The sequence below is a fragment of the Sturnus vulgaris genome, unplaced genomic scaffold (assembly GCF_052056855.1).
Source record: "Sturnus vulgaris isolate bStuVul1 unplaced genomic scaffold, bStuVul1.hap1 Scaffold_224, whole genome shotgun sequence".
Classification (NCBI taxonomy): domain Eukaryota; kingdom Metazoa; phylum Chordata; class Aves; order Passeriformes; family Sturnidae; genus Sturnus; species Sturnus vulgaris.
The window spans coordinates 1-144179 of record NW_028276317.1 but is presented as its reverse complement, the minus strand read 5'-3'; the positions used below and the strand labels follow the sequence as shown (position 1 = coordinate 144179).

Genomic DNA, 144179 nt, shown 5'->3' with positions numbered 1-144179 from the left:
TATACACTAGATTTTTCATAGATATTTGCTACTTATATTTCATTATATTTTACATGTATACCAATCTATTTCTATTCTTTATATTTTATTTTTATATTAGCTATAAAAACCGTGCCTCTACCCAAATAAAAAGCATTTAAACATTCCTTTTAGACTATATTTAGGTATTTTTTATGGTTCTGTTTTTCATGCATTCTACACCCACCCCTCCCTCTCAATGTTCTGGCACCCAGCATGCCCCCCCCCCCCCCCCCCCCCCATGCCCGACTCACCTGCTCCTCCAGCGCAGCCCGGCTCCCTTTCCCAGGGACCTTGGGGTGCCCCAAACCACGTCGGAGCCCCCAGTCTCCACACCCTCCCCCTCCGTAGGGAACGGGAATGGGATGGGGAGCACACAGGACAAGAAAGGAACACAAAAGACACACTGGACAGAGAGAAGAAAAGGGCTGGAAGCTGGATATGAGGATGAAAGTGGAGCAGCAACAAACCTCAGGACTCTTGACTAGAGAGTGTGGCTGCTGAACGTCTCAAAAAAAACCCCCAGCTCCAACACAACATGCTGTGCTCACGGCTCGGCCTGGGACTCATCAGTGAACATCTCTCTCTTGCCAGGGCCATAAAGCCCCCGAGAAAACACGAGGTGAGGTTGATGTGCTCCGGCTTTGCTCCTGCTCAGCCCTAACCCCAGCCCCTGCTGCCAGTGAGCACCCTGATCTCTGAACCTCTTCTCAGCTTGTTTGTACGCTTCCAAATTCCTTCCTCTTTCTTCAAGCTTCATCTGTTTCCTGGCATTGGGAGAATGACAAGTGTTTAGCACAGCGCAATGAATACAACAGTCTCATTTTCAGAAGACACAACTGAACGAGAACCGACAGCAGCACTGCTTCGAGACAATCTGGGCACACGTTTCCCTTCCAGCAATCTGAGCGTTCTTTTGTGTCACGCCTGAAATCCTGAAAATGGTTTTTTGAGAAAAATTATCCATAACTAGAAAACAATCAAACCAAATAAATAGAACCCCTAGGATATAATAACAGCCCATATACTACAACACTCCAATTCTAATATTAATAAGAAAACAGAAATTAGCTACACAGCATTACCTCAAACAAACACTACATACTGGCAAGAATCAAAGCCACCACAAAATAATTCAAAAACTACCCTATGCCTTATGCTACAGGCTAGAACGCCATCGGCAAACCTTATCAAGGTATCCTTTAAAAACAACGCCCCACCAAAAACAAAAACAACACAAAACGCCATTCAAGAACTCCCTTATCAACACCTGAATGAAAAAACATGGCATTAGATAAATAGACCATAGCCCTTATCATACACCATCTACAAACAAAATAAAGCTATACCATACATCCTCGAAAACCACCTTCAAAGCACGACATTAGAAAAAAAAACTTTCCAGAATTAAAAGCTGTATCTAACAAAAGCCGTCTGATAAAATTAACAACCAAGCCCCCACCATCAGAGCTGCCCCTACTAAACTCCCCATCGTACATATGAAAAATCAGTTTTAAAAACCTACTTCAATTCATTCTGCCTCAAATACAAAGCCATCCAGAAAGTTACCTTCACTCATAAACAAAAGCGCACGTAGTAAATAACATTAAAAAATAAATCAGCACACTACACACCACAAGCATAAAATATTGAATTAAAACCAAAAATACCCCTATTCATTAAAGAGCCCAGCCGCAAGCTATATTTAACTATAACTTCGTGCAAACGTACACATATCATTAAAATAGATTTCTTTCAGAATACAACTGATGATCTAAAATAGTAAAATGTCCGAGAACGATATTATAATAGGATATCCTCGATCATCCTCCCGCAAATTCTCTCCACTGTATTGTCCGACACACACCGGAAAAAAAATCCAGTTTTTACTTTTTTCAGCTAACTTCTCATTTATTAGCTGAGAGGAATGTTGAATTTGTCTTTACAAATGAGCTGTGGATCAGCCTGTAGATAAGGCTAGCACTGAGAGATAAAAGAAACAATGGGATGGATTCCACTGATTGATGAATGGAAAGAGATAGTTGCCTTTACAAACAAACTGCAGGGCTGCTGATAAATGAAATTGGATATCGAAAGATGAAAGAAGCAACGGGGGGAAGCTATGAATTCTATAAGAATTAAAAATTAAAAGGGAGGGTTATACATTAGAGGGGAATTTCAGGTATCAGGCGTTCCGGGAAGTCTGTGCCTCTCAAGTACCTCAGCCAATGGGAAAAGAGAGAGGGAAATGCGGCCGGGAAAATAGGATAAAAAGGAGGCTGCGTCCTCCAAAAATTTGAGAGATCCCAGGGGAATGTCCCATGGCCTCTCCCTTTATTCGAATAAAGCAAAAAGGACTCCTCTGTTTCCTTTTTGGACATAAACCGCTGGTGTTTGTGGATTAATTTTCCTGACATTTAGCAACATATTGTTAAAAAAAAAAAAAAAAAAAAAAAGTGATCCAGAAGAGGGCAACATTGACAGCCATTCCAAGACAGGATGAACAAATGCTTTCACATTGACAGAGGATGCTGCGATGTTCTGAGAACAGAAGATAGAATAAAATAAAGGAAGGTGATGTTACAAGACAGAAAAGGGTAAAATAAAAGGAGTACCTGAGACTGGGGGGCGGGGGGGAAGAAAATGGGGAAATATTAATTGCTACACACTAGGTACAAATGCTTTTTACAAGTAATTTATGAGAAGCAAGCTAAAAGCGTCTTACTGCTGCTAGTGATATCATGCTCCAAGCTCTGCTAATAATTCCTATTTCTAGCAATAGTTCAATTGAACTCACTACATTCCAACTATTTTTCTGCTTGTTTAGATGGCAGATCCGTTTGGAACACACCTTCGTATAGCAAATTCTATGCCCAGGTAGGGACCTCTCAGTTCTTCCATAAAACATTTTCTTCTGCATTATGGCAAGCCTTTGTTTTAGCTTGACAGCTTTCTTGAAACTTCAATTTACGCATGTATCCAAAGACATTTGCAATTCCAGAAATTGGTAGGCACATCATATGGAAAGTAAATAACATTCTCGAGAGGGAGTTGCTTTGTTACTGAGGGGATGAAAAGCAAGGCTAGAGCTAGTAGAACTACCCAAGAAATTGGACTTAACGCAGCTTTTACAAGGCTCAAAGTAGCCATACCGAGATGTTTGAGCTAAAAGCCCCAGTTACCAGACTTACAGGCCTAATAGTTATCACCACACCACATTCCCTGGTTGCAGTATTTTTAACAGCAGTGCAGAACGCTACTGAAAATTATTTTTAGGTTGAATTGTTCTCTCCCCTCACTGCCTGTGTAGCTGTTAGAGGCTTCCAGGAGGCTGGGGAAGCAGACTGCTGGTTTCACTTCCAGACAGGTCACTTCCATGGTCTGCTGGAGGGCACTTTGAAGCCCGTGGCCTTTTCTTGCTCTATTGTATCTGACAACTTTCCTCCCCCACGTCTGTTTTTTAGCGGGCAGCATTTTTGGAGGGCCAGTCAAAGACCTCAGGCTCCGAGAGAATTCGTCTGCTTTGCTCTGTTTATGTGTGCAACAGATGGGAGCAGCAACTAAGTCAAGTAGTAACTTCTGAGCTGCCCAGTTATCAGTAAACCAAAATATTCTTTTGTGACTCTCGCCAGACGAACATATCATCCTATCCGAGTCACACACTGCCCCTCTGGCATTTTCCAGTCAGACAAAGAATTCCTGGCCCCTTCCTTGCATGAACCTCAGCTCTCCACCTTGTTCCAGAAAGAGTTCTAGATCCAAGGCCCAGTGAGCCAGCTACCCTTTGCTGCCCTGAGCAGTATGGAAACAGCCAAGCCCCAGCCCTGCAGCCCTGCCTAACTCGCCTTTGCCTCCCAAACCTGAACCTTTTCCTTGGCTGTGGCATCCTCACTCATGCAATCCTGAAGACAAAAATCTGATTTGGCAGGTGAGGCCGTTTCTAACGCAAAAGCTTCACCAAGGTTTCTCTTCCAACTTCAGCCTTAAACAGTCCTGTCCTCCTCAGACAGCCCCCACCTCCAGCCTTTAGCTGTAAATACTTACTGTTTTATAGCTAATGCTTGCCACCCCCTCAAAATTAAGTCTTTTGATATGCATTTACATCCCTCCCTAACCATGTCCTCAGCACCCTTCCCAAACTCAGCCTCATCTCCAGGCCTAGAACCTCTCCCTAGGTGAGGGACTGTCCTCGGGTAGGAGTGCTGACAGACCTGTGCATGAGCCCAGCTGCAGAGCCCGTGCTAATCCCAGCCCAGCTCTAGCCTTTAAACCCACTGGGGCTTTGGTACTGGAGGCCCAGTTACAGTAACCCCTGTGGCCGTTCCGCTTCCAGGCCATCTGGGAGTTGTGATCCCCCACCCTACACCACTTTGGTGAGAAATGCATTCCTTTCTTACAATAAAGTTTTCATTTTATGTCTAAATTCAAGCATTCCGAGAAAACGTGTAGCAATTATATCAAGACAGACATGACAGGCACCAACATTAGTCTTTCATTACACACTTTTCATGCCTTCTCTCCACAGATTTCTTTGAGGCAACTCTGACTCCTTTTCTCACAGGCAGCTCCACACAGCACCGACTCCTCCTCTCCTCTGTACGACTGGCTAAACCCCAGCCTGTCCCTTCCCCAGCCACCTGAGCCTGTCTGTCCCACACACAGCATCCTCTCACCTTGTCCATCCCTTGCACGGCCACGTGTCCCTTCCTCCTCGCAGCACAGCCAGCAGGCTCCAGCCCACACTGCAGCAGGCTCTGCACCTCCAGCTGGAGCTGTGCTTAGTGAAACTGGCAGCCAGCTGACCCACGCTTTTATAACAACCAGCCTCACTGGGCAGGCAAGGCTGTTTCCACTCCTTGCTAATCAGTACAGCTGTAACTCGTTGGCAACTAGTGCCTTCTGCACTATCCTTACAAACTATTCTCCTACAGAAATGGACCGGAATTCCGCGGGGATTTTCCGGGGATTCCGGGGGGATTTTCCGGGGATTCCGGGAGGATTTTGTCGGGAATTCCGGGGGGATTTTGTCGGGGATTCCGGGGGGAATTTCTGGGGGATTCCGGGGGGATTTTATCGGGGATTCCTGGGGGATATTCCCGGGGATTCCGGGGGGATTTTATCGGGGATTCTGGGCATATTTTCTCGCGGATTCCGGGGGGATTTTCTCAGGGATTCCGGGGAGATTTTATCGGGGATTCCGGGGGGATTTTTCCCGGGAAATGCGGGGGGCTTTTTCCCCGCGATTCCAGGGGGATTTTCCAGGGGATTCCAGGGGGATTTTATCGGGGATACCTGGGGGATTTTCCAGGGGATTCCTGGGGGATTTTCCCGGGGATTCCGGGGGGATTTTCACTGGGATTCCGGGGCGATTTTCTCAGGGAATTCCGGGGGATTTTCTCGGGAATTCCGGGAGGATTTTCCCGAGTATTCCGGGGGGATTTTCCCGAGTATTCCGGGGGGATTTTTTCGGGGAGTCCGGGGGGATTTTCCCGGGGATTCCGAGGGGATATTCCCGGGGAATTCCGGGGGGATTTTCTCCGGGATTCCGGGGGATTTTCCAGGGGTTTCAGCGAGGAATTTCCCGGGGAATTCCCGGTGGATTTTCCAGGGGATTCCGGGTGGATTTTCTCGGGGATTCCGGGGGGATTTTCCCGAGTATTCCGGGGGGAATTTTTCGGGGAGTCCGGAGGGATTTTCCCGGGGTATCCGGGGTGATTTTACGAGGAATTCCGGGGGGATTTTCCCGAGTGTTCCGGGGGATTTCCTCGGGGATTACGGGATGATTTTCTCGGGCAATTCCGGGGGATGTTCTCGGGTATTCCGGGGCCATTATCTCGGTGATTCCGGGGAGATTTTCTCGGGGATTCCGAGATTATTTTCCCGGGGAATTCATGGGGATTTTCCCGGGGATTCCGGGGGATATTCGCGGGGATTCCGGGGGATTTTCTCGGAGATTCCGGGGGGATTTTCATGGGGATTCCGGGGTATTTTCTCCTGGATTCCGGGGAATTTTCCGTGGATTCCTGGGGGATTTTGCCGAGTATTTCGGGAGAATTTTCTCGGGGATTCCGGGGTGATTTTCCCGGGAAATTCCGGGGGATTTTCTCGGGATTCCGGGGGATTTTTTCGGGGAGTCCGGAGGGATTTTCCCGGGGATTCCGGGGGGGTTTTCTCGGCGATACCGGGGGGATATTCTCGGGGATTCCGGGATGATTTTCCCGGGGAATTCCAGGGGATTATTCCGGCGATTCCGGGGGGATTTTCTCGGGGATTCCGGGGGGATTATCCCGGGGAATTCTAGGGGATTTTCTCGGGGATTCCGGGGGGATTTTCCCGGGGAATTCCGGGGGGATTTTCTCGGGGAGTCCGGGGAGATTTGCCCGGGGATTCCGAGGGATTTTCAGGGGAATCCGGGGGGATTTTCTCGGGGATTCAGGGGGGTTTTTCTCGGGGATTCAGGGGGGATTTTCCAGGGATTCCGGGGGGATTTTCTCGCGTATTCCCGGGGCATTTTCCTGGAGATTCCAGGGGGATTTTATCGGGGATTCCGGGGGGATTATCCAGGGGATTCCGGGGGGTTTTTCCAGGGGATTCCGGGCATATTTTCCCGAGTATTACGGGCGAATTTTCTCGGGGATTCCGGGGAGATTTTCTTGGGGATTCCGGGGGGGCTTTCACAGGGATTTCTGGGGGATTTTCGCGTGGATTCCGGGGGGATTTTCTCGCGGATTCCGGGGGCTATTTTCCCGGGGATTCCGGGGGAAATTTCTCGGGGAGTCCGGGGGGATTTTCTAGGGGAATTCCGGGGGATTTTCTCGGGGATTCTGGGGGGATTTTCCCGGCGATTCCGGGTTGATTTTCCCGGGGACTCCGGGGATTTTCTCGGGGATTTCTGGAGGATTTTCCCGGGGATTCCGGGCGGATTTTCTCGTGGATTCCGGGAGGATTTTCTCTTGGATTCCGGGAGGATTTTCCCGGGGAATTCCGAGGGATTTTCTCGGGGATTCCGGGAGATTTTCTGGGGGATTCCTGGGGGATTTTCTCGGGGATAGCGGACGGATTATCACGGGGATTCCGGGATGAGTTTCTCGGGGAATTCAGGGGGATTTTCCAGGGGATTCCGGGGGGATTTTCCCGGGGAATTCCGGGGGATTTTCTCGGGGATTCCGGGGGGTTTTTCCCGGGGATTCCCGGGGATTTTCTCTCGGATTTTTTCCCCAATTTTTCAAGCATTTTTTCCCGCAATTTTCCTGGATTTTTCCCAAATTTTCCCCATTTCTCACTGATTATTTTCCCCATTTCTCAATGATTTTTGCCCCAATTTATCAAAGATTTTTTTTCCCCATTTCTCACTGATGTTTTTCCCCATTTTCCCCCCATTTCTCACTGATTTTTATCCCCCATTTTTCAATGATTTTTCCCCATTTCTCTCTGATTTTTGCCCCATTTCACCATGATGTTTTCCCCATTTCTCACTGATTTTTCCGTTGATTTTTCATGGATTTTTCCCCCCATTTTTCGTGGATTTTTTCCCCATTTTTCCCCATTTCTCACTGATTTTTTCCCCCATTCATCACTCCTTTTTCCCCATTTTTCCCCATTTCTCACTGATTTTTTCCGCCATTTTTCATTGATTTTTTCCGCCATTATTCATGGATGTTTCCCCCAATTTTCATGGATATTTCCTGATTTTCCCCCCCATTTCTCACTGATATTTGCCCCCATTTCTCTCTGAATTATTCCCCCCATTTTTCATGCATTTTCCCGCCCATTAATCACTGATTTTTTCCCCATTTCTCACCGACTTTTCCCCCCATTTCTCACTGATTTTTATCCCCCACTTCTGACTGATTTTTCCCAATTTTTCGTTGATCTTTTTCCCCATTCCTCACCGATTTTTCCCCCATTTCTCTCTGATTTTTCCATCATTTTTCATGGTTTTTCCCCCCCATTTCTCACTGATTTTACCCCCTTTCTCACTGATTTTATTAATGTTTGTATTTCTATTTCTATTTATATTTATTATTATTGTTTTGCATGTTTATGTTTATGTTTATGTTTATGTTTATGTTTATGTTTATGTTTATGTTTATGTTTATGTTTATGTTTATGTTTATGTTTATGTTTATATCTATGCAGGTTAACGTTTGTGCATGTTTATGTCTATGTTTATATTTATGCATATTTATTTTTATGCCGGCGAACGCGGGCAGGCGTTTTATGTAAACGCCTATCCGCCGGGGTCCTAGAGAGGCCGCCATCTTGAGTGTGTCCGCACTCTCAAAATGGCGGCTCGGGCGGCACCCCGCCTGACCTGCCAAAAATGGCGGCAGAAAGGGCGGGAAAAAATCAGGACCCCGGTGTGTAGGCATAAGATGCCTGATTAAATCGCCGACGCCGATCCGCTCGCCGACAATTTTCCCGGACGTGTCAGAGCGTGCCGACAACGGCCGCGCGGTCCGCGGTGCCGCGGGCGTGAGGGCGCCGGCGGGCGCGGGCAGGCGTTTTATGTAAACGCCTATCCGCCGGGGTCCTAGAGAGGCCGCCATCTTGAGCGCTGCCGCACGGCTGGGTCCCGGCCCGCGGGCCCTTCCGCCATCCTGAGAGGGGCACGGTGCAGTACCCGCCTGTGTCCACACGGCGGCAGCACTGCCGCCCAACTCAGCCCGGCACTGCCGCCCTGTCAGGGACAGACAGAGAAGGGAGAGAGTTCCAAGCACCAGAGTCCCCACCCGTCATAAAATCCTCTCAATGAACGCCCCAAAAAAACCCCGACCCAAACTAAAAATGCCCTGCCTCTGACCAAATGAAAAAAAAACCTTTTATATATATAAATCATCTATTTTTTAATATTTAATTTCTAGTCATAATCTAGACATATTTCATATATTCAATTTAATTGCTATTCTATTTATCATATATACAATATTATTTTATTATTCATTATATACATAGATTTATATTACTAATGTTATTTCTATTTTATCTATATCCATCTATATTTGGAGGTTCATAGTTTTTAATATTATTTCTTTAAAAGCTCTGCCTCTAACCAAATAGAAACAAAAAACTCGATTATTTTAAATTCTATTTGAATATATTTTTCTATTTAGTTTTCATATTTATATCTGTAGATTTATATGTCTATATTGTGTATTCTATATTTATATACTATTTAATGTAGTTTTTACTAGTATATTAATATACTAGATGCTATTTACATTCTATTATAACATACTATTTAATATAACATATTAAAATCGATAAATTATTTCTATTACATACTACATACATGTATTTTATATTTATATTTTTTTCTATATATTTATACTTACATATATATATGCATATATAGTTATAATAATTTTATGTCAGTATCTATTTTTGCATATTTGTATATTTTTGCCTATATTATTTCAAAAAACCCTCCTCTAACCAAATAAAAACCAATAAAACATTCCTTTTAAAGTCTGAATATTTATATATTTCTATTTTCATAACATAATATAATGTAATGTAATATATTTATATATTGGTTTCTTATATTTGCTTCTATATTTTTATTCTTTATCTTTTCTATTTACAGTATCTATAAAAAAACCCTACCTCTATCCAAACACAAGCCAATAAAACATTCCTTTTAGACTATATTTAGCTGTTTTTTAAGGTTCTGTTTTTCATGCATTCTACACCCACCCCTCCCTCTCAATGTTCTGGCACCCACCATGACCCCCCGCCATGCCCGACTCACCTGCTCCTCCAGCGCAGCCCGGCTCCCTCTCCCAGGGACCTTGGGGTGCCCCAAACCACGTCGGAGCCCCCCTCAGCCTTTTTTCCTCACCCCAAAGAAGGCACAGAACGACTCCTTTAATGAAGTTGTTTTAACAATTGTAAGGCTAGAGCTTTTGGTATCCACTGCTTGCCATCCCTTGTAAACCAATTATTTTCTTCTTTCTTCTGCAGCTTAATAAACCTCTTTTTTTCCCCATAGTTTTCCAAATGCATGTATTACCGCATATGCATATTTAGAATCAGTAAATATATTTAATGTCTTGTCCTGCTATAATTCACAGGCTCTCACAAGCGTGTGCAGCTCTGCTGTCTGAGCTGACCAGGTGGCTGGTAACCTCCCCCCTTCCTTTAATTGCTTTCCATTCACGATAGAGTATCCTGTAAATCATGAAGAATGGGGGGGAAAAATCAGTGAGAAATGGGGAAAAAAATCCATGAAAAATGGGGGAACAAATCAGTGAGCAACGGGGAAAAGTGGGGAAAAGTTAATTGAGAAATGGGGGAAAAAATCAGTGAGAAATGGGGAAAAAAATCCCTGAAGAATGGGGGAAAAAATCAGTGAGAAATGGGGGAAAGTGGGGAAAAAATCCGTGAGAAATGGGGGAAAAATCAGTGAGAAATGGGTGGGGAAATTCCATGAAAAATGGCGAAAGAAATCAGTGAGAAATGGGGAAAAATGGGTAAAAAATCAGTGCGAAATGGGGGGGGGGGGGGGGGGGAATCAATGAGAAATCGGGGAAAAACATAAGTAAGAAACGGGGGGGGGAAAAATCCATGAAAAATGGGGAAAAATCAGTGGGAAATGGGGATAAATCTGGAAAAAATCCATGAAAAATGGGGGAAAATATCAGTGAGAAATGGGGGAAAATGGGGAAAAAGTCAGTGAGAAATGGGGAAAAATCAGTGAAAAACGGGGGGAAAACTCCATGAAGAATGGGAAAAAAAAATCAGTGAGAAATGGGGGAAAAAAATCCCTGAAAAATGGGGGAAAATATCAGTGAGAAATGGGAAAAAATGGGGAAAAAAATCATTGATAAATCGGGGGAAAAATCAGTGTGAAAGGGGGGGAAAAATCGGGATCGGGGACGTGGACCGGGACTGGGATCGGGGACCGGGACGGGGAAATGGGACAGGGACCGGGATCGCGGACGGGGACCTGGGACAGGGACCGGAACCGGGATCGGGGACGGGGACTGGAGACAGGGACCGGGACCGGGATTGGGGACTGGGACCAGGACCGTGATCGGGTTCCGGGACGGGGAACTGGGACTGGGACCAGGATCGGGGACCGGAACCGGGGACTGGGAGCGGGACCAGGACTGGGGACGGGGACTGGGGACAGTGACCGGGACTGCAATCGGCACCGCCCCCCGAACCGCTCCCGGAACCGCTCCCCGGGCTACCCCGGCACGGCGACCGGGAACGCCCCCGGCACCGCCCCCGGCGCCGCCCCCGGTGCCGCCCCCGGCACTGCCCCGGCACCGCCCCGGGTAGCGCCCCCGGCACCGCCCCCGGGGCGGGCCGCCGAACGCACGCGATGACGCGCGGGGGGCGGGACGGCGCGGGGCGGTGACGCGCTTCATGCCAGGAGCAGGGCCGGGTGCGACGAAGACGGGAGCGGGACGACCCGATACCGCGCGGGGCCGCGGGCCCGGCGGAGCCCGGCCCGCTGGGTAGGGGCCGCCAATGGCACCGGGGCTTCTGCTTCGGCTTCTGTCCATGTCGGCGGGGAGGCCCCAGCCAGCGGTGCCCCTCTCCCTCGGCGACACGGGCGTGGAACTCGGCATCGGGCGCTGCATCGCCGCGGACAGCAGGGGGCGCACGGGTACCGATACTGCCATGGGGCCCGGCGCTGCTCTCCTGCTCCGCCGCCAGGCGGCGCTGCGCTGCCGTCCTGCCGCGCCTCCGGGCACGCTCGGTTTCCTCGGGACCCCGGGCCCCGCCTGTCCCGCCGCTGCGGAGGCGGGGGATGCTTTATGGGACTGCCCGAGCTGGCGGTGCCGGGTCTGGGGCGTTGGGGCGCGCCTTGGGGGGCTGCGGGTGCGCTCGTTTCCTCTTCTGCATGGCCTTCTGTGTGAGCATCTCTCGTTGCGACTGCTCTTGGAGAGTCAAACCCCTCCTCCTAAGTGGTCTCAGGAGCCTGGCAGGGTGAGTTTTGTTTCACAGGGGAAAGGGCCACTGGTCGTGTCCAGAGACCTGTGCACCCAGCCAGGTTTCTGCCTGATAAAATTCCAAATGGATGAGGATTTCTCCCAGCCCCAAGCTGCCCCCACCTGTAACCCTGGCTGCCTTTGGGGTGCCCAAAGCCTCCTCTGTGCAGATCTCAGGAACCTGGGAGGGGTGAACAATGTTGCACAGGGAAAAACCCCACAGATTTTATCTCCGGGCCTGGGGCCAGGAGCAGGCATTTGCGTGCTATAATTCCAGAAGGAGCACGGTGTCTCCCAGACCCAAGCCGCATCCAGCTGTGACCCAGCTGCTCTTGGAGTGCCAAAAGCCTCCTCGTAGCTGATCTCAGGAACCCTGGAAGGGTGAGTTTGGTTTCACAGGGAAAAGGCCTCCGTTTGTGTCCAGAGATCAAATAAGGGACTCTGCTTTTCCTCTAGTTCTCCTTCCTGTTTTCACCTGGGCTACAAGGATGGGCATGGCCTGTATTTCTCATATCAAAGTGATGTTACTAAATTTGTCCAGGAGTTCTGATTGTTATTTTTATTAGTAGTAGTAATTTTCTGATAGAAAACACTCTCATTTTGCCTTTCCCACGTTGTTTCCAGGTGCTGCCCAGGATGGACATCCGTGGTCTCAGACAGTGATTCCCGAGGAGCAAGGAAAGCCTTTTCCTCACCTGCACAGTTCAGGTGGATGGGACAGAATTGGTGTGGCCTGACAAGGCAGGAAAAGCTGTCTGTGTTCTGGAGTGCCTTGAAAGCTTTCTCCGTCAGGTTTGGAAGGGGTTTCTCTTTGGGATTTCTTGTGATGCAGCACCACGGGTATCCCTTTGTGCCAAGTCCAGTGCTAAAGGATTGAAGAACTGACAAGTGGGGTCTGGGATGAAAATGCCTCTAATAAAATTAAGCAAAGAATACAATAAGAGAAATGAGCATCCTTTTAATAGTTAGGAATAAAAATGCTGGAAAAGGGCACTCTGAATTGGTGTCACTTGTCATGGATAAAACCCCAGAGTGAGGAATCAGAGCAGAAGTTGAGAGCTGGAATCCTTCTGCAGTCGACTTAATTTTCTTTTCCTCCTCTCTTTCAGGACAGGAAGAATCACGACTCTCCTGGCATCTTTGCCAAGAGCTGTGGTGTTTGATCAGCCAAAGCCCAGAGGCTTCAGCACCAGAGGTCTGAGCCTGGAGGGCTCCTGGTGCTGCCCGTGCTGTGGGCTATGTCAGAGGATGCAGGGTTCCTCTTTGCCTCCCTGCTGGGATTAACTGCCATGGGAATGTGGGATCTGGGTGAAACTCCAGCTCTCCTGGTGTTCAGGGGAGCAAGGTCTGAGGGACTCCTCTCTGGGGATGTGCGGTGAAGGACTGAATAGTGTGGAAGGAGAGTATTTATAAACTGTATCACTGTTTCTCCCAAAATTGGGGTGGAGCGGTGATGGGGGCGGTTGGGTTTGGTCTGGGCCTGTTATTCTTTGTGCAATTTTTAAATTCTCTTGTATGATTTACTGTCCGGTATCTTTCTAACAAAAGCTGACATAAATTTAGATTAAGGATTAGAACTTGGGTCCATTCATTGCAAACATTTGACAAGGCTGGAGGACTGGGGTGGTGACTGCTCTCAGGAAAGGTTACTTATTAATACTGTGTCAGATTTCCCGCAGTGACTGTCAGGCCTGCATGGCTGTGAGTTCGTGCTCTTCTCACTGGGGAAATAAGTTCAGCAAAATTAGAAATGTTAGAAAAATCCAGCCAAAAATTCCACCTCTGTACCCCCTAAGTTTTCCCAGTTTTTCCCAGCTAGGAGCTGCACAGAAGTCAGGCAGGGGAAGTGACAACAGGGAACAGCTGAAAAATTCAAAGGCACAAAGAGGAAAGGGGAAAGGTTTCAGAAAACAATTCTATGGTCTAAGAATAATTTCTGATTCCCTACTGAGAAGAACACGAACTCACAGCCATTCAGGCCTGACAGTCCCCTGCAGTGAGAGCTCAGCACACATCCACAGAGGCAAGTCCAGCATCTTAAATGAAAAAATAAAAATAAAAACCAGGAGAAAAAGGTGATTTCTTTTGCTTCAGAGTTATTTCAAGTTCTTAAAGCCCAAGCAACATTTGCTCTTGATTTTGGTTGGGTGAATCATGAGCAGTGGGCACGGGTCATGCCATTCATTGAGCAGAAAACCCGGGGTCATTTAGAGGGGACACAAGAACTATTTGTGTAGCGACCTCGGGCTGCAGAGGGGCAGGAGAAAGGCCAAGGGAGCTCCCTGGGGCCACCAGGGCCTGTGGGGAACAGAATGGACGCTTGGATGACCAGTGGAGGTGAGGAGTGGATCTGAGTTCATCTACAGGGAAATAAGGAGGGGATACTCTGGAGTGAAAAGCTGAGGTGATGAGTTCACCCACCTGGGCACGAGTTGTGTTTGCACAAAGTGGGAACAGAGGTGAAGGTCAATCCAAAGTCGATCCTGCTTGACCTCTGAATTCCAGGATAAGTTTTACAAGCTGCCAAATGAGGAGTAAAAGACACAAAAATGAAACCGAGAGCATTCATGAGGTTCCTGGGAGTCCATTACACTGTTGTCATAGAATTCTTAATGAGTTTGAGCTTTTAATGACAACAATTCAGTACTTTCTTTGGATTATTCACTGTGTAGGATTTGGGGTTTATCTGGATTTTAAAGGCGTCGTGGTGCCCTGACACTGCTCAGGAGCTGGTAGGAAAAGCAGGGTCAGAGCTCCTGGCAGGCACAGGGTGTTTTTCCCAGAGTGGACTGTGGAGGAATTGTTTGGGCCTTGGATTGTCCCTCTGGGTGATGCCAGTTGCTGTGATTTGTGTAATTCCATACATTTAACTCCCAATACTTCCCAGCCCAGGAGCTTGAGCTGACAGGGCAGCACACAGATTGTTCTCTGTGCTGTGCCCCGATTTGGGGTTGGCTGTCAGCTTTGCTAGCTCCCGTGAATTATGCCCATAGCCCCGAATTCCCTGCTCAATTCCCACTGCCATAACCTCACAGCGCCTCATGGAGTGGGGATATACTGTGGCAGGAAGCTCAGCAGCATCGGCACAGGGACAGGTGTATATTCCAAAGAATTTGCTGTTTCAAACCCTCATCCCCCAGCCCCGCCGATGTCCCTGGGGGGCACTTGACAGAGTTACCTGGATTTCAGCTGATTTCACCCCCCCGAGCTCGGGCTCCAGGTGATCTTTTCAAGCAGGAGAAGGCAGGGGCCGGAGGCGCTCGTGGCCCGTGCCGAGGCAGTCCCTGGGGCCACGAGAGGACATCTCTCCCTGCAGAATTTCAGTTCTTTCCAGAGCCTCAGCAGTGACAGAGGACAAAGAGGAAGAGGAGGAGGAGGAAGAAGGGGGAGAGGGTTTGAGAGGAGGGGAAGCCCAAATCCGTGCTGTGTGCGGAGCTCCGACAGCACGCTGCAGCCCGCAGCTCAGTGTGAGCACGGGGCAGAGGAGGCGATTTCTGGGCATTCAATCACCCTGAGGCGGGCCCGGCACCGCCCCTGCAGCACCGTCCCCAGCACAGCTCGGTACCCGCTCCGGGATCACCCGGCCCCGCCCCCGGGTGCCGCCCGGGACCACTGGGGACCGCCCCTAAAGCACCGCCCCGGCCCCGCCCGGTCCCGTCCCCGGGACCTCCGTGCCCCGCCTCGCCAAGCCCCGGCTCCGCCCCGAGCCTGCCCGGGCTGCGCCGGGGACCATCGCTGGCGGCCCCGCCCCTCTCCCCCGGGCCGAAGCGGGCTGAAGGAGATGTCCGCACGATTGGAAACGCCGCCGAAAATCGCACCCGTGGGATCGGTGTCGGCGTCGTGCGCAGGCATCCCACTAGAGCGAGCGGGCTCCTTGCTGTGCCCCCCTCCTTTTGCAGCCAGAGTTAGAAGGTCGGGGAGCGACACCCGAGCCGCCATCTTGGGAGAGGCAGGCGCGCAGTACCGCGCTCTGCCCACAGGGTGGCGCTTGGGAGACAGGCAAGGGATGGAATCAAGGAGTGTCCCAATCCTTGAGGAAATCCCCCTGAATGAACGCCCCAAAAAACCCCGACCAGAACTGAGAAACCTCCTGCCTCTGTACGAGTGCAAAGGGTGTGCAAGGAGTGTGCAAATAGTGTGCATTAGCAATCGATCGGCAGGCATTGGAAAGCGATCGCCGATCTAATCGATCGGCAGGCGCGATCAATCGATCGCCGAGCTAATCGATCGGCAGGCATTAGCAATCCATCGCCGATCTAATCGATCGGCAGGCGCGATCAATCGATCGCCGATCTAATCGATCGGCAGGCATTAGCAATCGATCGCCGATCTAATCGATCGGCAGGCGCGATCAATCGATCGCCGATCTAATCGATCGGCAGGCATTAGCAATCGATCGCCGATCTAATCGATCGGCAGGCGCGATCAATCGATCGCCGATCTAATCGATCGGCAGGCATTAGCAATCGAGCGCCGATCTAATCGATCGGCAGGCATTACCAATCGATCGCCGATCTAATCGATCGGCAGGCGCGATCAATCGATCGCCGATCTAATCGATCGGCAGGCATTAGCAATCGATCGCCGATCTAATCGATCGGCAGGCGCGATCAATCGATCGCCGATCTAATCGATCGGCAGGCGCGATCAATCGATCGCCGATCTAATCGATCGGCAGGCGCGATCAATCGATCGCCGATCTAATCGATCGGCAGGCATTACCAATCGATCGCCGATCTAATCGATCGGCAGGCGCGATCAATCGATCGCCGATCTAATCGATCGGCAGGCATTAGCAATCGATCGCCGATCTAATCGATCGGCAGGCGCGATCAATCGATCGCCGATATAATCGATCGGCAGGCATTAGCAATCGATCGCCGATCGAATCGATCGGCAGGCGCCATCAATCGATCGCCGATCTAATCGATCGGCAGGCATTAGCAATCGATCGCCGATATAATCGATCGGTAGTCGTGATCAATCGATCGCCGATCTAATCCATAGGCACGCATTAGCTATCGATCGCCGATCTGATTTTTCCCGCCATTTTTCATGGATTTTTTCCCCCATTTCTTACTGATTTTTCCCCATTTTTCATGCATTTTTTTCCCGCAATTTTCGTGGATTTTTTCCCATATTTTCCCCATTTCTCACTGATTTTTTTCCCCCATTTCTCAATGATTTGTTTCCCATATTATCAAAGATTTTTTTTCCCCATTTCACCATGATGTTTCCCCCATTTCTCACTGATTTTTTCCCCCATTTCTTACTGATTTTTTCCCCCCATTTTTCCATGGATATTTCCCGATTTTCCCCCCCATTGCTCACTGATTTTTGCCCCCATTTCTCTCTGAATTTTCCCCCCATTTTCCATGCATTTTCCCCCCCATTAATCACTGATTTTTTTCCCCATTTATCACTGATATTTGCCCCCATTTCTCTCTGAATTTTTCCTTCCATTTTTCATGCATTTTTCCGCCCATTAATCACTGATTTTCTCCCCATTTATCACTGATTATTGCCCCCATTTTTCACTTATTTTTTCCCCACAGCATTGGCCACCACAGCACGAGCGACAACAGCTCGCTCTGTTCCCGCCATTGCCCATGGATTGTTTGCCTGTTTTCCATGGATTTTTTCCCCATTTCTCACTGATTTCCCCCCCCCGCCCCCCCATTTCTCACTGAATATTCCCCCATTTTTCATCGACTTTTCCCCCATTTACCACTGCTTTTTCCCCCATTTCTCGCTGATTTTGTCCCAAATTTTCCCCCATTTCTCATTGATTTTTTTCCCTGTTTCTCACTGATTTTTCCCCCATTTCTTAATGACTTTTCCCGCCATTCGTCACGGATTTTTTCCCCCATTTCTCACTGATTTTTTCCCCATTTCTCAATTATTTTTTCCCCCACTTTTCCCCGTTTCTCACTGATTTATTCCCCCATTTTTCATGGATTTTTTTTCCCCCATTTCTCACGGATTTTTTTCCCCATTTTTCAAAGATTCCTCCCCCCGTTTTTCACTGATTTTTCTCCATTTCTCACTGATTTTCCCACCATTTTTCATGTGGTTTTTTTTCCATTTCTCACTGATGTTTTACCCCATTCTTATTACCATTCTCATAGCTCTATTTTATATTTATACATATTCTTATATTTGCATTATTTCTGTTATACACTAGATTTTTCATAGATATTTGCTACTTATATTTCATTATATTTTACATGTATACCAATCTATTTCTATTCTTTATATTTTATTTTTATATTAGCTATAAAAACCGTGCCTCTACCCAAATAAAAAGCATTTAAACATTCCTTTTAGACTATATTTAGGTATTTTTTATGGTTCTGTTTTTCATGCATTCTACACCCACCCCTCCCTCTCAATGTTCTGGCACCCAGCATGCCCCCCCCCCCCCCCCCCCCCCCATGCCCGACTCACCTGCTCCTCCAGCGCAGCCCGGCTCCCTTTCCCAGGGACCTTGGGGTGCCCCAAACCACGTCGGAGCCCCCAGTCTCCACACCCTCCCCCTCCGTAGGGAACGGGAATGGGATGGGGAGCACACAGGACAAGAAAGGAACACAAAAGACACACTGGACAGAGAGAAGAAAAGGGCTGGAAGCTGGATATGAGGATGAAAGTGGAGCAGCAACAAACCTCAGGACTCTTGACTAGAGAGTGTGGCTGCTGAACGTCTCAAAAAAAACCCCCAGCTCCAACACAACATGCTGTGCTCACGGCTCGGCCTGGGACTCATCAGTGAACATCTCTCTCTTGCCAGGGCCATAAAGCCCCCGAGAAAACACGAGGTGAGGTTGATGTGCTCCGGCTTTGCTCCTGCTCAGCCCTAACCCCAGCCCCTGCTGCCAGTGAGCACCCTGATCTCTGAACCTCTTCTCAGCTTGTTTGTACGCTTCCAAATTCCTTCCTCTTTCTTCAAGCTTCATCTGTTTCCTGGCATTGGGAGAATGACAAGTGTTTAGCACAGCGCAATGAATACAACAGTCTCATTTTCAGAAGACACAACTGAACGAGAACCGACAGCAGCACTGCTTCGAGACAATCTGGGCACACGTTTCCCTTCCAGCAATCTGAGCGTTCTTTTGTGTCACGCCTGAAATCCTGAAAATGGTTTTTTGAGAAAAATTATCCATAACTAGAAAACAATCAAACCAAATAAATAGAACCCCTAGGATATAATAACAGCCCATATACTACAACACTCCAATTCTAATATTAATAAGAAAACAGAAATTAGCTACACAGCATTACCTCAAACAAACACTACATACTGGCAAGAATCAAAGCCACCACAAAATAATTCAAAAACTACCCTATGCCTTATGCTACAGGCTAGAACGCCATCGGCAAACCTTATCAAGGTATCCTTTAAAAACAACGCCCCACCAAAAACAAAAACAACACAAAACGCCATTCAAGAACTCCCTTATCAACACCTGAATGAAAAAACATGGCATTAGATAAATAGACCATAGCCCTTATCATACACCATCTACAAACAAAATAAAGCTATACCATACATCCTCGAAAACCACCTTCAAAGCACGACATTAGAAAAAAAAACTTTCCAGAATTAAAAGCTGTATCTAACAAAAGCCGTCTGATAAAATTAACAACCAAGCCCCCACCATCAGAGCTGCCCCTACTAAACTCCCCATCGTACATATGAAAAATCAGTTTTAAAAACCTACTTCAATTCATTCTGCCTCAAATACAAAGCCATCCAGAAAGTTACCTTCACTCAAAAACAAAAGCGCACGTAGTAAATAACATTAAAAAATAAATCAGCACACTACACACCACAAGCATAAAATATTGAATTAAAACCAAAAATACCCCTATTCATTAAAGAGCCCAGCCGCAAGCTATATTTAACTATAACTTCGTGCAAACGTACACATATCATTAAAATAGATTTCTTTCAGAATACAACTGATGATCTAAAATAGTAAAATGTCCGAGAACGATATTATAATAGGATATCCTCGATCATCCTCCCGCAAATTCTCTCCACTGTATTGTCCGACACACACCGGAAAAAAAATCCAGTTTTTACTTTTTTCAGCTAACTTCTCATTTATTAGCTGAGAGGAATGTTGAATTTGTCTTTACAAATGAGCTGTGGATCAGCCTGTAGATAAGGCTAGCACTGAGAGATAAAAGAAACAATGGGATGGATTCCACTGATTGATGAATGGAAAGAGATAGTTGCCTTTACAAACAAACTGCAGGGCTGCTGATAAATGAAATTGGATATCGAAAGATGAAAGAAGCAACGGGGGGAAGCTATGAATTCTATAAGAATTAAAAATTAAAAGGGAGGGTTATACATTAGAGGGGAATTTCAGGTATCAGGCGTTCCGGGAAGTCTGTGCCTCTCAAGTACCTCAGCCAATGGGAAAAGAGAGAGGGAAATGCGGCCGGGAAAATAGGATAAAAAGGAGGCTGCGTCCTCCAAAAATTTGAGAGATCCCAGGGGAATGTCCCATGGCCTCTCCCTTTATTCGAATAAAGCAAAAAGGACTCCTCTGTTTCCTTTTTGGACATAAACCGCTGGTGTTTGTGGATTAATTTTCCTGACATTTAGCAACATATTGTTAAAAAAAAAAAAAAAAAAAAAAGTGATCCAGAAGAGGGCAACATTGACAGCCATTCCAAGACAGGATGAACAAATGCTTTCACATTGACAGAGGATGCTGCGATGTTCTGAGAACAGAAGATAGAATAAAATAAAGGAAGGTGATGTTACAAGACAGAAAAGGGTAAAATAAAAGGAGTACCTGAGACTGGGGGGCGGGGGGGAAGAAAATGGGGAAATATTAATTGCTACACACTAGGTACAAATGCTTTTTACAAGTAATTGATGAGAAGCAAGCTAAAAGCGTCTTACTGCTGCTAGTGATATCATGCTCCAAGCTCTGCTAATAATTCCTATTTCTAGCAATAGTTCAATTGAACTCACTACATTCCAACTATTTTTCTGCTTGTTTAGATGGCAGATCCGTTTGGAACACACCTTCGTATAGCAAATTCTATGCCCAGGTAGGGACCTCTCAGTTCTTCCATAAAACATTTTCTTCTGCATTATGGCAAGCCTTTGTTTTAGCTTGACAGCTTTCTTGAAACTTCAATTTACGCATGTATCCAAAGACATTTGCAATTCCAGAAATTGGTAGGCACATCATATGGAAAGTAAATAACATTCTCGAGAGGGAGTTGCTTTGTTACTGAGGGGATGAAAAGCAAGGCTAGAGCTAGTAGAACTACCCAAGAAATTGGACTTAACGCAGCTTTTACAAGGCTCAAAGTAGCCATACCGAGATGTTTGAGCTAAAAGCCCCAGTTACCAGACTTACAGGCCTAATAGTTATCACCACACCACATTCCCTGGTTGCAGTATTTTTAACAGCAGTGCAGAACGCTACTGAAAATTATTTTTAGGTTGAATTGTTCTCTCCCCTCACTGCCTGTGTAGCTGTTAGAGGCTTCCAGGAGGCTGGGGAAGCAGACTGCTGGTTTCACTTCCAGACAGGTCACTTCCATGGTCTGCTGGAGGGCACTTTGAAGCCCGTGGCCTTTTCTTGCTCTATTGTATCTGACAACTTTCCTCCCCCACGTCTGTTTTTTAGCGGGCAGCATTTTTGGAGGGCCAGTCAAAGACCTCAGGCTCCGAGAGAATTCGTCTGCTTTGCTCTGTTTATGTGTGCAACAGATGGGAGCAGCAACTAAGTCAAGTAGTAACTTCTGAGCTGCCCAGTTATCAGTAAACCAAAATATTCTTTTGTGACTCTCGCCAGACGAACATATCATCCTATCCGAGTCACACACTGCCCCTCTGGCATTTTCCAGTCAGACAAAGAATTCCTGGCCCCTTCCTTGCATGAACCTCAGCTCTCCACCTTGTTCCAGAAAGAGTTCTAGATCCAAGGCCCAGTGAGCCAGCTACCCTTTGCTGCCCTGAGCAGTATGGAAACAGCCAAGCCCCAGCCCTGCAGCCCTGCCTAACTCGCCTTTGCCTCCCAAACCTGAACCTTTTCCTTGGCTGTGGCATCCTCACTCATGCAATCCTGAAGACAAAAATCTGATTTGGCAGGTGAGGCCGTTTCTAACGCAAAAGCTTCACCAAGGTTTCTCTTCCAACTTCAGCCTTAAACAGTCCTGTCCTCCTCAGACAGCCCCCACCTCCAGCCTTTAGCTGTAAATACTTACTGGTTTATAGCTAATGCTTGCCACCCCTCAAAATTAAGTCTTTTGATATGCATTTACATCCCTCCCTAACCATGTCCTCAGCACCCTTCCCAAACTCAGCCTCATCTCCAGGCCTAGAACCTCTCCCTAGGTGAGGGACTGTCCTCGGGTAGGAGTGCTGACAGACCTGTGCATGAGCCCAGCTGCAGAGCCCGTGCTAATCCCAGCCCAGCTCTAGCCTTTAAACCCACTGGGGCTTTGGTACTGGAGGCCCAGTTACAGTAACCCCTGTGGCCGTTCCGCTTCCAGGCCATCTGGGAGTTGTGATCCCCCACCCTACACCACTTTGGTGAGAAATGCATTCCTTTCTTACAATAAAGTTTTCATTTTATGTCTAAATTCAAGCATTCCGAGAAAACGTGTAGCAATTATATCAAGACAGACATGACAGGCACCAACATTAGTCTTTCATTACACACTTTTCATGCCTTCTCTCCACAGATTTCTTTGAGGCAACTCTGACTCCTTTTCTCACAGGCAGCTCCACACAGCACCGACTCCTCCTCTCCTCTGTACGACTGGCTAAACCCCAGCCTGTCCCTTCCCCAGCCACCTGAGCCTGTCTGTCCCACACACAGCATCCTCTCACCTTGTCCATCCCTTGCACGGCCACGTGTCCCTTCCTCCTCGCAGCACAGCCAGCAGGCTCCAGCCCACACTGCAGCAGGCTCTGCACCTCCAGCTGGAGCTGTGCTTAGTGAAACTGGCAGCCAGCTGACCCACGCTTTTATAACAACCAGCCTCACTGGGCAGGCAAGGCTGTTTCCACTCCTTGCTAATCAGTACAGCTGTAACTCGTTGGCAACTAGTGCCTTCTGCACTATCCTTACAAACTATTCTCCTACAGAAATGGACCGGAATTCCGCGGGGATTTTCCGGGGATTCCGGGAGGATTTTGTCGGGAATTCCGGGGGGATTTTCTGGGGGATTCCGGGGGGATTTTATCGGGGATTCCTGGGGGATATTCCCGGGGATTCCGGGAGGATTTTATCGGGGATTCTGGGCATATTTTCTCGCGGATTCCGGGGGGATTTTCTCAGGGATTCCGGGGAGATTTTATCGGGGATTCCGGGGGGATTTTTCCCGGGAAATGCGGGGGGCTTTTTCCCCGCGATTCCAGGGGGATTTTCCAGGGGATTCCGGGCATATTTTCTCGGGGATTCCTGGGGGATTTTCCAGGGGATTCCATGGGGATTATCCAGGGGATTCCAGGGGGATTTTATCGGGGATACCTGGGGGATTTTCCAGGGGATTCCTGGGGGATTTTCCCGGGGATTCCGGGGGGATTTTCACTGGGATTCCGGGTCGATTTTCTCAGGGAATTCCGGGGGATTTTCTCGGGAATTCCGGGAGGATTTTCCCGGGGATTCCGAGGGGATATTCCCGGGGAATTCCGGGGGGATTTTCTCCGGGATTCCGGGGGGATTTTCCAGGGGTTTCAGCGAGGAATTTCCCGGGGAATTCCCGGTGGATTTTCCAGGGGATTCCGGGTGGATTTTCCCGAGTATTCCGGGGGGAATTTTTCGGGGAGTCCGGAGGGATTTTCCCGGGGTATCCGGGGTGATTTTACGAGGAATTCCGGGGGGATTTTCCCGAGTGTTCCGGGGGGATTTCCTCGGGGATTACGGGATGATTTTCTCGGGCAATTCCGGGGGATGTTCTCGGGTATTCCGGGGCCATTATCTCGGTGATTCCGGGGAGATTTTCTCGGGGATTCCGAGATTATTTTCCCGGGGATTCCGGGGGGATATTCGCGGGGATTCCGGGGGATTTTCTCGGAGATTCCGGGGGGATTTTCATGGGGATTCCGGGGTATTTTCTCCTGGATTCCTGGGGGATTTTGCCGAGTATTTCGGGAGAATTTTCTCGGGGATTCCGGGGTGATTTTCCCGGGAAATTCCGGGGGATTTTCTCGGGGATTCCCGGGGGATTTTCCCGAGTATTCCGGGGGATTTTTTCGGGGAGTCCGGAGGGATTTTCCCGGGTATTCCGGGGGGATTTTACGAGGAATTCCGGGGGATTTTCTCGGGGATTCCGGGGTGATTTTCCCGGGAAATTCCGGGGGATTTTCTCGGGGATTCCGGGGGGATTTTCCCGAGTATTCCGGGGGGATTTTTTCGGGGAGTCCGGAGGGATTTTCTCGGGGATTCCAGGGGGATTTTACGAGGAATTCCGGGGGATTTTCCCGGGGATTCCGGGGGGATATTCCCGGGGAATTGCGGGGGATTATCCCGGGGATTCCGGGGGGGTTTTCTCGGCGATACCGGGGGGATATTCTCGCGGATTCCGCGATGATTTTCCCGGGGAATTCCAGGGCATTATTCCGGCGATTCCGGGGGGATTTTCTCGGCGATTGCGGGGGGATTTTCTCGGCGATACAGGGGGGATTTTCTCGGGGATTCCGGGGGGATTTTCCCGGGGAATTCTAGGGGATTTTCTCGGGGAATTCCGGGGGATTTTCCCGGGAATTCCGGGGGGATTTTCCAGGGGATTTCGTGGGGATTATGCCGCGGAGTCTGGGGCTATTTTCGCGGGGATTCCGGGAGGTTTTTCTCGGGGATTCCGGGGGGATTTTCCCGCGGAATTCCGGGGGGATTTTCTCGGGGAGTCCGGGGAGATTTGCCCGGGGATTCCGGGGGGATTTTCCGGGGGATTTTCTCGGGGATTCCGGCTGGATTTTCCAGGGGATTCCGGGCATATTTTCTCGGGGAATTCCGGGGGGATTTTCTCGGCGATTCCAGCGGGATTTTATCGGGGATTCCGGGGGGATTATCCAGGGGATTCCGGGGGGATTATCCAGGGGATTCCGGGGGGATTTTCCGGGGATTCCGTGGAGATTTTCCGGGGATTCGGGGCGGATTTTCTCGGGAATTCCGGGGAGATTTTCCCCGGGATTGCGGGGGGATTTCCCGCGGGATTCCGGTGGGCATTTTCCGGGGATTTCGGGGGGATTTTCTCGGGGATTCCGGGGGGATTTTCCCGAGTATTCCGGGGGGATTTTCACGTGGATTCCGGGGGGATTTTCTCGAGGATTTCGGGAGGATTTTCCCGGAGATACCGGGTGGATTTTCTCGGGGATTCCGGGAGGATTTTCCCGAGTATTCCGGGGGGATATTCTCGGGGATTCCGGGGGGATTTTCCCGAGTATTCCGGGGGGATTTTCTCGGGGATTCCCGGGGATTTTCTCTCGGATTTTTTCCCCAATTTTTCAAGCATTTTTTCCCGCAATTTTCGTGGATTTTTCCCAAATTTTCCCCATTTCTCACTGATTTTTTTCCCCATTTCTCAATGATTTTTGCCCCATTTCACCATGATGTTTTCCCCATTTCTCACTGATTTTTCCGTTGATTCTTCATGGATTTTTCCACCCATTTTTCGTGGATTTTTTCCCCATTTTTCCCCATTTCTCACTGATTTTTTCCCCCATTTATCACTCCTTTTTCCCCATTTTTCCCCATTTCTCACTGATTTTTTCCGCCATTTTTCATGGATGTTTCCCCCAATTTTCATGGATATTTCCTGATTTTCCCCCCCATTTCTCACTGATATTTGCCCCCATTTCTCTCTGAATTATTCCCCCCATTTTTCATGCATTTTCCCGCCCATTAATCACTGATTTTTTCCCCATTTCTCACCGACTTTTCCCCCCATTTCTCACTGATTTTTATCCCCCACTTCTGACTGATTTTTCCCAATTTTTCGTTGATCTTTTTCCCCATTCCTCACCGATTTTTCCCCCATTTCTCTCTGATTTTTCCATCATTTTTCATGGTTTTTCCCCCCCATTTCTCACTGATTTTACCCCATTTCTCACTGATTTTATTAATGTTTGTATTTCTATTTCTATTTATGTTTATATTTATATTTATTATTATTGTTTTGCATGTTTATGTTTATGTTTATATCTATGCAGGTTAACGTTTGTGCATGTTTATGTCTATGTTTATATTTATGCATATTTATTTTTATGCCGGCGAACGCGGGCAGGCGTTTTATGTAAACGCCTATCCGCCGGGGTCCTAGAGAGGCCGCCATCTTGAGCGTGTCGGGACTCTCAAAATGGCGGCTCGGGCGGCACCCCGGCTGACCTGCCAAAAATGGCGGCAGAAAGGGCGGGAAAAAATCAGGACCCCGGTGTGTAGGCATAAGATGCCTGATTACATCGTCGACACCGATCCGCTCGCCGACAATTTTCCCGGATGTGTCAGAGCGTGCCGACAACGGCCGCGCGGTCCGCGGTGCCGCGGGCGTGAGGGCGCCGGCGGGCGCGGGCAGGCGTTTTATGTAAACGCCTATCCGCCGGGGGTCCTAGACCGGCCGCCATCTTGAGTGTGTCCGCACTCTCAAAATGGCGGCTCGGGCGGCACCCCGGCTGACCTGCCAAAAATGGCGGCAGAAAGGGCGGGAAAAAATCAGGACCCCGGTGTGTAGGCATAAGATGCCTGATTACATCGCCGACGCCGATCCGCTCGCCGACAATTTTCCCGGATGTGTCAGAGCGTGCCGACAACGGCCGCGCGGTCCCCGGTGCCGCGGGCGTGAGGGCGCCGGCGGGCGCGGACAGGCGTTTTATGTAAACGCCTATCCGCCGGGGTCCTAGAGAGGCCGCCATCTTGAGTGTGTCCGCACTCTCAAAATGGCGGCTCGGGCGGCACCCCGGCTGACCTGCCAAAAATGGCGGCAGAAAGGGCGGGAAAAAATCAGGACCCCGGTGTGTAGGCATAAGATGCCTGATTACATCGCCGACGCCGATCCGCTCGCCGACAATTTTCCCGGACGTGTCAGAGCGTGCCGACAACGGCCGCGCGGTCCGCGGTGCCGCGGGCGTGAGGGCGCCGGCGGGCGCGGGCAGGCGTTTTATGTAAACGCCTATCCGCCGGGGTCCTAGAGAGGCCGCCATCTTGAGCGCTGCCGCACGGCTGGGTCCCGGCCCGCGGGCCCTTCCGCCATCCTGAGAGGGGCACGGTGCAGTACCCGCCTGTGTCCACACGGCGGCAGCACTGCCGCCCAACTCAGCCCGGCACTGCCGCCGTGTCAGGGACAGACAGAGAAGGGAGAGAGTTCCAAGCACCAGAGTCCCCACCCGTCATAAAATCCTCTCAATGAACGCCCCAAAAAAACCCCGACCCAAACTAAAAATGCCCTGCCTCTGACCAAATGAAAAAAATACCTTTTATATATATAAATCATCTATTTTTTAATATTTAATTTCTAGTCATAATCTAGACATATTTCATATATTCAATTTAATTGCTATTCTATTTATCATATATACAATATTATTTTATTATTCATTATATACATAGATTTATATTACTAATGTTATTTCTATTTTATCTATATCCATCTATATTTGGAGGTTCATAGTTTTTAATATTATTTCTTTAAAAGCTCTGCCTCTAACCAAATAGAAACAAAAAACTCGATTATTTTAAATTCTATTTGAATATATTTTTCTATTTAGTTTTCATATTTATATCTGTAGATTTATATGTCTATATTGTGTATTCTATATTTATATACTATTTAATGTAGTTTTTACTAGTATATTAATATACTAGATGCTATTTACATTCTATTATAACATACTATTTAATATAACATATTAAAATCGATAAATTATTTCTATTACATACTACATACATGTATTTTATATTTATATTTTTTTCTATATATTTATACTTACATATATATATGCATATATAGTTATAATAATTTTATGTCAGTATCTATTTTTGCATATTTGTATATTTTTGCCTATATTATTTTCAAAAAACCCTCCTCTAACCAAATAAAAACCAATAAAACATTCCTTTTAAAGTCTGAATATTTATATATTTCTATTTTCATAACATAATATAATGTAATGTAATATATTTATATATTGGTTTCTTATATTTGCTTCTATATTTTTATTCTTTATCTTTTCTATTTACAGTATCTATAAAAAAACCCTACCTCTATCCAAACACAAGCCAATAAAACATTCCTTTTAGACTATATTTAGCTATTTTTTAAGGTTCTGTTTTTCATGCATTCTACACCCACCCCTCCCTCTCAATGTTCTGGCACCCACCATGACCCCCCGCCATGCCCGACTCACCTGCTCCTCCAGCGCAGCCCGGCTCCCTCTCCCAGGGACCTTGGGGTGCCCCAAACCACGTCGGAGCCCCCCTCAGCCTTTTTTCCTCACCCCAAAGAAGGCACAGAACGACTCCTTTAATGAAGTTGTTTTAACAATTGTAAGGCTAGAGCTTTTGGTATCCACTGCTTGCCATCCCTTGTAAACCAATTATTTTCTTCTTTCTTCTGCAGCTTAATAAACCTCTTTTTTTCCCCATAGTTTTCCAAATGCATGTATTACCGCATATGCATATTTAGAATCAGTAAATATATTTAATGTCTTGTCCTGCTATAATTCACAGGCTCTCACAAGCGTGTGCAGCTCTGCTGTCTGAGCTGACCAGGTGGCTGGTAACCTCCCCCCTTCCTTTAATTGCTTTCCATTCACGATAGAGTATCCTGTAAATCATGAAGAATGGGGGGGAAAAATCAGTGAGAAATGGGGAAAAAAATCCATGAAAAATGGGGGAACAAATCAGTGAGCAACGGGGAAAAGTGGGGAAAAGTTAATTGAGAAATGGGGAAAAAATCAGTGAGAAATGGGGAAAAAAATCCCTGAAGAATGGGGGAAAAAATCAGTGAGAAATGGGGGAAAGTGGGGAAAAAATCCGTGAGAAATGGGGGAAAAATCAGTGAGAAATGGGTGGGGAAATTCCATGAAAAATGGCGAAAGAAATCAGTGAGAAATGGGGAAAAATGGGTAAAAAATCAGTGCGAAATGGGGGGGGGGGGGGGAATCAATGAGAAATCGGGGAAAAACATAAGTAAGAAACGGGGGGGGGAAAAATCCATGAAAAATGGGGAAAAATCAGTGGGAAATGGGGATAAATCTGGAAAAAATCCATGAAAAATGGGGGAAAATATCAGTGAGAAATGGGGGAAAATGGGGAAAAAGTCAGTGAGAAATGGGGAAAAATCAGTGAAAAACGGGGGGAAAACTCCATGAAGAATGGGAAAAAAAAATCAGTGAGAAATGGGGGAAAAAAATCCCTGAAAAATGGGGGGAAATATCAGTGAGAAATGGGAAAAAAATGGGGAAAAAAATCATTGATAAATCGGGGGAAAAATCAGTGTGAAAGGGGGGGAAAAATCGGGATCGGGGACGTGGACCGGGACTGGGATCGGGGACCGGGACGGGGAAATGGGACAGGGACCGGGATCGCGGACGGGGACCTGGGACAGGGACCGGAACCGGGATCGGGGACGGGGACTGGAGACAGGGACCGGGACCGGGATTGGGGACTGGGACCAGGACCGTGATCGGGTTCCGGGACGGGGAACTGGGACTGGGACCAGGATCGGGGACCGGAACCGGGCACTGGGAGCGGGACCAGGACTGGGGACGGGGACTGGGGACAGTGACCGGGACTGCAATCGGCACCGCCCCCCGAACCGCTCCCGGAACCGCTCCCCGGGCTACCCCGGCACGGCGACCGGGAACGCCCCCGGCACCGCCCCCGGCGCCGCCCCCGGTGCCGCCCCCGGCACTGCCCCGGCACCGCCCCGGGTAGCGCCCCCGGCACCGCCCCCGGGGCGGGCCGCCGAACGCACGCGATGACGCGCGGGGGGCGGGACGGCGCGGGGCGGTGACGCGCTTCATGCCAGGAGCAGGGCCCGGGTGCGACGAAGACGGGAGCGGGACGACCCGATACCGCGCGGGGCCGCGGGCCCGTGCGGAGCCCGGCCCGCTGGGTAGGGGCCGCCAATGGCACCGGGGCTTCTGCTTCGGCTTCTGTCCGTGTCGGCGGGGAGGCCCCAGCCAGCGGTGCCCCTCTCCCTCGGCGGCACGGGCGTGGAACTCGGCATCGGGCGCTGCATCGCCGCGGACAGCAGGGGGCGCACGGGTACCGATACTGCCATGGGGCCCGGCGCTGCTCTCCTGCTCCGCCGCCAGGCGGCGCTGCGCTGCCGTCCTGCCGCGCCTCCGGGCACGCTCGGTTTCCTCGGGACCCCGGGCCCCGCCTGTCCCGCCGCTGCGGAGGCGGGGGATGCTTTATGGGACTGCCCGAGCTGGCGGTGCCGGGTCTGGGGCGTTGGGGCGCGCCTTGGGGGGCTGCGGGTGCGCTCGTTTCCTCTTCTGCATGGCCTTCTGTGTGAGCATCTCTCGTTGCGACTGCTCTTGGAGAGTCAAACCCCTCCTCCTAAGTGGTCTCAGGAGCCTGGCAGGGTGAGTTTTGTTTCACAGGGGAAAGGGCCACTGGTCGTGTCCAGAGACCTGTGCACCCAGCCAGGTTTCTGCCTGATAAAATTCCAAATGGATGAGGATTTCTCCCAGCCCCAAGCTGCCCCCACCTGTAACCCTGGCTGCCTTTGGGGTGCCCAAAGCCTCCTCTGTGCAGATCTCAGGAACCTGGGAGGGGTGAACAATGTTGCACAGGGAAAAACCCCACAGATTTTATCTCCGGGCCTGGGGCCAGGAGCAGGCATTTGCGTGCTATAATTCCAGAAGGAGCACGGTGTCTCCCAGACCCAAGCCGCATCCAGCTGTGACCCAGCTGCTCTTGGAGTGCCAAAAGCCTCCTCGTAGCTGATCTCAGGAACCCTGGAAGGGTGAGTTTGGTTTCACAGGGAAAAGGCCTCCGTTTGTGTCCAGAGATCAAATAAGGGACTCTGCTTTTCCTCTAGTTCTCCTTCCTGTTTTCACCTGGGCTACAAGGATGGGCATGGCCTGTATTTCTCATATCAAAGTGATGTTACTAAATTTGTCCAGAAGTTCTGATTGTTATTTTTATTAGTAGTAGTAATTTTCTGATAGAAAACACTCTCATTTTGCCTTTCCCACGTTGTTTCCAGGTGCTGCCCAGGATGGACATCCGTGGTCTCAGACAGTGATTCCCGAGGAGCAAGGAAAGCCTTTTCCTCACCTGCACAGTTCAGGTGGATGGGACAGAATTGGTGTGGCCTGACAAGGCAGGAAAAGCTGTCTGTGTTCTGGAGTGCCTTGAAAGCTTTCTCCGTCAGGTTTGGAAGGGGTTTCTCTTTGGGATTTCTTGTGATGCAGCACCACGGGTATCCCTTTGTGCCAAGTCCAGTGCTAAAGGATTGAAGAACTGACAAGTGGGGTCTGGGATGAAAATGCCTCTAATAAAATTAAGCAAAGAATACAATAAGAGAAATGAGCATCCTTTTAATAGTTAGGAATAAAAATGCTGGAAAAGGGCACTCTGAATTGGTGTCACTTGTCATGGATAAAACCCCAGAGTGAGGAATCAGAGCAGAAGTTGAGAGCTGGAATCCTTCTGCAGTCGACTTAATTTTCTTTTCCTCCTCTCTTTCAGGACAGGAAGAATCACGACTCTCCTGGCATCTTTGCCAAGAGCTGTGGTGTTTGATCAGCCAAAGCCCAGAGGCTTCAGCACCAGAGGTCTGAGCCTGGAGGGCTCCTGGTGCTGCCCGTGCTGTGGGCTATGTCAGAGGATGCAGGGTTCCTCTTTGCCTCCCTGCTGGGATTAACTGCCATGGGAATGTGGGATCTGGGTGAAACTCCAGCTCTCCTGGTGTTCAGGGGAGCAAGGTCTGAGGGACTCCTCTCTGGGGATGTGCGGTGAAGGACTGAATAGTGTGGAAGGAGAGTATTTATAAACTGTATCACTGTTTCTCCCAAAATTGGGGTGGAGCACTGATGGGGGCGGTTGGGTTTGGTCTGGGCCTGTTATTCTTTGTGCAATTTTTAAATTCTCTTGTATGATTTACTGTCCGGTATCTTTCTAACAAAAGCTGACATAAATTTAGATTAAGGATTAGAACTTGGGTCCATTCATTGCAAACATTTGACAAGGCTGGAGGACTGGGGTGGTGACTGCTCTCAGGAAAGGTTACTTATTAATACTGTGTCAGATTTCCCGCAGTGACTGTCAGGCCTGCATGGCTGTGAGTTCGTGCTCTTCTCACTGGGGAAATAAGTTCAGCAAAATTAGAAATGTTAGAAAAATCCAGCCAAAAATTCCACCTCTGTACCCCCTAAGTTTTCCCAGTTTTTCCCAGCTAGGAGCTGCACAGAAGTCAGGCAGGGGAAGTGACAACAGGGAACAGCTGAAAAATTCAAAGGCACAAAGAGGAAAGGGGAAAGGTTTCAGAAAACAATTCTATGGTCTAAGAATAATTTCTGATTCCCTACTGAGAAGAACACGAACTCACAGCCATTCAGGCCTGACAGTCCCCTGCAGTGAGAGCTCAGCACACATCCACAGAGGCAAGTCCAGCATCTTAAATGAAAAAATAAAAATAAAAACCAGGAGAAAAAGGTGATTTCTTTTGCTTCAGAGTTATTTCAAGTTCTTAAAGCCCAAGCAACATTTGCTCTTGATTTTGGTTGGGTGAATCATGAGCAGTGGGCACGGGTCATGCCATTCATTGAGCAGAAAACCCGGGGTCATTTAGAGGGGACACAAGAACTGTTTGTGTAGCGACCTCGGGCTGCAGAGGGGCAGGAGAAAGGCCAAGGGAGCTCCCTGGGGCCACCAGGGCCTGTGGGGAACAGAATGGACGCTTGGATGACCAGTGGAGGTGAGGAGTGGATCTGAGTTCATCTACAGGGAAATAAGGAGGGGATACTCTGGAGTGAAAAGCTGAGGTGATGAGTTCACCCACCTGGGCACGAGTTGTGTTTGCACAAAGTGGGAACAGAGGTGAAGGTCAATCCAAAGTCGATCCTGCTTGACCTCTGAATTCCAGGATAAGTTTTACAAGCTGCCAAATGAGGGAGTAAAAAGACACAAAAATGAAACCGAGAGCATTCATGAGGTTCCTGGGAGTCCATTACACTGTTGTCATAGAATTCTTAATGAGTTTTGAGCTTTTAATGACAACAATTCAGTACTTTCTTTGGATTATTCACTGTGTAGGATTTGGGGTTTATCTGGATTTTAAAGGCGTCGTGGTGGCCCTGACACTGCTCAGGAGCTGGTAGGAAAAGCAGGGTCAGAGCTCCTGGCAGGCACAGGGTGTTTTTCCCAGAGTGGACTGTGGAGGAATTGTTTGGGCCTTGGATTGTCCCTCTGGGTGATGCCAGTTGCTGTGATTTGTGTAATTCCATACATTTAACTCCCAATACTTCCCAGCCCAGGAGCTTGAGCTGACAGGGCAGCACACAGATTGTTCTCTGTGCTGTGCCCCGATTTGGGGTTGGCTGTCAGCTTTGCTAGCTCCCGTGAATTATGCCCATAGCCCCGAATTCCCTGCTCAATTCCCACTGCCATAACCTCACAGCGCCTCATGGAGTGGGGATATACTGTGGCAGGAAGCTCAGCAGCATCGGCACAGGGACAGGTGTATATTCCAAAGAATTTGCTGTTTCAAACCCTCATCCCCCAGCCCCGCCGATGTCCCTGGGGGGCACTTGACAGAGTTACCTGGATTTCAGCTGATTTCACCCCCCCGAGCTCGGGCTCCAGGTGATCTTTTCAAGCAGGAGAAGGCAGGGGCCGGAGGCGCTCGTGGCCCGTGCCGAGGCAGTCCCTGGGGCCACGAGAGGACATCTCTCCCTGCAGAATTTCAGTTCTTTCCAGAGCCTCAGCAGTGACAGAGGACAAAGAGGAAGAGGAGGAGGAGGAAGAAGGGGGAGAGGGTTTGAGAGGAGGGGAAGCCCAAATCCGTGCTGTGTGCGGAGCTCCGACAGCACGCTGCAGCCCGCAGCTCAGTGTGAGCACGGGGCAGAGGAGGCGATTTCTGGGCATTCAATCACCCTGAGGCGGGCCCGGCACCGCCCCTGCAGCACCGTCCCCAGCACAGCTCGGTACCGCTCCGGGATCACCCGGCCCCGCCCCCGGTGCCGCCCGGGACCACTGGGGACCGCCCCTAAAGCACCGCCCCGGCCCCGCCCGGTCCCGTCCCCGGGACCTCCGTGCCCCGCCTCGCCAAGCCCCGGCTCCGCCCCGAGCCTGCCCGGGCTGCGCCGGGACCATCGCTGGCGGCCCCGCCCCTCTCCCCCGGGCCGAAGCGGGCTGAAGGAGATGTCCGCACGATTGGAAACGCCGCCGAAAATCGCACCCGTGGGATCGGTGTCGGCGTCGTGCGCAGGCATCCCACTAGAGCGAGCGGGCTCCTTGCTGTGCCCCCCTCCTTTTGCAGCCAGAGTTAGAAGGTCGGGGAGCGACACCCGAGCCGCCATCTTGGGAGAGGCAGGCGCGCAGTACCGCGCTCTGCCCACAGGGTGGCGCTTGGGAGACAGGCAAGGGATGGAATCAAGGAGTGTCCCAATCCTTGAGGAAATCCCCCTGAATGAACGCCCCAAAAAACCCCGACCAGAACGGAGAAACCTCCTGCCTCTGTACGAGTGCAAAGGGTGTGCAAGGAGTGTGCAAATAGTGTGCATTAGCAATCGATCGGCAGGCATTGGAAAGCGATCGCCGATCTAATCGATCGGCAGGCGCGATCAATCGATCGCCGAGCTAATCGATCGGCAGGCATTAGCAATCCATCGCCGATCTAATCGATCGGCAGGCGCGATCAATCGATCGCCGATCTAATCGATCGGCAGGCATTAGCAATCGATCGCCGATCTAATCGATCGGCAGGCGCGATCAATCGATCGCCGATCTAATCGATCGGCAGGCATTAGCAATCGATCGCCGATCTAATCGATCGGCAGGCGCGATCAACCGATCGCCGATCTAATCGATCGGCAGGCATTAGCAATCGATCGCCGATCTAATCGATCGGCAGGCATTAGCAATCGATCGCCGATCTAATCGATCGGCAGGCGCGATCAATCGATCGCCGATCTAATCGATCGGCAGGCGCGATCAATCGATCGCCGATATAATCGATCGGCAGGCATTAGCAATCGATCGCCGATCTAATCGATCGGCAGGCGCGATCAATCGATCGCCGATCTAATCGATCGGCAGGCATTAGCAATCGATCGCCGATCTAATCGATCGGCAGGCGCCATCAATCGATCGCCGATCTAATCGATCGGCAGGCATTAGCAATCGATCGCCGATATAATCGATCGGTAGTCGTGATCAATCGATCGCCGATCTAATCCATAGGCACGCATTAGCTATCGATCGCCGATCTGATTTTTCCCGCCATTTTTCATGGATTTTTTCCCCCATTTCTTACTGATTTTTCCCCAATTTTTCATGCATTTTTTTCCCGCAATTTTCGTGGATTTTTTCCCATATTTTCCCCATTTCTCACTGATTTTTTTTCCCCCATTTCTCAATGATTTGTTTCCCATATTATCAAAGATTTTTTTTCCCCATTTCACCATGATGTTTCCCCCATTTCTCACTGATTTTTTCTCCCATTTCTTACTGATTTTTTCCCCCCATTTTTCCATGGATATTTCCCGATTTTCCCCCCCATTGCTCACTGATTTTTGCCCCCATTTCTCTCTGAATTTCCCCCCATTTTCCATGCATTTTTCCCCCCATTAATCACTGATTTTTTTCCCCATTTATCACTGATATTTGCCCCCATTTCTCTCTGAATTTTTCCTTCCATTTTTCATGCATTTTTCCGCCCATTAATCACTGATTTTCTCCCCATTTATCACTGATTATTGCCCCCATTTTTCACTTATTTTTTCCCCACAGCATCGGCCACCACAGCACGAGCGACAACAGCTCGCTCTGTTCCCGCCATTGCCCATGGATTGTTTGCCTGTTTTCCATGGATTTTTTCCCCATTTCTCACTGATTTCCCCCCCCCCGCCCCCCCATTTCTCACTGAATATTCCCCCATTTTTCATCGACTTTTCCCCCATTTACCACTGCTTTTTCCCCCATTTCTCGCTGATTTTGTCCCAAATTTTCCCCCATTTCTCATTGATTTTTTTCCCTGTTTCTCACTGATTTTTCCCCCATTTCTTAATGACTTTTCCCGCCATTCGTCACGGATTTTTTCCCCCATTTCTCACTGATTTTTTCCCCATTTCTCAATTATTTTTTCCCCCACTTTTCCCCGTTTCTCACTGATTTATTCCCCCATTTTTCATGGATTTTTTTTCCCCCATTTCTCACGGATTTTTTTCCCCATTTTTCAAAGATTCCCCCCCCCGTTTTTCACTGATTTTTCTCCATTTCTCACTGATTTTCCCACCATTTTTCATGTGGTTTTTTTCCATTTCTCACTGATGTTTTACCCCATTCTTATTACCATTCTCATAGCTCTATTTTATATTTATACATATTCTTATATTTGCATTATTTCTGTTATACACTAGATTTTTCATAGATATTTGCTACTTATATTTCATTATATTTTACATGTATACCAATCTATTTCTATTCTTTATATTTTATTTTTATATTAGCTATAAAAACCGTGCCTCTACCCAAATAAAAAGCATTTAAACATTCCTTTTAGACTATATTTAGGTATTTTTTATGGTTCTGTTTTTCATGCATTCTACACCCACCCCTCCCTCTCAATGTTCTGGCACCCAGCATGCCCCCCCCCCCCCCCCCCCCCCCCCATGCCCGACTCACCTGCTCCTCCAGCGCAGCCCGGCTCCCTTTCCCAGGGACCTTGGGGTGCCCCAAACCACGTCGGAGCCCCCAGTCTCCACACCCTCCCCCTCCGTAGGGAACGGGAATGGGATGGGGAGCACACAGGACAAGAAAGGAACACAAAAGACACACTGGACAGAGAGAAGAAAAGGGCTGGAAGCTGGATATGAGGATGAAAGTGGAGCAGCAACAAACCTCAGGACTCTTGACTAGAGAGTGTGGCTGCTGAACGTCTCAAAAAAAACCCCCAGCTCCAACACAACATGCTGTGCTCACGGCTCGGCCTGGGACTCATCAGTGAACATCTCTCTCTTGCCAGGGCCATAAAGCCCCCGAGAAAACACGAGGTGAGGTTGATGTGCTCCGGCTTTGCTCCTGCTCAGCCCTAACCCCAGCCCCTGCTGCCAGTGAGCACCCTGATCTCTGAACCTCTTCTCAGCTTGTTTGTACGCTTCCAAATTCCTTCCTCTTTCTTCAAGCTTCATCTGTTTCCTGGCATTGGGAGAATGACAAGTGTTTAGCACAGCGCAATGAATACAACAGTCTCATTTTCAGAAGACACAACTGAACGAGAACCGACAGCAGCACTGCTTCGAGACAATCTGGGCACACGTTTCCCTTCCAGCAATCTGAGCGTTCTTTTGTGTCACGCCTGAAATCCTGAAAATGGTTTTTTGAGAAAAATTATCCATAACTAGAAAACAATCAAACCAAATAAATAGAACCCCTAGGATATAATAACAGCCCATATACTACAACACTCCAATTCTAATATTAATAAGAAAACAGAAATTAGCTACACAGCATTACCTCAAACAAACACTACATACTGGCAAGAATCAAAGCCACCACAAAATAATTCAAAAACTACCCTATGCCTTATGCTACAGGCTAGAACGCCATCGGCAAACCTTATCAAGGTATCCTTTAAAAACAACGCCCCACCAAAAACAAAAACAACACAAAACGCCATTCAAGAACTCCCTTATCAACACCTGAATGAAAAAACATGGCATTAGATAAATAGACCATAGCCCTTATCATACACCATCTACAAACAAAATAAAGCTATACCATACATCCTCGAAAACCACCTTCAAAGCACGACATTAGAAAAAAAAACTTTCCAGAATTAAAAGCTGTATCTAACAAAAGCCGTCTGATAAAATTAACAACCAAGCCCCCACCATCAGAGCTGCCCCTACTAAACTCCCCATCGTACATATGAAAAATCAGTTTTAAAAACCTACTTCAATTCATTCTGCCTCAAATACAAAGCCATCCAGAAAGTTACCTTCACTCAAAAACAAAAGCGCACGTAGTAAATAACATTAAAAAATAAATCAGCACACTACACACCACAAGCATAAAATATTGAATTAAAACCAAAAATACCCCTATTCATTAAAGAGCCCAGCCGCAAGCTATATTTAACTATAACTTCGTGCAAACGTACACATATCATTAAAATAGATTTCTTTCAGAATACAACTGATGATCTAAAATAGTAAAATGTCCGAGAACGATATTATAATAGGATATCCTCGATCATCCTCCCGCAAATTCTCTCCACTGTATTGTCCGACACACACCGGAAAAAAAATCCAGTTTTTACTTTTTTCAGCTAACTTCTCATTTATTAGCTGAGAGGAATGTTGAATTTGTCTTTACAAATGAGCTGTGGATCAGCCTGTAGATAAGGCTAGCACTGAGAGATAAAAGAAACAATGGGATGGATTCCACTGATTGATGAATGGAAAGAGATAGTTGCCTTTACAAACAAACTGCAGGGCTGCTGATAAATGAAATTGGATATCGAAAGATGAAAGAAGCAACGGGGGGAAGCTATGAATTCTATAAGAATTAAAAATTAAAAGGGAGGGTTATACATTAGAGGGGAATTTCAGGTATCAGGCGTTCCGGGAAGTCTGTGCCTCTCAAGTACCTCAGCCAATGGGAAAAGAGAGAGGGAAATGCGGCCGGGAAAATAGGATAAAAAGGAGGCTGCGTCCTCCAAAAATTTGAGAGATCCCAGGGGAATGTCCCATGGCCTCTCCCTTTATTCGAATAAAGCAAAAAGGACTCCTCTGTTTCCTTTTTGGACATAAACCGCTGGTGTTTGTGGATTAATTTTCCTGACATTTAGCAACATATTGTTAAAAAAAAAAAAAAAAAAAAAAGTGATCCAGAAGAGGGCAACATTGACAGCCATTCCAAGACAGGATGAACAAATGCTTTCACATTGACAGAGGATGCTGCGATGTTCTGAGAACAGAAGATAGAATAAAATAAAGGAAGGTGATGTTACAAGACAGAAAAGGGTAAAATAAAAGGAGTACCTGAGACTGGGGGGCGGGGGGGAAGAAAATGGGGAAATATTAATTGCTACACACTAGGTACAAATGCTTTTTACAAGTAATTGATGAGAAGCAAGCTAAAAGCGTCTTACTGCTGCTAGTGATATCATGCTCCAAGCTCTGCTAATAATTCCTATTTCTAGCAATAGTTCAATTGAACTCACTACATTCCAACTATTTTTCTGCTTGTTTAGATGGCAGATCCGTTTGGAACACACCTTCGTATAGCAAATTCTATGCCCAGGTAGGGACCTCTCAGTTCTTCCATAAAACATTTTCTTCTGCATTATGGCAAGCCTTTGTTTTAGCTTGACAGCTTTCTTGAAACTTCAATTTACGCATGTATCCAAAGACATTTGCAATTCCAGAAATTGGTAGGCACATCATATGGAAAGTAAATAACATTCTCGAGAGGGAGTTGCTTTGTTACTGAGGGGATGAAAAGCAAGGCTAGAGCTAGTAGAACTACCCAAGAAATTGGACTTAAGCTTTTACAAGGCTCAAAGTAGCCATACCGAGATGTTTGAGCTAAAAGCCCCAGTTACCAGACTTACAGGCCTAATAGTTATCACCACACCACATTCCCTGGTTGCAGTATTTTTAACAGCAGTGCAGAACGCTACTGAAAATTATTTTTAGGTTGAATTGTTCTCTCCCCTCACTGCCTGTGTAGCTGTTAGAGGCTTCCAGGAGGCTGGGGAAGCAGACTGCTGGTTTCACTTCCAGACAGGTCACTTCCATGGTCTGCTGGAGGGCACTTTGAAGCCCGTGGCCTTTTCTTGCTCTATTGTATCTGACAACTTTCCTCCCCCACGTCTGTTTTTTAGCGGGCAGCATTTTTGGAGGGCCAGTCAAAGACCTCAGGCTCCGAGAGAATTCGTCTGCTTTGCTCTGTTTATGTGTGCAACAGATGGGAGCAGCAACTAAGTCAAGTAGTAACTTCTGAGCTGCCCAGTTATCAGTAAACCAAAATATTCTTTTGTGACTCTCGCCAGACGAACATATCATCCTATCCGAGTCACACACTGCCCCTCTGGCATTTTCCAGTCAGACAAAGAATTCCTGGCCCCTTCCTTGCATGAACCTCAGCTCTCCACCTTGTTCCAGAAAGAGTTCTAGATCCAAGGCCCAGTGAGCCAGCTACCCTTTGCTGCCCTGAGCAGTATGGAAACAGCCAAGCCCCAGCCCTGCAGCCCTGCCTAACTCGCCTTTGCCTCCCAAACCTGAACCTTTTCCTTGGCTGTGGCATCCTCACTCATGCAATCCTGAAGACAAAAATCTGATTTGGCAGGTGAGGCCGTTTCTAACGCAAAAGCTTCACCAAGGTTTCTCTTCCAACTTCAGCCTTAAACAGTCCTGTCCTCCTCAGACAGCCCCCACCTCCAGCCTTTAGCTGTAAATACTTACTGTTTTATAGCTAATGCTTGCCACCCCTCAAAATTAAGTCTTTTGATATGCATTTACATCCCTCCCTAACCATGTCCTCAGCACCCTTCCCAAACTCAGCCTCATCTCCAGGCCTAGAACCTCTCCCTAGGTGAGGGACTGTCCTCGGGTAGGAGTGCTGACAGACCTGTGCATGAGCCCAGCTGCAGAGCCCGTGCTAATCCCAGCCCAGCTCTAGCCTTTAAACCCACTGGGGCTTTGGTACTGGAGGCCCAGTTACAGTAACCCCTGTGGCCGTTCCGCTTCCAGGCCATCTGGGAGTTGTGATCCCCCACCCTACACCACTTTGGTGAGAAATGCATTCCTTTCTTACAATAAAGTTTTCATTTTATGTCTAAATTCAAGCATTCCGAGAAAACGTGTAGCAATTATATCAAGACAGACATGACAGGCACCAACATTAGTCTTTCATTACACACTTTTCATGCCTTCTCTCCACAGATTTCTTTGAGGCAACTCTGACTCCTTTTCTCACAGGCAGCTCCACACAGCACCGACTCCTCCTCTCCTCTGTACGACTGGCTAAACCCCAGCCTGTCCCTTCCCCAGCCACCTGAGCCTGTCTGTCCCACACACAGCATCCTCTCACCTTGTCCATCCCTTGCACGGCCACGTGTCCCTTCCTCCTCGCAGCACAGCCAGCAGGCTCCAGCCCACACTGCAGCAGGCTCTGCACCTCCAGCTGGAGCTGTGCTTAGTGAAACTGGCAGCCAGCTGACCCACGCTTTTATAACAACCAGCCTCACTGGGCAGGCAAGGCTGTTTCCACTCCTTGCTAATCAGTACAGCTGTAACTCGTTGGCAACTAGTGCCTTCTGCACTATCCTTACAATCTATTCTCCTACAGAAATGGACCGGAATTCCGCGGGGATTTTCCGGGGATTCCGGGGGGATTTTCCGGGGATTCCGGGAGGATTTTGTCGGGAATTCCGGGGGGATTTTGTCGGGGATTCCGGGGGGAATTTCTGGGGGATTCCGGGGGGATTTTATCGGGGATTCCTGGGGGATATTCCCGGGGATTCCGGGGGGATTTTATCGGGGATTCTGGGCATATTTTCTCGCGGATTCCGGGGGGATTTTCTCAGGGATTCCGGGGAGATTTTATCGGGGATTCCGGGGGGATTTTTCCCGGGAAATGCGGGGGGCTTTTTCCCCGCGATTCCAGGGGGATTTTCCAGGGGATTCCAGGGGGATTTTATCGGGGATACCTGGGGGATTTTCCAGGGGATTCCTGGGGGATTTTCCCGGGGATTCCGGGGGGATTTTCACTGGGATTCCGGGGCGATTTTCTCAGGGAATTCCGGGGGATTTTCTCGGGAATTCCGGGAGGATTTTCCCGAGTATTCCGGGGGGATTTTCCCGAGTATTCCGGGGGGATTTTTTCGGGGAGTCCGGGGGGATTTTCCCGGGGATTCCGAGGGGATATTCCCGGGGAATTCCGGGGGGATTTTCTCCGGGATTCCGGGGGGATTTTCCAGGGGTTTCAGCGAGGAATTTCCCGGGGAATTCCCGGTGGATTTTCCAGGGGATTCCGGGTGGATTTTCTCGGGGATTCCGGGGGGATTTTCCCGAGTATTCCGGGGGGAATTTTTCGGGGAGTCCGGAGGGATTTTCCCGGGGTATCCGGGGTGATTTTACGAGGAATTCCGGGGGATTTTCCCGAGTGTTCCGGGGGGATTTCCTCGGGGATTACGGGATGATTTTCTCGGGCAATTCCGGGGGATGTTCTCGGGTATTCCGGGGCCATTATCTCGGTGATTCCGGGGAGATTTTCTCGGGGATTCCGAGATTATTTTCCCGGGGAATTCATGGGGATTTTCCCGGGGATTCCGGGGGGATATTCGCGGGGATTCCGGGGGATTTTCTCGGAGATTCCGGGGGGATTTTCATGGGGATTCCGGGGTATTTTCTCCTGGATTCCGGGGAATTTTCCGTGGATTCCTGGGGATTTTGCCGAGTATTTCGGGAGAATTTTCTCGGGGATTCCGGGGTGATTTTCCCGGGAAATTCCGGGGGATTTTCTCGGGATTCCGGGGGATTTTTTCGGGGAGTCCGGAGGGATTTTCCCGGGGATTCCGGGGGGGTTTTCTCGGCGATACCGGGGGGATATTCTCGGGGATTCCGGGATGATTTTCCCGGGGAATTCCAGGGGATTATTCCGGCGATTCCGGGGGGATTTTCTCGGGGATTCCGGGGGGATTATCCCGGGGAATTCTAGGGGATTTTCTCGGGGATTCCGGGGGGATTTTCCCGGGGAATTCCGGGGGGATTTTCTCGGGGAGTCCGGGGAGATTTGCCCGGGGATTCCGAGGGATTTTCAGGGGAATCCGGGGGGATTTTCTCGGGGATTCAGGGGGGTTTTTCTCGGGGATTCAGGGGGGATTTTCCAGGGGATTCCGGGGGGATTTTCTCGCGTATTCCCGGGGCATTTTCCTGGAGATTCCAGGGGGATTTTATCGGGGATTCCGGGGGGTTTTTCCAGGGGATTCCGGGCATATTTTCCCGAGTATTACGGGCGAATTTTCTCGGGGATTCCGGGGAGATTTTCTTGGGGATTCCGGGGGGGCTTTCACAGGGATTTCTGGGGGATTTTCGCGTGGATTCCGGGGGGATTTTCTCGCGGATTCCGGGGGCTATTTTCCCGGGGATTCCGGGGGAAATTTCTCGGGAGTCCGGGGGGATTTTCTAGGGGAATTCCGGGGGATTTTCTCGGGGATTCTGGGGGGATTTTCCCGGCGATTCCGGGTTGATTTTCCCGGGGACTCCGGGGGATTTTCTCGGGGATTTCTGGAGGATTTTCCCGGGGATTCCGGGCGGATTTTCTCGTGGATTCCGGGAGGATTTTCCCGGGGAATTCCGAGGGATTTTCTCGGGGATTCCGGGGAGATTATCCCGGGGATTTCGGGGAGATTTTCTGGGGATTCCTGGGGGATTTTCTCGGGGATAGCGGACGGATTATCACGGGGATTCCGGGATGAGTTTCTCGGGGAATTCAGGGGGATTTTCCAGGGGATTCCGGGGGGATTTTCCCGGGGAATTCCGGGGGATTTTCTCGGGGATTCCGGGGGGTTTTTCCCGGGGATTCCGGGGATTTTCTCTCGGATTTTTTCCCCAATTTTTCAAGCATTTTTTCCGCAATTTTCCTGGATTTTTCCCAAATTTTCCCCATTTCTCACTGATTATTTTCCCCATTTCTCAATGATTTTTGCCCCAATTTATCAAAGATTTTTTTTCCCCATTTCTCACTGATGTTTTTCCCCATTTTCCCCCCATTTCTCACTGATTTTTATCCCCCATTTTTCAATGATTTTTCCCCATTTCTCTCTGATTTTTGCCCCATTTCACCATGATGTTTTCCCCATTTCTCACTGATTTTTCCGTTGATTTTTCATGGATTTTTCCCCCCATTTTTCGTGGATTTTTTCCCCATTTTTCCCCATTTCTCACTGATTTTTTCCCCCATTCATCACTCCTTTTTCCCCATTTTTCCCCATTTCTCACTGATTTTTTCCGCCATTTTTCATTGATTTTTTCCGCCATTTTTCATGGATGTTTCCCCCAATTTTCATGGATATTTCCTGATTTTCCCCCCCATTTCTCACTGATATTTGCCCCCATTTCTCTCTGAATTATTCCCCCCATTTTTCATGCATTTTCCCGCCCATTAATCACTGATTTTTTCCCCATTTCTCACTGATTTTTATCCCCCACTTCTGACTGATTTTTCCCAATTTTCGTTGATCTTTTTCCCCATTCCTCACCGATTTTTCCCCCATTTCTCTCTGATTTTTCCATCATTTTTCATGGTTTTTCCCCCCCATTTCTCACTGATTTTACCCCCTTTCTCACTGATTTTATTAATGTTTGTATTTCTATTTCTATTTATATTTATTATTATTGTTTTGCATGTTTATGTTTATGTTTATGTTTATGTTTATGTTTATGTTTATGTTTATGTTTATGTTTATGTTTATGTTTATGTTTATGTTTATGTTTATATCTATGCAGGTTAACGTTTGTGCATGTTTATGTCTATGTTTATATTTATGCATATTTATTTTTATGCCGGCGAACGCGGGCAGGCGTTTTATGTAAACGCCTATCCGCCGGGGTCCTAGAGAGGCCGCCATCTTGAGCGTGTCGGGACTCTCAAAATGGCGCCTCGGGCGGCACCCCGGCTGACCTGCCAAAAATGGCGGCAGAAAGGGCGGGAAAAAATCAGGACCCCGGTGTGTAGGCATAAGATGCCTGATTACATCGCCGACGCCGATCCGCTCGCCGACAATTTTCCCGGATGTTTCAGAGCGTGCCGACAACGGCCGCGCGGTCCGCGGTGCCGCGGGCGTGAGGGCGCCGGCGGGCGCGGGCAGGCGTTTTATGTAAACGCCTATCCGCCGGGGTCCTAGAGAGGCCGCCATCTTGAGTGTGTCCGCACTCTCAAAATGGCGGCTCGGGCGGCACCCCGGCTGACCTGCCAAAAATGGCGGCAGAAAGGGCGGGAAAAAATCAGGACCCCGGTGTGTAGGCATAAGATGCCTGATTACATCGCCGACGCCGATCCGCTCGCCGACAATTTTCCCGGATGTTTCAGAGCGTGCCGACAACGGCCGCGCGGTCCCCGGTGCCGCGGGCGTGAGGGCGCCGGCGGGCGCGGACAGGCGTTTTATGTAAACGCCTATCCGCCGGGGTCCTAGAGAGGCCGCCATCTTGAGTGTGTCCGCACTCTCAAAATGGCGGCTCGGGAGGCACTCCGGCTGACCTGCCAAAAATGGCGGCAGAAAGGGCGGGAAAAAATCAGGACCCCGGTGTGTAGGCATAAGATGCCTGATTAAATCGCCGACGCCGATCCGCTCGCCGACAATTTTCCCGGACGTGTCAGAGCGTGCCGACAACGGCCGCGCGGTCCCCGGCGCGTGAGGGCGCCGGCGAGCGCGGACAGGCGTTTTATGTAAACGCCTATCCGCCGGGGTCCTAGAGAGGCCGCCATCTTGAGCGCTGCCGCACGGCTGGGTCCCGGCCCGCGGGCCCTTCCGCCATCCTGAGAGGGGCACGGTGCAGTACCCGCCTGTGTCCACACGGCGGCAGCACTGCCGCCCAACTCAGCCCGGCACTGCCGCCGTGTCAGGGACAGACAGAGAAGGGAGAGAGTTCCAAGCACCAGAGTCCCCACCCGTCATAAAATCCTCTCAATGAACGCCCCAAAAAAACCCCGACCCAAACTAAAAATGCCCTGCCTCTGACCAAATGAAAAAAATACCTTTTATATATATAAATCATCTATTTTTAATATTTAATTTCTAGTCATAATCTAGACATATTTCATATATTCAATTTAATTGCTATTCTATTTATCATATATACAATATTATTTTATTATTCATTATATACATAGATTTATATTACTAATGTTATTTCTATTTTATCTATATCCATCTATATTTGGAGGTTCATAGTTTTTAATATTATTTCTTTAAAAGCTCTGCCTCTAACCAAATAGAAACAAAAAACTCGATTATTTTAAATTCTATTGAATATATTTTTCTATTTAGTTTCATATTTATATCTGTAGATTTATATGTCTATATTGTGTATTCTATATTTATATACTATTTAATGTAGTTTTTACTAGTATATTAATATACTAGATGCTATTTACATTCTATTATAACATACTATTTAATATAACATATTAAAATCGATAAATTATTTCTATTACATACTACATACATGTATTTTATATTTATATTTTTTTCTATATATTTATACTTACATATATATATGCATATATAGTTATAATAATTTTATGTCAGTATCTATTTTTGCATATTTGTATATTTTTGCCTATATTATTTTCAAAAAACCCTCCTCTAACCAAATAAAAACCAATAAAACATTCCTTTTAAAGTCTGAATATTTATATATTTCTATTTTCATAACATAATATAATGTAATGTAATATATTTATATATTGGTTTCTTATATTTGCTTCTATATTTTTATTCTTTATCTTTTCTATTTACAGTATCTATAAAAAAACCCTACCTCTATCCAAACACAAGCCAATAAAACATTCCTTTTAGACTATATTTAGCTGTTTTTTAAGGTTCTGTTTTTCATGCATTCTACACCCACCCCTCCCTCTCAATGTTCTGGCACCCACCATGACCCCCCGCCATGCCCGACTCACCTGCTCCTCCAGCGCAGCCCGGCTCCCTCTCCCAGGGACCTTGGGGTGCCCCAAACCACGTCGGAGCCCCCCTCAGCCTTTTTTCCTCACCCCAAAGAAGGCACAGAACGACTCCTTTAATGAAGTTGTTTTAACAATTGTAAGGCTAGAGCTTTTGGTATCCACTGCTTGCCATCCCTTGTAAACCAATTATTTTCTTCTTTCTTCTGCAGCTTAATAAACCTCTTTTTTTCCCCATAGTTTTCCAAATGCATGTATTACCGCATATGCATATTTAGAATCAGTAAATATATTTAATGTCTTGTCCTGCTATAATTCACAGGCTCTCACAAGCGTGTGCAGCTCTGCTGTCTGAGCTGACCAGGTGGCTGGTAACCTCCCCCCTTCCTTTAATTGCTTTCCATTCACGATAGAGTATCCTGTAAATCATGAAGAATGGGGGGGGAAAATCAGTGAGAAATGGGGAAAAAAATCCATGAAAAATGGGGGAACAAATCAGTGAGCAACGGGGAAAAGTGGGGAAAAGTTAATTGAGAAATGGGGAAAAAATCAGTGAGAAATGGGGAAAAAAATCCCTGAAGAATGGGGGAAAAAATCAGTGAGAAATGGGGGAAAGTGGGGAAAAAATCCGTGAGAAATGGGGGAAAAATCAGTGAGAAATGGGTGGGGAAATTCCATGAAAAATGGCGAAAGAAATCAGTGAGAAATGGGGAAAAATGGGTAAAAAATCAGTGCGAAATGGGGGGGGGGGGGGGGGGGAATCAATGAGAAATCGGGGAAAAACATAAGTAAGAAACGGGGGGGGGAAAAATCCATGAAAAATGGGGAAAAATCAGTGGGAAATGGGGATAAATCTGGAAAAAATCCATGAAAAATGGGGGAAAATATCAGTGAGAAATGGGGGAAAATGGGGAAAAAGTCAGTGAGAAATGGGGAAAAATCAGTGAAAAACGGGGGGAAAACTCCATGAAGAATGGGAAAAAAAAATCAGTGAGAAATGGGGGAAAAAAATCCCTGAAAAATGGGGGAAAATATCAGTGAGAAATGGGAAAAAATGGGGAAAAAAATCATTGATAAATCGGGGGAAAAATCAGTGTGAAAGGGGGGGAAAAATCGGGATCGGGGACGTGGACCGGGACTGGGATCGGGGACCGGGACGGGGAAATGGGACAGGGACCGGGATCGCGGACGGGGACCTGGGACAGGGACCGGAACCGGGATCGGGGACGGGGACTGGAGACAGGGACCGGGACCGGGATTGGGGACTGGGACCAGGACCGTGATCGGGTTCCGGGACGGGGAACTGGGACTGGGACCAGGATCGGGGACCGGAACCGGGGACTGGGAGCGGGACCAGGACTGGGGACGGGGACTGGGGACAGTGACCGGGACTGCAATCGGCACCGCCCCCCGAACCGCTCCCGGAACCGCTCCCCGGGCTACCCCGGCACGGCGACCGGGAACGCCCCCGGCACCGCCCCCGGCGCCGCCCCCGGTGCCGCCCCCGGCACTGCCCCGGCACCGCCCCGGGTAGCGCCCCCGGCACCGCCCCCGGGGCGGGCCGCCGAACGCACGCGATGACGCGCGGGGGGCGGGACGGCGCGGGGCGGTGACGCGCTTCATGCCAGGAGCAGGGCCGGGTGCGACGAAGACGGGAGCGGGACGACCCGATACCGCGCGGGGCCGCGGGCCCGGCGGAGCCCGGCCCGCTGGGTAGGGGCCGCCAATGGCACCGGGGCTTCTGCTTCGGCTTCTGTCCGTGTCGGCGGGGAGGCCCCAGCCAGCGGTGCCCCTCTCCCTCGGCGACACGGGCGTGGAACTCGGCATCGGGCGCTGCATCGCCGCGGACAGCAGGGGGCGCACGGGTACCGATACTGCCATGGGGCCCGGCGCTGCTCTCCTGCTCCGCCGCCAGGCGGCGCTGCGCTGCCGTCCTGCCGCGCCTCCGGGCACGCTCGGTTTCCTCGGGACCCCGGGCCCCGCCTGTCCCGCCGCTGCGGAGGCGGGGGATGCTTTATGGGACTGCCCGAGCTGGCGGTGCCGGGTCTGGGGCGTTGGGGCGCGCCTTGGGGGGCTGCGGGTGCGCTCGTTTCCTCTTCTGCATGGCCTTCTGTGTGAGCATCTCTCGTTGCGACTGCTCTTGGAGAGTCAAACCCCTCCTCCTAAGTGGTCTCAGGAGCCTGGCAGGGTGAGTTTTGTTTCACAGGGGAAAGGGCCACTGGTCGTGTCCAGAGACCTGTGCACCCAGCCAGGTTTCTGCCTGATAAAATTCCAAATGGATGAGGATTTCTCCCAGCCCCAAGCTGCCCCCACCTGTAACCCTGGCTGCCTTTGGGGTGCCCAAAGCCTCCTCTGTGCAGATCTCAGGAACCTGGGAGGGGTGAACAATGTTGCACAGGGAAAAACCCCACAGATTTTATCTCCGGGCCTGGGGCCAGGAGCAGGCATTTGCGTGCTATAATTCCAGAAGGAGCACGGTGTCTCCCAGACCCAAGCCGCATCCAGCTGTGACCCAGCTGCTCTTGGAGTGCCAAAAGCCTCCTCGTAGCTGATCTCAGGAACCCTGGAAGGGTGAGTTTGGTTTCACAGGGAAAAGGCCTCCGTTTGTGTCCAGAGATCAAATAAGGGACTCTGCTTTTCCTCTAGTTCTCCTTCCTGTTTTCACCTGGGCTACAAGGATGGGCATGGCCTGTATTTCTCATATCAAAGTGATGTTACTAAATTTGTCCAGGAGTTCTGATTGTTATTTTTATTAGTAGTAGTAATTTTCTGATAGAAAACACTCTCATTTTGCCTTTCCCACGTTGTTTCCAGGTGCTGCCCAGGATGGACATCCGTGGTCTCAGACAGTGATTCCCGAGGAGCAAGGAAAGCCTTTTCCTCACCTGCACAGTTCAGGTGGATGGGACAGAATTGGTGTGGCCTGACAAGGCAGGAAAAGCTGTCTGTGTTCTGGAGTGCCTTGAAAGCTTTCTCCGTCAGGTTTGGAAGGGGTTTCTCTTTGGGATTTCTTGTGATGCAGCACCACGGGTATCCCTTTGTGCCAAGTCCAGTGCTAAAGGATTGAAGAACTGACAAGTGGGGTCTGGGATGAAAATGCCTCTAATAAAATTAAGCAAAGAATACAATAAGAGAAATGAGCATCCTTTTAATAGTTAGGAATAAAAATGCTGGAAAAGGGCACTCTGAATTGGTGTCACTTGTCATGGATAAAACCCCAGAGTGAGGAATCAGAGCAGAAGTTGAGAGCTGGAATCCTTCTGCAGTCGACTTAATTTTCTTTTCCTCCTCTCTTTCAGGACAGGAAGAATCACGACTCTCCTGGCATCTTTGCCAAGAGCTGTGGTGTTTGATCAGCCAAAGCCCAGAGGCTTCAGCACCAGAGGTCTGAGCCTGGAGGGCTCCTGGTGCTGCCCGTGCTGTGGGCTATGTCAGAGGATGCAGGGTTCCTCTTTGCCTCCCTGCTGGGATTAACTGCCATGGGAATGTGGGATCTGGGTGAAACTCCAGCTCTCCTGGTGTTCAGGGGAGCAAGGTCTGAGGGACTCCTCTCTGGGGATGTGCGGTGAAGGACTGAATAGTGTGGAAGGAGAGTATTTATAAACTGTATCACTGTTTCTCCCAAAATTGGGGTGGAGCGGTGATGGGGGCGGTTGGGTTTGGTCTGGGCCTGTTATTCTTTGTGCAATTTTTAAATTCTCTTGTATGATTTACTGTCCGGTATCTTTCTAACAAAAGCTGACATAAATTTAGATTAAGGATTAGAACTTGGGTCCATTCATTGCAAACATTTGACAAGGCTGGAGGACTGGGGTGGTGACTGCTCTCAGGAAAGGTTACTTATTAATACTGTGTCAGATTTCCCGCAGTGACTGTCAGGCCTGCATGGCTGTGAGTTCGTGCTCTTCTCACTGGGGAAATAAGTTCAGCAAAATTAGAAATGTTAGAAAAATCCAGCCAAAAATTCCACCTCTGTACCCCCTAAGTTTTCCCAGTTTTTCCCAGCTAGGAGCTGCACAGAAGTCAGGCAGGGGAAGTGACAACAGGGAACAGCTGAAAAATTCAAAGGCACAAAGAGGAAAGGGGAAAGGTTTCAGAAAACAATTCTATGGTCTAAGAATAATTTCTGATTCCCTACTGAGAAGAACACGAACTCACAGCCATTCAGGCCTGACAGTCCCCTGCAGTGAGAGCTCAGCACACATCCACAGAGGCAAGTCCAGCATCTTAAATGAAAAAATAAAAATAAAAACCAGGAGAAAAAGGTGATTTCTTTTGCTTCAGAGTTATTTCAAGTTCTTAAAGCCCAAGCAACATTTGCTCTTGATTTTGGTTGGGTGAATCATGAGCAGTGGGCACGGGTCATGCCATTCATTGAGCAGAAAACCCGGGGTCATTTAGAGGGGACACAAGAACTGTTTGTGTAGCGACCTCGGGCTGCAGAGGGGCAGGAGAAAGGCCAAGGGAGCTCCCTGGGGCCACCAGGGCCTGTGGGGAACAGAATGGACGCTTGGATGACCAGTGGAGGTGAGGAGTGGATCTGAGTTCATCTACAGGGAAATAAGGAGGGGATACTCTGGAGTGAAAAGCTGAGGTGATGAGTTCACCCACCTGGGCACGAGTTGTGTTTGCACAAAGTGGGAACAGAGGTGAAGGTCAATCCAAAGTCGATCCTGCTTGACCTCTGAATTCCAGGATAAGTTTTACAAGCTGCCAAATGAGGGAGTAAAAATACACAAAAATGAAACCGAGAGCATTCATGAGGTTCCTGGGAGTCCATTACACTGTTGTCATAGAATTCTTAATGAGTTTTGAGCTTTTAATGACAACAATTCAGTACTTTCTTTGGATTATTCACTGTGTAGGATTTGGGGTTTATCTGGATTTTAAAGGCGTCGTGGTGGCCCTGACACTGCTCAGGAGCTGGTAGGAAAAGCAGGGTCAGAGCTCCTGGCAGGCACAGGGTGTTTTTCCCAGAGTGGACTGTGGAGGAATTGTTTGGGCCTTGGATTGTCCCTCTGGGTGATGCCAGTTGCTGTGATTTGTGTAATTCCATACATTTAACTCCCAATACTTGCCAGCCCAGGAGCTTGAGCTGACAGGGCAGCACACAGATTGTTCTCTGTGCTGTGCCCCGATTTGGGGTTGGCTGTCAGCTTTGCTAGCTCCCGTGAATTATGCCCATAGCCCCGAATTCCCTGCTCAATTCCCACTGCCATAACCTCACAGCGCCTCATGGAGTGGGGATATACTGTGGCAGGAAGCTCAGCAGCATCGGCACAGGGACAGGTGTATATTCCAAAGAATTTGCTGTTTCAAACCCTCATCCCCCAGCCCCGCCGATGTCCCTGGGGGGCACTTGACAGAGTTACCTGGATTTCAGCTGATTTCACCCCCCCGAGCTCGGGCTCCAGGTGATCTTTTCAAGCAGGAGAAGGCAGGGGCCGGAGGCGCTCGTGGCCCGTGCCGAGGCAGTCCCTGGGGCCACGAGAGGACATCTCTCCCTGCAGAATTTCAGTTCTTTCCAGAGCCTCAGCAGTGACAGAGGACAAAGAGGAAGAGGAGGAGGAGGAAGAAGGGGGAGAGGGTTTGAGAGGAGGGGAAGCCCAAATCCGTGCTGTGTGCGGAGCTCCGACAGCACGCTGCAGCCCGCAGCTCAGTGTGAGCACGGGGCAGAGGAGGCGATTTCTGGGCATTCAATCACCCTGAGGCGGGCGCGGCACCGCCCCTGCAGCACCGTCCCCAGCACAGCTCGGTACCGCTCCGGGATCACCCGGCCCCGCCCCCGGTGCCGCCCGGGACCACTGGGGACCGCCCCTAAAGCACCGCCCCGGCCCCGCCCGGTCCCGTCCCCGGGACCTCCGTGCCCCGCCTCGCCAAGCCCCGGCTCCGCCCCGAGCCTGCCCGGGCTGCGCCGGGACCATCGCTGGCGGCCCCGCCCCTCTCCCCCGGGCCGAAGCGGGCTGAAGGAGATGTCCGCACGATTGGAAACGCCGCCGAAAATCGCACCCGTGGGATCGGTGTCGGCGTCGTGCGCAGGCATCCCACTAGAGCGAGCGGGCTCCTTGCTGTGCCCCCCTCCTTTTGCAGCCAGAGTTAGAAGGTCGGGGAGCGACACCCGAGCCGCCATCTTGGGAGAGGCAGGCGCGCAGTACCGCGCTCTGCCCACAGGGTGGCGCTTGGGAGACAGGCAAGGGATGGAATCAAGGAGTGTCCCAATCCTTGAGGAAATCCCCCTGAATGAACGCCCCAAAAAACCCCGACCAGAACTGAGAAACCTCCTGCCTCTGTACGAGTGCAAAGGGTGTGCAAGGAGTGTGCAAATAGTGTGCATTAGCAATCGATCGGCAGGCATTGGAAAGCGATCGCCGATCTAATCGATCGGCAGGCGCGATCAATCGATCGCCGAGCTAATCGATCGGCAGGCATTAGCAATCGATCGCCGATCTAATCGATCGGCAGGCGCGATCAATCGATCGCCGATCTAATCGATCGGCAGGCATTAGCAATCGATCGCCGATCTAATCGATCGGCAGGCGCGATCAATCGATCGCCGATCTAATCGATCGGCAGGCATTAGCAATCGATCGCCGATCTAATCGATCGGCAGGCGCGATCAATCGATCGCCGATCTAATCGATCGGCAGGCATTAGCAATCGAGCGCCGATCTAATCGATCGGCAGGCATTACCAATCGATCGCCGATCTAATCGATCGGCAGGCGCGATCAATCGATCGCCGATCTAATCGATCGGCAGGCATTAGCAATCGATCGCCGATCTAATCGATCGGCAGGCGCGATCAATCGATCGCCGATCTAATCGATCGGCAGGCGCGATCAATCGATCGCCGATCTAATCGATCGGCAGGCATTAGCAATCGATCGCCGATCTAATCGATCGGCAGGCGCGATCAATCGATCGCCGATCTAATCGATCGGCAGGCGCGATCAATCGATCGCCGATATAATCGATCGGCAGGCATTAGCAATCGATCGCCGATCTAATCGATCGGCAGGCGCCATCAATCGATCGCCGATCTAATCGATCGGCAGGCATTAGCAATCGATCGCCGATATAATCGATCGGTAGTCGTGATCAATCGATCGCCGATCTAATCCATAGGCACGCATTAGCTATCGATCGCCGATCTGATTTTTCCCGCCATTTTTCATGGATTTTTTCCCCCATTTCTTACTGATTTTTCCCCAATTTTTCATGCATTTTTTTCCCGCAATTTTCGTGGATTTTTTCCCATATTTTCCCCATTTCTCACTGATTTTTTTCCCCCATTTCTCAATGATTTGTTTCCCATATTATCAAAGATTTTTTTTCCCCATTTCACCATGATGTTTCCCCCATTTCTCACTGATTTTTTCCCCCATTTCTTACTGATTTTTTCCCCCCATTTTTCCATGGATATTTCCCGATTTTCCCCCCCATTGCTCACTGATTTTTGCCCCCATTTCTCTCTGAATTTTCCCCCCATTTTCCATGCATTTTTCCCCCCATTAATCACTGATTTTTTTCCCCATTTATCACTGATATTTGCCCCCATTTCTCTCTGAATTTTTCCTTCCATTTTTCATGCATTTTTCCGCCCATTAATCACTGATTTTCTCCCCATTTATCACTGATTATTGCCCCCATTTTTCACTTATTTTTTCCCCACAGCATTGGCCACCACAGCACGAGCGACAACAGCTCGCTCTGTTCCCGCCATTGCCCATGGATTGTTTGCCTGTTTTCCATGGATTTTTTCCCCATTTCTCACTGATTTCCCCCCCCCGCCCCCCCATTTCTCACTGAATATTCCCCCATTTTTCATCGACTTTTCCCCCATTTACCACTGCTTTTTCCCCCATTTCTCGCTGATTTTGTCCCAAATTTTCCCCCATTTCTCATTGATTTTTTTCCCTGTTTCTCACTGATTTTTCCCCCATTTCTTAATGACTTTTCCCGCCATTCGTCACGGATTTTTTCCCCCATTTCTCACTGATTTTTTCCCCATTTCTCAATTATTTTTTCCCCCACTTTTCCCCGTTTCTCACTGATTTATTCCCCCATTTTTCATGGATTTTTTTTCCCCCATTTCTCACGGATTTTTTTCCCCATTTTTCAAAGATTCCCCCCCCCGTTTTTCACTGATTTTTCTCCATTTCTCACTGATTTTCCCACCATTTTTCATGTGGTTTTTTTCCATTTCTCACTGATGTTTTACCCCATTCTTATTACCATTCTCATAGCTCTATTTTATATTTATACATATTCTTATATTTGCATTATTTCTGTTATACACTAGATTTTTCATAGATATTTGCTACTTATATTTCATTATATTTTACATGTATACCAATCTATTTCTATTCTTTATATTTTATTTTTATATTAGCTATAAAAACCGTGCCTCTACCCAAATAAAAAGCATTTAAACATTCCTTTTAGACTATATTTAGGTATTTTTTATGGTTCTGTTTTTCATGCATTCTACACCCACCCCTCCCTCTCAATGTTCTGGCACCCACCATGACCCCCCCCCCCCCCCCCCCCCCCCATGCCCGACTCACCTGCTCCTCCAGCGCAGCCCGGCTCCCTTTCCCAGGGACCTTGGGGTGCCCCAAACCACGTCGGAGCCCCCAGTCTCCACACCCTCCCCCTCCGTAGGGAACGGGAATGGGATGGGGAGCACACAGGACAAGAAAGGAACACAAAAGACACACTGGACAGAGAGAAGAAAAGGGCTGGAAGCTGGATATGAGGATGAAAGTGGAGCAGCAACAAACCTCAGGACTCTTGACTAGAGAGTGTGGCTGCTGAACGTCTCAAAAAAAACCCCCAGCTCCAACACAACATGCTGTGCTCACGGCTCGGCCTGGGACTCATCAGTGAACATCTCTCTCTTGCCAGGGCCATAAAGCCCCCGAGAAAACACGAGGTGAGGTTGATGTGCTCCGGCTTTGCTCCTGCTCAGCCCTAACCCCAGCCCCTGCTGCCAGTGAGCACCCTGATCTCTGAACCTCTTCTCAGCTTGTTTGTACGCTTCCAAATTCCTTCCTCTTTCTTCAAGCTTCATCTGTTTCCTGGCATTGGGAGAATGACAAGTGTTTAGCACAGCGCAATGAATACAACAGTCTCATTTTCAGAAGACACAACTGAACGAGAACCGACAGCAGCACTGCTTCGAGACAATCTGGGCACACGTTTCCCTTCCAGCAATCTGAGCGTTCTTTTGTGTCACGCCTGAAATCCTGAAAATGGTTTTTTGAGAAAAATTATCCATAACTAGAAAACAATCAAACCAAATAAATAGAACCCCTAGGATATAATAACAGCCCATATACTACAACACTCCAATTCTAATATTAATAAGAAAACAGAAATTAGCTACACAGCATTACCTCAAACAAACACTACATACTGGCAAGAATCAAAGCCACCACAAAATAATTCAAAAACTACCCTATGCCTTATGCTACAGGCTAGAACGCCATCGGCAAACCTTATCAAGGTATCCTTTAAAAACAACGCCCCACCAAAAACAAAAACAACACAAAACGCCATTCAAGAACTCCCTTATCAACACCTGAATGAAAAAACATGGCATTAGATAAATAGACCATAGCCCTTATCATACACCATCTACAAACAAAATAAAGCTATACCATACATCCTCGAAAACCACCTTCAAAGCACGACATTAGAAAAAAAAACTTTCCAGAATTAAAAGCTGTATCTAACAAAAGCCGTCTGATAAAATTAACAACCAAGCCCCCACCATCAGAGCTGCCCCTACTAAACTCCCCATCGTACATATGAAAAATCAGTTTTAAAAACCTACTTCAATTCATTCTGCCTCAAATACAAAGCCATCCAGAAAGTTACCTTCACTCAAAAACAAAAGCGCACGTAGTAAATAACATTAAAAAATAAATCAGCACACTACACACCACAAGCATAAAATATTGAATTAAAACCAAAAATACCCCTATTCATTAAAGAGCCCAGCCGCAAGCTATATTTAACTATAACTTCGTGCAAACGTACACATATCATTAAAATAGATTTCTTTCAGAATACAACTGATGATCTAAAATAGTAAAATGTCCGAGAACGATATTATAATAGGATATCCTCGATCATCCTCCCGCAAATTCTCTCCACTGTATTGTCCGACACACACCGGAAAAAAAATCCAGTTTTTACTTTTTTCAGCTAACTTCTCATTTATTAGCTGAGAGGAATGTTGAATTTGTCTTTACAAATGAGCTGTGGATCAGCCTGTAGATAAGGCTAGCACTGAGAGATAAAAGAAACAATGGGATGGATTCCACTGATTGATGAATGGAAAGAGATAGTTGCCTTTACAAACAAACTGCAGGGCTGCTGATAAATGAAATTGGATATCGAAAGATGAAAGAAGCAACGGGGGGAAGCTATGAATTCTATAAGAATTAAAAATTAAAAGGGAGGGTTATACATTAGAGGGGAATTTCAGGTATCAGGCGTTCCGGGAAGTCTGTGCCTCTCAAGTACCTCAGCCAATGGGAAAAGAGAGAGGGAAATGCGGCCGGGAAAATAGGATAAAAAGGAGGCTGCGTCCTCCAAAAATTTGAGAGATCCCAGGGGAATGTCCCATGGCCTCTCCCTTTATTCGAATAAAGCAAAAAGGACTCCTCTGTTTCCTTTTTGGACATAAACCGCTGGTGTTTGTGGATTAATTTTCCTGACATTTAGCAACATATTGTTAAAAAAAAAAAAAAAAAAAAAAGTGATCCAGAAGAGGGCAACATTGACAGCCATTCCAAGACAGGATGAACAAATGCTTTCACATTGACAGAGGATGCTGCGATGTTCTGAGAACAGAAGATAGAATAAAATAAAGGAAGGTGATGTTACAAGACAGAAAAGGGTAAAATAAAAGGAGTACCTGAGACTGGGGGGCGGGGGGGAAGAAAATGGGGAAATATTAATTGCTACACACTAGGTACAAATGCTTTTTACAAGTAATTGATGAGAAGCAAGCTAAAAGCGTCTTACTGCTGCTAGTGATATCATGCTCCAAGCTCTGCTAATAATTCCTATTTCTAGCAATAGTTCAATTGAACTCACTACATTCCAACTATTTTTCTGCTTGTTTAGATGGCAGATCCGTTTGGAACACACCTTCGTATAGCAAATTCTATGCCCAGGTAGGGACCTCTCAGTTCTTCCATAAAACATTTTCTTCTGCATTATGGCAAGCCTTTGTTTTAGCTTGACAGCTTTCTTGAAACTTCAATTTACGCATGTATCCAAAGACATTTGCAATTCCAGAAATTGGTAGGCACATCATATGGAAAGTAAATAACATTCTCGAGAGGGAGTTGCTTTGTTACTGAGGGGATGAAAAGCAAGGCTAGAGCTAGTAGAACTACCCAAGAAATTGGACTTAACGCAGCTTTTACAAGGCTCAAAGTAGCCATACCGAGATGTTTGAGCTAAAAGCCCCAGTTACCAGACTTACAGGCCTAATAGTTATCACCACACCACATTCCCTGGTTGCAGTATTTTTAACAGCAGTGCAGAACGCTACTGAAAATTATTTTTAGGTTGAATTGTTCTCTCCCCTCACTGCCTGTGTAGCTGTTAGAGGCTTCCAGGAGGCTGGGGAAGCAGACTGCTGGTTTCACTTCCAGACAGGTCACTTCCATGGTCTGCTGGAGGGCACTTTGAAGCCCGTGGCCTTTTCTTGCTCTATTGTATCTGACAACTTTCCTCCCCCACGTCTGTTTTTTAGCGGGCAGCATTTTTGGAGGGCCAGTCAAAGACCTCAGGCTCCGAGAGAATTCGTCTGCTTTGCTCTGTTTATGTGTGCAACAGATGGGAGCAGCAACTAAGTCAAGTAGTAACTTCTGAGCTGCCCAGTTATCAGTAAACCAAAATATTCTTTTGTGACTCTCGCCAGACGAACATATCATCCTATCCGAGTCACACACTGCCCCTCTGGCATTTTCCAGTCAGACAAAGAATTCCTGGCCCCTTCCTTGCATGAACCTCAGCTCTCCACCTTGTTCCAGAAAGAGTTCTAGATCCAAGGCCCAGTGAGCCAGCTACCCTTTGCTGCCCTGAGCAGTATGGAAACAGCCAAGCCCCAGCCCTGCAGCCCTGCCTAACTCGCCTTTGCCTCCCAAACCTGAACCTTTTCCTTGGCTGTGGCATCCTCACTCATGCAATCCTGAAGACAAAAATCTGATTTGGCAGGTGAGGCCGTTTCTAACGCAAAAGCTTCACCAAGGTTTCTCTTCCAACTTCAGCCTTAAACAGTCCTGTCCTCCTCAGACAGCCCCCACCTCCAGCCTTTAGCTGTAAATACTTACTGTTTTATAGCTAATGCTTGCCACCCCTCAAAATTAAGTCTTTTGATATGCATTTACATCCCTCCCTAACCATGTCCTCAGCACCCTTCCCAAACTCAGCCTCATCTCCAGGCCTAGAACCTCTCCCTAGGTGAGGGACTGTCCTCGGGTAGGAGTGCTGACAGACCTGTGCATGAGCCCAGCTGCAGAGCCCGTGCTAATCCCAGCCCAGCTCTAGCCTTTAAACCCACTGGGGCTTTGGTACTGGAGGCCCAGTTACAGTAACCCCTGTGGCCGTTCCGCTTCCAGGCCATCTGGGAGTTGTGATCCCCCACCCTACACCACTTTGGTGAGAAATGCATTCCTTTCTTACAATAAAGTTTTCATTTTATGTCTAAATTCAAGCATTCCGAGAAAACGTGTAGCAATTATATCAAGACAGACATGACAGGCACCAACATTAGTCTTTCATTACACACTTTTCATGCCTTCTCTCCACAGATTTCTTTGAGGCAACTCTGACTCCTTTTCTCACAGGCAGCTCCACACAGCACCGACTCCTCCTCTCCTCTGTACGACTGGCTAAACCCCAGCCTGTCCCTTCCCCAGCCACCTGAGCCTGTCTGTCCCACACACAGCATCCTCTCACCTTGTCCATCCCTTGCACGGCCACGTGTCCCTTCCTCCTCGCAGCACAGCCAGCAGGCTCCAGCCCACACTGCAGCAGGCTCTGCACCTCCAGCTGGAGCTGTGCTTAGTGAAACTGGCAGCCAGCTGACCCACGCTTTTATAACAACCAGCCTCACTGGGCAGGCAAGGCTGTTTCCACTCCTTGCTAATCAGTACAGCTGTAACTCGTTGGCAACTAGTGCCTTCTGCACTATCCTTACAAACTATTCTCCTACAGAAATGGACCGGAATTCCGCGGGGATTTTCCGGGGATTCCGGGGGGATTTTGTCGGGAATTCCGGGGGGATTTTCTGGGGGATTCCGGGGGGATTTTATCGGGGATTCCTGGGGGATATTCCCGGGGATTCCGGGAGGATTTTATCGGGGATTCTGGGCATATTTTCTCGCGGATTCCGGGGGGATTTTCTCAGGGATTCCGGGGAGATTTTATCGGGGATTCCGGGGGGATTTTTCCCGGGAAATGCGGGGGGCTTTTTCCCCGCGATTCCAGGGGGATTTTCCAGGGGATTCCGGGCATATTTTCTCGGGGATTCCTGGGGGATTTTCCAGGGGATTCCATGGGGATTATCCAGGGGATTCCAGGGGGATTTTATCGGGGATACCTGGGGGATTTTCCAGGGGATTCCTGGGGGATTTTCCCGGGGATTCCGGGGGGATTTTCACTGGGATTCCGGGTCGATTTTCTCAGGGAATTCCGGGGGATTTTCTCGGGAATTCCGGGAGGATTTTCCCGGGGATTCCGAGGGGATATTCCCGGGGAATTCCGGGGGGATTTTCTCCGGGATTCCGGGGGGATTTTCCAGGGGTTTCAGCGAGGAATTTCCCGGGGAATTCCCGGTGGATTTTCCAGGGGATTCCGGGTGGATTTTCCCGAGTATTCCGGGGGGAATTTTTCGGGGAGTCCGGAGGGATTTTCCCAGGGTATCCGGGGTGATTTTACGAGGAATTCCGGGGGGATTTTCCCGAGTGTTCCGGGGGGATTTCCTCGGGGATTACGGGATGATTTTCTCGGGCAATTCCGGGGGATGTTCTCGGGTATTCCGGGGCCATTATCTCGGTGATTCCGGGGAGATTTTCTCGGGGATTCCGAGATTATTTTCCCGGGGATTCCGGGGGGATATTCGCGGGGATTCCGGGGGATTTTCTCGGAGATTCCGGGGGGATTTTCATGGGGATTCCGGGGTATTTTCTCCTGGATTCCTGGGGGATTTTGCCGAGTATTTCGGGAGAATTTTCTCGGGGATTCCGGGGTGATTTTCCCGGGAAATTCCGGGGGATTTTCTCGGGGATTCCCGGGGGATTTTCCCGAGTATTCCGGGGGATTTTTTCGGGGAGTCCGGAGGGATTTTCCCGGGTATTCCGGGGGGATTTTACGAGGAATTCCGGGGGATTTTCCCGGGGATTCCGGGGGGATATTCCCGGGGAATTGCGGGGGATTATCCCGGGGATTCCGGGGGGGTTTTCTCGGCGATACCGGGGGGATATTCTCGCGGATTCCGCGATGATTTTCCCGGGGAATTCCAGGGCATTATTCCGGCGATTCCGGGCGGATTTTCTCGGCGATTGCGGGGGGATTTTCTCGGCGATACAGGGGGGATTTTCTCGGGGATTCCGGGGGGATTTTCCCGGGGAATTCTAGGGGATTTTCTCGGGGAATTCCGGGGGATTTTCCCGGGAATTCCGGGGGGATTTTCCAGGGGATTTCGTGGGGATTATGCCGCGGAGTCTGGGGCTATTTTCGCGGGGATTCCGGGAGGTTTTTCTCGGGGATTCCGGGGGGATTTTCCCGCGGAATTCCGGGGGGATTTTCTCGGGGAGTCCGGGGAGATTTGCCCGGGGATTCCGGGGGGATTTTCCGGGGGATTTTCTCGGGGATTCCGGCTGGATTTTCCAGGGGATTCCGGGCATATTTTCTCGGGGAATTCCGGGGGGATTTTCTCGGCGATTCCAGCGGGATTTTATCGGGGATTCCGGGGGGATTATCCAGGGGATTCCGGGGGGATTATCCAGGGGATTCCGGGGGGATTTTCCGGGGAATCCGTGGAGATTTTCCGGGGATTCGGGGCGGATTTTCTCGGGAATTCCGGGGAGATTTTCCCCGGGATTGCGGGGGGATTTCCCGCGGGATTCCGGTGGGCATTTTCCGGGGATTTCGGGGGGATTTTCTCGGGGATTCCGGGGGGATTTTCCCGAGTATTCCGGGGGGATTTTCACGTGGATTCCGGGGGGATTTTCTCGAGGATTTCGGGAGGATTTTCCCGGAGATACCGGGTGGATTTTCTCGGGGATTCCGGGAGGATTTTCCCGAGTATTCCGGGGGGATATTCTCGGGGATTCCGGGGGGATTTTCCCGAGTATTCCGGGGGGATTTTCTCGGGGATTCCCGGGGATTTTCTCTCGGATTTTTTCCCCAATTTTTCAAGCATTTTTTCCCGCAATTTTCGTGGATTTTTCCCAAATTTTCCCCATTTCTCACTGATTTTTTTCCCCATTTCTCAATGATTTTTGCCCCATTTCACCATGATGTTTTCCCCATTTCTCACTGATTTTTCCGTTGATTCTTCATGGATTTTTCCACCCATTTTTCGTGGATTTTTTCCCCATTTTTCCCCATTTCTCACTGATTTTTTCCCCCATTTATCACTCCTTTTTCCCCATTTTTCCCCATTTCTCACTGATTTTTTCCGCCATTTTTCATGGATGTTTCCCCCAATTTTCATGGATATTTCCTGATTTTCCCCCCCATTTCTCACTGATATTTGCCCCCATTTCTCTCTGAATTATTCCCCCCATTTTTCATGCATTTTCCCGCCCATTAATCACTGATTTTTTCCCCATTTCTCACCGACTTTTCCCCCCATTTCTCACTGATTTTTATCCCCCACTTCTGACTGATTTTTCCCAATTTTTCGTTGATCTTTTTCCCCATTCCTCACCGATTTTTCCCCCATTTCTCTCTGATTTTTCCATCATTTTTCATGGTTTTTCCCCCCCATTTCTCACTGATTTTATTAATGTTTGTATTTCTATTTCTATTTATGTTTATATTTATATTTATTATTATTGTTTTGCATGTTTATGTTTATGTTTATATCTATGCAGGTTAACGTTTGTGCATGTTTATGTCTATGTTTATATTTATGCATATTTATTTTTATGCCGGCGAACGCGGGCAGGCGTTTTATGTAAACGCCTATCCGCCGGGGTCCTAGAGAGGCCGCCATCTTGAGCGTGTCGGGACTCTCAAAATGGCGGCTCGGGCGGCACCCCGGCTGACCTGCCAAAAATGGCGGCAGAAAGGGCGGGAAAAAATCAGGACCCCGGTGTGTAGGCATAAGATGCCTGATTACATCGTCGACACCGATCCGCTCGCCGACAATTTTCCCGGACGTGTCAGAGCGTGCCGACAACGGCCGCGCGGTCCGCGGTGCCGCGGGCGTGAGGGCGCCGGCGGGCGCGGGCAGGCGTTTTATGTAAACGCCTATCCGCCGGGGGTCCTAGACCGGCCGCCATCTTGAGTGTGTCCGCACTCTCAAAATGGCGGCTCGGGCGGCACCCCGGCTGACCTGCCAAAAATGGCGGCAGAAAGGGCGGGAAAAAATCAGGACCCCGGTGTGTAGGCATAAGATGCCTGATTACATCGCCGACGCCGATCCGCTCGCCGACAATTTTCCCGGATGTGTCAGAGCGTGCCGACAACGGCCGCGCGGTCCCCGGTGCCGCGGGCGTGAGGGCGCCGGCGGGCGCGGACAGGCGTTTTATGTAAACGCCTATCCGCCGGGGTCCTAGAGAGGCCGCCATCTTGAGTGTGTCCGCACTCTCAAAATGGCGGCTCGGGCGGCACCCCGGCTGACCTGCCAAAAATGGCGGCAGAAAGGGCGGGAAAAAATCAGGACCCCGGTGTGTAGGCATAAGATGCCTGATTAAATCGCCGACGCCGATCCGCTCGCCGACAATTTTCCCGGACGTGTCAGAGCGTGCCGACAACGGCCGCGCGGTCCCCGGCGCGTGAGGGCGCCGGCGAGCGCGGACAGGCGTTTTATGTAAACGCCTATCCGCCGGGGTCCTAGAGAGGCCGCCATCTTGAGCGCTGCCGCACGGCTGGGTCCCGGCCCGCGGGCCCTTCCGCCATCCTGAGAGGGGCACGGTGCAGTACCCGCCTGTGTCCACACGGCGGCAGCACTGCCGCCCAACTCAGCCCGGCACTGCCGCCCTGTCAGGGACAGCCAGAGAAGGGAGAGAGTTCCAAGCACCAGAGTCCCCACCCGTCATAAAATCCTCTCAATGAACGCCCCAAAAAAACCCCGACCCAAACTAAAAATGCCCTGCCTCTGACCAAATGAAAAAAAAACCTTTTATATATATAAATCATCTATTTTTTAATATTTAATTTCTAGTCATAATCTAGACATATTTCATATATTCAATTTAATTGCTATTCTATTTATCATATATACAATATTATTTTATTATTCATTATATACATAGATTTATATTACTAATGTTATTTCTATTTTATCTATATCCATCTATATTTGGAGGTTCATAGTTTTTAATATTATTTCTTTAAAAGCTCTGCCTCTAACCAAATAGAAACAAAAAACTCGATTATTTTAAATTCTATTTGAATATATTTTTCTATTTAGTTTTCATATTTATATCTGTAGATTTATATGTCTATATTGTGTATTCTATATTTATATACTATTTAATGTAGTTTTTACTAGTATATTAATATACTAGATGCTATTTACATTCTATTATAACATACTATTTAATATAACATATTAAAATCGATAAATTATTTCTATTACATACTACATACATGTATTTTATATTTATATTTTTTTCTATATATTTATACTTACATATATATATGCATATATAGTTATAATAATTTTATGTCAGTATCTATTTTTGCATATTTGTATATTTTTGCCTATATTATTTTCAAAAAACCCTCCTCTAACCAAATAAAAACCAATAAAACATTCCTTTTAAAGTCTGAATATTTATATATTTCTATTTTCATAACATAATATAATGTAATGTAATATATTTATATATTGGTTTCTTATATTTGCTTCTATATTTTTATTCTTTATCTTTTCTATTTACAGTATCTATAAAAAAACCCTACCTCTATCCAAACACAAGCCAATAAAACATTCCTTTTAGACTATATTTAGCTATTTTTTAAGGTTCTGTTTTTCATGCATTCTACACCCACCCCTCCCTCTCAATGTTCTGGCACCCACCATGACCCCCCCCCCATGCCCGACTCACCTGCTCCTCCAGCGCAGCCCGGCTCCCTCTCCCAGGGACCTTGGGGTGCCCCAAACCACGTCGGAGCCCCCCTCAGCCTTTTTTCCTCACCCCAAAGAAGGCACAGAACGACTCCTTTAATGAAGTTGTTTTAACAATTGTAAGGCTAGAGCTTTTGGTATCCACTGCTTGCCATCCCTTGTAAACCAATTATTTTCTTCTTTCTTCTGCAGCTTAATAAACCTCTTTTTTTCCCCATAGTTTTCCAAATGCATGTATTACCGCATATGCATATTTAGAATCAGTAAATATATTTAATGTCTTGTCCTGCTATAATTCACAGGCTCTCACAAGCGTGTGCAGCTCTGCTGTCTGAGCTGACCAGGTGGCTGGTAACCTCCCCCCTTCCTTTAATTGCTTTCCATTCACGATAGAGTATCCTGTAAATCATGAAGAATGGGGGGGAAAAATCAGTGAGAAATGGGGAAAAAAATCCATGAAAAATGGGGGAACAAATCAGTGAGCAACGGGGAAAAGTGGGGAAAAGTTAATTGAGAAATGGGGAAAAAATCAGTGAGAAATGGGGAAAAAAATCCCTGAAGAATGGGGGAAAAAATCAGTGAGAAATGGGGGAAAGTGGGGAAAAAATCCGTGAGAAATGGGGGAAAAATCAGTGAGAAATGGGTGGGGAAATTCCATGAAAAATGGCGAAAGAAATCAGTGAGAAATGGGGAAAAATGGGTAAAAAATCAGTGCGAAATGGGGGGGGGGGGGGGGGGGGGAATCAATGAGAAATCGGGGAAAAACATAAGTAAGAAACGGGGGGGGGGAAAATCCATGAAAAATGGGGAAAAATCAGTGGGAAATGGGGATAAATCTGGAAAAAATCCATGAAAAATGGGGGAAAATATCAGTGAGAAATGGGGGAAAATGGGGAAAAAGTCAGTGAGAAATGGGGAAAAATCAGTGAAAAACGGGGGGAAAACTCCATGAAGAATGGGAAAAAAAAATCAGTGAGAAATGGGGGAAAAAAATCCCTGAAAAATGGGGGGAAATATCAGTGAGAAATGGGAAAAAAATGGGGAAAAAAATCATTGATAAATCGGGGGAAAAATCAGTGTGAAAGGGGGGGAAAAATCGGGATCGGGGACGTGGACCGGGACTGGGATCGGGGACCGGGACGGGGAAATGGGACAGGGACCGGGATCGCGGACGGGGACCTGGGACAGGGACCGGAACCGGGATCGGGGACGGGGACTGGAGACAGGGACCGGGACCGGGATTGGGGACTGGGACCAGGACCGTGATCGGGTTCCGGGACGGGGAACTGGGACTGGGACCAGGATCGGGGACCGGAACCGGGCACTGGGAGCGGGACCAGGACTGGGGACGGGGACTGGGGACAGTGACCGGGACTGCAATCGGCACCGCCCCCCGAACCGCTCCCGGAACCGCTCCCCGGGCTACCCCGGCACGGCGACCGGGAACGCCCCCGGCACCGCCCCCGGCACCGCCCCCGGTGCCGCCCCCGGCACTGCCCCGGCACCGCCCCGGGTAGCGCCCCCGGCACCGCCCCCGGGGCGGGCCGCCGAACGCACGCGATGACGCGCGGGGGGCGGGACGGCGCGGGGCGGTGACGCGCTTCATGCCAGGAGCAGGGCCCGGGTGCGACGAAGACGGGAGCGGGACGACCCGATACCGCGCGGGGCCGCGGGCCCGTGCGGAGCCCGGCCCGCTGGGTAGGGGCCGCCAATGGCACCGGGGCTTCTGCTTCGGCTTCTGTCCGTGTCGGCGGGGAGGCCCCAGCCAGCGGTGCCCCTCTCCCTCGGCGGCACGGGCGTGGAACTCGGCATCGGGCGCTGCATCGCCGCGGACAGCAGGGGGCGCACGGGTACCGATACTGCCATGGGGCCCGGCGCTGCTCTCCTGCTCCGCCGCCAGGCGGCGCTGCGCTGCCGTCCTGCCGCGCCTCCGGGCACGCTCGGTTTCCTCGGGACCCCGGGCCCCGCCTGTCCCGCCGCTGCGGAGGCGGGGGATGCTTTATGGGACTGCCCGAGCTGGCGGTGCCGGGTCTGGGGCGTTGGGGCGCGCCTTGGGGGGCTGCGGGTGCGCTCGTTTCCTCTTCTGCATGGCCTTCTGTGTGAGCATCTCTCGTTGCGACTGCTCTTGGAGAGTCAAACCCCTCCTCCTAAGTGGTCTCAGGAGCCTGGCAGGGTGAGTTTTGTTTCACAGGGGAAAGGGCCACTGGTCGTGTCCAGAGACCTGTGCACCCAGCCAGGTTTCTGCCTGATAAAATTCCAAATGGATGAGGATTTCTCCCAGCCCCAAGCTGCCCCCACCTGTAACCCTGGCTGCCTTTGGGGTGCCCAAAGCCTCCTCTGTGCAGATCTCAGGAACCTGGGAGGGGTGAACAATGTTGCACAGGGAAAAACCCCACAGATTTTATCTCCGGGCCTGGGGCCAGGAGCAGGCATTTGCGTGCTATAATTCCAGAAGGAGCACGGTGTCTCCCAGACCCAAGCCGCATCCAGCTGTGACCCAGCTGCTCTTGGAGTGCCAAAAGCCTCCTCGTAGCTGATCTCAGGAACCCTGGAAGGGTGAGTTTGGTTTCACAGGGAAAAGGCCTCAGTTTGTGTCCAGAGATCAAATAAGGGACTCTGCTTTTCCTCTAGTTCTCCTTCCTGTTTTCACCTGGGCTACAAGGATGGGCATGGCCTGTATTTCTCATATCAAAGTGATGTTACTAAATTTGTCCAGAAGTTCTGATTGTTATTTTTATTAGTAGTAGTAATTTTCTGATAGAAAACACTCTCATTTTGCCTTTCCCACGTTGTTTCCAGGTGCTGCCCAGGATGGACATCCGTGGTCTCAGACAGTGATTCCCGAGGAGCAAGGAAAGCCTTTTCCTCACCTGCACAGTTCAGGTGGATGGGACAGAATTGGTGTGGCCTGACAAGGCAGGAAAAGCTGTCTGTGTTCTGGAGTGCCTTGAAAGCTTTCTCCGTCAGGTTTGGAAGGGGTTTCTCTTTGGGATTTCTTGTGATGCAGCACCACGGGTATCCCTTTGTGCCAAGTCCAGTGCTAAAGGATTGAAGAACTGACAAGTGGGGTCTGGGATGAAAATGCCTCTAATAAAATTAAGCAAAGAATACAATAAGAGAAATGAGCATCCTTTTAATAGTTAGGAATAAAAATGCTGGAAAAGGGCACTCTGAATTGGTGTCACTTGTCATGGATAAAACCCCAGAGTGAGGAATCAGAGCAGAAGTTGAGAGCTGGAATCCTTCTGCAGTCGACTTAATTTTCTTTTCCTCCTCTCTTTCAGGACAGGAAGAATCACGACTCTCCTGGCATCTTTGCCAAGAGCTGTGGTGTTTGATCAGCCAAAGCCCAGAGGCTTCAGCACCAGAGGTCTGAGCCTGGAGGGCTCCTGGTGCTGCCCGTGCTGTGGGCTATGTCAGAGGATGCAGGGTTCCTCTTTGCCTCCCTGCTGGGATTAACTGCCATGGGAATGTGGGATCTGGGTGAAACTCCAGCTCTCCTGGTGTTCAGGGGAGCAAGGTCTGAGGGACTCCTCTCTGGGGATGTGCGGTGAAGGACTGAATAGTGTGGAAGGAGAGTATTTATAAACTGTATCACTGTTTCTCCCAAAATTGGGGTGGAGCGGTGATGGGGGCGGTTGGGTTTGGTCTGGGCCTGTTATTCTTTGTGCAATTTTTAAATTCTCTTGTATGATTTACTGTCCGGTATCTTTCTAACAAAAGCTGACATAAATTTAGATTAAGGATTAGAACTTGGGTCCATTCATTGCAAACATTTGACAAGGCTGGAGGACTGGGGTGGTGACTGCTCTCAGGAAAGGTTACTTATTAATACTGTGTCAGATTTCCCGCAGTGACTGTCAGGCCTGCATGGCTGTGAGTTCGTGCTCTTCTCACTGGGGAAATAAGTTCAGCAAAATTAGAAATGTTAGAAAAATCCAGCCAAAAATTCCACCTCTGTACCCCCTAAGTTTTCCCAGTTTTTCCCAGCTAGGAGCTGCACAGAAGTCAGGCAGGGGAAGTGACAACAGGGAACAGCTGAAAAATTCAAAGGCACAAAGAGGAAAGGGGAAAGGTTTCAGAAAACAATTCTATGGTCTAAGAATAATTTCTGATTCCCTACTGAGAAGAACACGAACTCACAGCCATTCAGGCCTGACAGTCCCCTGCAGTGAGAGCTCAGCACACATCCACAGAGGCAAGTCCAGCATCTTAAATGAAAAAATAAAAATAAAAACCAGGAGAAAAAGGTGATTTCTTTTGCTTCAGAGTTATTTCAAGTTCTTAAAGCCCAAGCAACATTTGCTCTTGATTTTGGTTGGGTGAATCATGAGCAGTGGGCACGGGTCATGCCATTCATTGAGCAGAAAACCCGGGGTCATTTAGAGGGGACACAAGAACTGTTTGTGTAGCGACCTCGGGCTGCAGAGGGGCAGGAGAAAGGCCAAGGGAGCTCCCTGGGGCCACCAGGGCCTGTGGGGAACAGAATGGACGCTTGGATGACCAGTGGAGGTGAGGAGTGGATCTGAGTTCATCTACAGGGAAATAAGGAGGGGATACTCTGGAGTGAAAAGCTGAGGTGATGAGTTCACCCACCTGGGCACGAGTTGTGTTTGCACAAAGTGGGAACAGAGGTGAAGGTCAATCCAAAGTCGATCCTGCTTGACCTCTGAATTCCAGGATAAGTTTTACAAGCTGCCAAATGAGGGAGTAAAAAGACACAAAAATGAAACCGAGAGCATTCATGAGGTTCCTGGGAGTCCATTACACTGTTGTCATAGAATTCTTAATGAGTTTTGAGCTTTTAATGACAACAATTCAGTACTTTCTTTGGATTATTCACTGTGTAGGATTTGGGGTTTATCTGGATTTTAAAGGCGTCGTGGTGGCCCTGACACTGCTCAGGAGCTGGTAGGAAAAGCAGGGTCAGAGCTCCTGGCAGGCACAGGGTGTTTTTCCCAGAGTGGACTGTGGAGGAATTGTTTGGGCCTTGGATTGTCCCTCTGGGTGATGCCAGTTGCTGTGATTTGTGTAATTCCATACATTTAACTCCCAATACTTGCCAGCCCAGGAGCTTGAGCTGACAGGGCAGCACACAGATTGTTCTCTGTGCTGTGCCCCGATTTGGGGTTGGCTGTCAGCTTTGCTAGCTCCCGTGAATTATGCCCATAGCCCCGAATTCCCTGCTCAATTCCCACTGCCATAACCTCACAGCGCCTCATGGAGTGGGGATATACTGTGGCAGGAAGCTCAGCAGCATCGGCACAGGGACAGGTGTATATTCCAAAGAATTTGCTGTTTCAAACCCTCATCCCCCAGCCCCGCCGATGTCCCTGGGGGGCACTTGACAGAGTTACCTGGATTTCAGCTGATTTCACCCCCCCGAGCTCGGGCTCCAGGTGATCTTTTCAAGCAGGAGAAGGCAGGGGCCGGAGGCGCTCGTGGCCCGTGCCGAGGCAGTCCCTGGGGCCACGAGAGGACATCTCTCCCTGCAGAATTTCAGTTCTTTCCAGAGCCTCAGCAGTGACAGAGGACAAAGAGGAAGAGGAGGAGGAGGAAGAAGGGGGAGAGGGTTTGAGAGGAGGGGAAGCCCAAATCCGTGCTGTGTGCGGAGCTCCGACAGCACGCTGCAGCCCGCAGCTCAGTGTGAGCACGGGGCAGAGGAGGCGATTTCTGGGCATTCAATCACCCTGAGGCGGGCGCGGCACCGCCCCTGCAGCACCGTCCCCAGCACAGCTCGGTACCGCTCCGGGATCACCCGGCCCCGCCCCCGGTGCCGCCCGGGACCACTGGGGACCGCCCCTAAAGCACCGCCCCGGCCCCGCCCGGTCCCGTCCCCGGGACCTCCGTGCCCCGCCTCGCCAAGCCCCGGCTCCGCCCCGAGCCTGCCCGGGCTGCGCCGGGACCATCGCTGGCGGCCCCGCCCCTCTCCCCCGGGCCGAAGCGGGCTGAAGGAGATGTCCGCACGATTGGAAACGCCGCCGAAAATCGCACCCGTGGGATCGGTGTCGGCGTCGTGCGCAGGCATCCCACTAGAGCGAGCGGGCTCCTTGCTGTGCCCCCCTCCTTTTGCAGCCAGAGTTAGAAGGTCGGGGAGCGACACCCGAGCCGCCATCTTGGGAGAGGCAGGCGCGCAGTACCGCGCTCTGCCCACAGGGTGGCGCTTGGGAGACAGGCAAGGGATGGAATCAAGGAGTGTCCCAATCCTTGAGGAAATCCCCCTGAATGAACGCCCCAAAAAACCCCGACCAGAACGGAGAAACCTCCTGCCTCTGTACGAGTGCAAAGGGTGTGCAAGGAGTGTGCAAATAGTGTGCATTAGCAATCGATCGGCAGGCATTGGAAAGCGATCGCCGATCTAATCGATCGGCAGGCGCGATCAATCGATCGCCGAGCTAATCGATCGGCAGGCATTAGCAATCCATCGCCGATCTAATCGATCGGCAGGCGCGATCAATCGATCGCCGATCTAATCGATCGGCAGGCATTAGCAATCGATCGCCGATCTAATCGATCGGCAGGCGCGATCAATCGATCGCCGATCTAATCGATCGGCAGGCATTAGCAATCGATCGCCGATCTAATCGATCGGCAGGCGCGATCAACCGATCGCCGATCTAATCGATCGGCAGGCATTAGCAATCGATCGCCGATCTAATCGATCGGCAGGCATTAGCAATCGATCGCCGATCTAATCGATCGGCAGGCGCCATCAATCGATCGCCGATCTAATCGATCGGCAGGCATTAGCAATCGATCGCCGATATAATCGATCGGTAGTCGTGATCAATCGATCGCCGATCTAATCCATAGGCACGCATTAGCTATCGATCGCCGATCTGATTTTTCCCGCCATTTTTCATGGATTTTTTCCCCCATTTCTTACTGATTTTTCCCCAATTTTTCATGCATTTTTTTCCCGCAATTTTCGTGGATTTTTTCCCATATTTTCCCCATTTCTCACTGATTTTTTTCCCCCATTTCTCAATGATTTGTTTCCCATATTATCAAAGATTTTTATTCCCCATTTCACCATGATGTTTCCCCCATTTCTCACTGATTTTTTCCCCCATTTCTTACTGATTTTTTCCCCCCATTTTTCCATGGATATTTCCCGATTTTCCCCCCCATTGCTCACTGATTTTTGCCCCCATTTCTCTCTGAATTTCCCCCCATTTTCCATGCATTTTTTCCCCCATTAATCACTGATTTTTTTCCCCATTTATCACTGATATTTGCCCCCATTTCTCTCTGAATTTTTCCTTCCATTTTTCATGCATTTTTCCGCCCATTAATCACTGATTTTCTCCCCATTTATCACTGATTATTGCCCCCATTTTTCACTTATTTTTTCCCCACAGCATCGGCCACCACAGCACGAGCGACAACAGCTCGCTCTGTTCCCGCCATTGCCCATGGATTGTTTGCCTGTTTTCCATGGATTTTTTCCCCATTTCTCACTGATTTCCCCCCCCCGCCCCCCCATTTCTCACTGAATATTCCCCCATTTTTCATCGACTTTTCCCCCATTTACCACTGCTTTTTCCCCCATTTCTCGCTGATTTTGTCCCAAATTTTCCCCCATTTCTCATTGATTTTTTTCCCTGTTTCTCACTGATTTTTCCCCCATTTCTTAATGACTTTTCCCGCCATTCGTCACGGATTTTTTCCCCCATTTCTCACTGATTTTTTCCCCATTTCTCAATTATTTTTTCCCCCACTTTTCCCCGTTTCTCACTGATTTATTCCCCCATTTTTCATGGATTTTTTTTCCCCCATTTCTCACGGATTTTTTTCCCCATTTTTCAAAGATTCCCCCCCCCGTTTTTCACTGATTTTTCTCCATTTCTCACTGATTTTCCCACCATTTTTCATGTGGTTTTTTTCCATTTCTCACTGATGTTTTACCCCATTCTTATTACCATTCTCATAGCTCTATTTTATATTTATACATATTCTTATATTTGCATTATTTCTGTTATACACTAGATTTTTCATAGATATTTGCTACTTACATTTCATTATATTTTACATGTATACCAATCTATTTCTATTCTTTATATTTTATTTTTATATTAGCTATAAAAACCGTGCCTCTACCCAAATAAAAAGCATTTAAACATTCCTTTTAGACTATATTTAGGTATTTTTTATGGTTCTGTTTTTCATGCATTCTACACCCACCCCTCCCTCTCAATGTTCTGGCACCCACCATGACCCCCCCCCCCCCCCCCCCCCCATGCCCGACTCACCTGCTCCTCCAGCGCAGCCCGGCTCCCTTTCCCAGGGACCTTGGGGTGCCCCAAACCACGTCGGAGCCCCCAGTCTCCACACCCTCCCCCTCCGTAGGGAACGGGAATGGGATGGGGAGCACACAGGACAAGAAAGGAACACAAAAGACACACTGGACAGAGAGAAGAAAAGGGCTGGAAGCTGGATATGAGGATGAAAGTGGAGCAGCAACAAACCTCAGGACTCTTGACTAGAGAGTGTGGCTGCTGAACGTCTCAAAAAAAACCCCCAGCTCCAACACAACATGCTGTGCTCACGGCTCGGCCTGGGACTCATCAGTGAACATCTCTCTCTTGCCAGGGCCATAAAGCCCCCGAGAAAACACGAGGTGAGGTTGATGTGCTCCGGCTTTGCTCCTGCTCAGCCCTAACCCCAGCCCCTGCTGCCAGTGAGCACCCTGATCTCTGAACCTCTTCTCAGCTTGTTTGTACGCTTCCAAATTCCTTCCTCTTTCTTCAAGCTTCATCTGTTTCCTGGCATTGGGAGAATGACAAGTGTTTAGCACAGCGCAATGAATACAACAGTCTCATTTTCAGAAGACACAACTGAACGAGAACCGACAGCAGCACTGCTTCGAGACAATCTGGGCACACGTTTCCCTTCCAGCAATCTGAGCGTTCTTTTGTGTCACGCCTGAAATCCTGAAAATGGTTTTTTGAGAAAAATTATCCATAACTAGAAAACAATCAAACCAAATAAATAGAACCCCTAGGATATAATAACAGCCCATATACTACAACACTCCAATTCTAATATTAATAAGAAAACAGAAATTAGCTACACAGCATTACCTCAAACAAACACTACATACTGGCAAGAATCAAAGCCACCACAAAATAATTCAAAAACTACCCTATGCCTTATGCTACAGGCTAGAACGCCATCGGCAAACCTTATCAAGGTATCCTTTAAAAACAACGCCCCACCAAAAACAAAAACAACACAAAACGCCATTCAAGAACTCCCTTATCAACACCTGAATGAAAAAACATGGCATTAGATAAATAGACCATAGCCCTTATCATACACCATCTACAAACAAAATAAAGCTATACCATACATCCTCGAAAACCACCTTCAAAGCACGACATTAGAAAAAAAAACTTTCCAGAATTAAAAGCTGTATCTAACAAAAGCCGTCTGATAAAATTAACAACCAAGCCCCCACCATCAGAGCTGCCCCTACTAAACTCCCCATCGTACATATGAAAAATCAGTTTTAAAAACCTACTTCAATTCATTCTGCCTCAAATACAAAGCCATCCAGAAAGTTACCTTCACTCAAAAACAAAAGCGCACGTAGTAAATAACATTAAAAAATAAATCAGCACACTACACACCACAAGCATAAAATATTGAATTAAAACCAAAAATACCCCTATTCATTAAAGAGCCCAGCCGCAAGCTATATTTAACTATAACTTCGTGCAAACGTACACATATCATTAAAATAGATTTCTTTCAGAATACAACTGATGATCTAAAATAGTAAAATGTCCGAGAACTATATTATAATAGGATATCCTCGATCATCCTCCCGCAAATTCTCTCCACTGTATTGTCCGACACACACCGGAAAAAAAATCCAGTTTTTACTTTTTTCAGCTAACTTCTCATTTATTAGCTGAGAGGAATGTTGAATTTGTCTTTACAAATGAGCTGTGGATCAGCCTGTAGATAAGGCTAGCACTGAGAGATAAAAGAAACAATGGGATGGATTCCACTGATTGATGAATGGAAAGAGATAGTTGCCTTTACAAACAAACTGCAGGGCTGCTGATAAATGAAATTGGATATCGAAAGATGAAAGAAGCAACGGGGGGAAGCTATGAATTCTATAAGAATTAAAAATTAAAAGGGAGGGTTATACATTAGAGGGGAATTTCAGGTATCAGGCGTTCCGGGAAGTCTGTGCCTCTCAAGTACCTCAGCCAATGGGAAAAGAGAGAGGGAAATGCGGCCGGGAAAATAGGATAAAAAGGAGGCTGCGTCCTCCAAAAATTTGAGAGATCCCAGGGGAATGTCCCATGGCCTCTCCCTTTATTCGAATAAAGCAAAAAGGACTCCTCTGTTTCCTTTTTGGACATAAACCGCTGGTGTTTGTGGATTAATTTTCCTGACATTTAGCAACATATTGTTAAAAAAAAAAAAAAAAAAAAAAGTGATCCAGAAGAGGGCAACATTGACAGCCATTCCAAGACAGGATGAACAAATGCTTTCACATTGACAGAGGATGCTGCGATGTTCTGAGAACAGAAGATAGAATAAAATAAAGGAAGGTGATGTTACAAGACAGAAAAGGGTAAAATAAAAGGAGTACCTGAGACTGGGGGGCGGGGGGGAAGAAAATGGGGAAATATTAATTGCTACACACTAGGTACAAATGCTTTTTACAAGTAATTGATGAGAAGCAAGCTAAAAGCGTCTTACTGCTGCTAGTGATATCATGCTCCAAGCTCTGCTAATAATTCCTATTTCTAGCAATAGTTCAATTGAACTCACTACATTCCAACTATTTTTCTGCTTGTTTAGATGGCAGATCCGTTTGGAACACACCTTCGTATAGCAAATTCTATGCCCAGGTAGGGACCTCTCAGTTCTTCCATAAAACATTTTCTTCTGCATTATGGCAAGCCTTTGTTTTAGCTTGACAGCTTTCTTGAAACTTCAATTTACGCATGTATCCAAAGACATTTGCAATTCCAGAAATTGGTAGGCACATCATATGGAAAGTAAATAACATTCTCGAGAGGGAGTTGCTTTGTTACTGAGGGGATGAAAAGCAAGGCTAGAGCTAGTAGAACTACCCAAGAAATTGGACTTAACGCAGCTTTTACAAGGCTCAAAGTAGCCATACCGAGATGTTTGAGCTAAAAGCCCCAGTTACCAGACTTACAGGCCTAATAGTTATCACCACACCACATTCCCTGGTTGCAGTATTTTTAACAGCAGTGCAGAACGCTACTGAAAATTATTTTTAGGTTGAATTGTTCTCTCCCCTCACTGCCTGTGTAGCTGTTAGAGGCTTCCAGGAGGCTGGGGAAGCAGACTGCTGGTTTCACTTCCAGACAGGTCACTTCCATGGTCTGCTGGAGGGCACTTTGAAGCCCGTGGCCTTTTCTTGCTCTATTGTATCTGACAACTTTCCTCCCCCACGTCTGTTTTTTAGCGGGCAGCATTTTTGGAGGGCCAGTCAAAGACCTCAGGCTCCGAGAGAATTCGTCTGCTTTGCTCTGTTTATGTGTGCAACAGATGGGAGCAGCAACTAAGTCAAGTAGTAACTTCTGAGCTGCCCAGTTATCAGTAAACCAAAATATTCTTTTGTGACTCTCGCCAGACGAACATATCATCCTATCCGAGTCACACACTGCCCCTCTGGCATTTTCCAGTCAGACAAAGAATTCCTGGCCCCTTCCTTGCATGAACCTCAGCTCTCCACCTTGTTCCAGAAAGAGTTCTAGATCCAAGGCCCAGTGAGCCAGCTACCCTTTGCTGCCCTGAGCAGTATGGAAACAGCCAAGCCCCAGCCCTGCAGCCCTGCCTAACTCGCCTTTGCCTCCCAAACCTGAACCTTTTCCTTGGCTGTGGCATCCTCACTCATGCAATCCTGAAGACAAAAATCTGATTTGGCAGGTGAGGCCGTTTCTAACGCAAAAGCTTCACCAAGGTTTCTCTTCCAACTTCAGCCTTAAACAGTCCTGTCCTCCTCAGACAGCCCCCACCTCCAGCCTTTAGCTGTAAATACTTACTGTTTTATAGCTAATGCTTGCCACCCCTCAAAATTAAGTCTTTTGATATGCATTTACATCCCTCCCTAACCATGTCCTCAGCACCCTTCCCAAACTCAGCCTCATCTCCAGGCCTAGAACCTCTCCCTAGGTGAGGGACTGTCCTCGGGTAGGAGTGCTGACAGACCTGTGCATGAGCCCAGCTGCAGAGCCCGTGCTAATCCCAGCCCAGCTCTAGCCTTTAAACCCACTGGGGCTTTGGTACTGGAGGCCCAGTTACAGTAACCCCTGTGGCCGTTCCGCTTCCAGGCCATCTGGGAGTTGTGATCCCCCACCCTACACCACTTTGGTGAGAAATGCATTCCTTTCTTACAATAAAGTTTTCATTTTATGTCTAAATTCAAGCATTCCGAGAAAACGTGTAGCAATTATATCAAGACAGACATGACAGGCACCAACATTAGTCTTTCATTACACACTTTTCATGCCTTCTCTCCACAGATTTCTTTGAGGCAACTCTGACTCCTTTTCTCACAGGCAGCTCCACACAGCACCGACTCCTCCTCTCCTCTGTACGACTGGCTAAACCCCAGCCTGTCCCTTCCCCAGCCACCTGAGCCTGTCTGTCCCACACACAGCATCCTCTCACCTTGTCCATCCCTTGCACGGCCACGTGTCCCTTCCTCCTCGCAGCACAGCCAGCAGGCTCCAGCCCACACTGCAGCAGGCTCTGCACCTCCAGCTGGAGCTGTGCTTAGTGAAACTGGCAGCCAGCTGACCCACGCTTTTATAACAACCAGCCTCACTGGGCAGGCAAGGCTGTTTCCACTCCTTGCTAATCAGTACAGCTGTAACTCGTTGGCAACTAGTGCCTTCTGCACTATCCTTACAATCTATTCTCCTACAGAAATGGACCGGAATTCCGCGGGGATTTTCCGGGGATTCCGGGGGGATTTTCCGGGGATTCCGGGAGGATTTTGTCGGGAATTCCGGGGGGATTTTGTCGGGGATTCCGGGGGGAATTTCTGGGGGATTCCGGGGGGATTTTATCGGGGATTCCTGGGGGATATTCCCGGGGATTCCGGGGGGATTTTATCGGGGATTCTGGGCATATTTTCTCGCGGATTCCGGGGGGATTTTCTCAGGGATTCCGGGGAGATTTTATCGGGGATTCCGGGGGGATTTTTCCCGGGAAATGCGGGGGGCTTTTTCCCCGCGATTCCAGGGGGATTTTCCAGGGGATTCCAGGGGGATTTTATCGGGGATACCTGGGGGATTTTCCAGGGGATTCCTGGGGGATTTTCCCGGGGATTCCGGGGGGATTTTCACTGGGATTCCGGGGCGATTTTCTCAGGGAATTCCGGGGGATTTTCTCGGGAATTCCGGGAGGATTTTCCCGAGTATTCCGGGGGGATTTTCCCGAGTATTCCGGGGGGATTTTTTCGGGGAGTCCGGGGGGATTTTCCCGGGGATTCCGAGGGGATATTCCCGGGGAATTCCGGGGGGATTTTCTCCGGGATTCCGGGGGGATTTTCCAGGGGTTTCAGCGAGGAATTTCCCGGGGAATTCCCGGTGGATTTTCCAGGGGATTCCGGGTGGATTTTCTCGGGGATTCCGGGGGGATTTTCCCGAGTATTCCGGGGGGAATTTTTCGGGGAGTCCGGAGGGATTTTCCCGGGGTATCCGGGGTGATTTTACGAGGAATTCCGGGGGGATTTTCCCGAGTGTTCCGGGGGGATTTCCTCGGGGATTACGGGATGATTTTCTCGGGCAATTCCGGGGGATGTTCTCGGGTATTCCGGGGCCATTATCTCGGTGATTCCGGGGAGATTTTCTCGGGGATTCCGAGATTATTTTCCCGGGGAATTCATGGGGATTTTCCCGGGGATTCCGGGGGGATATTCGCGGGGATTCCGGGGGATTTTCTCGGAGATTCCGGGGGGATTTTCATGGGGATTCCGGGGTATTTTCTCCTGGATTCCGGGGAATTTTCCGTGGATTCCTGGGGGATTTTGCCGAGTATTTCGGGAGAATTTTCTCGGGGATTCCGGGGTGATTTTCCCGGGAAATTCCGGGGGATTTTCTCGGGGATTCCGGGGGATTTTTTCGGGGAGTCCGGAGGGATTTTCCCGGGGATTCCGGGGGGGTTTTCTCGGCGATACCGGGGGGATATTCTCGGGGATTCCGGGATGATTTTCCCGGGGAATTCCAGGGGATTATTCCGGCGATTCCGGGGGGATTTTCTCGGGGATTCCGGGGGGATTATCCCGGGGAATTCTAGGGGATTTTCTCGGGGATTCCGGGGGGATTTTCCCGGGGAATTCCGGGGGGATTTTCTCGGGGAGTCCGGGGAGATTTGCCCGGGGATTCCGAGGGATTTTCAGGGGAATCCGGGGGGATTTTCTCGGGGATTCAGGGGGGTTTTTCTCGGGGATTCAGGGGGGATTTTCCAGGGGATTCCGGGGGGATTTTCTCGCGTATTCCCGGGGCATTTTCCTGGAGATTCCAGGGGGATTTTATCGGGGATTCCGGGGGGATTATCCAGGGGATTCCGGGGGGTTTTTCCAGGGGATTCCGGGCATATTTTCCCGAGTATTAGGGGCGAATTTTCTCGGGGATTCCGGGGAGATTTTCTTGGGGATTCCGGGGGGGCTTTCACAGGGATTTCTGGGGGATTTTCGCGTGGATTCCGGGGGGATTTTCTCGCGGATTCCGGGGGCTATTTTCCCGGGGATTCCGGGGGAAATTTCTCGGGGAGTCCGGGGGGATTTTCTAGGGGAATTCCGGGGGATTTTCTCGGGGATTCTGGGGGGATTTTCCCGGCGATTCCGGGTTGATTTTCCCGGGGACTCCGGGGGATTTTCTCGGGGATTTCTGGAGGATTTTCCCGGGGATTCCGGGCGGATTTTCTCGTGGATTCCGGGAGGATTTTCTCTTGGATTCCGGGAGGATTTTCCCGGGGAATTCCGAGGGATTTTCTCGGGGATTCCGGGGAGATTATCCCGGGGATTTCGGGGAGATTTTCTGGGGGATTCCTGGGGGATTTTCTCGGGGATAGCGGACGGATTATCACGGGGATTCCGGGATGAGTTTCTCGGGGAATTCAGGGGGATTTTCCAGGGGATTCCGGGGGGATTTTCCCGGGGAATTCCGGGGGATTTTCTCGGGGATTCCGGGGGGTTTTTCCCGGGGATTCCCGGGGATTTTCTCTCGGATTTTTTCCCCAATTTTTCAAGCATTTTTTCCCGCAATTTTCCTGGATTTTTCCCAAATTTTCCCCATTTCTCACTGATTATTTTCCCCATTTCTCAATGATTTTTGCCCCAATTTATCAAAGATTTTTTTTCCCCATTTCTCACTGATGTTTTTCCCCATTTTCCCCCCATTTCTCACTGATTTTTATCCCCCATTTTTCAATGATTTTTCCCCATTTCTCTCTGATTTTTGCCCCATTTCACCATGATGTTTTCCCCATTTCTCACTGATTTTTCCGTTGATTTTTCATGGATTTTTCCCCCCATTTTTCGTGGATTTTTTCCCCATTTTTCCCCATTTCTCACTGATTTTTTCCCCCATTCATCACTCCTTTTTCCCCATTTTTCCCCATTTCTCACTGATTTTTTCCGCCATTTTTCATTGATTTTTTCCGCCATTTTTCATGGATGTTTCCCCCAATTTTCATGGATATTTCCTGATTTTCCCCCCCATTTCTCACTGATATTTGCCCCCATTTCTCTCTGAATTATTCCCCCCATTTTTCATGCATTTTCCCGCCCATTAATCACTGATTTTTTCCCCATTTCTCACCGACTTTTCCCCCCATTTCTCACTGATTTTTATCCCCCACTTCTGACTGATTTTTCCCAATTTTTCGTTGATCTTTTTCCCCATTCCTCACCGATTTTTCCCCCATTTCTCTCTGATTTTTCCATCATTTTTCATGGTTTTTCCCCCCCATTTCTCACTGATTTTACCCCCTTTCTCACTGATTTTATTAATGTTTGTATTTCTATTTCTATTTATATTTATTATTATTGTTTTGCATGTTTATGTTTATGTTTATGTTTATGTTTATGTTTATGTTTATGTTTATGTTTATGTTTATGTTTATGTTTATGTTTATATCTATGCAGGTTAACGTTTGTGCATGTTTATGTCTATGTTTATATTTATGCATATTTATTTTTATGCCGGCGAACGCGGGCAGGCGTTTTATGTAAACGCCTATCCGCCGGGGTCCTAGAGAGGCCGCCATCTTGAGCGTGTCGGGACTCTCAAAATGGCGCCTCGGGCGGCACCCCGGCTGACCTGCCAAAAATGGCGGCAGAAAGGGCGGGAAAAAATCAGGACCCCGGTGTGTAGGCATAAGATGCCTGATTACATCGCCGACGCCGATCCGCTCGCCGACAATTTTCCCGGATGTTTCAGAGCGTGCCGACAACGGCCGCGCGGTCCGCGGTGCCGCGGGCGTGAGGGCGCCGGCGGGCGCGGGCAGGCGTTTTATGTAAACGCCTATCCGCCGGGGTCCTAGAGAGGCCGCCATCTTGAGTGTGTCCGCACTCTCAAAATGGCGGCTCGGGCGGCACCCCGGCTGACCTGCCAAAAATGGCGGCAGAAAGGGCGGGAAAAAATCAGGACCCCGGTGTGTAGGCATAAGATGCCTGATTAAATCGCCGACGCCGATCCGCTCGCCGACAATTTTCCCGGACGTGTCAGAGCGTGCCGACAACGGCCGCGCGGTCCGCGGTGCCGCGGGCGTGAGGGCGCCGGCGGGCGCGGACAGGCGTTTTATGTAAACGCCTATCCGCCGGGGTCCTAGAGAGGCCGCCATCTTGAGTGTGTCCGCACTCTCAAAATGGCGGCTCGGGAGGCACTCCGGCTGACCTGCCAAAAATGGCGGCAGAAAGGGCGGGAAAAAATCAGGACCCCGGTGTGTAGGCATAAGATGCCTGATTACATCGCCGACGCCGATCCGCTCGCCGACAATTTTCCCGGACGTGTCAGAGCGTGCCGACAACGGCCGCGCGGTCCGCGGTGCCGCGGGCGTGAGGGCGCCGGCGGGCGCGGGCAGGCGTTTTATGTAAACGCCTATCCGCCGGGGTCCTAGAGAGGCCGCCATCTTGAGCGCTGCCGCACGGCTGGGTCCCGGCCCGCGGGCCCTTCCGCCATCCTGAGAGGGGCACGGTGCAGTACCCGCCTGTGTCCACACGGCGGCAGCACTGCCGCCCAACTCAGCCCGGCACTGCCGCCGTGTCAGGGACAGACAGAGAAGGGAGAGAGTTCCAAGCACCAGAGTCCCCACCCGTCATAAAATCCTCTCAATGAACGCCCCAAAAAAACCCCGACCCAAACTAAAAATGCCCTGCCTCTGACCAAATGAAAAAAAAACCTTTTATATATATAAATCATCTATTTTTTAATATTTAATTTCTAGTCATAATCTAGACATATTTCATATATTCAATTTAATTGCTATTCTATTTATCATATATACAATATTATTTTATTATTCATTATATACATAGATTTATATTACTAATGTTATTTCTATTTTATCTATATCCATCTATATTTGGAGGTTCATAGTTTTTAATATTATTTCTTTAAAAGCTCTGCCTCTAACCAAATAGAAACAAAAAACTCGATTATTTTAAATTCTATTTGAATATATTTTTCTATTTAGTTTTCATATTTATATCTGTAGATTTATATGTCTATATTGTGTATTCTATATTTATATACTATTTAATGTAGTTTTTACTAGTATATTAATATACTAGATGCTATTTACATTCTATTATAACATACTATTTAATATAACATATTAAAATCGATAAATTATTTCTATTACATACTACATACATGTATTTTATATTTATATTTTTTTCTATATATTTATACTTACATATATATATGCATATATAGTTATAATAATTTTATGTCAGTATCTATTTTTGCATATTTGTATATTTTTGCCTATATTATTTTCAAAAAACCCTCCTCTAACCAAATAAAAACCAATAAAACATTCCTTTTAAAGTCTGAATATTTATATATTTCTATTTTCATAACATAATATAATGTAATGTAATATATTTATATATTGGTTTCTTATATTTGCTTCTATATTTTTATTCTTTATCTTTTCTATTTACAGTATCTATAAAAAAACCCTACCTCTATCCAAACACAAGCCAATAAAACATTCCTTTTAGACTATATTTAGCTGTTTTTTAAGGTTCTGTTTTTCATGCATTCTACACCCACCCCTCCCTCTCAATGTTCTGGCACCCACCATGACCCCCCGCCATGCCCGACTCACCTGCTCCTCCAGCGCAGCCCGGCTCCCTCTCCCAGGGACCTTGGGGTGCCCCAAACCACGTCGGAGCCCCCCTCAGCCTTTTTTCCTCACCCCAAAGAAGGCACAGAACGACTCCTTTAATGAAGTTGTTTTAACAATTGTAAGGCTAGAGCTTTTGGTATCCACTGCTTGCCATCCCTTGTAAACCAATTATTTTCTTCTTTCTTCTGCAGCTTAATAAACCTCTTTTTTTCCCCATAGTTTTCCAAATGCATGTATTACCGCATATGCATATTTAGAATCAGTAAATATATTTAATGTCTTGTCCTGCTATAATTCACAGGCTCTCACAAGCGTGTGCAGCTCTGCTGTCTGAGCTGACCAGGTGGCTGGTAACCTCCCCCCTTCCTTTAATTGCTTTCCATTCACGATAGAGTATCCTGTAAATCATGAAGAATGGGGGGGGAAAATCAGTGAGAAATGGGGAAAAAAATCCATGAAAAATGGGGGAACAAATCAGTGAGCAACGGGGAAAAGTGGGGAAAAGTTAATTGAGAAATGGGGAAAAAATCAGTGAGAAATGGGGAAAAAAATCCCTGAAGAATGGGGGAAAAAATCAGTGAGAAATGGGGGAAAGTGGGGAAAAAATCCGTGAGAAATGGGGGAAAAATCAGTGAGAAATGGGTGGGGAAATTCCATGAAAAATGGCGAAAGAAATCAGTGAGAAATGGGGAAAAATGGGTAAAAAATCAGTGCGAAATGGGGGGGGGGGGGGGGGGGAATCAATGAGAAATCGGGGAAAAACATAAGTAAGAAACGGGGGGGGGGAAAAATCCATGAAAAATGGGGAAAAATCAGTGGGAAATGGGGATAAATCTGGAAAAAATCCATGAAAAATGGGGGAAAATATCAGTGAGAAATGGGGGAAAATGGGGAAAAAGTCAGTGAGAAATGGGGAAAAATCAGTGAAAAACGGGGGGAAAACTCCATGAAGAATGGGAAAAAAAAATCAGTGAGAAATGGGGGAAAAAAATCCCTGAAAAATGGGGGAAAATATCAGTGAGAAATGGGAAAAAATGGGGAAAAAAATCATTGATAAATCGGGGGAAAAATCAGTGTGAAAGGGGGGGAAAAATCGGGATCGGGGACGTGGACCGGGACTGGGATCGGGGACCGGGACGGGGAAATGGGACAGGGACCGGGATCGCGGACGGGGACCTGGGACAGGGACCGGAACCGGGATCGGGGACGGGGACTGGAGACAGGGACCGGGACCGGGATTGGGGACTGGGACCAGGACCGTGATAGGGTTCCGGGACGGGGAACTGGGACTGGGACCAGGATCGGGGACCGGAACCGGGGACTGGGAGCGGGACCAGGACTGGGGACGGGGACTGGGGACAGTGACCGGGACTGCAATCGGCACCGCCCCCCGAACCGCTCCCGGAACCGCTCCCCGGGCTACCCCGGCACGGCGACCGGGAACGCCCCCGGCACCGCCCCCGGCGCCGCCCCCGGTGCCGCCCCCGGCACTGCCCCGGCACCGCCCCGGGTAGCGCCCCCGGCACCGCCCCCGGGGCGGGCCGCCGAACGCACGCGATGACGCGCGGGGGGCGGGACGGCGCGGGGCGGTGACGCGCTTCATGCCAGGAGCAGGGCCGGGTGCGACGAAGACGGGAGCGGGACGACCCGATACCGCGCGGGGCTGCGGGCCCGGCGGAGCCCGGCCCGCTGGGTAGGGGCCGCCAATGGCACCGGGGCTTCTGCTTCGGCTTCTGTCCATGTCGGCGGGGAGGCCCCAGCCAGCGGTGCCCCTCTCCCTCGGCGACACGGGCGTGGAACTCGGCATCGGGCGCTGCATCGCCGCGGACAGCAGGGGGCGCACGGGTACCGATACTGCCATGGGGCCCGGCGCTGCTCTCCTGCTCCGCCGCCAGGCGGCGCTGCGCTGCCGTCCTGCCGCGCCTCCGGGCACGCTCGGTTTCCTCGGGACCCCGGGCCCCGCCTGTCCCGCCGCTGCGGAGGCGGGGGATGCTTTATGGGACTGCCCGAGCTGGCGGTGCCGGGTCTGGGGCGTTGGGGCGCGCCTTGGGGGGCTGCGGGTGCGCTCGTTTCCTCTTCTGCATGGCCTTCTGTGTGAGCATCTCTCGTTGCGACTGCTCTTGGAGAGTCAAACCCCTCCTCCTAAGTGGTCTCAGGAGCCTGGCAGGGTGAGTTTTGTTTCACAGGGGAAAGGGCCACTGGTCGTGTCCAGAGACCTGTGCACCCAGCCAGGTTTCTGCCTGATAAAATTCCAAATGGATGAGGATTTCTCCCAGCCCCAAGCTGCCCCCACCTGTAACCCTGGCTGCCTTTGGGGTGCCCAAAGCCTCCTCTGTGCAGATCTCAGGAACCTGGGAGGGGTGAACAATGTTGCACAGGGAAAAACCCCACAGATTTTATCTCCGGGCCTGGGGCCAGGAGCAGGCATTTGCGTGCTATAATTCCAGAAGGAGCACGGTGTCTCCCAGACCCAAGCCGCATCCAGCTGTGACCCAGCTGCTCTTGGAGTGCCAAAAGCCTCCTCGTAGCTGATCTCAGGAACCCTGGAAGGGTGAGTTTGGTTTCACAGGGAAAAGGCCTCCGTTTGTGTCCAGAGATCAAATAAGGGACTCTGCTTTTCCTCTAGTTCTCCTTCCTGTTTTCACCTGGGCTACAAGGATGGGCATGGCCTGTATTTCTCATATCAAAGTGATGTTACTAAATTTGTCCAGGAGTTCTGATTGTTATTTTTATTAGTAGTAGTAATTTTCTGATAGAAAACACTCTCATTTTGCCTTTCCCACGTTGTTTCCAGGTGCTGCCCAGGATGGACATCCGTGGTCTCAGACAGTGATTCCCGAGGAGCAAGGAAAGCCTTTTCCTCACCTGCACAGTTCAGGTGGATGGGACAGAATTGGTGTGGCCTGACAAGGCAGGAAAAGCTGTCTGTGTTCTGGAGTGCCTTGAAAGCTTTCTCCGTCAGGTTTGGAAGGGGTTTCTCTTTGGGATTTCTTGTGATGCAGCACCACGGGTATCCCTTTGTGCCAAGTCCAGTGCTAAAGGATTGAAGAACTGACAAGTGGGGTCTGGGATGAAAATGCCTCTAATAAAATTAAGCAAAGAATACAATAAGAGAAATGAGCATCCTTTTAATAGTTAGGAATAAAAATGCTGGAAAAGGGCACTCTGAATTGGTGTCACTTGTCATGGATAAAACCCCAGAGTGAGGAATCAGAGCAGAAGTTGAGAGCTGGAATCCTTCTGCAGTCGACTTAATTTTCTTTTCCTCCTCTCTTTCAGGACAGGAAGAATCACGACTCTCCTGGCATCTTTGCCAAGAGCTGTGGTGTTTGATCAGCCAAAGCCCAGAGGCTTCAGCACCAGAGGTCTGAGCCTGGAGGGCTCCTGGTGCTGCCCGTGCTGCGGGCTATGTCAGAGGATGCAGGGTTCCTCTTTGCCTCCCTGCTGGGATTAACTGCCATGGGAATGTGGGATCTGGGTGAAACTCCAGCTCTCCTGGTGTTCAGGGGAGCAAGGTCTGAGGGACTCCTCTCTGGGGATGTGCGGTGAAGGACTGAATAGTGTGGAAGGAGAGTATTTATAAACTGTATCACTGTTTCTCCCAAAATTGGGGTGGAGCGGTGATGGGGGCGGTTGGGTTTGGTCTGGGCCTGTTATTCTTTGTGCAATTTTTAAATTCTCTTGTATGATTTACTGTCCGGTATCTTTCTAACAAAAGCTGACATAAATTTAGATTAAGGATTAGAACTTGGGTCCATTCATTGCAAACATTTGACAAGGCTGGAGGACTGGGGTGGTGACTGCTCTCAGGAAAGGTTACTTATTAATACTGTGTCAGATTTCCCGCAGTGACTGTCAGGCCTGCATGGCTGTGAGTTCGTGCTCTTCTCACTGGGGAAATAAGTTCAGCAAAATTAGAAATGTTAGAAAAATCCAGCCAAAAATTCCACCTCTGTACCCCCTAAGTTTTCCCAGTTTTTCCCAGCTAGGAGCTGCACAGAAGTCAGGCAGGGGAAGTGACAACAGGGAACAGCTGAAAAATTCAAAGGCACAAAGAGGAAAGGGGAAAGGTTTCAGAAAACAATTCTATGGTCTAAGAATAATTTCTGATTCCCTACTGAGAAGAACACGAACTCACAGCCATTCAGGCCTGACAGTCCCCTGCAGTGAGAGCTCAGCACACATCCACAGAGGCAAGTCCAGCATCTTAAATGAAAAAATAAAAATAAAAACCAGGAGAAAAAGGTGATTTCTTTTGCTTCAGAGTTATTTCAAGTTCTTAAAGCCCAAGCAACATTTGCTCTTGATTTTGGTTGGGTGAATCATGAGCAGTGGGCACGGGTCATGCCATTCATTGAGCAGAAAACCCGGGGTCATTTAGAGGGGACACAAGAACTGTTTGTGTAGCGACCTCGGGCTGCAGAGGGGCAGGAGAAAGGCCAAGGGAGCTCCCTGGGGCCACCAGGGCCTGTGGGGAACAGAATGGACGCTTGGATGACCAGTGGAGGTGAGGAGTGGATCTGAGTTCATCTACAGGGAAATAAGGAGGGGATACTCTGGAGTGAAAAGCTGAGGTGATGAGTTCACCCACCTGGGCACGAGTTGTGTTTGCACAAAGTGGGAACAGAGGTGAAGGTCAATCCAAAGTCGATCCTGCTTGACCTCTGAATTCCAGGATAAGTTTTACAAGCTGCCAAATGAGGGAGTAAAAATACACAAAAATGAAACCGAGAGCATTCATGAGGTTCCTGGGAGTCCATTACACTGTTGTCATAGAATTCTTAATGAGTTTTGAGCTTTTAATGACAACAATTCAGTACTTTCTTTGGATTATTCACTGTGTAGGATTTGGGGTTTATCTGGATTTTAAAGGCGTCGTGGTGGCCCTGACACTGCTCAGGAGCTGGTAGGAAAAGCAGGGTCAGAGCTCCTGGCAGGCACAGGGTGTTTTTCCCAGAGTGGACTGTGGAGGAATTGTTTGGGCCTTGGATTGTCCCTCTGGGTGATGCCAGTTGCTGTGATTTGTGTAATTCCATACATTTAACTCCCAATACTTGCCAGCCCAGGAGCTTGAGCTGACAGGGCAGCACACAGATTGTTCTCTGTGCTGTGCCCCGATTTGGGGTTGGCTGTCAGCTTTGCTAGCTCCCGTGAATTATGCCCATAGCCCCGAATTCCCTGCTCAATTCCCACTGCCATAACCTCACAGCGCCTCATGGAGTGGGGATATACTGTGGCAGGAAGCTCAGCAGCATCGGCACAGGGACAGGTGTATATTCCAAAGAATTTGCTGTTTCAAACCCTCATCCCCCAGCCCCGCCGATGTCCCTGGGGGGCACTTGACAGAGTTACCTGGATTTCAGCTGATTTCACCCCCCCGAGCTCGGGCTCCAGGTGATCTTTTCAAGCAGGAGAAGGCAGGGGCCGGAGGCGCTCGTGGCCCGTGCCGAGGCAGTCCCTGGGGCCACGAGAGGACATCTCTCCCTGCAGAATTTCAGTTCTTTCCAGAGCCTCAGCAGTGACAGAGGACAAAGAGGAAGAGGAGGAGGAGGAAGAAGGGGGAGAGGGTTTGAGAGGAGGGGAAGCCCAAATGCGTGCTGTGTGCGGAGCTCCGACAGCACGCTGCAGCCCGCAGCTCAGTGTGAGCACGGGGCAGAGGAGGCGATTTCTGGGCATTCAATCACCCTGAGGCGGGCGCGGCACCGCCCCTGCAGCACCGTCCCCAGCACAGCTCGGTACCGCTCCGGGATCACCCGGCCCCGCCCCCGGTGCCGCCCGGGACCACTGGGGACCGCCCCTAAAGCACCGCCCCGGCCCCGCCCGGTCCCGTCCCCGGGACCTCCGTGCCCCGCCTCGCCAAGCCCCGGCTCCGCCCCGAGCCTGCCCGGGCTGCGCCGGGACCATCGCTGGCGGCCCCGCCCCTCTCCCCCGGGCCGAAGCGGGCTGAAGGAGATGTCCGCACGATTGGAAACGCCGCCGAAAATCGCACCCGTGGGATCGGTGTCGGCGTCGTGCGCAGGCATCCCACTAGAGCGAGCGGGCTCCTTGCTGTGCCCCCCTCCTTTTGCAGCCAGAGTTAGAAGGTCGGGGAGCGACACCCGAGCCGCCATCTTGGGAGAGGCAGGCGCGCAGTACCGCGCTCTGCCCACAGGGTGGCGCTTGGGAGACAGGCAAGGGATGGAATCAAGGAGTGTCCCAATCCTTGAGGAAATCCCCCTGAATGAACGCCCCAAAAAACCCCGACCAGAACGGAGAAACCTCCTGCCTCTGTACGAGTGCAAAGGGTGTGCAAGGAGTGTGCAAATAGTGTGCATTAGCAATCGATCGGCAGGCATTGGAAAGCGATCGCCGATCTAATCGATCGGCAGGCGCGATCAATCGATCGCCGAGCTAATCGATCGGCAGGCATTAGCAATCCATCGCCGATCTAATCGATCGGCAGGCGCGATCAATCGATCGCCGATCTAATCGATCGGCAGGCATTAGCAATCGATCGCCGATCTAATCGATCGGCAGGCGCGATCAATCGATCGCCGATCTAATCGATCGGCAGGCATTAGCAATCGATCGCCGATCTAATCGATCGGCAGGCGCGATCAATCGATCGCCGATCTAATCGATCGGCAGGCATTAGCAATCGATCGCCGATCTAATCGATCGGCAGGCGCGATCAATCGATCGCCGATATAATCGATCGGCAGGCATTAGCAATCCATCGCCGATCTAATCGATCGGCAGGCGCGATCAATCGATCGCCGATCTAATCGATCGGCAGGCATTAGCAATCGATCGCCGATCTAATCGATCGGCAGGCGCCATCAATCGATCGCCGATCTAATCGATCGGCAGGCATTAGCAATCGATCGCCGATATAATCGATCGGTAGTCGTGATCAATCGATCGCCGATCTAATCCATAGGCACGCATTAGCTATCGATCGCCGATCTGATTTTTCCCGCCATTTTTCATGGATTTTTTCCCCCATTTCTTACTGATTTTTCCCCAATTTTTCATGCATTTTTTTCCCGCAATTTTCGTGGATTTTTTCCCATATTTTCCCCATTTCTCACTGATTTTTTTCCCCCATTTCTCAATGATTTGTTTCCCATATTATCAAAGATTTTTTTTCCCCATTTCACCATGATGTTTCCCCCATTTCTCACTGATTTTTTCCCCCATTTCTTACTGATTTTTTCCCCCCATTTTTCCATGGATATTTCCCGATTTTCCCCCCCATTGCTCACTGATTTTTGCCCCCATTTCTCTCTGAATTTCCCCCCATTTTCCATGCATTTTTCCCCCCATTAATCACTGATTTTTTTCCCCATTTATCACTGATATTTGCCCCCATTTCTCTCTGAATTTTTCCTTCCATTTTTCATGCATTTTTCCGCCCATTAATCACTGATTTTCTCCCCATTTATCACTGATTATTGCCCCCATTTTTCACTTATTTTTTCCCCACAGCATCGGCCACCACAGCACGAGCGACAACAGCTCGCTCTGTTCCCGCCATTGCCCATGGATTGTTTGCCTGTTTTCCATGGATTTTTTCCCCATTTCTCACTGATTTCCCCCCCCCGCCCCCCCATTTCTCACTGAATATTCCCCCATTTTTCATCGACTTTTCCCCCATTTACCACTGCTTTTTCCCCCATTTCTCGCTGATTTTGTCCCAAATTTTCCCCCATTTCTCATTGATTTTTTTCCCTGTTTCTCACTGATTTTTCCCCCATTTCTTAATGACTTTTCCCGCCATTCGTCACGGATTTTTTCCCCCATTTCTCACTGATTTTTTCCCCATTTCTCAATTATTTTTTCCCCCACTTTTCCCCGTTTCTCACTGATTTATTCCCCCATTTTTCATGGATTTTTTTTCCCCCATTTCTCACGGATTTTTTTCCCCATTTTTCAAAGATTCCCCCCCCCGTTTTTCACTGATTTTTCTCCATTTCTCACTGATTTTCCCACCATTTTTCATGTGGTTTTTTTCCATTTCTCACTGATGTTTTACCCCATTCTTATTACCATTCTCATAGCTCTATTTTATATTTATACATATTCTTATATTTGCATTATTTCTGTTATACACTAGATTTTTCATAGATATTTGCTACTTATATTTCATTATATTTTACATGTATACCAATCTATTTCTATTCTTTATATTTTATTTTTATATTAGCTATAAAAACCGTGCCTCTACCCAAATAAAAAGCATTTAAACATTCCTTTTAGACTATATTTAGGTATTTTTTATGGTTCTGTTTTTCATGCATTCTACACCCACCCCTCCCTCTCAATGTTCTGGCACCCACCATGACCCCCCCCCCCCCCCCCCCCCCCCATGCCCGACTCACCTGCTCCTCCAGCGCAGCCCGGCTCCCTTTCCCAGGGACCTTGGGGTGCCCCAAACCACGTCGGAGCCCCCAGTCTCCACACCCTCCCCCTCCGTAGGGAACGGGAATGGGATGGGGAGCACACAGGACAAGAAAGGAACACAAAAGACACACTGGACAGAGAGAAGAAAAGGGCTGGAAGCTGGATATGAGGATGAAAGTGGAGCAGCAACAAACCTCAGGACTCTTGACTAGAGAGTGTGGCTGCTGAACGTCTCAAAAAAAACCCCCAGCTCCAACACAACATGCTGTGCTCACGGCTCGGCCTGGGACTCATCAGTGAACATCTCTCTCTTGCCAGGGCCATAAAGCCCCCGAGAAAACACGAGGTGAGGTTGATGTGCTCCGGCTTTGCTCCTGCTCAGCCCTAACCCCAGCCCCTGCTGCCAGTGAGCACCCTGATCTCTGAACCTCTTCTCAGCTTGTTTGTACGCTTCCAAATTCCTTCCTCTTTCTTCAAGCTTCATCTGTTTCCTGGCATTGGGAGAATGACAAGTGTTTAGCACAGCGCAATGAATACAACAGTCTCATTTTCAGAAGACACAACTGAACGAGAACCGACAGCAGCACTGCTTCGAGACAATCTGGGCACACGTTTCCCTTCCAGCAATCTGAGCGTTCTTTTGTGTCACGCCTGAAATCCTGAAAATGGTTTTTTGAGAAAAATTATCCATAACTAGAAAACAATCAAACCAAATAAATAGAACCCCTAGGATATAATAACAGCCCATATACTACAACACTCCAATTCTAATATTAATAAGAAAACAGAAATTAGCTACACAGCATTACCTCAAACAAACACTACATACTGGCAAGAATCAAAGCCACCACAAAATAATTCAAAAACTACCCTATGCCTTATGCTACAGGCTAGAACGCCATCGGCAAACCTTATCAAGGTATCCTTTAAAAACAACGCCCCACCAAAAACAAAAACAACACAAAACGCCATTCAAGAACTCCCTTATCAACACCTGAATGAAAAAACATGGCATTAGATAAATAGACCATAGCCCTTATCATACACCATCTACAAACAAAATAAAGCTATACCATACATCCTCGAAAACCACCTTCAAAGCACGACATTAGAAAAAAAACTTTCCAGAATTAAAAGCTGTATCTAACAAAAGCCGTCTGATAAAATTAACAACCAAGCCCCCACCATCAGAGCTGCCCCTACTAAACTCCCCATCGTACATATGAAAAATCAGTTTTAAAAACCTACTTCAATTCATTCTGCCTCAAATACAAAGCCATCCAGAAAGTTACCTTCACTCAAAAACAAAAGCGCACGTAGTAAATAACATTAAAAAATAAATCAGCACACTACACACCACAAGCATAAAATATTGAATTAAAACCAAAAATACCCCTATTCATTAAAGAGCCCAGCCGCAAGCTATATTTAACTATAACTTCGTGCAAACGTACACATATCATTAAAATAGATTTCTTTCAGAATACAACTGATGATCTAAAATAGTAAAATGTCCGAGAACGATATTATAATAGGATATCCTCGATCATCCTCCCGCAAATTCTCTCCACTGTATTGTCCGACACACACTGGAAAAAAAATCCAGTTTTTACTTTTTTCAGCTAACTTCTCATTTATTAGCTGAGAGGAATGTTGAATTTGTCTTTACAAATGAGCTGTGGATCAGCCTGTAGATAAGGCTAGCACTGAGAGATAAAAGAAACAATGGGATGGATTCCACTGATTGATGAATGGAAAGAGATAGTTGCCTTTACAAACAAACTGCAGGGCTGCTGATAAATGAAATTGGATATCGAAAGATGAAAGAAGCAACGGGGGGAAGCTATGAATTCTATAAGAATTAAAAATTAAAAGGGAGGGTTATACATTAGAGGGGAATTTCAGGTATCAGGCGTTCCGGGAAGTCTGTGCCTCTCAAGTACCTCAGCCAATGGGAAAAGAGAGAGGGAAATGCGGCCGGGAAAATAGGATAAAAAGGAGGCTGCGTCCTCCAAAAATTTGAGAGATCCCAGGGGAATGTCCCATGGCCTCTCCCTTTATTCGAATAAAGCAAAAAGGACTCCTCTGTTTCCTTTTTGGACATAAACCGCTGGTGTTTGTGGATTAATTTTCCTGACATTTAGCAACATATTGTTAAAAAAAAAAAAAAAAAAAAAAGTGATCCAGAAGAGGGCAACATTGACAGCCATTCCAAGACAGGATGAACAAATGCTTTCACATTGACAGAGGATGCTGCGATGTTCTGAGAACAGAAGATAGAATAAAATAAAGGAAGGTGATGTTACAAGACAGAAAAGGGTAAAATAAAAGGAGTACCTGAGACTGGGGGGCGGGGGGGAAGAAAATGGGGAAATATTAATTGCTACACACTAGGTACAAATGCTTTTTACAAGTAATTTATGAGAAGCAAGCTAAAAGCGTCTTACTGCTGCTAGTGATATCATGCTCCAAGCTCTGCTAATAATTCCTATTTCTAGCAATAGTTAAATTGAACTCACTACATTCCAACTATTTTTCTGCTTGTTTAGATGGCAGATCCGTTTGGAACACACCTTCGTATAGCAAATTCTATGCCCAGGTAGGGACCTCTCAGTTCTTCCATAAAACATTTTCTTCTGCATTATGGCAAGCCTTTGTTTTAGCTTGACAGCTTTCTTGAAACTTCAATTTACGCATGTATCCAAAGACATTTGCAATTCCAGAAATTGGTAGGCACATCATATGGAAAGTAAATAACATTCTCGAGAGGGAGTTGCTTTGTTACTGAGGGGATGAAAAGCAAGGCTAGAGCTAGTAGAACTACCCAAGAAATTGGACTTAACGCAGCTTTTACAAGGCTCAAAGTAGCCATACCGAGATGTTTGAGCTAAAAGCCCCAGTTACCAGACTTACAGGCCTAATAGTTATCACCACACCACATTCCCTGGTTGCAGTATTTTTAACAGCAGTGCAGAACGCTACTGAAAATTATTTTTAGGTTGAATTGTTCTCTCCCCTCACTGCCTGTGTAGCTGTTAGAGGCTTCCAGGAGGCTGGGGAAGCAGACTGCTGGTTTCACTTCCAGACAGGTCACTTCCATGGTCTGCTGGAGGGCACTTTGAAGCCCGTGGCCTTTTCTTGCTCTATTGTATCTGACAACTTTCCTCCCCCACGTCTGTTTTTTAGCGGGCAGCATTTTTGGAGGGCCAGTCAAAGACCTCAGGCTCCGAGAGAATTCGTCTGCTTTGCTCTGTTTATGTGTGCAACAGATGGGAGCAGCAACTAAGTCAAGTAGTAACTTCTGAGCTGCCCAGTTATCAGTAAACCAAAATATTCTTTTGTGACTCTCGCCAGACGAACATATCATCCTATCCGAGTCACACACTGCCCCTCTGGCATTTTCCAGTCAGACAAAGAATTCCTGGCCCCTTCCTTGCATGAACCTCAGCTCTCCACCTTGTTCCAGAAAGAGTTCTAGATCCAAGGCCCAGTGAGCCAGCTACCCTTTGCTGCCCTGAGCAGTATGGAAACAGCCAAGCCCCAGCCCTGCAGCCCTGCCTAACTCGCCTTTGCCTCCCAAACCTGAACCTTTTCCTTGGCTGTGGCATCCTCACTCATGCAATCCTGAAGACAAAAATCTGATTTGGCAGGTGAGGCCGTTTCTAACGCAAAAGCTTCACCAAGGTTTCTCTTCCAACTTCAGCCTTAAACAGTCCTGTCCTCCTCAGACAGCCCCCACCTCCAGCCTTTAGCTGTAAATACTTACTGTTTTATAGCTAATGCTTGCCACCCCTCAAAATTAAGTCTTTTGATATGCATTTACATCCCTCCCTAACCATGTCCTCAGCACCCTTCCCAAACTCAGCCTCATCTCCAGGCCTAGAACCTCTCCCTAGGTGAGGGACTGTCCTCGGGTAGGAGTGCTGACAGACCTGTGCATGAGCCCAGCTGCAGAGCCCGTGCTAATCCCAGCCCAGCTCTAGCCTTTAAACCCACTGGGGCTTTGGTACTGGAGGCCCAGTTACAGTAACCCCTGTGGCCGTTCCGCTTCCAGGCCATCTGGGAGTTGTGATCCCCCACCCTACACCACTTTGGTGAGAAATGCATTCCTTTCTTACAATAAAGTTTTCATTTTATGTCTAAATTCAAGCATTCCGAGAAAACGTGTAGCAATTATATCAAGACAGACATGACAGGCACCAACATTAGTCTTTCATTACACACTTTTCATGCCTTCTCTCCACAGATTTCTTTGAGGCAACTCTGACTCCTTTTCTCACAGGCAGCTCCACACAGCACCGACTCCTCCTCTCCTCTGTACGACTGGCTAAACCCCAGCCTGTCCCTTCCCCAGCCACCTGAGCCTGTCTGTCCCACACACAGCATCCTCTCACCTTGTCCATCCCTTGCACGGCCACGTGTCCCTTCCTCCTCGCAGCACAGCCAGCAGGCTCCAGCCCACACTGCAGCAGGCTCTGCACCTCCAGCTGGAGCTGTGCTTAGTGAAACTGGCAGCCAGCTGACCCACGCTTTTATAACAACCAGCCTCACTGGGCAGGCAAGGCTGTTTCCACTCCTTGCTAATCAGTACAGCTGTAACTCGTTGGCAACTAGTGCCTTCTGCACTATCCTTACAATCTATTCTCCTACAGAAATGGACCGGAATTCCGCGGGGATTTTCCGGGGATTCCGGGGGGATTTTCCGGGGATTCCGGGAGGATTTTGTCGGGAATTCCGGGGGGATTTTGTCGGGGATTCCGGGGGGAATTTCTGGGGGATTCCGGGGGGATTTTATCGGGGATTCCTGGGGGATATTCCCGGGGATTCCGGGGGGATTTTATCGGGGATTCTGGGCATATTTTCTCGCGGATTCCGGGGGGATTTTCTCAGGGATTCCGGGGAGATTTTATCGGGGATTCCGGGGGGATTTTTCCCGGGAAATGCGGGGGGCTTTTTCCCCGCGATTCCAGGGGGATTTTCCAGGGGATTCCAGGGGGATTTTATCGGGGATACCTGGGGGATTTTCCAGGGGATTCCTGGGGGATTTTCCCGGGGATTCCGGGGGGATTTTCACTGGGATTCCGGGGCGATTTTCTCAGGGAATTCCGGGGGATTTTCTCGGGAATTCCGGGAGGATTTTCCCGAGTATTCCGGGGGGATTTTCCCGAGTATTCCGGGGGGATTTTTTCGGGGAGTCCGGGGGGATTTTCCCGGGGATTCCGAGGGGATATTCCCGGGGAATTCCGGGGGGATTTTCTCCGGGATTCCGGGGGGATTTTCCAGGGGTTTCAGCGAGGAATTTCCCGGGGAATTCCCGGTGGATTTTCCAGGGGATTCCGGGTGGATTTTCTCGGGGATTCCGGGGGGATTTTCCCGAGTATTCCGGGGGGAATTTTTCGGGGAGTCCGGAGGGATTTTCCCGGGGTATCCGGGGTGATTTTACGAGGAATTCCGGGGGGATTTTCCCGAGTGTTCCGGGGGGATTTCCTCGGGGATTACGGGATGATTTTCTCGGGCAATTCCGGGGGATGTTCTCGGGTATTCCGGGGCCATTATCTCGGTGATTCCGGGGAGATTTTCTCGGGGATTCCGAGATTATTTTCCCGGGGAATTCATGGGGATTTTCCCGGGGATTCCGGGGGGATATTCGCGGGGATTCCGGGGGATTTTCTCGGAGATTCCGGGGGGATTTTCATGGGGATTCCGGGGTATTTTCTCCTGGATTCCGGGGAATTTTCCGTGGATTCCTGGGGGATTTTGCCGAGTATTTCGGGAGAATTTTCTCGGGGATTCCGGGGTGATTTTCCCGGGAAATTCCGGGGGATTTTCTCGGGGATTCCGGGGGATTTTTTCGGGGAGTCCGGAGGGATTTTCCCGGGGATTCCGGGGGGGTTTTCTCGGCGATACCGGGGGGATATTCTCGGGGATTCCGGGATGATTTTCCCGGGGAATTCCAGGGGATTATTCCGGCGATTCCGGGGGGATTTTCTCGGGGATTCCGGGGGGATTATCCCGGGGAATTCTAGGGGATTTTCTCGGGGATTCCGGGGGGATTTTCCCGGGGAATTCCGGGGGGATTTTCTCGGGGAGTCCGGGGAGATTTGCCCGGGGATTCCGAGGGATTTTCAGGGGAATCCGGGGGGATTTTCTCGGGGATTCAGGGGGGTTTTTCTCGGGGATTCAGGGGGGATTTTCCAGGGGATTCCGGGGGGATTTTCTCGCGTATTCCCGGGGCATTTTCCTGGAGATTCCAGGGGGATTTTATCGGGGATTCCGGGGGGATTATCCAGGGGATTCCGGGGGGTTTTTCCAGGGGATTCCGGGCATATTTTCCCGAGTATTAGGGGCGAATTTTCTCGGGGATTCCGGGGAGATTTTCTTGGGGATTCCGGGGGGGCTTTCACAGGGATTTCTGGGGGATTTTCGCGTGGATTCCGGGGGGATTTTCTCGCGGATTCCGGGGGCTATTTTCCCGGGGATTCCGGGGGAAATTTCTCGGGGAGTCCGGGGGGATTTTCTAGGGGAATTCCGGGGGATTTTCTCGGGGATTCTGGGGGGATTTTCCCGGCGATTCCGGGTTGATTTTCCCGGGGACTCCGGGGGATTTTCTCGGGGATTTCTGGAGGATTTTCCCGGGGATTCCGGGCGGATTTTCTCGTGGATTCCGGGAGGATTTTCTCTTGGATTCCGGGAGGATTTTCCCGGGGAATTCCGAGGGATTTTCTCGGGGATTCCGGGGAGATTATCCCGGGGATTTCGGGGAGATTTTCTGGGGGATTCCTGGGGGATTTTCTCGGGGATAGCGGACGGATTATCACGGGGATTCCGGGATGAGTTTCTCGGGGAATTCAGGGGGATTTTCCAGGGGATTCCGGGGGGATTTTCCCGGGGAATTCCGGGGGATTTTCTCGGGGATTCCGGGGGGTTTTTCCCGGGGATTCCCGGGGATTTTCTCTCGGATTTTTTCCCCAATTTTTCAAGCATTTTTTCCCGCAATTTTCCTGGATTTTTCCCAAATTTTCCCCATTTCTCACTGATTATTTTCCCCATTTCTCAATGATTTTTGCCCCAATTTATCAAAGATTTTTTTTCCCCATTTCTCACTGATGTTTTTCCCCATTTTCCCCCCATTTCTCACTGATTTTTATCCCCCATTTTTCAATGATTTTTCCCCATTTCTCTCTGATTTTTGCCCCATTTCACCATGATGTTTTCCCCATTTCTCACTGATTTTTCCGTTGATTTTTCATGGATTTTTCCCCCCATTTTTCGTGGATTTTTTCCCCATTTTTCCCCATTTCTCACTGATTTTTTCCCCCATTCATCACTCCTTTTTCCCCATTTTTCCCCATTTCTCACTGATTTTTTCCGCCATTTTTCATTGATTTTTTCCGCCATTTTTCATGGATGTTTCCCCCAATTTTCATGGATATTTCCTGATTTTCCCCCCCATTTCTCACTGATATTTGCCCCCATTTCTCTCTGAATTATTCCCCCCATTTTTCATGCATTTTCCCGCCCATTAATCACTGATTTTTTCCCCATTTCTCACCGACTTTTCCCCCCATTTCTCACTGATTTTTATCCCCCACTTCTGACTGATTTTTCCCAATTTTTCGTTGATCTTTTTCCCCATTCCTCACCGATTTTTCCCCCATTTCTCTCTGATTTTTCCATCATTTTTCATGGTTTTTCCCCCCCATTTCTCACTGATTTTACCCCCTTTCTCACTGATTTTATTAATGTTTGTATTTCTATTTCTATTTATATTTATTATTATTGTTTTGCATGTTTATGTTTATGTTTATGTTTATGTTTATGTTTATGTTTATGTTTATGTTTATGTTTATGTTTATATCTATGCAGGTTAACGTTTGTGCATGTTTATGTCTATGTTTATATTTATGCATATTTATTTTTATGCCGGCGAACGCGGGCAGGCGTTTTATGTAAACGCCTATCCGCCGGGGTCCTAGAGAGGCCGCCATCTTGAGCGTGTCGGGACTCTCAAAATGGCGCCTCGGGCGGCACCCCGGCTGACCTGCCAAAAATGGCGGCAGAAAGGGCGGGAAAAAATCAGGACCCCGGTGTGTAGGCATAAGATGCCTGATTACATCGCCGACGCCGATCCGCTCGCCGACAATTTTCCCGGATGTTTCAGAGCGTGCCGACAACGGCCGCGCGGTCCGCGGTGCCGCGGGCGTGAGGGCGCCGGCGGGCGCGGGCAGGCGTTTTATGTAAACGCCTATCCGCCGGGGTCCTAGAGAGGCCGCCATCTTGAGTGTGTCCGCACTCTCAAAATGGCGGCTCGGGCGGCACCCCGCCTGACCTGCCAAAAATGGCGGCAGAAAGGGCGGGAAAAAATCAGGACCCCGGTGTGTAGGCATAAGATGCCTGATTACATCGCCGACGCCGATCCGCTCGCCGACAATTTTCCCGGACGTGTCAGAGCGTGCCGACAACGGCCGCGCGGTCCGCGGTGCCGCGGGCGTGAGGGCGCCGGCGGGCGCGGACAGGCGTTTTATGTAAACGCCTATCCGCCGGGGTCCTAGAGAGGCCGCCATCTTGAGTGTGTCCGCACTCTCAAAATGGCGGCTCGGGAGGCACTCCGGCTGACCTGCCAAAAATGGCGGCAGAAAGGGCGGGAAAAAATCAGGACCCCGGTGTGTAGGCATAAGATGCCTGATTACATCGCCGACGCCGATCCGCTCGCCGACAATTTTCCCGGACGTGTCAGAGCGTGCCGACAACGGCCGCGCGGTCCGCGGTGCCGCGGGCGTGAGGGCGCCGGCGGGCGCGGGCAGGCGTTTTATGTAAACGCCTATCCGCCGGGGTCCTAGAGAGGCCGCCATCTTGAGTGTGTCCGCACTCTCAAAATGGCGGCTCGGGAGGCACTCCGGCTGACCTGCCAAAAATGGCGGCAGAAAGGGCGGGAAAAAATCAGGACCCCGGTGTGTAGGCATAAGATGCCTGATTACATCGCCGACGCCGATCCGCTCGCCGACAATTTTCCCGGACGTGTCAGAGCGTGCCGACAACGGCCGCGCGGTCCGCGGTGCCGCGGGCGTGAGGGCGCCGGCGGGCGCGGGCAGGCGTTTTATGTAAACGCCTATCCGCCGGGGTCCTAGAGAGGCCGCCATCTTGAGCGCTGCCGCACGGCTGGGTCCCGGCCCGCGGGCCCTTCCGCCATCCTGAGAGGGGCACGGTGCAGTACCCGCCTGTGTCCACACGGCGGCAGCACTGCCGCCCAACTCAGCCCGGCACTGCCGCCGTGTCAGGGACAGACAGAGAAGGGAGAGAGTTCCAAGCACCAGAGTCCCCACCCGTCATAAAATCCTCTCAATGAACGCCCCAAAAAAACCCCGACCCAAACTAAAAATGCCCTGCCTCTGACCAAATGAAAAAAAAACCTTTTATATATATAAATCATCTATTTTTTAATATTTAATTTCTAGTCATAATCTAGACATATTTCATATATTCAATTTAATTGCTATTCTATTTATCATATATACAATATTATTTTATTATTCATTATATACATAGATTTATATTACTAATGTTATTTCTATTTTATCTATATCCATCTATATTTGGAGGTTCATAGTTTTTAATATTATTTCTTTAAAAGCTCTGCCTCTAACCAAATAGAAACAAAAAACTCGATTATTTTAAATTCTATTTGAATATATTTTTCTATTTAGTTTTCATATTTATATCTGTAGATTTATATGTCTATATTGTGTATTCTATATTTATATACTATTTAATGTAGTTTTTACTAGTATATTAATATACTAGATGCTATTTACATTCTATTATAACATACTATTTAATATAACATATTAAAATCGATAAATTATTTCTATTACATACTACATACATGTATTTTATATTTATATTTTTTTCTATATATTTATACTTACATATATATATGCATATATAGTTATAATAATTTTATGTCAGTATCTATTTTTGCATATTTGTATATTTTTGCCTATATTATTTTCAAAAAACCCTCCTCTAACCAAATAAAAACCAATAAAACATTCCTTTTAAAGTCTGAATATTTATATATTTCTATTTTCATAACATAATATAATGTAATGTAATATATTTATATATTGGTTTCTTATATTTGCTTCTATATTTTTATTCTTTATCTTTTCTATTTACAGTATCTATAAAAAAACCCTACCTCTATCCAAACACAAGCCAATAAAACATTCCTTTTAGACTATATTTAGCTGTTTTTTAAGGTTCTGTTTTTCATGCATTCTACACCCACCCCTCCCTCTCAATGTTCTGGCACCCACCATGACCCCCCGCCATGCCCGACTCACCTGCTCCTCCAGCGCAGCCCGGCTCCCTCTCCCAGGGACCTTGGGGTGCCCCAAACCACGTCGGAGCCCCCCTCAGCCTTTTTTCCTCACCCCAAAGAAGGCACAGAACGACTCCTTTAATGAAGTTGTTTTAACAATTGTAAGGCTAGAGCTTTTGGTATCCACTGCTTGCCATCCCTTGTAAACCAATTATTTTCTTCTTTCTTCTGCAGCTTAATAAACCTCTTTTTTTCCCCATAGTTTTCCAAATGCATGTATTACCGCATATGCATATTTAGAATCAGTAAATATATTTAATGTCTTGTCCTGCTATAATTCACAGGCTCTCACAAGCGTGTGCAGCTCTGCTGTCTGAGCTGACCAGGTGGCTGGTAACCTCCCCCCTTCCTTTAATTGCTTTCCATTCACGATAGAGTATCCTGTAAATCATGAAGAATGGGGGGGGAAAATCAGTGAGAAATGGGGAAAAAAATCCATGAAAAATGGGGGAACAAATCAGTGAGCAACGGGGAAAAGTGGGGAAAAGTTAATTGAGAAATGGGGAAAAAATCAGTGAGAAATGGGGAAAAAAATCCCTGAAGAATGGGGGAAAAAATCAGTGAGAAATGGGGGAAAGTGGGGAAAAAATCCGTGAGAAATGGGGGAAAAATCAGTGAGAAATGGGTGGGGAAATTCCATGAAAAATGGCGAAAGAAATCAGTGAGAAATGGGGAAAAATGGGTAAAAAATCAGTGCGAAATGGGGGGGGGGGGGGGGGGGAATCAATGAGAAATCGGGGAAAAACATAAGTAAGAAACGGGGGGGGGAAAAATCCATGAAAAATGGGGAAAAATCAGTGGGAAATGGGGATAAATCTGGAAAAAATCCATGAAAAATGGGGGAAAATATCAGTGAGAAATGGGGGAAAATGGGGAAAAAGTCAGTGAGAAATGGGGAAAAATCAGTGAAAAACGGGGGGAAAACTCCATGAAGAATGGGAAAAAAAAATCAGTGAGAAATGGGGGAAAAAAATCCCTGAAAAATGGGGGAAAATATCAGTGAGAAATGGGAAAAAATGGGGAAAAAAATCATTGATAAATCGGGGGAAAAATCAGTGTGAAAGGGGGGGAAAAATCGGGATCGGGGACGTGGACCGGGACTGGGATCGGGGACCGGGACGGGGAAATGGGACAGGGACCGGGATCGCGGACGGGGACCTGGGACAGGGACCGGAACCGGGATCGGGGACGGGGACTGGAGACAGGGACCGGGACCGGGATTGGGGACTGGGACCAGGACCGTGATAGGGTTCCGGGACGGGGAACTGGGACTGGGACCAGGATCGGGGACCGGAACCGGGGACTGGGAGCGGGACCAGGACTGGGGACGGGGACTGGGGACAGTGACCGGGACTGCAATCGGCACCGCCCCCCGAACCGCTCCCGGAACCGCTCCCCGGGCTACCCCGGCACGGCGACCGGGAACGCCCCCGGCACCGCCCCCGGCGCCGCCCCCGGTGCCGCCCCCGGCACTGCCCCGGCACCGCCCCGGGTAGCGCCCCCGGCACCGCCCCCGGGGCGGGCCGCCGAACGCACGCGATGACGCGCGGGGGGCGGGACGGCGCGGGGCGGTGACGCGCTTCATGCCAGGAGCAGGGCCGGGTGCGACGAAGACGGGAGCGGGACGACCCGATACCGCGCGGGGCTGCGGGCCCGGCGGAGCCCGGCCCGCTGGGTAGGGGCCGCCAATGGCACCGGGGCTTCTGCTTCGGCTTCTGTCCATGTCGGCGGGGAGGCCCCAGCCAGCGGTGCCCCTCTCCCTCGGCGACACGGGCGTGGAACTCGGCATCGGGCGCTGCATCGCCGCGGACAGCAGGGGGCGCACGGGTACCGATACTGCCATGGGGCCCGGCGCTGCTCTCCTGCTCCGCCGCCAGGCGGCGCTGCGCTGCCGTCCTGCCGCGCCTCCGGGCACGCTCGGTTTCCTCGGGACCCCGGGCCCCGCCTGTCCCGCCGCTGCGGAGGCGGGGGATGCTTTATGGGACTGCCCGAGCTGGCGGTGCCGGGTCTGGGGCGTTGGGGCGCGCCTTGGGGGGCTGCGGGTGCGCTCGTTTCCTCTTCTGCATGGCCTTCTGTGTGAGCATCTCTCGTTGCGACTGCTCTTGGAGAGTCAAACCCCTCCTCCTAAGTGGTCTCAGGAGCCTGGCAGGGTGAGTTTTGTTTCACAGGGGAAAGGGCCACTGGTCGTGTCCAGAGACCTGTGCACCCAGCCAGGTTTCTGCCTGATAAAATTCCAAATGGATGAGGATTTCTCCCAGCCCCAAGCTGCCCCCACCTGTAACCCTGGCTGCCTTTGGGGTGCCCAAAGCCTCCTCTGTGCAGATCTCAGGAACCTGGGAGGGGTGAACAATGTTGCACAGGGAAAAACCCCACAGATTTTATCTCCGGGCCTGGGGCCAGGAGCAGGCATTTGCGTGCTATAATTCCAGAAGGAGCACGGTGTCTCCCAGACCCAAGCCGCATCCAGCTGTGACCCAGCTGCTCTTGGAGTGCCAAAAGCCTCCTCGTAGCTGATCTCAGGAACCCTGGAAGGGTGAGTTTGGTTTCACAGGGAAAAGGCCTCCGTTTGTGTCCAGAGATCAAATAAGGGACTCTGCTTTTCCTCTAGTTCTCCTTCCTGTTTTCACCTGGGCTACAAGGATGGGCATGGCCTGTATTTCTCATATCAAAGTGATGTTACTAAATTTGTCCAGGAGTTCTGATTGTTATTTTTATTAGTAGTAGTAATTTTCTGATAGAAAACACTCTCATTTTGCCTTTCCCACGTTGTTTCCAGGTGCTGCCCAGGATGGACATCCGTGGTCTCAGACAGTGATTCCCGAGGAGCAAGGAAAGCCTTTTCCTCACCTGCACAGTTCAGGTGGATGGGACAGAATTGGTGTGGCCTGACAAGGCAGGAAAAGCTGTCTGTGTTCTGGAGTGCCTTGAAAGCTTTCTCCGTCAGGTTTGGAAGGGGTTTCTCTTTGGGATTTCTTGTGATGCAGCACCACGGGTATCCCTTTGTGCCAAGTCCAGTGCTAAAGGATTGAAGAACTGACAAGTGGGGTCTGGGATGAAAATGCCTCTAATAAAATTAAGCAAAGAATACAATAAGAGAAATGAGCATCCTTTTAATAGTTAGGAATAAAAATGCTGGAAAAGGGCACTCTGAATTGGTGTCACTTGTCATGGATAAAACCCCAGAGTGAGGAATCAGAGCAGAAGTTGAGAGCTGGAATCCTTCTGCAGTCGACTTAATTTTCTTTTCCTCCTCTCTTTCAGGACAGGAAGAATCACGACTCTCCTGGCATCTTTGCCAAGAGCTGTGGTGTTTGATCAGCCAAAGCCCAGAGGCTTCAGCACCAGAGGTCTGAGCCTGGAGGGCTCCTGGTGCTGCCCGTGCTGCGGGCTATGTCAGAGGATGCAGGGTTCCTCTTTGCCTCCCTGCTGGGATTAACTGCCATGGGAATGTGGGATCTGGGTGAAACTCCAGCTCTCCTGGTGTTCAGGGGAGCAAGGTCTGAGGGACTCCTCTCTGGGGATGTGCGGTGAAGGACTGAATAGTGTGGAAGGAGAGTATTTATAAACTGTATCACTGTTTCTCCCAAAATTGGGGTGGAGCGGTGATGGGGGCGGTTGGGTTTGGTCTGGGCCTGTTATTCTTTGTGCAATTTTTAAATTCTCTTGTATGATTTACTGTCCGGTATCTTTCTAACAAAAGCTGACATAAATTTAGATTAAGGATTAGAACTTGGGTCCATTCATTGCAAACATTTGACAAGGCTGGAGGACTGGGGTGGTGACTGCTCTCAGGAAAGGTTACTTATTAATACTGTGTCAGATTTCCCGCAGTGACTGTCAGGCCTGCATGGCTGTGAGTTCGTGCTCTTCTCACTGGGGAAATAAGTTCAGCAAAATTAGAAATGTTAGAAAAATCCAGCCAAAAATTCCACCTCTGTACCCCCTAAGTTTTCCCAGTTTTTCCCAGCTAGGAGCTGCACAGAAGTCAGGCAGGGGAAGTGACAACAGGGAACAGCTGAAAAATTCAAAGGCACAAAGAGGAAAGGGGAAAGGTTTCAGAAAACAATTCTATGGTCTAAGAATAATTTCTGATTCCCTACTGAGAAGAACACGAACTCACAGCCATTCAGGCCTGACAGTCCCCTGCAGTGAGAGCTCAGCACACATCCACAGAGGCAAGTCCAGCATCTTAAATGAAAAAATAAAAATAAAAACCAGGAGAAAAAGGTGATTTCTTTTGCTTCAGAGTTATTTCAAGTTCTTAAAGCCCAAGCAACATTTGCTCTTGATTTTGGTTGGGTGAATCATGAGCAGTGGGCACGGGTCATGCCATTCATTGAGCAGAAAACCCGGGGTCATTTAGAGGGGACACAAGAACTGTTTGTGTAGCGACCTCGGGCTGCAGAGGGGCAGGAGAAAGGCCAAGGGAGCTCCCTGGGGCCACCAGGGCCTGTGGGGAACAGAATGGACGCTTGGATGACCAGTGGAGGTGAGGAGTGGATCTGAGTTCATCTACAGGGAAATAAGGAGGGGATACTCTGGAGTGAAAAGCTGAGGTGATGAGTTCACCCACCTGGGCACGAGTTGTGTTTGCACAAAGTGGGAACAGAGGTGAAGGTCAATCCAAAGTCGATCCTGCTTGACCTCTGAATTCCAGGATAAGTTTTACAAGCTGCCAAATGAGGGAGTAAAAATACACAAAAATGAAACCGAGAGCATTCATGAGGTTCCTGGGAGTCCATTACACTGTTGTCATAGAATTCTTAATGAGTTTTGAGCTTTTAATGACAACAATTCAGTACTTTCTTTGGATTATTCACTGTGTAGGATTTGGGGTTTATCTGGATTTTAAAGGCGTCGTGGTGGCCCTGACACTGCTCAGGAGCTGGTAGGAAAAGCAGGGTCAGAGCTCCTGGCAGGCACAGGGTGTTTTTCCCAGAGTGGACTGTGGAGGAATTGTTTGGGCCTTGGATTGTCCCTCTGGGTGATGCCAGTTGCTGTGATTTGTGTAATTCCATACATTTAACTCCCAATACTTGCCAGCCCAGGAGCTTGAGCTGACAGGGCAGCACACAGATTGTTCTCTGTGCTGTGCCCCGATTTGGGGTTGGCTGTCAGCTTTGCTAGCTCCCGTGAATTATGCCCATAGCCCCGAATTCCCTGCTCAATTCCCACTGCCATAACCTCACAGCGCCTCATGGAGTGGGGATATACTGTGGCAGGAAGCTCAGCAGCATCGGCACAGGGACAGGTGTATATTCCAAAGAATTTGCTGTTTCAAACCCTCATCCCCCAGCCCCGCCGATGTCCCTGGGGGGCACTTGACAGAGTTACCTGGATTTCAGCTGATTTCACCCCCCCGAGCTCGGGCTCCAGGTGATCTTTTCAAGCAGGAGAAGGCAGGGGCCGGAGGCGCTCGTGGCCCGTGCCGAGGCAGTCCCTGGGGCCACGAGAGGACATCTCTCCCTGCAGAATTTCAGTTCTTTCCAGAGCCTCAGCAGTGACAGAGGACAAAGAGGAAGAGGAGGAGGAGGAAGAAGGGGGAGAGGGTTTGAGAGGAGGGGAAGCCCAAATGCGTGCTGTGTGCGGAGCTCCGACAGCACGCTGCAGCCCGCAGCTCAGTGTGAGCACGGGGCAGAGGAGGCGATTTCTGGGCATTCAATCACCCTGAGGCGGGCGCGGCACCGCCCCTGCAGCACCGTCCCCAGCACAGCTCGGTACCGCTCCGGGATCACCCGGCCCCGCCCCCGGTGCCGCCCGGGACCACTGGGGACCGCCCCTAAAGCACCGCCCCGGCCCCGCCCGGTCCCGTCCCCGGGACCTCCGTGCCCCGCCTCGCCAAGCCCCGGCTCCGCCCCGAGCCTGCCCGGGCTGCGCCGGGACCATCGCTGGCGGCCCCGCCCCTCTCCCCCGGGCCGAAGCGGGCTGAAGGAGATGTCCGCACGATTGGAAACGCCGCCGAAAATCGCACCCGTGGGATCGGTGTCGGCGTCGTGCGCAGGCATCCCACTAGAGCGAGCGGGCTCCTTGCTGTGCCCCCCTCCTTTTGCAGCCAGAGTTAGAAGGTCGGGGAGCGACACCCGAGCCGCCATCTTGGGAGAGGCAGGCGCGCAGTACCGCGCTCTGCCCACAGGGTGGCGCTTGGGAGACAGGCAAGGGATGGAATCAAGGAGTGTCCCAATCCTTGAGGAAATCCCCCTGAATGAACGCCCCAAAAAACCCCGACCAGAACGGAGAAACCTCCTGCCTCTGTACGAGTGCAAAGGGTGTGCAAGGAGTGTGCAAATAGTGTGCATTAGCAATCGATCGGCAGGCATTGGAAAGCGATCGCCGATCTAATCGATCGGCAGGCGCGATCAATCGATCGCCGAGCTAATCGATCGGCAGGCATTAGCAATCCATCGCCGATCTAATCGATCGGCAGGCGCGATCAATCGATCGCCGATCTAATCGATCGGCAGGCATTAGCAATCGATCGCCGATCTAATCGATCGGCAGGCGCGATCAATCGATCGCCGATATAATCGATCGGCAGGCATTAGCAATCCATCGCCGATCTAATCGATCGGCAGGCGCGATCAATCGATCGCCGATCTAATCGATCGGCAGGCATTAGCAATCGATCGCCGATCTAATCGATCGGCAGGCGCCATCAATCGATCGCCGATCTAATCGATCGGCAGGCATTAGCAATCGATCGCCGATATAATCGATCGGTAGTCGTGATCAATCGATCGCCGATCTAATCCATAGGCACGCATTAGCTATCGATCGCCGATCTGATTTTTCCCGCCATTTTTCATGGATTTTTTCCCCCATTTCTTACTGATTTTTCCCCAATTTTTCATGCATTTTTTTTTCCCGCAATTTTCGTGGATTTTTTCCCATATTTTCCCCATTTCTCACTGATTTTTTTCCCCCATTTCTCAATGATTTGTTTCCCATATTATCAAAGATTTTTTTTCCCCATTTCACCATGATGTTTCCCCCATTTCTCACTGATTTTTTCCCCCATTTCTTACTGATTTTTTCCCCCCATTTTTCCATGGATATTTCCCGATTTTCCCCCCATTGCTCACTGATTTTTGCCCCCATTTCTCTCTGAATTTCCCCCATTTTCCATGCATTTTTCCCCCCATTAATCACTGATTTTTTTCCCCATTTATCACTGATATTTGCCCCCATTTCTCTCTGAATTTTTCCTTCCATTTTTCATGCATTTTTCCGCCCATTAATCACTGATTTTCTCCCCATTTATCACTGATTATTGCCCCCATTTTTCACTTATTTTTTCCCCACAGCATCGGCCACCACAGCACGAGCGACAACAGCTCGCTCTGTTCCCGCCATTGCCCATGGATTGTTTGCCTGTTTTCCATGGATTTTTTCCCCATTTCTCACTGATTTCCCCCCCCCGCCCCCCCATTTCTCACTGAATATTCCCCCATTTTTCATCGACTTTTCCCCCATTTACCACTGCTTTTTCCCCCATTTCTCGCTGATTTTGTCCCAAATTTTCCCCCATTTCTCATTGATTTTTTTCCCTGTTTCTCACTGATTTTTCCCCCATTTCTTAATGACTTTTCCCGCCATTCGTCACGGATTTTTTCCCCCATTTCTCACTGATTTTTTCCCCATTTCTCAATTATTTTTTCCCCCACTTTTCCCCGTTTCTCACTGATTTATTCCCCCATTTTTCATGGATTTTTTTTCCCCCATTTCTCACGGATTTTTTTCCCCATTTTTCAAAGATTCCCCCCCCCGTTTTTCACTGATTTTTCTCCATTTCTCACTGATTTTCCCACCATTTTTCATGTGGTTTTTTTCCATTTCTCACTGATGTTTTACCCCATTCTTATTACCATTCTCATAGCTCTATTTTATATTTATACATATTCTTATATTTGCATTATTTCTGTTATACACTAGATTTTTCATAGATATTTGCTACTTATATTTCATTATATTTTACATGTATACCAATCTATTTCTATTCTTTATATTTTATTTTTATATTAGCTATAAAAACCGTGCCTCTACCCAAATAAAAAGCATTTAAACATTCCTTTTAGACTATATTTAGGTATTTTTTATGGTTCTGTTTTTCATGCATTCTACACCCACCCCTCCCTCTCAATGTTCTGGCACCCACCATGACCCCCCCCCCCCCCCCCCCCCCCATGCCCGACTCACCTGCTCCTCCAGCGCAGCCCGGCTCCCTTTCCCAGGGACCTTGGGGTGCCCCAAACCACGTCGGAGCCCCCAGTCTCCACACCCTCCCCCTCCGTAGGGAACGGGAATGGGATGGGGAGCACACAGGACAAGAAAGGAACACAAAAGACACACTGGACAGAGAGAAGAAAAGGGCTGGAAGCTGGATATGAGGATGAAAGTGGAGCAGCAACAAACCTCAGGACTCTTGACTAGAGAGTGTGGCTGCTGAACGTCTCAAAAAAAACCCCCAGCTCCAACACAACATGCTGTGCTCACGGCTCGGCCTGGGACTCATCAGTGAACATCTCTCTCTTGCCAGGGCCATAAAGCCCCCGAGAAAACACGAGGTGAGGTTGATGTGCTCCGGCTTTGCTCCTGCTCAGCCCTAACCCCAGCCCCTGCTGCCAGTGAGCACCCTGATCTCTGAACCTCTTCTCAGCTTGTTTGTACGCTTCCAAATTCCTTCCTCTTTCTTCAAGCTTCATCTGTTTCCTGGCATTGGGAGAATGACAAGTGTTTAGCACAGCGCAATGAATACAACAGTCTCATTTTCAGAAGACACAACTGAACGAGAACCGACAGCAGCACTGCTTCGAGACAATCTGGGCACACGTTTCCCTTCCAGCAATCTGAGCGTTCTTTTGTGTCACGCCTGAAATCCTGAAAATGGTTTTTTGAGAAAAATTATCCATAACTAGAAAACAATCAAACCAAATAAATAGAACCCCTAGGATATAATAACAGCCCATATACTACAACACTCCAATTCTAATATTAATAAGAAAACAGAAATTAGCTACACAGCATTACCTCAAACAAACACTACATACTGGCAAGAATCAAAGCCACCACAAAATAATTCAAAAACTACCCTATGCCTTATGCTACAGGCTAGAACGCCATCGGCAAACCTTATCAAGGTATCCTTTAAAAACAACGCCCCACCAAAAACAAAAACAACACAAAACGCCATTCAAGAACTCCCTTATCAACACCTGAATGAAAAAACATGGCATTAGATAAATAGACCATAGCCCTTATCATACACCATCTACAAACAAAATAAAGCTATACCATACATCCTCGAAAACCACCTTCAAAGCACGACATTAGAAAAAAAAACTTTCCAGAATTAAAAGCTGTATCTAACAAAAGCCGTCTGATAAAATTAACAACCAAGCCCCCACCATCAGAGCTGCCCCTACTAAACTCCCCATCGTACATATGAAAAATCAGTTTTAAAAACCTACTTCAATTCATTCTGCCTCAAATACAAAGCCATCCAGAAAGTTACCTTCACTCAAAAACAAAAGCGCACGTAGTAAATAACATTAAAAAATAAATCAGCACACTACACACCACAAGCATAAAATATTGAATTAAAACCAAAAATACCCCTATTCATTAAAGAGCCCAGCCGCAAGCTATATTTAACTATAACTTCGTGCAAACGTACACATATCATTAAAATAGATTTCTTTCAGAATACAACTGATGATCTAAAATAGTAAAATGTCCGAGAACGATATTATAATAGGATATCCTCGATCATCCTCCCGCAAATTCTCTCCACTGTATTGTCCGACACACACTGGAAAAAAAATCCAGTTTTTACTTTTTTCAGCTAACTTCTCATTTATTAGCTGAGAGGAATGTTGAATTTGTCTTTACAAATGAGCTGTGGATCAGCCTGTAGATAAGGCTAGCACTGAGAGATAAAAGAAACAATGGGATGGATTCCACTGATTGATGAATGGAAAGAGATAGTTGCCTTTACAAACAAACTGCAGGGCTGCTGATAAATGAAATTGGATATCGAAAGATGAAAGAAGCAACGGGGGGAAGCTATGAATTCTATAAGAATTAAAAATTAAAAGGGAGGGTTATACATTAGAGGGGAATTTCAGGTATCAGGCGTTCCGGGAAGTCTGTGCCTCTCAAGTACCTCAGCCAATGGGAAAAGAGAGAGGGAAATGCGGCCGGGAAAATAGGATAAAAAGGAGGCTGCGTCCTCCAAAAATTTGAGAGATCCCAGGGGAATGTCCCATGGCCTCTCCCTTTATTCGAATAAAGCAAAAAGGACTCCTCTGTTTCCTTTTTGGACATAAACCGCTGGTGTTTGTGGATTAATTTTCCTGACATTTAGCAACATATTGTTAAAAAAAAAAAAAAAAAAAAAAGTGATCCAGAAGAGGGCAACATTGACAGCCATTCCAAGACAGGATGAACAAATGCTTTCACATTGACAGAGGATGCTGCGATGTTCTGAGAACAGAAGATAGAATAAAATAAAGGAAGGTGATGTTACAAGACAGAAAAGGGTAAAATAAAAGGAGTACCTGAGACTGGGGGGCGGGGGGGAAGAAAATGGGGAAATATTAATTGCTACACACTAGGTACAAATGCTTTTTACAAGTAATTTATGAGAAGCAAGCTAAAAGCGTCTTACTGCTGCTAGTGATATCATGCTCCAAGCTCTGCTAATAATTCCTATTTCTAGCAATAGTTAAATTGAACTCACTACATTCCAACTATTTTTCTGCTTGTTTAGATGGCAGATCCGTTTGGAACACACCTTCGTATAGCAAATTCTATGCCCAGGTAGGGACCTCTCAGTTCTTCCATAAAACATTTTCTTCTGCATTATGGCAAGCCTTTGTTTTAGCTTGACAGCTTTCTTGAAACTTCAATTTACGCATGTATCCAAAGACATTTGCAATTCCAGAAATTGGTAGGCACATCATATGGAAAGTAAATAACATTCTCGAGAGGGAGTTGCTTTGTTACTGAGGGGATGAAAAGCAAGGCTAGAGCTAGTAGAACTACCCAAGAAATTGGACTTAACGCAGCTTTTACAAGGCTCAAAGTAGCCATACCGAGATGTTTGAGCTAAAAGCCCCAGTTACCAGACTTACAGGCCTAATAGTTATCACCACACCACATTCCCTGGTTGCAGTATTTTTAACAGCAGTGCAGAACGCTACTGAAAATTATTTTTAGGTTGAATTGTTCTCTCCCCTCACTGCCTGTGTAGCTGTTAGAGGCTTCCAGGAGGCTGGGGAAGCAGACTGCTGGTTTCACTTCCAGACAGGTCACTTCCATGGTCTGCTGGAGGGCACTTTGAAGCCCGTGGCCTTTTCTTGCTCTATTGTATCTGACAACTTTCCTCCCCCACGTCTGTTTTTTAGCGGGCAGCATTTTTGGAGGGCCAGTCAAAGACCTCAGGCTCCGAGAGAATTCGTCTGCTTTGCTCTGTTTATGTGTGCAACAGATGGGAGCAGCAACTAAGTCAAGTAGTAACTTCTGAGCTGCCCAGTTATCAGTAAACCAAAATATTCTTTTGTGACTCTCGCCAGACGAACATATCATCCTATCCGAGTCACACACTGCCCCTCTGGCATTTTCCAGTCAGACAAAGAATTCCTGGCCCCTTCCTTGCATGAACCTCAGCTCTCCACCTTGTTCCAGAAAGAGTTCTAGATCCAAGGCCCAGTGAGCCAGCTACCCTTTGCTGCCCTGAGCAGTATGGAAACAGCCAAGCCCCAGCCCTGCAGCCCTGCCTAACTCGCCTTTGCCTCCCAAACCTGAACCTTTTCCTTGGCTGTGGCATCCTCACTCATGCAATCCTGAAGACAAAAATCTGATTTGGCAGGTGAGGCCGTTTCTAACGCAAAAGCTTCACCAAGGTTTCTCTTCCAACTTCAGCCTTAAACAGTCCTGTCCTCCTCAGACAGCCCCCACCTCCAGCCTTTAGCTGTAAATACTTACTGTTTTATAGCTAATGCTTGCCACCCCTCAAAATTAAGTCTTTTGATATGCATTTACATCCCTCCCTAACCATGTCCTCAGCACCCTTCCCAAACTCAGCCTCATCTCCAGGCCTAGAACCTCTCCCTAGGTGAGGGACTGTCCTCGGGTAGGAGTGCTGACAGACCTGTGCATGAGCCCAGCTGCAGAGCCCGTGCTAATCCCAGCCCAGCTCTAGCCTTTAAACCCACTGGGGCTTTGGTACTGGAGGCCCAGTTACAGTAACCCCTGTGGCCGTTCCGCTTCCAGGCCATCTGGGAGTTGTGATCCCCCACCCTACACCACTTTGGTGAGAAATGCATTCCTTTCTTACAATAAAGTTTTCATTTTATGTCTAAATTCAAGCATTCCGAGAAAACGTGTAGCAATTATATCAAGACAGACATGACAGGCACCAACATTAGTCTTTCATTACACACTTTTCATGCCTTCTCTCCACAGATTTCTTTGAGGCAACTCTGACTCCTTTTCTCACAGGCAGCTCCACACAGCACCGACTCCTCCTCTCCTCTGTACGACTGGCTAAACCCCAGCCTGTCCCTTCCCCAGCCACCTGAGCCTGTCTGTCCCACACACAGCATCCTCTCACCTTGTCCATCCCTTGCACGGCCACGTGTCCCTTCCTCCTCGCAGCACAGCCAGCAGGCTCCAGCCCACACTGCAGCAGGCTCTGCACCTCCAGCTGGAGCTGTGCTTAGTGAAACTGGCAGCCAGCTGACCCACGCTTTTATAACAACCAGCCTCACTGGGCAGGCAAGGCTGTTTCCACTCCTTGCTAATCAGTACAGCTGTAACTCGTTGGCAACTAGTGCCTTCTGCACTATCCTTACAAACTATTCTCCTACAGAAATGGACCGGAATTCCGCGGGGATTTTCCGGGGATTCCGGGGGGATTTTGTCGGGAATTCCGGGGGGATTTTCTGGGGGATTCCGGGGGGATATTCCCGGGGATTCCGGGAGGATTTTATCGGGGATTCTGGGCATATTTTCTCGCGGATTCCGGGGGGATTTTCTCAGGGATTCCGGGGAGATTTTATCGGGGATTCCGGGGGGATTTTTCCCGGGAAATGCGGGGGGCTTTTTCCCCGCGATTCCAGGGGGATTTTCCAGGGGATTCCGGGCATATTTTCTCGGGGATTCCTGGGGGATTTTCCAGGGGATTCCATGGGGATTATCCAGGGGATTCCAGGGGGATTTTATCGGGGATACCTGGGGGATTTTCCAGGGGATTCCTGGGGGATTTTCCCGGGGATTCCGGGGGGATTTTCACTGGGATTCCGGGTCGATTTTCTCAGGGAATTCCGGGGGATTTTCTCGGGAATTCCGGGAGGATTTTCCCGGGGATTCCGAGGGGATATTCCCGGGGAATTCCGGGGGGATTTTCTCCGGGATTCCGGGGGGATTTTCCAGGGGTTTCAGCGAGGAATTTCCCGGGGAATTCCCGGTGGATTTTCCAGGGGATTCCGGGTGGATTTTCCCGAGTATTCCGGGGGGAATTTTTCGGGGAGTCCGGAGGGATTTTCCCGGGGTATCCGGGGTGATTTTACGAGGAATTCCGGGGGGATTTTCCCGAGTGTTCCGGGGGGATTTCCTCGGGGATTACGGGATGATTTTCTCGGGCAATTCCGGGGGATGTTCTCGGGTATTCCGGGGCCATTATCTCGGTGATTCCGGGGAGATTTTCTCGGGGATTCCGAGATTATTTTCCCGGGGATTCCGGGGGGATATTCGCGGGGATTCCGGGGGATTTTCTCGGAGATTCCGGGGGGATTTTCATGGGGATTCCGGGGTATTTTCTCCTGGATTCCTGGGGGATTTTGCCGAGTATTTCGGGAGAATTTTCTCGGGGATTCCGGGGTGATTTTCCCGGGAAATTCCGGGGGATTTTCTCGGGGATTCCCGGGGGATTTTCCCGAGTATTCCGGGGGATTTTTTCGGGGAGTCCGGAGGGATTTTCCCGGGTATTCCGGGGGGATTTTACGAGGAATTCCGGGGGATTTTCTCGGGGATTCCGGGGTGATTTTCCCGGGAAATTCCGGGGGATTTTCTCGGGGATTCCGGGGGGATTTTCCCGAGTATTCCGGGGGGATTTTTTCGGGGAGTCCGGAGGGATTTTCTCGGGGATTCCAGGGGGATTTTACGAGGAATTCCGGGGGATTTTCCCGGGGATTCCGGGGGGATATTCCCGGGGAATTGCGGGGGATTATCCCGGGGATTCCGGGGGGGTTTTCTCGGCGATACCGGGGGGATATTCTCGCGGATTCCGCGATGATTTTCCCGGGGAATTCCAGGGCATTATTCCGGCGATTCCGGGCGGATTTTCTCGGCGATTGCGGGGGGATTTTCTCGGCGATACAGGGGGGATTTTCTCGGGGATTCCGGGGGGATTTTCCCGGGGAATTCTAGGGGATTTTCTCGGGGAATTCCGGGGGATTTTCCCGGGAATTCCGGGGGGATTTTCCAGGGGATTTCGTGGGGATTATGCCGCGGAGTCTGGGGCTATTTTCGCGGGGATTCCGGGAGGTTTTTCTCGGGGATTCCGGGGGGATTTTCCCGCGGAATTCCGGGGGGATTTTCTCGGGGAGTCCGGGGAGATTTGCCCGGGGATTCCGGGGGGATTTTCCGGGGGATTTTCTCGGGGATTCCGGCTGGATTTTCCAGGGGATTCCGGGCATATTTTCTCGGGGAATTCCGGGGGGATTTTCTCGGCGATTCCAGCGGGATTTTATCGGGGATTCCGGGGGGATTATCCAGGGGATTCCGGGGGGATTATCCAGGGGATTCCGGGGGGATTTTCCGGGGATTCCGTGGAGATTTTCCGGGGATTCGGGGCGGATTTTCTCGGGAATTCCGGGGAGATTTTCCCCGGGATTGCGGGGGGATTTCCCGCGGGATTCCGGTGGGCATTTTCCGGGGATTTCGGGGGGATTTTCTCGGGGATTCCGGGGGGATTTTCCCGAGTATTCCGGGGGGATTTTCACGTGGATTCCGGGGGGATTTTCTCGAGGATTTCGGGAGGATTTTCCCGGAGATACCGGGTGGATTTTCTCGGGGATTCCGGGAGGATTTTCCCGAGTATTCCGGGGGGATATTCTCGGGGATTCCGGGGGGATTTTCCCGAGTATTCCGGGGGGATTTTCTCGGGGATTCCCGGGGATTTTCTCTCGGATTTTTTCCCCAATTTTTCAAGCATTTTTTCCCGCAATTTTCGTGGATTTTTCCCAAATTTTCCCCATTTCTCACTGATTTTTTTCCCCATTTCTCAATGATTTTTGCCCCATTTCACCATGATGTTTTCCCCATTTCTCACTGATTTTTCCGTTGATTCTTCATGGATTTTTCCACCCATTTTTCGTGGATTTTTTCCCCATTTTTCCCCATTTCTCACTGATTTTTTCCCCCATTTATCACTCCTTTTTCCCCATTTTTCCCCATTTCTCACTGATTTTTTCCGCCATTTTTCATGGATGTTTCCCCCAATTTTCATGGATATTTCCTGATTTTCCCCCCCATTTCTCACTGATATTTGCCCCCATTTCTCTCTGAATTATTCCCCCCATTTTTCATGCATTTTCCCGCCCATTAATCACTGATTTTTTCCCCATTTCTCACCGACTTTTCCCCCCATTTCTCACTGATTTTTATCCCCCACTTCTGACTGATTTTTCCCAATTTTTCGTTGATCTTTTTCCCCATTCCTCACCGATTTTTCCCCCATTTCTCTCTGATTTTTCCATCATTTTTCATGGTTTTTCCCCCCCATTTCTCACTGATTTTATTAATGTTTGTATTTCTATTTCTATTTATGTTTATATTTATATTTATTATTATTGTTTTGCATGTTTATGTTTATGTTTATATCTATGCAGGTTAACGTTTGTGCATGTTTATGTCTATGTTTATATTTATGCATATTTATTTTTATGCCGGCGAACGCGGGCAGGCGTTTTATGTAAACGCCTATCCGCCGGGGTCCTAGAGAGGCCGCCATCTTGAGCGTGTCGGGACTCTCAAAATGGCGGCTCGGGCGGCACCCCGGCTGACCTGCCAAAAATGGCGGCAGAAAGGGCGGGAAAAAATCAGGACCCCGGTGTGTAGGCATAAGATGCCTGATTACATCGTCGACACCGATCCGCTCGCCGACAATTTTCCCGGATGTGTCAGAGCGTGCCGACAACGGCCGCGCGGTCCGCGGTGCCGCGGGCGTGAGGGCGCCGGCGGGCGCGGGCAGGCGTTTTATGTAAACGCCTATCCGCCGGGGGTCCTAGACCGGCCGCCATCTTGAGTGTGTCCGCACTCTCAAAATGGCGGCTCGGGCGGCACCCCGGCTGACCTGCCAAAAATGGCGGCAGAAAGGGCGGGAAAAAATCAGGACCCCGGTGTGTAGGCATAAGATGCCTGATTACATCGCCGACGCCGATCCGCTCGCCGACAATTTTCCCGGATGTGTCAGAGCGTGCCGACAACGGCCGCGCGGTCCCCGGTGCCGCGGGCGTGAGGGCGCCGGCGGGCGCGGACAGGCGTTTTATGTAAACGCCTATCCGCCGGGGTCCTAGAGAGGCCGCCATCTTGAGTGTGTCCGCACTCTCAAAATGGCGGCTCGGGCGGCACCCCGGCTGACCTGCCAAAAATGGCGGCAGAAAGGGCGGGAAAAAATCAGGACCCCGGTGTGTAGGCATAAGATGCCTGATTACATCGCCGACGCCGATCCGCTCGCCGACAATTTTCCCGGACGTGTCAGAGCGTGCCGACAACGGCCGCGCGGTCCGCGGTGCTGCGGGCGTGAGGGCGCCGGCGGGCGCGGGCAGGCGTTTTATGTAAACGCCTATCCGCCGGGGTCCTAGAGAGGCCGCCATCTTGAGCGCTGCCGCACGGCTGGGTCCCGGCCCGCGGGCCCTTCCGCCATCCTGAGAGGGGCACGGTGCAGTACCCGCCTGTGTCCACACGGCGGCAGCACTGCCGCCCAACTCAGCCCGGCACTGCCGCCCTGTCAGGGACAGACAGAGAAGGGAGAGAGTTCCAAGCACCAGAGTCCCCACCCGTCATAAAATCCTCTCAATGAACGCCCCAAAATAACCCCGACCCAAACTAAAAATGCCCTGCCTCTGACCAAATGAAAAAAAAACCTTTTATATATATAAATCATCTATTTTTTAATATTTAATTTCTAGTCATAATCTAGACATATTTCATATATTCAATTTAATTGCTATTCTATTTATCATATATACAATATTATTTTATTATTCATTATATACATAGATTTATATTACTAATGTTATTTCTATTTTATCTATATCCATCTATATTTGGAGGTTCATAGTTTTTAATATTATTTCTTTAAAAGCTCTGCCTCTAACCAAATAGAAACAAAAAACTCGATTATTTTAAATTCTATTTGAATATATTTTTCTATTTAGTTTTCATATTTATATCTGTAGATTTATATGTCTATATTGTGTATTCTATATTTATATACTATTTAATGTAGTTTTTACTAGTATATTAATATACTAGATGCTATTTACATTCTATTATAACATACTATTTAATATAACATATTAAAATCGATAAATTATTTCTATTACATACTACATACATGTATTTTATATTTATATTTTTTTCTATATATTTATACTTACATATATATATGCATATATAGTTATAATAATTTTATGTCAGTATCTATTTTTGCATATTTGTATATTTTTGCCTATATTATTTTCAAAAAACCCTCCTCTAACCAAATAAAAACCAATAAAACATTCCTTTTAAAGTCTGAATATTTATATATTTCTATTTTCATAACATAATATAATGTAATGTAATATATTTATATATTGGTTTCTTATATTTGCTTCTATATTTTTATTCTTTATCTTTTCTATTTACAGTATCTATAAAAAAAACCCTACCTCTATCCAAACACAAGCCAATAAAACATTCCTTTTAGACTATATTTAGCTGTTTTTTAAGGTTCTGTTTTTCATGCATTCTACACCCACCCCTCCCTCTCAATGTTCTGGCACCCACCATGACCCCCCGCCATGCCCGACTCACCTGCTCCTCCAGCGCAGCCCGGCTCCCTCTCCCAGGGACCTTGGGGTGCCCCAAACCACGTCGGAGCCCCCCTCAGCCTTTTTTCCTCACCCCAAAGAAGGCACAGAACGACTCCTTTAATGAAGTTGTTTTAACAATTGTAAGGCTAGAGCTTTTGGTATCCACTGCTTGCCATCCCTTGTAAACCAATTATTTTCTTCTTTCTTCTGCAGCTTAATAAACCTCTTTTTTTCCCCATAGTTTTCCAAATGCATGTATTACCGCATATGCATATTTAGAATCAGTAAATATATTTAATGTCTTGTCCTGCTATAATTCACAGGCTCTCACAAGCGTGTGCAGCTCTGCTGTCTGAGCTGACCAGGTGGCTGGTAACCTCCCCCCTTCCTTTAATTGCTTTCCATTCACGATAGAGTATCCTGTAAATCATGAAGAATGGGGGGGGAAAATCAGTGAGAAATGGGGAAAAAAATCCATGAAAAATGGGGGAACAAATCAGTGAGCAACGGGGAAAAGTGGGGAAAAGTTAATTGAGAAATGGGGAAAAAATCAGTGAGAAATGGGGAAAAAAATCCCTGAAGAATGGGGGAAAAAATCAGTGAGAAATGGGGGAAAGTGGGGAAAAAATCCGTGAGAAATGGGGGAAAAATCAGTGAGAAATGGGTGGGGAAATTCCATGAAAAATGGCGAAAGAAATCAGTGAGAAATGGGGAAAAATGGGTAAAAAATCAGTGCGAAATGGTGGGGGGGGGGGGGGGGGGGGAATCAATGAGAAATCGGGGAAAAACATAAGTAAGAAACGGGGGGGGGAAAAATCCATGAAAAATGGGGAAAAATCAGTGGGAAATGGGGATAAATCTGGAAAAAATCCATGAAAAATGGGGGAAAATATCAGTGAGAAATGGGGGAAAATGGGGAAAAAGTCAGTGAGAAATGGGGAAAAATCAGTGAAAAACGGGGGGAAAATCAGTGTGAAAGGGGGGGAAAAATCGGGATCGGGGACGTGGACCGGGACTGGGATCGGGGACCGGGACGGGGAAATGGGACAGGGACCGGGATCGCGGACGGGGACCTGGGACAGGGACCGGAACCGGGATCGGGGACGGGGACTGGAGACAGGGACCGGGACCGGGATTGGGGACTGGGACCAGGACCGTGATAGGGTTCCGGGACGGGGAACTGGGACTGGGACCAGGATCGGGGACCGGAACCGGGGACTGGGAGCGGGACCAGGACTGGGGACGGGGACTGGGGACAGTGACCGGGACTGCAATCGGCACCGCCCCCCGAACCGCTCCCGGAACCGCTCCCCGGGCTACCCCGGCACGGCGACCGGGAACGCCCCCGGCACCGCCCCCGGCGCCGCCCCCGGTGCCGGCCCCCGGCACTGCCCCGGCACCGCCCCGGGTAGCGCCCCCGGCACCGCCCCCGGGGCGGGCCGCCGAACGCACGCGATGACGCGCGGGGGGCGGGACGGCGCGGGGCGGTGACGCGCTTCATGCCAGGAGCAGGGCCGGGTGCGACGAAGACGGGAGCGGGACGACCCGATACCGCGCGGGGCTGCGGGCCCGGCGGAGCCCGGCCCGCTGGGTAGGGGCCGCCAATGGCACCGGGGCTTCTGCTTCGGCTTCTGTCCATGTCGGCGGGGAGGCCCCAGCCAGCGGTGCCCCTCTCCCTCGGCGACACGGGCGTGGAACTCGGCATCGGGCGCTGCATCGCCGCGGACAGCAGGGGGCGCACGGGTACCGATACTGCCATGGGGCCCGGCGCTGCTCTCCTGCTCCGCCGCCAGGCGGCGCTGCGCTGCCGTCCTGCCGCGCCTCCGGGCACGCTCGGTTTCCTCGGGACCCCGGGCCCCGCCTGTCCCGCCGCTGCGGAGGCGGGGGATGCTTTATGGGACTGCCCGAGCTGGCAGTGCCGGGTCTGGGGCGTTGGGGCGCGCCTTGGGGGGCTGCGGGTGCGCTCGTTTCCTCTTCTGCATGGCTTCTGTGTGAGCATCTCTCGTTGCGACTGCTCTTGGAGAGTCAAACCCCTCCTCCTAAGTGGTCTCAGGAGCCTGGCAGGGTGAGTTTTGTTTCACAGGGGAAAGGGCCACTGGTCGTGTCCAGAGACCTGTGCACCCAGCCAGGTTTCTGCCTGATAAAATTCCAAATGGATGAGGATTTCTCCCAGCCCCAAGCTGCCCCCACCTGTAACCCTGGCTGCCTTTGGGGGTGCCCAAAGCCTCCTCTGTGCAGATCTCAGGAACCTGGGAGGGGTGAACAATGTTGCACAGGGAAAAACCCCACAGATTTTATCTCCGGGCCTGGGGCCAGGAGCAGGCATTTGCGTGCTATAATTCCAGAAGGAGCACGGTGTCTCCCAGACCCAAGCCGCATCCAGCTGTGACCCAGCTGCTCTTGGAGTGCCAAAAGCCTCCTCGTAGCTGATCTCAGGAACCCTGGAAGGGTGAGTTTGGTTTCACAGGGAAAAGGCCTCAGTTTGTGTCCAGAGATCAAATAAGGGACTCTGCTTTTCCTCTAGTTCTCCTTCCTGTTTTCACCTGGGCTACAAGGATGGGCATGGCCTGTATTTCTCATATCAAAGTGATGTTACTAAATTTGTCCAGAAGTTCTGATTGTTATTTTTATTAGTAGTAGTAATTTTCTGATAGAAAACACTCTCATTTTGCCTTTCCACGTTGTTTCCAGGTGCTGCCCAGGATGGACATCCGTGGTCTCAGACAGTGATTCCCGAGGAGCAAGGAAAGCCTTTTCCTCACCTGCACAGTTCAGGTGGATGGGACAGAATTGGTGTGGCCTGACAAGGCAGGAAAAGCTGTCTGTGTTCTGGAGTGCCTTGAAAGCTTTCTCCGTCAGGTTTGGAAGGGGTTTCTCTTTGGGATTTCTTGTGATGCAGCACCACGGGTATCCCTTTGTGCCAAGTCCAGTGCTAAAGGATTGAAGAACTGACAAGTGGGGTCTGGGATGAAAATGCCTCTAATAAAATTAAGCAAAGAATACAATAAGAGAAATGAGCATCCTTTTAATAGTTAGGAATAAAAATGCTGGAAAAGGGCACTCTGATTGGTGTCACTTGTCATGGATAAAACCCCAGAGTGAGGAATCAGAGCAGAAGTTGAGAGCTGGAATCCTTCTGCAGTCGACTTAATTTTCTTTTCCTCCTCTCTTTCAGGACAGGAAGAATCACGACTCTCCTGGCATCTTTGCCAAGAGCTGTGGTGTTTGATCAGCCAAAGCCCAGAGGCTTCAGCACCAGAGGTCTGAGCCTGGAGGGCTCCTGGTGCTGCCCCGTGCTGCGGGCTATGTCAGAGGATGCAGGGTTCCTCTTTGCCTCCCTGCTGGGATTAACTGCCATGGGAATGTGGGAATCTGGGTGAAACTCCAGCTCTCCTGTGTTCAGGGGAGCAAGGTCTGAGGGGACTCCTCTCTGGGGATGTGCGGTGAAGGACTGAATAGTGTGGAAGGAGAGTATTTATAAACTGTATCACTGTTTCTCCCAAAATTGGGGTGGAGCGGTGATGGGGGCGGTTGGGTTTGGTCTGGGCCTGTTATTCTTTGTGCAATTTTTAAATTCTCTTGTATGATTTACTGTCCGGTATCTTTCTAACAAAAGCTGACATAAATTTAGATTAAGGATTAGAACTTGGGTCCATTCATTGCAAACATTTGACAAGGCTGGAGGAACTGGGGTGGTGACTGCTCTCAGGAAAGGTTACTTATTAATACTGTGTCAGATTTCCCGCAGTGACTGTCAGGCCTGCATGGCTGTGAGTTCGTGCTCTTCTCACTGGGGAAATAAGTTCAGCAAAATTAGAAATGTTAGAAAAATCCAGCCAAAAATTCCACCTCTGTACCCCCTAAGTTTTCCCAGTTTTTCCAGCTAGGAGCTGCACAGAAGTCAGGCAGGGGAAGTGACAACAGGGAACAGCTGAAAAATTCAAAGGCACAAAGAGGAAAGGGGAAAGGTTTCAGAAAACAATTCTATGGTCTAAGAATAATTTCTGATTCCCTACTGAGAAGAACACGAACTCACAGCCATTCAGGCCTGACAGTCCCCTGCAGTGAGAGCTCAGCACACATCCACAGAGGCAAGTCCAGCATCTTAAATGAAAAAATAAAAATAAAAACCAGGAGAAAAAGGTGATTTCTTTTGCTTCAGAGTTATTTCAAGTTCTTAAAGCCCAAGCAACATTTGCTCTTGATTTTGGTTGGGTGAATCATGAGCAGTGGGCACGGGTCATGCCATTCATTGAGCAGAAAACCCGGGGTCATTTAGAGGGGACACAAGAACTGTTTGTGTAGCGACCTCGGGCTGCAGAGGGGCAGGAGAAAGGCCAAGGGAGCTCCCTGGGGCCACCAGGGCCTGTGGGGAACAGAATGGACGCTTGGATGACCAGTGGAGGTGAGGAGTGGATCTGAGTTCATCTACAGGGAAATAAGGAGGGGATACTCTGGAGTGAAAAGCTGAGGTGATGAGTTCACCCACCTGGGCACGAGTTGTGTTTGCACAAAGTGGGAACAGAGGTGAAGGTCAATCCAAAGTCGATCCTGCTTGACCTCTGAATTCCAGGATAAGTTTTACAAGCTGCCAAATGAGGGAGTAAAAAGACACAAAAATGAAACCGAGAGCATTCATGAGGTTCCTGGGAGTCATTACACTGTTGTCATAGAATTCTTAATGAGTTTTGAGCTTTTAATGACAACATTCAGTACTTTCTTTGGATTATTCACTGTGTAGGATTTGGGGTTTATCTGGATTTTAAAGGCGTCGTGGTGGCCCTGACACTGCTCAGGAGCTGGTAGGAAAAGCAGGGTCAGAGCTCCTGGCAGGCACAGGGTGTTTTTCCCAGAGTGGACTGTGGAGGAATTGTTTGGGCCTTGGATTGTCCCTCTGGGTGATGCCAGTTGCTGTGATTTGTGTAATTCCATACATTTAACTCCCAATACTTGCCAGCCCAGGAGCTTGAGCTGACAGGGCAGCACACAGATTGTTCTCTGTGCTGTGCCCCGATTTGGGGTTGGCTGTCAGCTTTGCTAGCTCCCGTGAATTATGCCCATAGCCCCGAATTCCCTGCTCAATTCCCACTGCCATAACCTCACAGCGCCTCATGGAGTGGGGATATACTGTGGCAGGAAGCTCAGCAGCATCGGCACAGGGACAGGTGTATATTCCAAAGAATTTGCTGTTTCAAACCCTCATCCCCAGCCCCGCCGATGTCCTGGGGGGCACTTGACAGAGTTACCTGGATTTCAGCTGATTTCACCCCCCCGAGCTCGGGCTCCAGGTGATCTTTTCAAGCAGGAGAAGGCAGGGGCCGGAGGCGCTCGTGGCCCGTGCCGAGGCAGTCCCTGGGGCCACGAGAGGACATCTCTCCCTGCAGAATTTCAGTTCTTTCCAGAGCCTCAGCAGTGACAGAGGACAAAGAGGAAGAGGAGGAGGAGGAAGAAGGGGGAGAGGGTTTGAGAGGAGGGGAAGCCCAAATGCGTGCTGTGTGCGGAGCTCCGACAGCACGCTGCAGCCCGCAGCTCAGTGTGAGCACGGGGCAGAGGAGGCGATTTCTGGGCATTCAATCACCCTGAGGCGGGCGCTGGCACCGCCCCTGCAGCACCGTCCCCAGCACAGCTCGGTACCCGCTCCGGGATCACCCGGCCCCGCCCCCGGTGCCGCCCGGGACCACTGGGGACTGCCCCTAAAGCACCGCCCCGGCCCCGCCCGGTCCCGTCCCCGGGACCTCCGTGCCCCGCCTCGCCAAGCCCCGGCTCCGCCCCGAGCCTGCCCGGGCTGCGCCGGGACCATCGCTGGCGGCCCCCGCCCCTCTCCCCCGGCCGAAGCGGGCTGAAGGAGATGTCCGCACGATTGGAAACGCCGCCGAAAATCGCACCCGTGGGATCGGTGTCGGCGTCGTGCGCAGGCATCCCACTAGAGCGAGCGGGCTCCTTGCTGTGCCCCCCTCCTTTTGCAGCCAGAGTTAGAAGGTCGGGGAGCGACACCCGAGCCGCCATCTTGGGAGAGGCAGGCGCGCAGTACCCGCGCTCTGCCCACAGGGTGGCGCTTGGGAGACAGGCAAGGGATGGAATCAAGGAGTGTCCCAATCCTTGAGGAAATCCCCCCTGAATGAACGCCCCAAAAAACCCCGACCAGAACGGAGAAACCTCCTGCCTCTGTACGAGTGCAAAGGGTGTGCAAGGAGTGTGCAAATAGTGTGCATTAGCAATCGATCGGCAGGCATTGGAAAGCGATCGCCGATCTAATCGATCGGCAGGCGCGATCAATCGATCGCCGAGCTAATCGATCGGCAGGCATTAGCAATCCATCGCCGATCTAATCGATCGGCAGGCGCGATCAATCGATCGCCGATCTAATCGATCGGCAGGCATTAGCAATCGATCGCCGATCTAATCGATCGGCAGGCGCGATCAATCGATCGCCGATATAATCGATCGGCAGGCATTAGCAATCCATCGCCGATCTAATCGATCGGCAGGCGCGATCAATCGATCGCCGATCTAATCGATCGGCAGCATTAGCAATCGATCGCCGATCTAATCGATCGGCAGGCGCCATCAATCGATCGCCGATCTAATCGATCGGCAGGCATTAGCAATCGATCGCCGATATAATCGATCGGTAGTCGTGATCAATCGATCGCCGATCTAATCCATAGGCACGCATTAGCTATCGATCGCCGATCTGATTTTTCCCGCCATTTTTCATGGATTTTTTCCCCCATTTCTTACTGATTTTTCCCCAATTTTTCATGCATTTTTTTCCCGCAATTTTCGTGGATTTTTTCCCATATTTTCCCCATTTCTCACTGATTTTTTTCCCCCATTTCTCAATGATTTGTTTCCCATATTATCAAAGATTTTTTTTCCCCATTTCACCATGATGTTTCCCCCATTTCTCACTGATTTTTTCCCCCATTTCTTACTGATTTTTTCCCCCCATTTTTCCATGGATATTTCCCGATTTTCCCCCCCATTGCTCACTGATTTTTGCCCCCATTTCTCTCTGAATTTCCCCCCATTTTCCATGCATTTTTCCCCCCATTAATCACTGATTTTTTTCCCCATTTATCACTGATATTTGCCCCCATTTCTCTCTGAATTTTTCCTTCCATTTTTCATGCATTTTTCCGCCCATTAATCACTGATTTTCTCCCCATTTATCACTGATTATTGCCCCCATTTTTCACTTATTTTTTCCCCACAGCATCGGCCACCACAGCACGAGCGACAACAGCTCGCTCTGTTCCCGCCATTGCCCATGGATTGTTTGCCTGTTTTCCATGGATTTTTTCCCCATTTCTCACTGATTTCCCCCCCCCGCCCCCCCATTTCTCACTGAATATTCCCCCATTTTTCATCGACTTTTCCCCCATTTACCACTGCTTTTTCCCCCATTTCTCGCTGATTTTGTCCCAAATTTTCCCCCATTTCTCATTGATTTTTTTCCCTGTTTCTCACTGATTTTTCCCCCATTTCTTAATGACTTTTCCCGCCATTCGTCACGGATTTTTTCCCCCATTTCTCACTGATTTTTTCCCCATTTCTCAATTATTTTTTCCCCCACTTTTCCCCGTTTCTCACTGATTTATTCCCCCATTTTTCATGGATTTTTTTTCCCCCATTTCTCACGGATTTTTTTCCCCATTTTTCAAAGATTCCCCCCCCCGTTTTTCACTGATTTTTCTCCATTTCTCACTGATTTTCCCACCATTTTTCATGTGGTTTTTTTCCATTTCTCACTGATGTTTTACCCCATTCTTATTACCATTCTCATAGCTCTATTTTATATTTATACATATTCTTATATTTGCATTATTTCTGTTATACACTAGATTTTTCATAGATATTTGCTACTTATATTTCATTATATTTTACATGTATACCAATCTATTTCTATTCTTTATATTTTATTTTTATATTAGCTATAAAAACCGTGCCTCTACCCAAATAAAAAGCATTTAAACATTCCTTTTAGACTATATTTAGGTATTTTTTATGGTTCTGTTTTTCATGCATTCTACACCCACCCCTCCCTCTCAATGTTCTGGCACCCACCATGACCCCCCCCCCCCCCCCCCCCCCCCCCCCCATGCCCGACTCACCTGCTCCTCCAGCGCAGCCCGGCTCCCTTTCCCAGGGACCTTGGGGTGCCCAAACCACGTCGGAGCCCCCAGTCTCCACACCCTCCCCCTCCGTAGGGAACGGGAATGGGATGGGGAGCACACAGGACAAGAAAGGAACACAAAAGACACACTGACAGAGAGAAGAAAAGGGCTGGAAGCTGGATATGAGGATGAAAGTGGAGCAGCAACAAACCTCAGGACTCTTGACTAGAGAGTGTGGCTGCTGAACGTCTCAAAAAAACCCCAGCTCCAACACAACATGCTGTGCTCACGGCTCGGCCTGGGACTCATCAGTGAACATCTCTCTCTTGCCAGGGCCATAAAGCCCCCGAGAAAACACGAGGTGAGGTTGATGTGCTCCGGCTTTGCTCCTGCTCAGCCCTAACCCCAGCCCCTGCTGCCAGTGAGCACCCTGATCTCTGAACCTCTTCTCAGCTTGTTTGTACGCTTCCAAATTCCTTCCTCTTTCTTCAAGCTTCATCTGTTTCCTGGCATTGGGAGAATGACAAGTGTTTAGCACAGCGCAATGAATACAACAGTCTCATTTTCAGAAGACACAACTGAACGAGAACCGACAGCAGCACTGCTTCGAGACAATCTGGGCACACGTTTCCCTTCCAGCAATCTGAGCGTTCTTTTGTGTCACGCCTGAAATCCTGAAAATGGTTTTTTTGAGAAAAATTATCCATAACTAGAAAACAATCAAACCAAATAAATAGAACCCCTAGGATATAATAACAGCCCATATACTACAACACTCCAATTCTAATATTAATAAAGAAAACAGAAATTAGCTACACAGCATTACCTCAAACAACACTACATACTGGCAAGAATCAAAGCCACCACAAAATAATTCAAAAACTACCCTATGCCTTATGCTACAGGCTAGAACGCCATCGGCAAACCTTATCAAGGTATCCTTTAAAAACAACGCCCCACCAAAAACAAAAACAACACAAAACGCCATTCAAGAACTCCCTTATCAACACCTGAATGAAAAAACATGGCATTAGATAAATAGACCATAGCCCTTATCATACACCATCTACAAACAAATAAAGCTATACCATACATCCTCGAAAACCACCTTCAAAGCACGACATTAGAAAAAAAAACTTTCCAGAATTAAAAGCTGTATCTAACAAAAGCCGTCTGATAAAATTAACAACCAAGCCCCCACCATCAGAGCTGCCCCTACTAAACTCCCCATCGTACATATGAAAAATCAGTTTAAAAACCTACTTCAATTCATTCTGCCTCAAATACAAAGCCATCCAGAAAGTTACCTTCACTCAAAAACAAAAGCGCACGTAGTAAATAACATTAAAAAATAAATCAGCACACTACACACCACAAGCATAAAATATTGAATTAAAACCAAAAATACCCTATTCATTAAAGAGCCCAGCCGCAAGCTATATTTAACTATAACTTCGTGCAAACGTACACATATCATTAAAATAGATTTCTTTCAGAATACAACTGATGATCTAAAATAGTAAAATGTCCGAGAACGATATTATAATAGGATATCCTCGATCATCCTCCCGCAAATTCTCTCCACTGTATTGTCCGACACACACTGGAAAAAAATCCAGTTTTTACTTTTTCAGCTAACTTCTCATTTATTAGCTGAGAGGAATGTTGAATTTGTCTTTACAAATGAGCTGTGGATCAGCCTGTAGATAAGGCTAGCACTGAGAGATAAAAGAAACAATGGGATGGATTCCACTGATTGATGAATGGAAAGAGATAGTTGCCTTTACAAACAAACTGCAGGGCTGCTGATAAATGAAATTGGATATCGAAAGATGAAAGAAGCAACGGGGGGGAAGCTATGAATTCTATAAGAATTAAAAATTAAAAGGGAGGGTTATACATTAGAGGGGAATTTCAGGTATCAGGCGTTCCGGGAAGTCTGTGCCTCTCAAGTACCTCAGCCAATGGGAAAAGAGAGAGGGAAATGCGGCCGGGAAAATAGGATAAAAAGGAGGCTGCGTCCTCCAAAAATTTGAGAGATCCCAGGGGAATGTCCCATGGCCTCTCCCTTTATTCGAATAAAGCAAAAAGGACTCCTCTGTTTCCTTTTTGGACATAAACCGCTGGTGTTTGTGGATTAATTTTCCTGACATTTAGCAACATATTGTTAAAAAAAAAAAAAAAAAAAAAGTGATCCAGAAGAGGGCAACATTGACAGCCATTCCAAGACAGGATGAACAAATGCTTTCACATTGACAGAGGATGCCTGCGATGTTCTGAGAACAGAAGATAGAATAAAATAAAGGAAGGTGATGTTACAAGACAGAAAAGGGTAAAATAAAAGGAGTACCTGAGACTGGGGGGCGGGGGGGAAGAAAATGGGGAAATATTAATTGCTACACACTAGGTACAAATGCTTTTTACAAGTAATTTATGAGAAGCAAGCTAAAAGCGTCTTACTGCTGCTAGTGATATCATGCTCCAAGCTCTGCTAATAATTCCTATTTCTAGCAATAGTTAAATTGAACTCACTACATTCCAACTATTTTTCTGCTTGTTTAGATGGCAGATCCGTTTGGAACACACCTTCGTATAGCAAATTCTATGCCCAGGTAGGGACCTCTCAGTTCTTCCATAAAACATTTTCTTCTGCATTATGGCAAGCCTTTGTTTTAGCTTGACAGCTTTCTTGAAACTTCAATTTACGCATGTATCCAAAGACATTTGCAATTCCAGAAATTGGTAGGCACATCATATGGAAAGTAAATAACATTCTCGAGAGGGAGTTGCTTTGTTACTGAGGGGATGAAAAGCAAGGCTAGAGCTAGTAGAACTACCCAAGAAATTGGACTTAACGCAGCTTTTACAAGGCTCAAAGTAGCCATACCGAGATGTTTGAGCTAAAAGCCCCAGTTACCAGACTTACAGGCCTAATAGTTATCACCACACCACATTCCCTGGTTGCAGTATTTTTAACAGCAGTGCAGAACGCTACTGAAAATTATTTTTAGGTTGAATTGTTCTCTCCCCTCACTGCCTGTGTAGCTGTTAGAGGCTTCCAGGAGGCTGGGGAAGCAGACTGCTGGTTTCACTTCCAGACAGGTCACTTCCATGGTCTGCTGGAGGGCACTTTGAAGCCCGTGGCCTTTTCTTGCTCTATTGTATCTGACAACTTTCCTCCCCCACGTCTGTTTTTTTAGCGGCAGCATTTTTGGAGGGCCAGTCAAAGACCTCAGGCTCCGAGAGAATTCGTCTGCTTTGCTCTGTTTATGTGTGCAACAGATGGGAGCAGCAACTAAGTCAAGTAGTAACTTCTGAGCTGCCCAGTTATCAGTAAACCAAAATATTCTTTTGTGACTCTCGCCAGACGAACATATCATCCTATCCGAGTCACACACTGCCCCTCTGGCATTTTCCAGTCAGACAAAGAATTCCTGGCCCCTTCCTTGCATGAACCTCAGCTCTCCACCTTGTTCCAGAAAGAGTTCTAGATCCAAGGCCCAGTGAGCCAGCTACCCTTTGCTGCCTGAGCAGTATGGAAACAGCCAAGCCCCAGCCCTGCAGCCCTGCCTAACTCGCCTTTGCCTCCCAAACCTGAACCTTTTCCTTGGCTGTGGCATCCTCACTCATGCAATCCTGAAGACAAAAATCTGATTTGGCAGGTGAGGCCGTTTCTAACGCAAAAGCTTCACCAAGGTTTCTCTTCCAACTTCAGCCTTAAACAGTCCTGTCCTCCTCAGACAGCCCCCACCTCCAGCCTTTAGCTGTAAATACTTACTGTTTTATAGCTAATGCTTGCCACCCCTCAAAATTAAGTCTTTTGATATGCATTTACATCCCTCCCTAACCATGTCCTCAGCACCCTTCCCAAACTCAGCCTCATCTCCAGGCCTAGAACCTCTCCCTAGGTGAGGGACTGTCCTCGGGTAGGAGTGCTGACAGACCTGTGCATGAGCCCAGCTGCAGAGCCCGTGCTAATCCCAGCCCAGCTCTAGCCTTTAAACCCACTGGGGCTTTGGTACTGGAGGCCCAGTTACAGTAACCCCTGTGGCCGTTCCGCTTCCAGGCCATCTGGGAGTTGTGATCCCCACCCTACACCACTTTGGTGAGAAATGCATTCCTTTCTTACAATAAAGTTTTCATTTTATGTCTAAATTCAAGCATTCCGAGAAAACGTGTAGCAATTATATCAAGACAGACATGACAGGCACCAACATTAGTCTTTCATTACACACTTTTCATGCCTTCTCTCCACAGATTTCTTTGAGGCAACTCTGACTCCTTTTTCTCACAGGCAGCTCCACACAGCACCGACTCCTCCTCTCCTCTGTACGACTGGCTAAACCCCAGCCTGTCCCTTCCCCAGCCACCTGAGCCTGTCTGTCCCACACACAGCATCCTCTCACCTTGTCCATCCCTTGCACGGCCACGTGTCCCTTCCTCCTCGCAGCACAGCCAGCAGGCTCCAGCCCACACTGCAGCAGGCTCTGCACCTCCAGCTGGAGCTGTGCTTAGTGAAACTGGCAGCCAGCTGACCCACGCTTTTATAACAACCAGCCTCACTGGGCAGGCAAGGCTGTTTCCACTCCTTGCTAATCAGTACAGCTGTAACTCGTTGGCAACTAGTGCCTTCTGCACTATCCTTACAAACTATTCTCCTACAGAAATGGACGGAATTCCGCGGGGATTTTAGCGGGGATTTTCCGGGGATTCCGGGGGGATTTTGTCGGGAATTCCGGGGGGATTTTCTGGGGGATTCCGGGGGGATATTCCCGGGGATTCCGGGAGGATTTTATCGGGGATTCTGGGCATATTTTCTCGCGGATTCCGGGGGGATTTTCTCAGGGATTCCGGGGAGATTTTATCGGGGATTCCGGGGGGATTTTTCCCGGGAAATGCGGGGGGGCTTTTTCCCCGCGATTCCAGGGGGATTTTCCAGGGGATTCCGGGCATATTTTCTCGGGGATTCCTGGGGGATTTTCCAGGGGATTCCATGGGGATTATCCAGGGGATTCCAGGGGGATTTTATCGGGGATACCTGGGGGATTTTCCAGGGGATTCCTGGGGGATTTTCCCGGGGATTCCGGGGGGATTTTCACTGGGATTCCGGGTCGATTTTCTCAGGGAATTCCGGGGGATTTTCTCGGGAATTCCGGGAGGATTTTCCCGGGGATTCCGAGGGGATATTCCCGGGGAATTCCGGGGGGATTTTCTCCGGGATTCCGGGGGGATTTTCCAGGGGTTTCAGCGAGGAATTTCCCGGGGAATTCCCGGTGGATTTTCCAGGGGATTCCGGGTGGATTTTCCCGAGTATTCCGGGGGGAATTTTTCGGGGAGTCCGGAGGGATTTTCCCGGGGTATCCGGGGTGATTTTACGAGGAATTCCGGGGGGATTTTCCCGAGTGTTCCGGGGGGATTTCCTCGGGGATTACGGGATGATTTTCTCGGGCAATTCCGGGGGATGTTCTCGGGTATTCCGGGGCCATTATCTCGGTGATTCCGGGGAGATTTTCTCGGGGATTCCGAGATTATTTTCCCGGGGATTCCGGGGGGATATTCGCGGGGATTCCGGGGGATTTTCTCGGAGATTCCGGGGGGATTTTCATGGGGATTCCGGGGTATTTTCTCCTGGATTCCTGGGGGATTTTGCCGAGTATTTCGGGAGAATTTTCTCGGGGATTCCGGGGTGATTTTCCCGGGAAATTCCGGGGGATTTTCTCGGGGATTCCCGGGGGATTTTCCCGAGTATTCCGGGGGATTTTTTCGGGGAGTCCGGAGGGATTTTCCCGGGTATTCCGGGGGGATTTTACGAGGAATTCCGGGGGATTTTCTCGGGGATTCCGGGGTGATTTTCCCGGGAAATTCCGGGGGATTTTCTCGGGGATTCCGGGGGGATTTTCCCGAGTATTCCGGGGGGATTTTTTCGGGGAGTCCGGAGGGATTTTCTCGGGGATTCCAGGGGGATTTTACGAGGAATTCCGGGGGATTTTCCCGGGGATTCCGGGGGGATATTCCCGGGGAATTGCGGGGGATTATCCCGGGGATTCCGGGGGGGTTTTCTCGGCGATACCGGGGGGATATTCTCGCGGATTCCGCGATGATTTTCCCGGGGAATTCCAGGGCATTATTCCGGCGATTCCGGGGGGATTTTCTCGGCGATTGCGGGGGGATTTTCTCGGCGATACAGGGGGGATTTTCTCGGGGATTCCGGGGGGATTTTCCCGGGGAATTCTAGGGGATTTTCTCGGGGAATTCCGGGGGATTTTCCCGGGAATTCCGGGGGGATTTTCCAGGGGATTTCGTGGGGATTATGCCGCGGAGTCTGGGGCTATTTTCGCGGGGATTCCGGGAGGTTTTTCTCGGGGATTCCGGGGGGATTTTCCCGCGGAATTCCGGGGGGATTTTCTCGGGGAGTCCGGGGAGATTTGCCCGGGGATTCCGGGGGGATTTTCCGGGGGATTTTCTCGGGGATTCCGGCTGGATTTTCCAGGGGATTCCGGGCATATTTTCTCGGGGAATTCCGGGGGGATTTTCTCGGCGATTCCAGCGGGATTTTATCGGGGATTCCGGGGGGATTATCCAGGGGATTCCGGGGGGATTATCCAGGGGATTCCGGGGGGATTTTCCGGGGATTCCGTGGAGATTTTCCGGGGATTCGGGGCGGATTTTCTCGGGAATTCCGGGGAGATTTTCCCCGGGATTGCGGGGGGATTTCCCGCGGGATTCCGGTGGGCATTTTCCGGGGATTTCGGGGGGATTTTCTCGGGGATTCCGGGGGGATTTTCCCGAGTATTCCGGGGGGATTTTCACGTGGATTCCGGGGGGATTTTCTCGAGGATTTCGGGAGGATTTTCCCGGAGATACCGGGTGGATTTTCTCGGGGATTCCGGGAGGATTTTCCCGAGTATTCCGGGGGGATATTCTCGGGGATTCCGGGGGGATTTTCCCGAGTATTCCGGGGGGATTTTCTCGGGGATTCCCGGGGATTTTCTCTCGGATTTTTTCCCCAATTTTTCAAGCATTTTTTCCCGCAATTTTCGTGGATTTTTCCCAAATTTTCCCCATTTCTCACTGATTTTTTTCCCCATTTCTCAATGATTTTTGCCCCATTTCACCATGATGTTTTCCCCATTTCTCACTGATTTTTCCGTTGATTCTTCATGGATTTTTCCACCATTTTTCGTGGATTTTTTCCCCATTTTTCCCCATTTCTCACTGATTTTTTCCCCCCATTTATCACTCCTTTTTCCCCATTTTTCCCCATTTCTCACTGATTTTTTCCGCCATTTTTCATGGATGTTTCCCCCAATTTTCATGGATATTTCCTGATTTTCCCCCCCATTTCTCACTGATATTTGCCCCCATTTCTCTCTGAATTATTCCCCCCATTTTTTCATGCATTTTCCCGCCCATTAATCACTGATTTTTTCCCCATTTCTCACCGACTTTTCCCCCCATTTCTCACTGATTTTTATCCCCCACTTCTGACTGATTTTTCCCAATTTTTCGTTGATCTTTTTCCCCATTCCTCACCGATTTTTCCCCCATTTCTCTCTGATTTTTCCATCATTTTTCATGGTTTTTCCCCCCCATTTCTCACTGATTTTATTAATGTTTGTATTTCTATTTCTATTTATGTTTATATTTATATTTATTATTATTGTTTTGCATGTTTATGTTTATGTTTATATCTATGCAGGTTAACGTTTGTGCATGTTTATGTCTATGTTTATATTTATGCATATTTATTTTTATGCCGGCGAACGCGGGCAGGCGTTTTATGTAAACGCCTATCCGCCGGGGTCCTAGAGAGGCCGCCATCTTGAGCGTGTCGGGACTCTCAAAATGGCGGCTCGGGCGGCACCCCGGCTTGACCTGCCAAAAATGGCGGCAGAAAGGGCGGGAAAAAATCAGGACCCCGGTGTGTAGGCATAAGATGCCTGATTACATCGTCGACACCGATCCGCTCGCCGACAATTTTCCGGATGTGTCAGAGCGTGCCGACAACGGCCGCGCGGTCCGCGGTGCCGCGGGCGTGAGGGCGCCGGCGGGCGCGGGCAGGCGTTTTATGTAAACGCCTATCCGCCGGGGGTCCTAGACCGGCCGCCATCTTGAGTGTGTCCGCACTCTCAAAATGGCGGCTCGGGCGGCACCCCGGCTGACCTGCCAAAAATGGCGGCAGAAAGGGCGGGAAAAAATCAGGACCCCGGTGTGTAGGCATAAGATGCCTGATTACATCGCCGACGCCGATCCGCTCGCCGACAATTTTCCCGGATGTGTCAGAGCGTGCCGACAACGGCCGCGCGGGTCCCCGGTGCCGCGGGGCGTTGAGGGCGCCGGCGGGCGCGGACAGGCGTTTTATGTAAACGCCTATCCGCCGGGGTCCTAGAGAGGCCGCCATCTTGAGTGTGTCCGCACTCTCAAAATGGCGGCTCGGGCGGCACCCCGGCTGACCTGCCAAAAATGGCGGCAGAAAGGGCGGGAAAAAATCAGGACCCCGGTGTGTAGGCATAAGATGCCTGATTACATCGCCGACGCCGATCCGCTCGCCGACAATTTTCCCGGACGTGTCAGAGCGTGCCGACAACGGCCGCGCGGTCCGCGGTGCCGCGGGCGTGAGGGCGCCGGCGGGCGCGGGGCAGGCGTTTTATGTAAACGCCTATCCGCCGGGGTCCTAGAGAGGCCGCCATCTTGAGCGCTGCCGCACGGCTGGGTCCCGGCCCGCGGGCCCTTCCGCCATCCTGAGAGGGGCACGGTGCAGTACCCGCCTGTGTCCACACGGCGGCAGCACTGCCGCCCAACTCAGCCCGGCACTGCCGCCCTGTCAGGGACAGACAGAGAAGGGAGAGAGTTCCAAGCACCAGAGTCCCCACCCGTCATAAAATCCTCTCAATGAACGCCCCAAAATAACCCCGACCCAAACTAAAAATGCCCTGCCTCTGACCAAATGAAAAAAAAACCTTTTATATATATAAATCATCTATTTTTTAATATTTAATTTCTAGTCATAATCTAGACATATTTCATATATTCAATTTAATTGCTATTCTATTTATCATATATACAATATTATTTTATTATTCATTATATACATAGATTTATATTACTAATGTTATTTCTATTTTATCTATATCCATCTATATTTGGAGGTTCATAGTTTTTAATATTATTTCTTTAAAAGCTCTGCCTCTAACCAAATAGAAACAAAAAACTCGATTATTTTAAATTCTATTTGAATATATTTTTCTATTTAGTTTTCATATTTATATCTGTAGATTTATATGTCTATATTGTGTATTCTATATTTATATACTATTTAATGTAGTTTTTACTAGTATATTAATATACTAGATGCTATTTACATTCTATTATAACATACTATTTAATATAACATATTAAAATCGATAAATTATTTCTATTACATACTACATACATGTATTTTATATTTATATTTTTTTCTATATATTTATACTTACATATATATATGCATATATAGTTATAATAATTTTATGTCAGTATCTATTTTTGCATATTTGTATATTTTTGCCTATATTATTTTCAAAAAACCCTCCTCTAACCAAATAAAAACAATAAAACATTCCTTTTAAAGTCTGAATATTTATATATTTCTATTTTCATAACATAATATAATGTAATGTAATATATTTATATATTGGTTTCTTATATTTGCTTCTATATTTTTATTCTTTATCTTTTCTATTTACAGTATCTATAAAAAAACCCTACCTCTATCCAAACACAAGCCAATAAAACATTCCTTTTAGACTATATTTAGCTGTTTTTTAAGGTTCTGTTTTTCATGCATTCTACACCACCCCTCCTCTCAATGTTCTGGCACCCACCATGACCCCCCCCCCCCATGCCCGACTCACCTGCTCCTCCAGCGCAGCCCGGCTCCCTCTCCCAGGGACCTTGGGGGTGCCCCAAACCACGTCGGAGCCCCCCTCAGCCTTTTTTCCTCACCCCAAAGAAGGCACAGAACGACTCCTTTAATGAAGTTGTTTTAACAATTGTAAGGCTAGAGCTTTTGGTATCCACTGCTTGCCATCCCTTGTAAACCAATTATTTTCTTCTTTCTTCTGCAGCTTAATAAACCTCTTTTTTTCCCCATAGTTTTCCAAATGCATGTATTACCGCATATGCATATTTAGAATCAGTAAATATATTTAATGTCTTGTCCTGCTATAATTCACAGGCTCTCACAAGCGTGTGCAGCTCTGCTGTCTGAGCTGACCAGGTGGCTGGTAACCTCCCCCCTTCCTTTAATTGCTTTCCATTCACGATAGAGTATCCTGTAAATCATGAAGAATGGGGGGGAAAAATCAGTGAGAAATGGGGAAAAAAATCCATGAAAAATGGGGGAACAAATCAGTGAGCAACGGGGAAAAGTGGGGAAAAGTTAATTGAGAAATGGGGAAAAAATCAGTGAGAAATGGGGAAAAAAATCCCTGAAGAATGGGGGAAAAAATCAGTGAGAAATGGGGGAAAGTGGGGAAAAAATCCGTGAGAAATGGGGGAAAAATCAGTGAGAAATGGGTGGGGAAATTCCATGAAAAATGGCGAAAGAAATCAGTGAGAAATGGGGAAAAATGGGTAAAAAATCAGTGCGAAATGGGGGGGGGGGGGGGGGGGGAATCAATGAGAAATCGGGGAAAAACATAAGTAAGAAACGGGGGGGGGGGGAAAATCCATGAAAAATGGGGAAAAATCAGTGGGAAATGGGGATAAATCTGGAAAAAATCCATGAAAAATGGGGGAAAATATCAGTGAGAAATGGGGGAAAATGGGGAAAAAGTCAGTGAGAAATGGGGAAAAATCAGTGAAAAACGGGGGGGAAAACTCCATGAAGAATGGGAAAAAAAAATCAGTGAGAAATGGGGAAAAAAATCCCTGAAAAATGGGGGGAAATATCAGTGAGAAATGGGAAAAAAATGGGGAAAAAAATCATTGATAAATCGGGGGAAAAATCAGTGTGAAAGGGGGGAAAAATCGGGATCGGGGACGTGGACCGGGACTGGGATCGGGGACCGGGACGGGGAAATGGGACAGGGACCGGGATCGCGGACGGGGACCTGGGACAGGGACCGGAACCGGGATCGGGGACGGGGACTGGAGACAGGGACCGGGACCGGGATTGGGGACTGGGACCAGGACCGTGATCGGGTTCCGGGACGGGGAACTGGGACTGGGACCAGGATCGGGGACCGGAACCGGGCACTGGGAGCGGGACCAGGACTGGGGACGGGGACTGGGGACAGTGACCGGGACTGCAATCGGCACCGCCCCCCGAACCGCTCCCGGAACCGCTCCCCGGGCTACCCCGGCACGGCGACCGGGAACGCCCCCGGCACCGCCCCCGGCGCCGCCCCCGGTGCCGCCCCCGGCACTGCCCCGGCACCGCCCCGGGGTAGCGCCCCCGGCACCGCCCCCGGGGCGGGCCGCCGAACGCACGCGATGACGCGCGGGGGGGCGGGACGGCGCGGGGCGGTGACGCGCTTCATGCCAGGAGCAGGGCCCGGGTGCGACGAAGACGGGAGCGGGACGACCCGATACCGCGCGGGGCCGCGGGCCCGTGCGGAGCCCGGCCCGCTGGGTAGGGGCCGCCAATGGCACCGGGGCTTCTGCTTCGGCTTCTGTCCGTGTCGGCGGGGAGGCCCCAGCCAGCGGTGCCCCTCTCCCTCGGCGGCACGGGCGTGGAACTCGGCATCGGGCGCTGCATCGCCGCGGACAGCAGGGGGGCGCACGGGTACCGATACTGCCATGGGGCCCGGCGCTGCTCTCCTGCTCCGCCGCCAGGCGGCGCTGCGCTGCCGTCCTGCCGCGCCTCGGGCACGCTCGGTTTCCTCGGGACCCCGGGCCCCGCCTGTCCCGCCGCTGCGGAGGCGGGGGATGCTTTATGGGACTGCCCGAGCTGGCGGTGCCGGGTCTGGGGCGTTGGGGCGCGCCTTGGGGGGCTGCGGGTGCGCTCGTTTCCTCTTCTGCATGGCCTTCTGTGTGAGCATCTCTCGTTGCGACTGCTCTTGGAGAGTCAAACCCCTCCTCCTAAGTGGTCTCAGGAGCCTGGCAGGGTGAGTTTTGTTTCACAGGGGAAAGGGCCACTGGTCGTGTCCAGAGACCTGTGCACCCAGCCAGGTTTCTGCCTGATAAAATTCCAAATGGATGAGGATTTCTCCCAGCCCCAAGCTGCCCCCACCTGTAACCCTGGCTGCCTTTGGGGTGCCCAAAGCCTCCTCTGTGCAGATCTCAGGAACCTGGGAGGGGTGAACAATGTTGCACAGGGAAAAACCCCACAGATTTTATCTCCGGGCCTGGGGCCAGGAGCAGGCATTTGCGTGCTATAATTCCAGAAGGAGCACGGTGTCTCCCAGACCCAAGCCGCATCCAGCTGTGACCCAGCTGCTCTTGGAGTGCCAAAAGCCTCCTCGTAGCTGATCTCAGGAACCCTGGAAGGGTGAGTTTGGTTTCACAGGGAAAAGGCCTCCGTTTGTGTCCAGAGATCAAATAAGGGACTCTGCTTTTCCTCTAGTTCTCCTTCCTGTTTTCACCTGGGCTACAAGGATGGGCATGGCCTGTATTTCTCATATCAAAGTGATGTTACTAAATTTGTCCAGGAGTTCTGATTGTTATTTTTATTAGTAGTAGTAATTTTCTGATAGAAAACACTCTCATTTTGCCTTTCCCACGTTGTTTCCAGGTGCTGCCCAGGATGGACATCCGTGGTCTCAGACAGTGATTCCCGAGGAGCAAGGAAAGCCTTTTCCTCACCTGCACAGTTCAGGTGGATGGGACAGAATTGGTGTGGCCTGACAAGGCAGGAAAAGCTGTCTGTGTTCTGGAGTGCCTTGAAAGCTTTCTCCGTCAGGTTTGGAAGGGGTTTCTCTTTGGGATTTCTTGTGATGCAGCACCACGGGTATCCCTTTGTGCCAAGTCCAGTGCTAAAGGATTGAAGAACTGACAAGTGGGGTCTGGGATGAAAATGCCTCTAATAAAATTAAGCAAAGAATACAATAAGAGAAATGAGCATCCTTTTAATAGTTAGGAATAAAAATGCTGGAAAAGGGCACTCTGAATTGGTGTCACTTGTCATGGATAAAACCCCAGAGTGAGGAATCAGAGCAGAAGTTGAGAGCTGGAATCCTTCTGCAGTCGACTTAATTTTCTTTTCCTCCTCTCTTTCAGGACAGGAAGAATCACGACTCTCCTGGCATCTTTGCCAAGAGCTGTGGTGTTTGATCAGCCAAAGCCCAGAGGCTTCAGCACCAGAGGTCTGAGCCTGGAGGGCTCCTGGTGCTGCCCGTGCTGTGGGCTATGTCAGAGGATGCAGGGTTCCTCTTTGCCTCCCTGCTGGGATTAACTGCCATGGGAATGTGGGATCTGGGTGAAACTCCAGCTCTCCTGGTGTTCAGGGGAGCAAGGTCTGAGGGACTCCTCTCTGGGGATGTGCGGTGAAGGACTGAATAGTGTGGAAGGAGAGTATTTATAAACTGTATCACTGTTTCTCCCAAAATTGGGGTGGAGCGGTGATGGGGGCGGTTGGGTTTGGTCTGGGCCTGTTATTCTTTGTGCAATTTTTAAATTCTCTTGTATGATTTACTGTCCGGTATCTTTCTAACAAAAGCTGACATAAATTTAGATTAAGGATTAGAACTTGGGTCCATTCATTGCAAACATTTGACAAGGCTGGAGGACTGGGGTGGTGACTGCTCTCAGGAAAGGTTACTTATTAATACTGTGTCAGATTTCCCGCAGTGACTGTCAGGCCTGCATGGCTGTGAGTTCGTGCTCTTCTCACTGGGAAATAAGTTCAGCAAAATTAGAAATGTTAGAAAAATCCAGCCAAAAATTCCACCTCTGTACCCCCTAAGTTTTCCCAGTTTTTCCCAGCTAGGAGCTGCACAGAAGTCAGGCAGGGGAAGTGACAACAGGGAACAGCTGAAAAATTCAAAGGCACAAAGAGGAAAGGGGAAAGGTTTCAGAAAACAATTCTATGGTCTAAGAATAATTTCTGATTCCCTACTGAGAAGAACACGAACTCACAGCCATTCAGGCCTGACAGTCCCCTGCAGTGAGAGCTCAGCACACATCCACAGAGGCAAGTCCAGCATCTTAAATGAAAAAATAAAATAAAAACCAGGAGAAAAAGGTGATTTCTTTTGCTTCAGAGTTATTTCAAGTTCTTAAAGCCCAAGCAACATTTGCTCTTGATTTTGGTTGGGTGAATCATGAGCAGTGGGCACGGGTCATGCCATTCATTGAGCAGAAAACCCGGGGTCATTTAGAGGGACACAAGAACTGTTTGTGTAGCGACCTCGGGCTGCAGAGGGGCAGGAGAAAGGCCAAGGGAGCTCCCTGGGGCCACCAGGGCCTGTGGGGAACAGAATGGACGCTTGGATGACCAGTGGAGGTGAGGAGTGGATCTGAGTTCATCTACAGGGAAATAAGGAGGGGATACTCTGGAGTGAAAAGCTGAGGTGATGAGTTCACCCACCTGGGCACGAGTTGTGTTTGCACAAAGTGGGAACAGAGGTGAAGGTCAATCCAAAGTCGATCCTGCTTGACCTCTGAATTCCAGGATAAGTTTTACAAGCTGCCAAATGAGGGAGTAAAAAGACACAAAAATGAAACCGAGAGCATTCATGAGGTTCCTGGGAGTCCATTACACTGTTGTCATAGAATTCTTAATGAGTTTTGAGCTTTTAATGACAACAATTCAGTACTTTCTTTGGATTATTCACTGTGTAGGATTTGGGGTTTATCTGGATTTTAAAGGCGTCGTGGTGGCCCTGACACTGCTCAGGAGCTGGTAGGAAAAGCAGGGTCAGAGCTCCTGGCAGGCACAGGGTGTTTTTCCCAGAGTGGACTGTGGAGGAATTGTTTGGGCCTTGGATTGTCCCTCTGGGTGATGCCAGTTGCTGTGATTTGTGTAATTCCATACATTTAACTCCCAATACTTCCCAGCCCAGGAGCTTGAGCTGACAGGGCAGCACACAGATTGTTCTCTGTGCTGTGCCCCGATTTGGGGTTGGCTGTCAGCTTTGCTAGCTCCCGTGAATTATGCCCATAGCCCCGAATTCCCTGCTCAATTCCCACTGCCATAACCTCACAGCGCCTCATGGAGTGGGGATATACTGTGGCAGGAAGCTCAGCAGCATCGGCACAGGGACAGGTGTATATTCCAAAGAATTTGCTGTTTCAAACCCTCATCCCCCAGCCCGCCGATGTCCCTGGGGGGCACTTGACAGAGTTACCTGGATTTCAGCTGATTTCACCCCCCCGAGCTCGGGCTCAGGTGATCTTTTCAAGCAGGAGAAGGCAGGGGCCGGAGGCGCTCGTGGCCCGTGCCGAGGCAGTCCCTGGGGCCACGAGAGGACATCTCTCCCTGCAGAATTTCAGTTCTTTCCAGAGCCTCAGCAGTGACAGAGGACAAAGAGGAAGAGGAGGAGGAGGAAGAAGGGGGAGAGGGTTTGAGAGGAGGGGAAGCCCAAATCCGTGCTGTGTGCGGAGCTCCGACAGCACGCTGCAGCCCGCAGCTCAGTGTGAGCACGGGGCAGAGGAGGCGATTTCTGGGCATTCAATCACCCTGAGGCGGGCGCGGCACCGCCCCTGCAGCACCGTCCCCAGCACAGCTCGGTACCGCTCCGGGATCACCCGGCCCCGCCCCCGGTCGCCGCCCGGGACCACTGGGGACCGCCCCTAAAGAC

At 49.1% G+C, this 144179-nt stretch overlaps 8 long non-coding RNA genes across 8 annotated transcripts; all 8 read left to right on the top strand.

Moving 5' to 3' along the window:
- The first annotated feature begins 11371 nt into the window (after positions 1-11371).
- Positions 11372-14039, top strand: LOC148217814 (uncharacterized). Its single transcript, XR_015800728.1, has 2 exons — positions 11372-12752; positions 13070-14039. It is a non-coding gene; the product is annotated as an uncharacterized LOC148217814 (long non-coding RNA).
- Positions 14040-29936: 15897 nt separating this feature from the next.
- LOC148217813 (uncharacterized) lies at positions 29937-32606 on the top strand. Its single transcript, XR_015800727.1, has 2 exons — positions 29937-31319; positions 31637-32606. It is a non-coding gene; the product is annotated as an uncharacterized LOC148217813 (long non-coding RNA).
- A 15815-nt stretch (positions 32607-48421) lies between these two features.
- Positions 48422-51073, top strand: LOC148217812 (uncharacterized). Its single transcript, XR_015800726.1, has 2 exons — positions 48422-49786; positions 50104-51073. It is a non-coding gene; the product is annotated as an uncharacterized LOC148217812 (long non-coding RNA).
- Positions 51074-66721: 15648 nt separating this feature from the next.
- On the top strand, positions 66722-69388 carry LOC148217811 (uncharacterized). The gene is made up of 2 exons (XR_015800725.1): positions 66722-68101; positions 68419-69388. It is a non-coding gene; the product is annotated as an uncharacterized LOC148217811 (long non-coding RNA).
- Positions 69389-85291: 15903 nt separating this feature from the next.
- On the top strand, positions 85292-87746 carry LOC148217810 (uncharacterized). The gene is made up of 2 exons (XR_015800724.1): positions 85292-86459; positions 86777-87746. It is a non-coding gene; the product is annotated as an uncharacterized LOC148217810 (long non-coding RNA).
- A 16290-nt stretch (positions 87747-104036) lies between these two features.
- LOC148217809 (uncharacterized) lies at positions 104037-106491 on the top strand. The gene is made up of 2 exons (XR_015800723.1): positions 104037-105204; positions 105522-106491. It is a non-coding gene; the product is annotated as an uncharacterized LOC148217809 (long non-coding RNA).
- Positions 106492-121826: 15335 nt separating this feature from the next.
- LOC148217808 (uncharacterized) lies at positions 121827-124487 on the top strand. Its single transcript, XR_015800722.1, has 2 exons — positions 121827-123199; positions 123516-124487. It is a non-coding gene; the product is annotated as an uncharacterized LOC148217808 (long non-coding RNA).
- A 16643-nt stretch (positions 124488-141130) lies between these two features.
- Positions 141131-142625, top strand: LOC148217807 (uncharacterized). Its single transcript, XR_015800721.1, has 2 exons — positions 141131-141340; positions 141658-142625. It is a non-coding gene; the product is annotated as an uncharacterized LOC148217807 (long non-coding RNA).
- Positions 142626-144179: the final 1554 nt, after the last annotated feature.